The sequence below is a fragment of the Bicyclus anynana genome, chromosome 15, assembly GCF_947172395.1.
Source record: "Bicyclus anynana chromosome 15, ilBicAnyn1.1, whole genome shotgun sequence".
Lineage (NCBI taxonomy): Eukaryota > Metazoa > Arthropoda > Insecta > Lepidoptera > Nymphalidae > Bicyclus > Bicyclus anynana.
The window spans coordinates 12,711,024-12,832,919 of record NC_069097.1 but is presented as its reverse complement, the minus strand read 5'-3'; the positions used below and the strand labels follow the sequence as shown (position 1 = coordinate 12,832,919).

Sequence of the window (121,896 nt, the reverse complement as noted above, 5' to 3'; positions counted from 1 at the left end):
TTTTATACTCCCCCCGTCGCCCGCATATCATAGGAGTGTCATCAACAAACTTGCCAGTCTTTTTTAAGTCTCACTATAATTGGTTTCATTAAAAACGGTTGATATTAGTTGTTTTAGCTGCCAATTAAGATCAATCACTCCCACTAATAACAACTCAGCATTTCAGTAATCAATAAGTATCTCAAGCGACATTCAATTTGCATAAAAACAACACTGAATACAACAATTTAATATTACAACAGAAATCCAGTCTGGTGTAGACAACAAGTTTTCAACGTAACTTATTTTACAAACATACTAAAATTGTCTGTAGAACTTAAAACTAAAAAATGGAAACAAAAAAGGTAAACTTTACATTGTAAAGGGTACATTTTACACTGTCATTGTCAATTTTACACAACTCGAAGATGTAAAATCTCAAATCAAGGATAAAAGTACCATAATATAATCAAATTAAACATAAAGTTATGAAAATATTTAACGAGAAAAATTATCACAAGTAAAAAAAAATTAAAAATTTTCAAATACAGATGGGCGGCGATACAACAATTAAAAATGACTGCTACTTCTATGAAGCAGATAATGTCTATAGCTTTTTTTTTTTATAGAATTTATTGCTTATCTACCATCACACCCATAAGTAACGAGTCTTAAATCACTTTTCGAGATAATTATATTAAACACCACATGTTAAACATTTTAAAGTCTGTTTTATTTGTCAATAACTTATTCTACTGTTGTAGGTTTATTATCCAGAGGCTCTGCTTTTTTGTCTGGAGACACTGGTTCTTTAGTAGATTTTTCGTTACTGCTTTCACTGGCATAGCCTGTGTCTGTATTTAACGATTCTTTTGACTCTTCTTTGTCTATTTTGCACGAGTCAATTGAACTTTGAAGGGTTTCTGTTGAGAGATCATTGTCAGGTGTAGAAGGTGTTTTATTATCAAGCGCTTCTGCTTCGTCTAATGTAGCAGAGACTGGTGATGTTTCAGGAGATTCTTTCTCTGATGTTTTACTTTCATCATTAGTTGTTACGGTTTCTGTTATCTTCGACGCTTTTTTCAGAGTTGTTACGGATTCTGGAGAATCTTTTTTCGATACTTCACTCTCATCAACTGCCTTTTGTGTTTCGTCTGAGGTAATTTCACTTGTTGAAATGTCTTTCTGCTCAAGTGTCTGTTCTACTACTGTATTAGTACTACCTGTACTATCGTTCAAGTCGTTATTGGATGAATTTAAATCATTTGCATCTCCAATATTTTCTGCATCTAGGAAGTCTTCTTCAATTTGTGGTTGTTCTGCGTTAACTTCTTCTTTTTGTTGAAGCGTACTTTCTTTTTGAACATTGTCTTTTTGTTCAACTATAATTTCGTCTTTATTTTTTTCTTTTTGTTCTACTACACCTTCTTCTTTAACATTTTCTTTTTGTTCAACTCTAATTTCTTCGTTGACTTTTTCTTTTTGTTCAACTATAATTTCTTCTTTAGCTTTTTCATTTTGTTCAACTATAATTTCCTCATCAACTTTTTCTTTTTGTTCGACTGTGATTTCTTCTGCCTGTTCTTTTTGTTGAACTACATTTTCACTTTCTGCATTTGGTTCTGGCGATTCTGATTTTAAGATGCAACTTATATCCGTTCCATTTAGTAATAACCTAACTAGCGAAGGCTCCTTTAAGCTATCTAAAAATTCAATTTGGAATGTAACTAGTTCCGCTTCTAAATCTTCTAGTTTGGATTTTGCAGATTCATTCGTTGCGTCTTCTGCAAAACCAGAGAGGCGGCAGCACTTGGCAAGGGGTTCTATCCCTGCTATGTCTTCTGGTAATTGTCTGAATTCATCGCATTTGGCTTTATTTCCGTAATCTATAAACTGAACGTGATAGCCGACATCACAAAATTCTAATATTTTACATCTATACCATCTTTCGTCTTCGTTCCATAAAGCGGCACAAACAGAACCCACTTTCAGGTCGCCTACTGTCTCGAAATCTTCAGCACCATTTAATTTTTCATTAACAATATCAAGGTTCGCCAAAGAGTCGTCAAGTTGCACGTAAAACTCTTCTAAGGAATTGATATAGCAAATTTTACCGCTACTGTGCAAATCTTGACCGACAGGAGTCGGCCTCTCGGACGCCGGGTGTTCCTCGCACAGAGCGGCCAGTTCATCAGAAACAGATTTCCCTTCGAGGAAGAGGTCGACGATAGAAATATCTCCAGCCGCGATGAACTGAACGTTGAATATCGTCGCTCCCTCAGCCGCTAATTCGTTAAACTTCACTTCTGATTTTCGAGACCAAGCCTTGACGTTGGGAGGCTTCTGTAAAGCGCATTTCCTAGAAAGGGCTGGTTTAGATTGGAGTTCTTCAGGAAGGCTACGCAACTCGCTCACGATCGAAGCGTTTCCGTAATCCATGAAGAGAACTTCTGTGCCCTCAGATCCGTCTACGATCACTTGCGCGCGGTACCATGCCCCGTCTTCAGGATACTTGGCGGCACAGAGCACGCCTTCTTCCTTCGAGTGGAGTTCGGGGAAATTCTCGGCGTCGTCCATAGCGGTCTCCATCGATTGCAACTCCGGAGCTGCACTTTCGAGTTGAATCCAAAACTCAGAAGGCGAGTTGACGTGACTTGCGAAACAGGATGGGTAGCTTCCGCATTCGCTCTCCTCAGATCTGGTCGCGTGGCCCTCTGAGACTAATTTGTCTGTTAAATTTTGGCCATTTACAAAAATGTCAACGTAGGTCGTCACGTCTTTGAGGACGATTAGAGCATCCACAGGTGTTGATAAATCACCTACGAGTTGTGTGAAGTAGTCTGAAGCGGGCTCTGACCACTGTCCGGTGCCGGTCGGTATGGCATTCACGCTGGCCTTTATCGCGTACCGTTCGACATCCTTCAAATGGTCCGGAACGGCTTTTATCAATCCCGGTTGGTTGTCTAAAACATCGGTGTTGCCATAATCTAAGAAGCGTATCGTTATGATATCGGTGTCCGAGTCCAGAATCTCTGCACGGTACCACTGGTCATCAACTGAATATTTGGCAACACACAGGGTGCCCATTTCGCATGTTTCAATATCGGGGTAACTTTCCGAGTTTGTTTGCAGTTCGGCTTGAATTTCGTCGACCTTGTCGATCTTATCCAGCATTTGCAGCCAAAACTGTCCAGGACTATCAATATGGCTTATATATACTTGAGAGCAGCCGTCTGGCAATGAAATAGGCTCTTCGACGGGAGCTTCATCCTCAGGTTTGTGTTCCTCCACAACTTCCTCTGAGACGACTTGAGGAGCTGCTAACTTTGCGTTAACAAGTTTATCAGATAGACTGACGCCATCTAAATGGAGGTTGGCCAGCCATCCGTCGGTGCCGAAAGCGAGGGTCACTTGTACCTCCTTCTCTGTGGTCCATTCTAACAGTTTAGCGACAGCATCCTCCTGCAAAGCCAGGAGTCCTAAGCTGGCTACGAGAGCCAAAGAACACGGCTCCAAGAACTTGGGATCGAGCTTTTTGATAGCATCCTTGCCCACGGTTTCAGAATTGCCGTAATCTGAGAAATGCACCTTGACTTCATCTCCTGTGCAGCTTAAAATTGTTGCTCTGTACCAGTTGCCGTCAGAAGACTTGGCTGCACATAACGTATCAGCTTCAAACTCAGCCAACGGTTCTGGAGTACCTATAAAGAAAAGAATAGGTCATTCAGTACTTTTATAAACCTTTGAAATGTACAACGTCCAACAATGATATGATCTGAAAAAGGAAAATGTCAATCTAACGAAAGGTTTTGTTTGTTTGTTTTGTTATTAACATCATTATGGTATATTATGCGGACTTTAATTTGAACTATTTTCGAGTGTTGGCGACGGACGGGCGAATAACCATAGCAACTGACCTACGAACATATCTTACGAAATTTTTAATTGCCGGGGTATATACTCGTACTTATCTACAGATTCACATTGGTTGACTATTTATTTTCTCAATAAAATTTATTATTCTACTAGCGGACGCCCGCGACTTCGTTCGCGTGGAATTTAGTTTTTCACAAATCCCTCGGAAACCATGGATTTTTCCTGGATAAAAAGTAGTCTATGTGTTAATCCATGCTATAATATATCTTAATACCAAATTTCAGCTAATTCGGCTCAGTTGTTGAGGAGTGAAAGAGTAACAAACATTCATATCAAAATCATCAGTTTTCACAAATCTCGGGAAATCATGGATTTTTCGGGATAAAAGTAGCCTATGCGTTAATCCAGAGTAAAATCTATTTCCATTCCAAATTTCAGCTAATTCGCTTTAGTAGTAGCGGCATTATAGAGTTTTTGGCTGGTGAGAGGCTTTGGCCGTGGCTAGTTACCACCCTACCGACAAAGACGTACCGCCAAGCGATTTAGCGTTCCGGTACGATATCGTGTAGAAACCGATAGGGGTGTGGATTGGGGTGTGGATTTTCATCCTCCTCCTAACAAGTTAGCCCCCGCTTCCATCTTAGACTCCATCATCACTTACCATCAGGCGTGATTGTAGTCAAGGGCTAACTTGTAAAGAATAAAAAAAAAAAACACAAACATCCAGCCATCCAAACATACATACAAATTTTCGCGTTTATAATGATTTTCTTGGGTATGGCTTACCTTCTTCATAGAAGCTGTACAATTGCTCCAACAGAAGACCCAATCGGTCGCCGTCCTCGGACTTCTGCAGATAGAACTCGTTGAGGTTCTCGACGTGCGACACGTACGCGTTGCCGAAGTTGTAGTTGAACACGGCGCGCGTACAGAACGGCACCACCTCGTCGTAGGCGCCCTCGTCCGGCTCGAACACTGCCACCTTCTGACCGGTCACCGGGTCGTACAGGGTTGACACCAATCTGATATACAAGATTCAGATGTTCCATCAAAACTTATATAAAAGTTAACTAACTAACTAACTAGTCTGCTAGTGTGATTTTTGTTTAAAAGTTAGCCTTTGACCACAATCTCACCGGATGATAAGTGATGATGCAATCTAAGATAGAAGCAAGGTAACTCGTTAGGAGTAGGATGGAAATCCACACCCCTTTCGGTTTCCACACGATATCGTTTACCGGTAGGGTGGTAACAGTGGCGTGCATAAGATCAGGGTAAGCACTAGGTTGAAAAATTAACCAACTGTGAAATTCCTCATTTAATAAGCATTAAGAAAACAACTCTTAGGGTATGCAGTACTTTAACGCATATATGAAGTCCACGCCACTGGGTGGTAACTAGCCACGGCCGAAGCCTCCCACCGGCAAAGATATAATCTACTTACACAATTTCATCAACATCGTTGACATATACGATGAACTTGTTGCCAGTGAGCGCGCCCTTGAGCTGGTCGAGGGGCATCAGCACTGTGCAGTCGGCGCTGTAGTTGTTCAGTCGGCAGTGCAACGACTGGTAGTAGTACACGCTCAGTTCCGTGGGGAGTATCATCAACTGAAACATATATAGCTTAATTAATAATAATAATAGAAGATATCACTTTAGAGATAAGGCCGCCGTTACACCAATAATAATAAATAAGCCGTTTATTCCATACTAGCGGACGGCCGCGACTTCGTCCGCGTGAAACCCTACTACTACCTCTACCATACCCCCACCCTACCCCTTCCCTATCCTACACGTCCCCTATCCGTTGAGTAGTTTTTGTTTCTATAATGAACATACCACGTCACGGAAGCTTAAAAAATTGAGTAACTTCTCCCGTTTTCCCAACATTTTCCTTCACTGCTCTGCTCCTATTGATCATAGCATGATGAAAAGTACACTATAACCTGTCCAGGAGTATGAAGAATAATTGTACCAAGTTTCGTTAAAATCCGTCGAGTAGTTTTTGTTTCTATAAAGAACATAGAGACAGACAGACAGACAGACAAAAATTTTACTGATTGCATTTTTGGCATCAGTGTCGACCACTAATCACCCCCTGATAGTTATTTTGAAAATATATTTCATGTACAGAATTGACCTCTCTACTGATTTATTATAAGTATAGATTTCTAAATTACATTTCAAAAGTTGTTAGTAGTTTGTTAGCAAGTATTCTTAAATTATGTTAGTAATATTAGTAAGTTCTTATTAAATATGGACCCCTGAAAGGGTAAAGGCCTCCTCCATCTTCTTCCACAACTCCCTGTCTTTGCCAGATTTCATCCATTCGTTTCCGGCTATCTGAATGATATCATCAGCCCACCGTCTGATTGGTCTTCCTATTTTCCCTTTCCATCGTGTTGTTTCAATAGTCCATCTTTTGTCCACATATCTTGAGATGTATTATATAGCTTAATTATACACCCCCAATACATTGCAATATATACCCTCAAACTTCCGAGTCAAGGGACTTGAAGTTACCCTACTAACTCACTTCAGGACTTTGTTGATGCCGAGTAATGTATTTTGAGCTTTATAGAATTTCAATAAGGCCCTTTATAGAATTTAAATAAAGGATAGCTTAAAAAAATATATATTTGTTATTTGACATGAAGTCAGAAAGTGGCAAAACTTACGTTTAGGCAATCAGAAGATAGTGAAACCGCCTCTTACAATATTACTAAGTACTAAAATTAGTACTCCAGTTTAAAAAGTAGCTGCTAAAATTTCATCATAATTCAGTAAATGATTCACGAAAAGAAATCTTCGCAAGAAATACTCAGTAAAGTTAAGTTAAGAACGCTTCTTACTTCTTCAGCTTCTTCTTCTCTCATTATTCATGCTTTAAAGAAATTACGCTTCAAATACGTACATTGTCAATGGAAGTGGTAATGTCGTTGCCATAGTCTGGTAACACCACGCACACGTTGCGCGTGTCGGACACGTCGTTCAGTATGGCGCGATATATTTTGCCCTCGTGTTTCACTGTGCAGTGCACTCCCTCTGCGAGACTGTCTGCGCTCAGAGGCGTTAACTAAAAAAAAAAAACAATAGAAAGATTATTCAAACTTCTTCAGCATCAATCGACATTTTACCAAAATTTTACCTATTTAAAAAAAATCATAATAAATGACAAAATTATGAGGTAACAAACATACCTCATAACTTCGTCATTTATTGGAGTTTACTCTTTAAGAATCGATTGTTCATATATAGCCCCTGGTATGAATAAAATATGGGCAGTAAAATTCGATGAACGAATGACAGCGTTACTTTTTTTGTGCGCAACCTATTCTGCGCACCTTTCAACGTTCAGTCCAGCGCGCACGCCACGGCCTGCTGCTCCACGGTTGCGCACCTTTCACTTTTCAGGCATAAGTATTGAGACATTCATAGTGTATGCTGCGGGGCAACATACACCTATTAGACAGTCGATCTGAAAGAGTAAACTCAATTCGTGCCACGGAGCTGACATAAACTTTTTTTAACCTATTTTGATTGTTCTTTAGCAATAAAACCAAACTATGACTCTAGTCGATCATTCGTAAAATGCCTTTTTGTGTACTAATAGTTAGAACGAGGGCCTGCGATAGTCTTGCATACCTCATTTTATGAAAGACAAAAGTTAGTCAACATACCATAGATAAGTGTGCTAGCCAATTAAGGAGTTTGGACTATATCATTAGGAATCATGTCTCCAGTTGCTAGACCCTTGACTTGGCAACCCTTAGAATTAGATTTTTAGCGGTTTTAAGAAATTAAATACCTGTACGAATACGGTGAAGGAAAACATCGTGAGGAAACCTGCATACCAAAGAATTATCTTAATTCTCTGCGTGTGTGAAGTCTGCCAATCCGCATTGGGCCAGCGTGGTGGACTAATGGCCTTTCCCCTCTCATTCTGAGAGGAGACTCGAGCTCAGCAGTGAGCCTAATATGGGTTGATGACGATTTTCCTTGTAGCATTCATAAAATGAGGTACGGTTATGCAGGCTCTTTGTCCAGAACACTGACATTAAAAAGGCTTATTATATTTATCAGCCTAAATCATGAGGAAATACATACCTTCGTAAAATCAAAGTTGGCGATGGCACTTTCTACCAGATCAGCTTTGTCCAGATCCAACTGTACATAGAACTTCTCGTACGACTCCACGTACGTCACGCGGCACAGTATCTGTTGACCCACTATGATGGTCAGGTCGATCGCTTCATCTGAAACCAATGTTAATGTATAAATTCAAAGTACCATGCTTGAACTTAAATACTAAGCTTAAAGTACAAAATAAACAAGCTTAATTTTCTAAATAGCAATAAACTTCTAAATAAATTCTTAAATTCCCAAGTAACAAGTGATAGCTGCAAATGCCTAGTTGATTCAGAGATTTGCCTTTATGTGGGTAGACCACAAATTACTGTGTTCGAATGCAAGGTCAGGTTATGAAACTTTGAGCGTGTCTTTATCAAAAAAATTCTTAGCTAAGAGCTGGGAAAGGGGTATTACACCCCTGTGCTTTAGAAAACACGTTAAGCCGTTGATCAAGGTCATTATTATTAACAATTGAAAGTGATTGAAACAATAGTCAAAACTATAACACTTTAACTTCCACACTCCTTCTACAAAAGATGCTGTACTGGGCCTTTAAAATAGTCTTACAATGAAAGAACTATCAATATTTACCTTTTAATGTGACTGACGACTGAGGCTCGGACATGGTGGCTAATTCTTTCTCGACTAACAGATCGGCTGTGCTTACACCGTTATTCCACAACGAGACTCTGTATTGGTTTTCAACATAATCTTGGAATATACACTGGTAACGTGGTGCGTTGAAGCAGAGGTCTATTTCAGGGTCAGCCTTCCACTTGCCTTCCTTGGGCGCTACGCCGGTCAGAGAACAGTGGACCGCCATTTTCGGAATCTCCATCAGTTCTCTCTCTATTTGCCATATATCTTTCGCTTCCACCAATTGTCTATTCCCATAGTCTACGTAACGGACAATGAATTTGGAGAACGGTTGCACCGATTCCACGGTAGCTCTGTATAAAACTCCGTCCGCTGGATACCGCGCCAAAACCGAAGATCCCACTGGGATGTCGGCAGAGTAAGGCTTAACTCCTTTGTAGAGTTCAGGGATTTTGTGCATCATTTCAATGAACTTCGGCTGCAGCGACAAAATTTGTGTGTGGAAATTTTCCGGGGACACGATCCAGGTTATCGACACTTCCTGTTGGGATCCTAGCTCGATCGTAGGTTCTGAAAAGGGTGTCTCAAACGGTATCGGGTCTGATAGTTCCTTATGTTGAACCTGAGTGAATTGACTTCGGCTCTTGTACGGGCGATTAAATTTGTCGCCGCTATGGAAACTCCTTTCGGACCTTTTGTCGGAGTCGGAATTCTGGGATCTGTCCAACTTGTCTGCGCGGTCTCTAGGCGTGAAGTTACTTCTGTATCCTCCTCTGTCATTTCTTCCTCCTCTTTCAGCTCTATTGTCTCGGAACTCTCGCTTCTGATTCCAACCTTCTTTCTTATCGCCCCAATTGTCGCGTCTCTCCCCGCGATTGTCCTGTCTGAAAGGCCTCTCTCGGTCTTGTCTGAAATGCCTTCCCCGGTCATTGGTTTGATTGTCCTCATCTTGTTGACCGAATTTATTATCACTGGAAGAAATATTTATATTTAATATAAGCTTCTAATAGTAATAGATTGTGATATTGAAGTAAGTATGTTATGTACAAGTAAGTGAAACCATAGAAAATTTTGTGCTGGACGTTGTGATAGCTTTATACTGAAACTTTTTTGCAGAAGAACATAATTAATGTGCATTAAATAAAATAAAGTCATATTTAAAAGTATTTGACAGCATAACAGAAAATTCTTAATATATAATTTAAGATTTAAAATTAAGGTTAATCTAGCAGAAACAGAAAAAATAATTAGTTTCAGCTAATATTATACGACGAATTCTTAACCATTTAACCAAGCAAGAGCGAACACAAACTATTACGTGAAAAGGCATACAAATGTAGGATCGTGCTAAAACGAAAGGAGCTGAAAACGTCAGTGCTATTGAATGCAACAAAAAACAAAACAGACTGCACACGAAGCGTGGCGAATTGTATCGGAAGTTAAACCGAAAATAGTTTTATGTATTAAATCGTAATAATGAGTCGATACGTAACAACAAATCGATTTCTGCATGTAGAGTTAAACGAGTACTGAACCGTTATATAAAAGTGCTATTACAATTCTGCATATTACAATTCGGCATACTATGTAAAAAAAACCCAGTGAATTCTTTGAGCAGACTCCAGGGGACTTACCACAAGCTTTTAAATCCGTCCAAATATAAGTTTATCGCAAGGTTGTTCAGTATGCTCTTAAATCTGTACAAATAAGCATAAGCTTATTTGCAAATAATCGCAGGATTGTTTCCTATAGAATCTATAGGAAACAATCCTGCAATAAGCTTATTTGTGTGGATTTAAGAGCTTATGGTAAGGTCCCTGCAATTTTTCATTCCTTATCCGGTTACTTAAGAGGTTTCGGCTTCTGACATTGAGGTATTTAGAATTGTTAACTATTCGAGCAAACCGAGCAATATTTTCAACAAATTGCGAGAGTAAAAAAGCAGAAGATTGAGATTGTGCACAAAAGATGTGTTTAAACTCTCACACAGAAGGGAAAAACAGTTAGGATATTATCGGGTATCGAAAATTTAGAATGAGACCTGAAGTTATTTGTATGCTTTGTTCAATATCATGTAACGAATCATTAGATTCGATTGTATCGAAGTGAATTGAGTTACGTCGTTGTTACAATATTACAAATTGCTTTGTGTACATTGGGTAAGTAACAGACTGGTTACTACGAGTAAATATCGTGTAGAAACAAAACGCAAGTCTCTACTGTGCGCGGCGTGACGGAGCGTGTCGGGAAGCAAATGGGGCGAGGAATCGAGAACAATTCAACTGTTAATGCATTTATAAACGTAAAATCGAATGTTTTACACCATTATTGCAGTGTATCATTGTTTTTAGATGCTTGTTTTTATAGCCAGTAAACACAGTCAAATATCTCTACAGACCGAGCGCCTGCGATAGCGAGACTAACTTCATTTCAGGAAAGTTTTTCAGCCTAAGCTCTTATCTTCCAAGGAAATCACAGATCAAAGTTCATAATTGATTACCGTAGACCGTACTTACCTATGGTAGGAATAGGCTGACGAACTTTCAGCCTGCATAAACTCAGCCTTCATGAGGTATATCTGGCTATAGCAGGCTTGCGGTCCACTAGGCCGATCGTAAAGAAAATATATGACAATATCCATTGTCTATATAAGAATTATTGAACGTGCGTGATCGTAACTTCAAATATTAGATATCTACTCGTAACTGTTTATATCGTCATAAATCTTTACTCATTACATGTCAGCGATATCTTTCATTCAATACAAGCGTGTTGTGTCTACAAACTCAGAATTGCAGTTAGTTTATAAACACACTAATCTATCATGTTACAATTTTACAAACACATACTCGTAATATTAATGTTGGTGATATGATTTATTTTCATGTTGACAGACAGAAATTTTAATGAACATTCATTAATACATGCGGTTTGCACACACATTTACAAACATAATGTAAGACATATTTAAGCTTGACATGATATGACAAACAATAAACATTAAGCCCTATGAAGGTCTATTTTTAACAGAGAACTGCGTTTTATACAGGCATAAAAGAACAAGGAGCCCCTAAAGATTATAACTCTCTAGTAACACCGCTCTAAAATATCTGTGCACGCCACCGACTTTTGATATTCGGGTTTTTCACAACAAACATAGAATGTAAGTAAAAATGATATGAATGAACTTTTTATATATCACATTTAAGAAATGAGAAACGCTAAGTTTGGTTAGTCTTACAGCATACAGGCCACAGGGTCCTTTGAGCATTAATTCAAGAACAAAACTTATAGATAAATCTGAGCCTTCTCATATGATGAAAATTTCGAGGCCCTCCGGCCCTACATTCGTTTTGTGACATAAAATTAGGAGGCCCTTATTTTAAAGATAGAACTGCATTAAGTTTCTCATATAAGATTAGGGAACAGTGTGTTTTTACGTTAAAGGTGCACTGCATTAGGTTTGCAATATTAAATTAGCTATGGTAAAGAAAAAACTACATTACGTTTGTGATATAAGATTAGGGGCTCAGAACTGTATTAAATTTGTAATACGAGATTAGGGGGTGTGCCCATATGATAAAGATGGAACTGCATTAAATTCGTTCGTGTTCGTGCTATTAAGCTATGGAATGCACTCCCAGTCGACATTCGGAAATCCAAATCCCTTGATATGTTTAAAAAATCCGTTAAGACATATTATCTTAGTCACTAGTTACATATTTTATTTTATTATTATTATTTATCATACGACATAATGATATATTATATATATTAGTTTATTTTATGATATTTATAATTATTATATAATTTGTGTATTATGGTTTATGTATTAGTGTGTAGTTATTTGTATGTATGTATATGTACATTATTATTACGTAAACACCACCTACAGTTGTCCTAATAAGTTCCTAAGCCTAAGGTTGCCTGGAAGAGATCGCTACTAAGCGACAAGGCCGCCTTTTGTATTCTACTTTTTCTTGTGTTTCTATTTTGCTTGTTTTCTTTTATTTTTGTGGAGTACAAATAAAGAGTATTAAATAAAAATAAAAATAAATAAATTCGTGATATAAAATTAAGGGGCTCTTATTATAAAGACGGAAGTGCATTAAATTTGTTATACAAGATTAGGGGGCCGATGTGCCCTTTTAATAAAGACGAAATTGCATTAGGTTTGTGATATCAGATTAGGGGGCCGGTGTGCCCATATGATAAAGAATAAAGATGGAACTGCATTAAATTTGTGATATAACATTAGGGGGCTCTTATTATTAAGAAGGAAGTGCATTAGATTTGTTATAAAAGATTAGGGAGCTGATGTGCCCTTTTAATAAAGACGGAACAGCATTAGGTTTGTGATATCAGATTAGGGGGCCGGTGAGCCCATGTGATAAAGACGGAACTGCATCAGGCCTGTGACATTAGCGTGTTACAAGTGCGTACATTTACAGGTGCGGCAAAACATATGAAATCATAGGAAGCGTTATCGGGGTAGCGTCACTACTGTGTACCGTTTCAACCGCTCCTGCACAGAGGCCCCCTTGTGCTGAGCACCGGGCTGGGGGTGCGTTTGGACGTCTATCGACGCAGCTTCCACCGCTTGTTTAAGCCGTTTGCCGACCCCGCTGCCATCTTTCTTCCATGCCCCCTTTTTCTCGGTGTGGTCCACTTTAGGTTTTCTTCTGTTGATACATTTGGTTTTTATTCGCTATCGTAACCTAAGACGAAGTCTTTTATAACATTCGTGTATATATCTATGTTTAACAAATAACGTTATATATATAACAATAATAATAATAATTAGATTGTACAACTCCAAATATATCATCATCACTATCAGCCGATATACTCCACAGCTGGACAAAGGTCTTTTGATTTGTATTATTGAATGGAATGGCGATCCCGCACCGAAAACCGCAATGTTGATCGACCCAATACTAGGTGGACTGAAGACAAAGCGGGTTACAGGGAGCCACTGCATACAGGTAAATATATTATTTACTAGTATTAAGTAAATGTTATTACTACTTAATATTAACGAACCACTGCACGGCACATCTGGCATTTTGATCGATATTGGTAGATTAGAACTTTGAAATTTATATCAACCACGCTGCTATGTATACACAAATATAACATTAGACAAAAGTTCATATTATGTTTTATTACATAGGCTTCACTAAAGTAGTACCTATTTAAACGATGGTCTAATTTGACGGTGATTTAGAAACGCTAAAACTTACAGAAGGTACACATCATATTTTTTAAATTTAATCAATGTAACACAACAAGATTTGTTTAAACGCATCCACAGCTGAAAAATGAGTAAGTACCAAAAGAATTCGCTCGATTGACATTATTAAAGTGAAAACTAGAACACATTACACGCATAACTGTTTTTTTTCAACTGCAATTATCCAAACGCATGCATATACAATCGCACTTTAAATCTTGCCTCTATATTATCGGAGATAGAGATACATCTCCGTTACACCGGTCTGGTGGTATTTTTAGCTGAAAATTTCCTAACGAAAGTTATTGCGCATGTGCGTGACACAAAAATGAATTATTTGACGAAGTATACTTGATAATGCCTATCTAAATGTATTAGGTATTATATTCGCGTATATGGCACGCGTCCTATGAAACATGGACTACTAGATAACGCTCGTGACTCCGTGAATTCTTGTGGGAACCATGGATTTTCCGGTTCTATAACTAGGTTTGTTGTTCTTAGGACCTAGTAACTGAACACAGAATAAAGTTTAACAATTTAGATTTGTGCCTGGCAACGTACAAGCCAGCGATGGTCAGTCAAAATCATACTTTATATTCGAACGACTGACGTTCTGAAGTTACTCTAAATGAAGTTACTCGGCGCTTGCGGTGACGTGATTTATCACATCACTGCAAACGCCAATCACGCTGTTATCTCTATGAATGACGTCACTAGCTAATGTGTTGTGTTTCGGCGGCAAAATTTTTACGTAGATATTTTTTCATTTATATTATTTTTTTATTGACGGGACAAAATACTCTCTCCCAGTCCCCCACTCACCTGTCTCTCCCATTGTCTCTGGCAGGCCTGGAGTAGCTAGGCTGGGGCGCGGCGGGCACTGCGGGAGACTCCTCCCACTCGTCGTCAGCTGGCGGAGACACGGGTGTGTTGTTCTCGTATGGTCTGGGCGGACCGCGTCTGAATACAAAAAAAAATATAATAATAGAGATATGTCACTAGCGCGTCAAAACTGAGACGTACAAAAGTCTGGCAAGTTCGTTGATGACACTGCCATGATATGCGGGCGACGAGGGGAAAACTGCGCGGGTGTGAAATCGTGCATGCGGGGAAGTGAGTGAGGGAAGTTAGTGATTTTCATTCATCGCTACACGCCACCACCGGAGTGTTACGAACGAAGTTGCCAAGCTATAGTCGGGCATATTCCAACATTATATCACTTGAATTTAAGCCGTAACTCATAATAAATTAAGAACTTTAGGGATTAAAAAAACAACACTTAAGAGTCGAAAAAACAACGTAAAGTGAAAGTGCCGTAAGTGCTTCGTATATGAACGATTGTTTATAATATATTTGTAACTTTAAATAGATGAAAGCTTGAAAATAACAGTCGTTAATTATATGTATCACTCACCTTTCGCCTCGTTCAACGCGTTCCGGTTTCGAGCCGTACTTCTCACTGTGACGGCCCGGCGCTGACCTTTCGAAGTTTTCCTTTTGCTCTCTATGGACAATTGAAAAAAAATCATAGAAAAAATAGAAAATAAACCTAAAAGCGAAAAATAACATCGTACGTGCTACCTTCTGATCATTAAAGCCGTTTCTGAAAGAATCACGGGTAAGAACCGTCTAAAAATCGTAAAACATCAAACAAAAAAATAATTTTTTAAATTGGTTAATAAATGACGAAGTTATGAAAAAGTAACAAACATTAAAAAAATAAACATACGCGTCGGATTTAGAACCTCCTCCTTTTTTTTGAAGTCGGTAAACAATTATGGATCACATCGAAATCATCAATGCGAAAGGTCACTCATCACGAAATCTCCAAACCATTTGACGCACAAAGATGAAATTTCGCAGGGAGGTAGTTTATATTAAGTAAACCATTTGACGCACAAAGATGAAATTTCGCAGGGAGGTAGTTTATATTAAGTAGGTGTCCACTAAGAACGTATTTTGCGATAGGGTCTAAGTCGCGGACGTCCGTTGAGTTGTTCATAATTAAAGGAATTTTAGTTTAAATGCCTCGTTGCTTGCATAGGAAAGACTAGTAGACGCCTCCGCGGTGTCACCCGCGTGGTTCCCGTTCCCGTAAGAATACGGGGATAAAATAGCCTAAAGCCTTCCTCGATAAATGGGCTATCTAACACGAAAGAATTTTTCAAATCGGACCAGTAGTTCCTGAGATTAGCGCGTTCAATCAAACAAACTCTTCAGCTTTATAATATTAGTATAGATATGACCAGCTGGCCTATTTCCTATTTTGGTCTTTATCAACCTATTAAAATATTTAATAAATCAAGTAACAAAATGTCATCTACATACTATGATACATTATACAAATATCATCCGGTGCTTACTAGTGGATATCATATAGTAAATAGAGAGAGGCATTTTGTCTGATGATTTGTTATTTATTTAGACCAAAAATAGTAAACAGACCAACAGACCCTTGGTTCGTGACATAAGTGTTCTATGAAATATTGGGGTTTTACATTTTCCTGTCTTATAATAAATTCTCAGATATGAATTTAGCATATGGACCGGGTAGGTAACGTTGCCCTGAGACTAGCGCGTCAAAACTGAGGCGAAAAAAATACAGCTAATTGTCTTAATTTCATTGAGTCGAATAGTAAAGATCGAAAGTTATTTAAACAATTAATATTGTCTACAATGTCGAGGAAGTGTATAAACTTTATTTACATAAATATATGTATAAATAATGTAAGTAAACGCAAAATTGCGCATGTGTGCGCTCAGTGGAGTAGCTAATAAATAAATTAGTTAAAAAAAAAAAAAAAAACCGACTGCATAAAGTATAAAAAAACTAGAAAGAACAAAAAACAAGCTCAGTCCAGAAGTGTAGAAAGCAATTAGAAAACATTCGGGACCTTAGACATTGGATAGAAGATAATAGGATTTTAGAATCCTCACAAAAAGGTCTTGAATTTGATACCCGTATTGCAATATTAGAAAAAAAAATTCACCTCGAGTCTTTAGCGTCTCACAGTCTTTTTGTTATTTTTTTTTAGTTTCACCTATCTAAGAACACTTGGGTTATTGAGACAAATCTAATGATATCCGAATTACGTAAATCCGTTCAGTGGTTTGGAAGATATGAGGTAATAAAGAATATTGCATACATACATATACATACAAGATACGCGCGAAAAACATAACCCTCCTTGCAGTCGGGTAAAAAGATCACTTTTTGCAGTGATTTTGTGGACACCTAACATTACTATAGTATCGTTCCATAGTATAGTATAGTTCCATCGTCTGTGTTTCAGCTCCATCATCAGACCAACTCCAGATCTTCATAAAATTGTAGTGGTTTACAATACCTTATGGAAACACTAACAAACGCACTAGCCGTCTCTACGATTTTTGAAAGTTCCCCTCGATTTCTCCAGGATGCCATCATCAGATCCTGACATGAAAAAAATGGAACCACCCTGGAATCAAACCCTACAACACGAAAAAAGAATTTTCAAAATCGGTCCATAAATGTCGGAATTATCGCTGGACATACCTATATAATAAAAAAAAAAAAAAAAAAAAAAAAAAAAAAACATACATACAGCCGAACGTAGGACCTCCTCCTTTTTGGAAGTCGGTTAAAAATAATCATTGGTTTTAAGTGTGTAACTATGTTGTGCCAATCAAAAAGAGATAGATCCCACCCAAACATAGACCGTTGTGTGTACTTATTATTGCATTATCACAGTTTAATCCACACATAACAAGATTAATGTTAATCGTAACTTGAGTTTAATAAAAACATGTATAATAAAATATTGCTATAACAAATACACGAACGCACAGAATTATCATACAAAACGTACCCAAAACACGAAACTGAAAACACACACAAACTGCAAGAACTACAAAAGGCATACGCAAAACACTCATCCACTAATAACACTCATCCACATTTTCATAGAATAATTGCATTTACCTATACCAATATCTGTACATTTCGACTGCTGTCGTGGTAGAACTGAAAAATTTGTCTTCAAAAACGAGTTCAAGAACCGCTCGCGAAGGCCACAATGACCATGACTCAGGGTAATATTATCATTTTTTGTGGCCATCACAGAGAAAAAGTTAAACGAAACGCATTCATGTTTCGCTTCTTGAACGAGATTCATCACTTAAGACTGAATATTCATGAACAAATTATTATTATACAGCGCTGTTCGCTTTTAATAGCTGCAAGTGAAAACCGTTGTTTACTCGGAATAAACGTCAAGTGGGAGATGCCATACATTTTCAATGGTTCCTTTGGCATCATCATTATTAGCCTACTAGTGGACGCCCGCGACTTCGTCCGCGTAAATTGTAGCCTATGTGTTAATGCAGACTATAATCTAACTCTACTTCAATTTCAGGTGATTCGGTTCAGTAGTCGAGGCGTGAGAGTAAAAAACATCCATAAAATCAAAATCAACAAGTTTTTCGCAAGTCTCGGGAAACTATGGATTTTTTCGGGATAAAAAGTAGCCTGTGTTAATCCAGAGTAAAATCTATTTCCATATCAAATTTCAGCCAAATCGCTTCAGTAGTAGCGGCGTTAAAGAGTAACAAACATCCAAACAAACATGTGCATCCATACAAACTTACGCGTTTATAATATTAGTAGGATTAACCGACTCCAAAAAAAGCTTCAGAAACGGCTCAAATTAACACCACACCAGTTTAACCGGTGTGGTGTTAATTTAACCGGCACCGGAATTAAAACATCACTGGCTTGGCACCGCCTTCAAACTGATCAAAAGGTAGCAAATATGTTATTATTTGCTTTTTAGTTTAGGTTAATTTTTGAATTTTTTTCGGTTGAATATTTTTTATTAAAAATTTTATATTTTTGAAGTTGATTGAATTTTTTTAAAGTAATGTATAGATGACAATACATCTTAGAAAATCTGTTCAATTTAAAAAAAAAAATTACTAAGACTCACTACAGAGCCAGGTCTCCCTCCTTAAAGGAGAGGGCAAACCTTAGACCAATCACATTGCCCAAGTACGAGTTGACAGGCAGGTTAGGTTATTTATTTGACATTTTTATCAAATGTTAATGTAATGATAGGGACTCATGGCTTAACTTGCTCTTGGCCCGGAGGTGTCAGGCAGGAGGAGGCTCGAAGAGCCGAAGAACTTGGGGTCCCAAGGTGCTGGAATGGCGACCCCGCACTAGAAAGCGCAGTGTTAGTCGACCCCTCACCAGGTGGACTGACGACATCAAGCGAGCCGCAGGGATTCGCTGGATGCAGGCGGCTCAGGATCGTGATGTTTGGACGTATTATATTATATATCATATAAATTAAACTGTGTGATAATTGATAACGAACTATACATATAACTAACTTACGTCTTTGGATGTATGAACCAGTTTTCTCCGTACATTTTAACGTAACTCATTATGTCGACAACAATATGTACGTCCTATTAATTATAGATTCGGCAAATATTAATGATTAGACACTTGTTGTTATTATAATCACTGGTTTATTTTAATTATTATGGAGGTATATGTAAAATATTTCTAACGCGCTGTACTCGTTTATTGTCTATGTAGCGAATTAAGTGACGTTTCGCTGAAAAGTCAAAGTCACAAATTGTTCATTCAAAAGTATAAGATCCGGCATAAGAAATATATATTTCTAATGCCGAATCTTAGACTGTTAGGAACTGAAGTTAATTTTGAATCGTCAATTTTTATATTGTTTTTTTTTTTACATAAATGTAATTATAAAAAAATCAATAGTGCTTTAAAGTCAAATAAAATACTTTGAAATAAGTGATTACGCAGTATAAGATAGCACTAACTCGGAACTTACAGTGGACCAATTAATAAAAACAATGGTGTACCTCAACACTAATATTGAAAAAAATATTTACTAAATTGACGACTCAAACTGAATAAGTAATTAGATTTTGACTTTGACTTTAGATATTGTAAGGTCACTCAAACTTTAGCACACGGTACCGGTGCAAACGAGTGCTGTAGCTAACTGTCTTGACCGACTAATATCCAATTTGGGAAACTGTAATTTCTTAATTAACTTTGCTATGTCAGAACCACGGAACTGTGTTTAACTAGACACCGTTTGTTTAATCGGTCGTATGAAATACGTTTTATTTTATGCTAGCGTCCGACTTTAACACGAGATTTATTTATATTAATTAATAATGAAACACGGCTAAAACTCACGTTATACAATCGGAGTATCCCCGACTAATTTTATTTAGTGATAATAATCATCATCAGAATATTTTAAGAGGCCACTAAAAAGTTTTGGCCTCAAACCTTGTGTTTTGAAAGATTGATTTATTGTTTAGGTCTACCAGGTAACAGGTTCTACCAGTGTGGGTCGGTTCAGTATGATAATATAAGATTCCTATCACATGACAATGATAAAAATCGGGACCGACAATACCCAAAAGTAAAAAAATCATTATAATCCTCTCGAGTCCATAGGGATGGTTGTTATGATAATAAAGATCAAAAACTATAAAATAGGCCGCAATCTAGAAAATAGCTCACCAAACAGGCGCGCGACACTAATCTTTTGAGTGCCTACGCTTAGATGGACGGCTTGCGGAATGCGGTATCTAGTTAATTTAAAGTCCGTACACGTTCTACCTAATTGGAATTATCAAAATTGGATTTATATTTGAGACATTTTTTTAATGTAGATAAATAATTTTAACTTGGCATAGCAACATATTCACACTTGGTTTTATTTTGTTATTGTGTAAGTGCTGTAGGGTCCAGAAGCATCGCCTGATTTGGCCGAAGGTAGAAGAAAATGGGAGGGCAGATCGACACTTTATAAGCGTTTCCTGTGACATTCGGACGTTCAGTTAAAGGAACGTTCTGGCATGTGTTTGAAATTGTAAATGAATATGCGCAAGGTGTCATTTAAAGTGCTGACGTCACGTTTTACGCCACACAAGGCACTACACAACCACATACACAACACAAACTAGTAGACGAACATACAAACAATTCGAAAAATTAGCCTATCATTATCACCGACCACAGTGATTGAACTGTCAAATACAAAAACAATTACACTACCCACGAAAAGCATATTATTACGCTTCAATTTATTAATATGTATCTACCTAAATGATATAAATGTATACTTCTCATCAAAAAAATCGAAACATTCCGCCTGCACAGTACTTGCGGATTGTTTCGATTGTTTTGATGAGAAGTATAGTTAATGCCTTCTATGCCTTTGAATGATCAAAGGTTGATATGATGAATCACACTGTTCAGAGGAACAATTAATCTGTCACCTTCGTAATGATGTAAAAGTTATATTTATCCTATAATGCTTTATTATACACTTGGATTCACTTTTAGTGGATTTTTAGACAGTCGATTGGTGCGGTGGTTGGGACCTTACCTTCAGCATCCAAGGTTCAATTGGGACAACACAATTAGAATAATGTTTATGTGGTTAAAATGTAATGGTTGTATTCCACTGTCTGGGTGGGTGTGGGTGATAAACAAAAAAATAATAATATGGAGACAGATCAACATATGTTTTGATCTATTACACATGATTATTTATTTACTATTACTATACAGACAATGTCATGCTTTGTTTTAGATGTGCTGACATCATATGTTTTTAATAACAAAAAATGTAGCTCAAGGCCTTGGTAAAATGATTTCTATGCATCAATTGTTAAATGTGCTGGTTCTGCAGATTGTAATGTTACATCAATAAAACACAATTCAAACATACTAAAAGATCTAGAAAATCAAAAACATTTGGATAGCAAATAAAAAAAATATTGTGTTTGTTTCTTTGGTTGAACTAACTAACCTCAGGAACTATTCGTTCAAATTGTTTTTTTTTTTTGAAGTGACAACCACTTACGGGAGGGTAAACTGCTTCGTAACGTAACGCGTTACGGCGCAATCTGTCTGGTCTCCCTCTCACGCATACAACAGCAAGTTTAAGATAACAAATTCTGTCGAGAGTCCCGGGACACACGTTTCTTTTTTTGTGTTGATAGTCCATTTATCGAGGAAGGTTATAAAAATCACGCTATGGCCAATAAATGTGGCAAAAATGGGAAAGATATTTCATTGAGTATTTTTTAGTACTTTGGATGCGCTGAGTAAATAATTAAAGTAACGGAAAAAAATATATCTTATTGGTTTATCTGCGATCAGTAACAGAACTATAAGCTTTGATATGTTTCAGCCCTTAGAGTAGTTTCGTCGTCATGCTTTCGGACCCTATCAGGCGATGCTTCTGCGCTCGCTCAAAACCGTGGTATGCACGGTATGCGCGGTAGATTTACTCGTGGTATGCGCGGTAGATTTACAAGAGGTCATGGGTTCGATCCCAGGCTGGGCTGATTGAGGATTTTCTTAATTAATCCAGATATGGCGAGGCTTTGGTCGTGTCTAGTTACCGACAAAGACGTGTGGAAACCGAAAGGGGTATGGATTTTCATTCTATTTCTAACAAGTTAACTCGCTTCCATCATTGATTACATCATCACTTACCATCAGGTGAGATTGTAGTCAAGGGCTAACTTAAAAAAAAGGAAAGCTTTTAAGTTGTAAGGGGAAGTCACTGTCCTCCACAAGTAATAAAATATAACTCATACATACCTTCCACGGAAGCTGCTTCCTCTTTGTCCTAAATCTTCTCCATCTCTAGGCCTCCTGTCATCTTTGAAACTCTTTTCCCTTCTGAAACTTTTCTTACGACTGTCGTCTGGAACACTGCCTTCTGGAGAACTGAAGTTTTCTGGTGCTTCCTTACGATTGGGTGTTGTGACTTTTGGCTAATGGAGTAAGTAACAAGAGCCTGTTTATTAACTTATTTTATTATGCTATCGCTATCACATTCCATTCTTTTCTATTCCATTATCGCTATCGCTATAGCTATCGCAACTTTCCATAAAAACTTTCTACCCCTATTTGACCCCCTTCTCTTTTTATTTTAGGGATAAAAAGTAGCCTATATTCTGCCCCAAGGTCCCAAATATCATAATACCAAAATTAATTTAGATTGGTTCAGCCGTTTAGCAGTGACAGACAGCCAGAAAAACAGACAGACAGACAAAAAGCAAAATAAAATATATATGGCGCTAGTATTAGTATTAAGTACCTCAACACTCCTAGGCATTGAAAGCTGAGTCATCTTCCGGGCCACATCCAGAGGTGGGATGTCAGTGTCATCAACCAGGGTCACTATCATGGTGTCATTGGACAGCATACCCACTACATGCGCCATGAGAGTCTTCTCTAGTGCTATCATTTCAAGTTGGTTTGACGTCTTTGTCTCCACTGGTTTGTTCTCAAAGCCCTGTTTTGAAGTAAGATGTTCTTAAGTAACAAACTTTAGCTAAAAATTCAAATTTGAATTTGAAGTTCAATTTTTCAGTTCAAGTTATATGTGTATTCAATAACTAATCTATTACTAACTATTCTTCTAATCGCAGAAGACAGTTTGCCTTAAGATGAGATGAATTGAAAAGAATCATAAATTAAGCAAAAATCAATGACCCATTTTGCTACATTTTGTTAAACTGTTTTTAATAAATTCATTGGATTTTTTTCATCAACTGTGGTTTGTGTTGCATCATGGTTAGGCTTAATTTAAATATGTATTTTGTAGAATAATAAATAAATAAAAAAAAAGTATATTATGTTAAATGAGTTATATGTTTTAAAAGTTCTCAGCAATTTCTTCTTTCATACCTGACTTTGGAGGTGGTTCAAAAATAACTATAAAATTTAAAATACTGTTAATGAAACTTAAATATATGGAGTTATTAATAGTATTTATCTGGGCTAGTTAACAAAAGCATAGATTCCTTTAAAAAATTGACCTGTTATTTACTTTGACCTGTTGTTTGTTTTTACAACTTCACTTGTCAAACAAATTTTAATAAATTGGTGCAATATTTATGTAATATTTTTAATACTAAGAATAGAATTTTCAAATTCAATAACTAGTCTCTAGTCACTAGTCATTGTAGATATTGCTTCACCATCAACACTGGTATTATCAAGCCCTATGGAAGAATACAAGTTTTAAGAAAACAATAATATGCTTTAAATGCTATGACTTACCTTTAATGCACATTTCATGGCTTGAGCTGGAAGTTTTATCAAATCTGGAGTAATAGTCCTCAAATCTTCTACGTTCACCTCCTGCTCGTTCCCATAGTCAACATAGACGACCACCACTTTGTTTCCTCTCGTCTCTCTAACAATTGCTCTGTACCAGTTGGCATCGTCAGGGAACTTGGCACAGCATGCTGCACCCACCGCCAGCTCACCAGGCGAGCTACTGTTCTCACAGTGAGCTTTGACAGCATTCATCACAGTGTTCAAGTCATCAATGTTGTCCGACAGTTGTACGTAAAACTTAATACAACTGTCAACATAAGATACCAACACAGATTGCCTAGTACCTAGGGGTAGCTTATCCAACCATTTAAATTGAAGTTTCTCCTTCTTATTTGCCAGTAATATATCTAACACATTTTGGTTGTTCAAGTACAGTTCTCCATATTGAATCAAAGGTGGCCCTTCTGGCGGCACTACACGTAATGTCAACACATCGTGAACAACTAACTGCTTGAAAGCCTTGTTAAGCTGTGGACCCTTCTCCAACTTCTTTACACCAGATAAACAAAACCGCATCGCAAATATATTAGGCTTAACAAATTCCTCTGGTATATCAAATATATCATAGTATGATACCATCTCAGTTTCTCCAAAGTCTACAAAGTATAGCTTGCAATTAGTTCCAGATAGATTCATCACGATAGCTCTGCAAATTACTCCATCGGGAGACATTCGGCCGAGACACACTGTTCCGATCATTGGAGGCTCTTTGAGACTGCTATGTGGCCTTTTATTGATCTCCGCCATCATTTCCTGGAATTTTGCTCCGTCAGCCATTTGAACTGCAAACAGTTCAGGGCCCTCTTGGGCATATGTCACCAAGACTTTGTGCTGTGAGTTAACTTCCAGCAATGTACTCTTATAGGTTGTAGCTTTTTTCGGCGAGCCAGCCTTGTTCATTGTCACTGGAGTTGGAGGAGGCGTTGCAGGCTGTACTACATTGGTTAGAGCTTGTTGGGGCTGACGCACTGGAGCCCTCAAGTTCACTAAATTTTTCGCCTTGTTAACCACTAACCTCTGACTCACACCATGAACAGTTGCACCATTGTAATGCATGGAAACATTATTACTCACACGCATAGCGGATGCCGGGTTGGGAAAATTCTGATTAATAAGAAAAGGCACATGCTCAGTATAAGTGGGGGGATCCAATAACATGGTTGGAGACCAATGCCCCTGGTTTTCTAACATGTTTAATAACATAATCTCTTGTCTAGGAATTGGTAATGCCACTCCGTACTGATTGGCGACTAGATGAGCTGAACAATCACTCCCTTTGAATTGTATGGATATGATTGGTAATGTTCGTGTGTGAGCTTCTATTGCTGCAGAGTATTCAGAGTAGCACAAAAGATTTTGCATTTTGAGCAGCAAGTGCTGATCCCATCTCCCCATAGGATGGATCACCCTTGCCAAATAATAATCCGTTGCTTGTGGGCTCAACTGTAAAAACAATGGATCGTACGAATCCAGGAAACGTATGGTGCTTAGTGAAATAATATCTTTATTGCCGAAATCGATGAAATGCACGTAGATCATGCCGGGAGCGAGATTCGCGCTGTTCATAATTTTTGCTCTGTAATACTTTCCATCTTTGTATTTGGCGGCACAAAGTATACCTTCCTGAATAGCTGACGCGGGTACCACACCGATGCCCTTTTCTAAATTATCACGGGCTGATATGAATAGACTCTCGATCATCAGAGAAGCCTGGTGATCAAGCTGTCCACTTATCTTTAAAAAGCCTGCCTCACTATCCACATGGGTCACATAAAGCCGAAAAGGCCGTTGGGAATCCGGCGTCAGAGCCATGATTACTTTAGTAACACTTCTTAGAAATAATTAAAAACTAAAGGACATATCACTTGTAAAAGAGCGAAGAACATATAGGACGTCCAACTTCTTTACTTTTAATCAGCAAATGCAAAATAGAATTCCAGTTTCCACTTTCTTTTTCCGTTTGGCAATTTTGGCGTTTGTCTTTGTCACAGACGACATTAAATTATCCACAGATTATTATTATCACTCTTTTGTCTATGATTACCACCAACTGCCTCAGAGATCAGACATGTGTTTTATAGATTGGCTTTAAATTTAGAGGGCTCTGAAGTTCTACCTCTAGAAAGCCTTTTCCATATCGTAAACCGTACCGACTCGTAAATCTACATCTTTTAAGTTATTAACGCACTATTTTTAACCGACTTCCAAAAAGGAGGAGGTTCTACGTTCGGCTGTATGTATGTATGTTTTTTTTTTTTTTTTATGTATGTCCAGCGATAATTCCGTCAATTATAGACCGATTTTGAAAATTCTTTTTTTGTTTTGAAGGGTTTACTTCCAGGGTGGTCCCATTTTTTTCATGTCAGGATCTGATGATGACATCCTGGAGAAATTGAGGGGAACTTTTGAAAGTTGTAGAGACGGCTAGTGCGTTCGTTAGTGTTTCCATAAGATATTTTAAACCACTACAACTTTATGAAGGTTTGGAGTTGGTCTGATAATGGAGCCGAAACACAGACGATGAAACTCGTCAAGGATTTACAGCAGTCACCTTTTGTTTGGACTTGATTAATTTGTATTCATGAGTATTTTCCACCTATATGGGTTGTGACTGTATTAAGGGTCTGGTGATGAAGACGAGGGACAGTGAAGAAAACTCCTCGACGGTTCACAGTAGCTACCTTGTGTTTGGACTTGATAAATTTGTATTGATGAGAACTTTCCACCTAGATGAATTGAGACTGTATTAAGGGTCTGGTGATGAAGACGAGGGACAGTGAAGAGAACTCCTCGACGGTTCACAGTAGCTACCTTGTGTTTGGACTTGATAAATTTGTATTGATAAGAACTTTCCACTTAGATAGATTGTGACTGTACACACGCAGTAGGTATGCTAACACTAAAAATAAAAAAATAAAAATTTTAATAAAAAAAATTCAACCGACTTCCAACTCAAAAAATAACTTTAACTAAAAAGCAAAAAATAACATCCTACCTATGTGCTACCTTCTGATCAGTTTGAAGGCTTTGCCAAGCCAGTGTCGTGTTTTAATTAAAGCTGTTTCTGAAAGAACCACAGAAATTTTGTAATTTAAACGTGTTTAATTAAAAAATCACTGGCTTGGCACCGCCTTCAAACTGATCAGAAGGTAGCACATAGGTAGGATGTTATTTTTTGCTTTTTAGTTAAAGTTATTTTTTGAGTTGGAAGTCGGTTGAATTTTTTTTATTAAAATTTTTTATTACCTATAAATATTTTATCCGGAGAATCACCGGTTTTTCTTCGGTACGTTATGAACCAGTTACCAGTCAGTGACTAAAGAAGTGGTATCCTAATAATCTGTGCAAACACAAATTTTTATTGACTTTGACAATTGAAATTGACATTATTACATTGAACTTTTGACTGAGTTTTGTTTTGTCAAATTCAAAAATTTCAAATTTCAATTCATTCAAGTTTTCATCTGTGGACTGTGTTCTCAAATTCTCAATCTCAATCTTCATTTGTGGTCTGTGATCTCAATTCTCATTTCTCACTTTTGTTGATACTTGATATTTACAATACACTTTTTTTGCAATGTTGATTTTTAAACGATTCATTATAAAAGATTTATTATTTTAGTCATTTCTATTTCATAAAACATAGAATCTATTTAGCTTTGTATCGTACCTAGCGAATATTAAAATAAGTGGTGTGTACTGTGTACTGTGTATGCTGAAATCCATGTACAAAATTACCTAATTTTCGAAAATGATTGAAACCTGCTCAAAACGATGTATGTTATTAGGCACTATATTAATGGGAGTGTAAGTATTAAAATTAAATATGTGCAATTTGATAATATTAAAAGCAGTGGCGTAGCGTCAACTTACCTTGGCAGTCACATAATGGCCCTATAATGCATTATTTATTCCAAAGGGAACCTACCATATTTTTTGTATACAAATGCGTAGGTACTATTAGCAGAATCAAAAGGTGATTACAAAAATAAGAAAACTAATGTCGAACAAAGGTTATGATTCACAACATTTGTCAGGACAACTTAATTAACAAATCAAACTGTAACCAAAATAAGACCCTAGAATGGCAGAAAACGACCTTGAGTGAAGTCACGCACTTGTGAACGTTGTGTGTAGAGTTAAAAGATCCTTTGAATATTAACAAACACTGCCCTTTTCCTCTCAAGTCACTCTCCCCGCCTATCCCAAGTAACCCATAAAGAATTACACAACAAGAATTGTGGACGGCTCGAATGCCACAAGCACACTGAAGCCGTACGTACCGCAAGTCGTTGCAACGCAGCAATAACAGTACTAAAATTTAAATATAAATAATACTAGTAGCGGCAGTTTTTCTTTTGTTTTAAATCATACTATTACAATTTCAAGACTTACGAACCCCTAAAGTGCAAGGATGTGGCTGAGGAACTGTGTGAAAAATATGCAATGTGTTTGTGGTCTGGGATAGAACCAGACCTAAAATACTTTACCAGTGAATGGCAAAGCTTTGTAGCCATTTAAAGTAGCAAATAAATAATTATGATTCATTTACTCAGGCATTTTAAACCAATTAATACAGCTAAGTTCTCACTGGAGGATACACTTGACAAGCAAACTGTCATGGCATTAATTATACTTTATGGAGCATAGATAAACGCAAGAGAAAAGAATTATTCTGATTAAACCATTAAAACTATATTTTAGAGAGATATTGATAACACTTTATTGATAGTATGTACTTTCATCATTTTGTATTTTCAGATTGACAATTGTGGTTTTAATATTAGAATCACATCTTGCTGATACTCTATCTGGTAGCCAAAGAAGGAATAAAACATTTCCCACTGAGAATAACTCGACTTGTTGGATACACCAACCTTATACAGTAATAAGTGAATGTCATCCTTGCTCAGGTATTTTTATAAATTAATAATTATTAACTAGCAGACTCCTGGCCATGTTCTTTTGTATGCTGTAGAAGTAGGAGCGAGAGTATACCAACAAATTCTCTGTATAACTTGCTTAAAGATCTTGGCCTCACTGGGGTATCCAGAGCTACTCTAGTAGGATATTCTCTACTAGTATCTTACCAGGCTTTATAAGCAGGGAGAACTACACAAGTAGAGAAGGCGATTAGATAACTGTCAAGGATATCCTTAACCGTATACCCATTGGTCACAAGTCCAGGGCTCTGCTCAGAGCTTTTCTCTCTGCCACACTATGGACCTGGTGCCTGCACTGTGAATCCATGGAATGCTAAGATATCTGTCTCTCTACTCAATAACCTGTTCTATATTCCAATGAAAGTGCCATCAAAATTGGTTCAGCTGTTTCAACAATTAGACTGGACAAACAAACAGACATTCAAAATTCAACTACAAACACTTGAGAAAATAGATTGATACAGATTTGAATTTTATACATAGAGTATTATCTATATTGCTAAAAGATTGTGGCCAAAGATTTTATTACTCTGAATATGTCTGAAAAACAATAAAAAAACTCATTTGATACAATTACTTATGTACTTAAAAATATGTGTAATATTTGATGGGTAAAATAAAAATCTTTTTATTGTAACAAAATGTTTCAGATTTTGAAATTCGAAGTAAGAGTATTGGAGTATGCATTCATACAAGTTTTAAAGAAATATTGAAATGTCAAAATGGTGAAACAGTAACAAGAAGGTATGTTAATAATAATAGTTAGCTATGGTCTGTCATCTTAAAAGGGTAGACCAAAGAGTATATTATAATTACAACATTTGGGCCGACTTTCAATATGCCAGGTGGTTCAACCTTAAGTGAGATAACAATACACTCGTTTCGTTTTTCGTCATCAACCCATATTTGGCTCACTGCTGAGCTCGAGTCTCCTCTCAGAATGAGAGGGGTTAGGCCAATAGTCCACCACGCTGGCCCAATGCGGATTGGCAGACTTCACACACGCAGAGAATTCAGGTAATTCTCTGGTATGCAGGTTTCCTCACGATGTTTTCCTTCACCAATTGAGACACGTGATATTTAATTTCTTAAAATGCACACAACTGAAAAGTTGGAGGTGCATGCCCCGGACCGGATTCGAACCCACACCCTCCGGAATCGGAGGCAGAGGTCATATCCACTGGGCTATCACGGCTCTTCTATAAGACCTTACTTCATAGGATCATTTCTTTAGTAAGCTCTTCACGAGACTCACACAACAATACACTCAGCCTACATGAAATGAACAGCCTATAGCTTGGCGGCTTCGTTCGTAACACTCCCGATGTTGCGCGCGGGGCGGGGGGCATGTAGCGATGAATGAAAACCCACGTCTGATACACGTCACTTCCCTACGCGCCGTCACTTTCCGCCCGTCGCCCGCATATCATGGGAGTGTTATCAACAAACTGGCCAGACTATAGGGAGTCTATTCAGTTGAGAATTCAACCACCCACAATATTATAATCTAATACAATTTGTAAAAACTACCTGCAACCATATTATACTGAAATTTTTAATGATCTAATTTGAGCACACAATTTCATTGACATAAAATCCTGTTTTTTGAGGAATCTGTGTACTAACAAGGATTTTTCTGAGATAATAAAGTGACCTATGTTATGTACCAAATAAATTATCTCTGATACCAAAATTCATCAAAGTTGGTTCATAATACACAGTAATAAAAGGTATAAGACAGACAGACTCCCCTTCATTATACATTTGGATGTATTTCTATGTTTGCATAAATCTGGATAATATTAATTTAATAGAAGAATGAATTAAAATAATACATTCTTTTGTTGCAGCTGTGATAGAGTGGCATATTTAGAAGAGAGGGCTTATTGGAAATTTACAATTTGGTCTTTTATAATAGGCCTAGTTTCATCTCTCGCTGTGATGCTTAGAACAAGAGTTCTCAATTTTAGAGCTAAAAAGAGAGCCCAAAAGGCTCTTAGTAATGGCACTATGTAGTTTAAGGTTCTTGTATCTCAATGTATTATGTAATATAATTATTTATTCTTACCAACCTCTTTTAATGATAATAACACAGTTCTTTGCTTAATAAATTTGTGCTAAATTGTAAAATAGACATTGAAATAATATGAAATGAACTTTGAATGCTTGTATATGCTGTCTGTAAGGGCACCATATCACTTAAATGGCTAAAACAATTTGGATGTAGTTTTTTCCCATTAGAATGCTGGTTTTCCAGTGATTATGAGCTTTTTAAAGCTTTATGTGGTTGATAATATCACATATTAAAAGTGGTCCCCTGTAATATAGTAATTTTACTGATGTTTCATAATTTTTTTAATTTTAAGACAGGAAATAAACTTAATACAAATCATTTAATTATTATTCAAATAATATTTTCAAAAGTTCACTTATAACTTTAATATTAACACTGTTACCCAGTAGCCTGTAACACTGTTTTATTGTTACATTTTCTGGGAAAGTGTAGTTTTGTGGAAAACACATTAGCCTAACAACTTCACTGGGTGTAAAGAATCTTAAATTTAGTTCTTTTAATGATTGTACAAACTTTTCACTGCCTACGTCAAATGTATTTGCTATTTTGTAGCATTTTTCAACTTTATCCTCATTTGAATTGGTGTAAACTGATCCTGTTCCTTCTAAGTAATGTGTGTAGGCTTTGGTGAAGCAACAAGACCTTCTGGAATGCTTGTAGCAAATGTCCAATATATTAGCTCTTTTTAACATCTTCTCATTCAGTAAATACATATCATGCTGTATATCCTTCTGTAATATATCCTCCAAGGTATAAGGAAGACTATATTTGTGAGGGAGACTTTTGATCTGAAATTTTAAGAAGTGAAGTAATTTGTTACTTTATTTTATAATGAAAAAATATGATTTAGAATGATAATGTTCAATTTGACAACCACTTTTGTTAACAACCAAAATTGACAGCTTAACATGCTCTTTCGAGTGTGGGTTTACTTAATAAGTATTTGTGCTCAAGAAATTTATACTTTAAGCAATAACATGTCTTTCAATATTACTAAAGAAAACTAAACAGGATGCAAAGGTGAGTATAGTAAATATTTCACAAAGACAACATTAATAACAAACTTACAATCTCTTCCTTTGTTTTAAATTGCCATTGTGATACATGTCTTCTTGCAATACAATAATATCTTAATCTAGAATTTGGGACGCCAACTTGGGAGGGACAGAGAAGAAACTCCTGATATATAAAACCACATGTCTTTAATGACTCTATAAATAAATTCCTTACAGTTGAACTCTCGAAACCCTTGACATTTTCCATTAATATGTACTCAATTTTATGCAATTTGATAAGTAAGTTTATTAAGTATATAAACGAGTTGGTTCTTGGATCATTTTCATCCAAGCATTTACCATTCCTTGTAAATGGTTGACAAGGTGGAGACATTAACACTGTGTTCACATCAAGGTTCTCTATTTCCTTAGAAGTCAGTGACTGAATATTTCGATTTGAAATAGTTGTTTCTGGGAAGTTGTAAGCATAAACTTCATTTGCTATGGTGTTAATGTCAATGGCTAGTACTATTTCTCCGTCTAACTGTGATTCTGAAAAATAAGAAATGTCTAATTAACAAATATTTTTATAATATACATAGGTATTTAATAAGTTTTATTATTATTATTATATTAAATAAGCTAACACTTGACCACAATATCACCTGATGGTATGTGTAGATGTGGCCTAAAGTTAAATGTGCTTGCCTAGAAGATGCCTATTCACTCTCTTCTTAAAGATGCCCAGGTTCTAAGAATTAGGAAACACTGACTTTGGGACAGAGTTCCATACCCTAGCCATGCGAATAAGAAACAAAGAAGCAATTCTCTCCGTAAGAGTACTGGGGATGTTGATAACATGGTGATGGAAACAAAACTGGTTTCTTGCAGTGCAATGGTAAAAAGTGACGGTGGTACGGGCTCAAATAACTCCTGTGCACTCTCTCCGAAATATATTCTGTAAAATAGTATGAGACCAGCAACCTTCCAATGGTGGCCAAGGCTTTGAAGTTTTGTCAGAAGGGGTGAGTCTTCGCCTATGAGTCTCCTGGCTCGACGATCCAAAGCGTCCAAAGCAACCTGGTACTTGGCAGAGCCATCAAAAAGCTCAAAAGGAATTGAGCTTGGTACAATGTTAGCAATTGGTGTGGCGTGAAGTACTGCTTCACCTTAATAAGGATACCAAACTTTTTGGCAGCAGTTTTGGCTATGGCTTCTATGGATCGACCAAAATTGAATTTTAGTAGATTCTAACATATGTTACCTTTCCATGCACAGTGCATGCCACCTATACCGCTATAAAGTTCTAATATTCTGTGCATTTTAATATATATTATAACTTTTGCATTGATATATGTTCAGATTTTAGAAGAAACTTAATAAAATTAATTTAATGAACCTATTTTAACTTATTTGAAAATTGAATTTCGATTTCAATGAATTAATGTTGTGGTTGGTTTAGTGTCACTGTCAACTAAACTGTCAGTGTCAAATTGACATTTGAATTTTGACGGAATTTGAGTTTTGGCGCAAGATTGACTGACCAATTAAATTAGCGTATCGGTTACGATACGTTCCACTTTGCGATCGTAATGATCACGGCAGTTCACAACCACAGTTTTATGTTACGAGAAGTAGAAATTAATAAAAATAGAACTAAAATATTTGCTGTGTGGCAACACCACATTTACTGTCATTATCAGAAAGGTCTGTCTGTGATTATAGCAACCAATCATTATTGATAGTTTTAACAGATTATTAAAATCATAATGGAAATTCGGATAATTATTATTTCGGATTAGTAGGAAAATTTATTGCATTTTACTAAAATAATGTTCAAAATACATAGAAATACCAATACAAAAAATATTAAATACGTGAATTTTAACTGCAGTTGACAACAATCTGTAGAGATATGATTGACACCATAGATTTACGATTCGGTACAAGTACATTGACACAATCGATACTGAAAGTAATCGATAGAGTACTTTTAACGAGAAAAGTAAAAGTATGACTAGCTTTCTGGTTTGTAATGTACAAAAATATTATTAGACTAGATGAAAACCCGGCTTCGCTCGGGTGAATTATCCGTATAGGTAGGTATATTTCAGTAGTTATCAGTTCTCAAGGAATATTTAAGTAATACTTATATTGTTAAAGACAAAGGAAGGCACAAATTTTCAAGCAAGTTTGTTGTGTTTAATAAATATAGTGAATCAAAACTGTTACTGTACAAAAGTTTTAACATAAATAATTTTAATATTAAATTAACTTTAAAAATAAACTAACTTTGAGTTCATTGCGAATAGAGTGAGATTTGAAGACATGGCACATCCTGCACGGTGTAATACCTTTGCCTTTTTCTCATGTGAAAGAAAAATAAAATGAAAAAGCGAAAATTTAAAAAACAATAATACACACTTGATATTTTTTAAGAAATTCATTGTAAATTTGTGACCGTATCTTACTTATTTTTCAACATTGTTATTGTTATCTTCATCTAGTGAGAATGGTGATCCTAATTTGGAGATGGATGAAATTTTCAATCTGTTACCATCAAAGTCGAGACGCATTTACTTAAATACCTACCTAGGTAAAGTGGAGAAAATAACAACGAATGAATTCACTTACGAAAGGAATTTTTTTGAACTATTATCTCCCACGTTTACCTCACATACTCATTATTCATCTTCACAGTAGTCGGAAATTATGTTACCGGGTTAAAGCATCTCCCTTAATATCCCTAAATTGTAGACTTTGTACATTTAATTTTCAATTAAATGAAATCATTGAATATTGTACTAAACTATTTTATTTTCTCGCAATCGTAGTGAATAGCAGAGTGTAACACGTGGGGTTAAACCCATTATAAACTCGGTTTCTATTTAGCGGCCCTGGCCTTACGTCTCGGGCCCTAAAAATACCTCGTATAAAATGGGTCTTTTAGCCCTTTGTATAACAATCAACTATTAACAACTCCTTGTACATTATTATAATAAAAGTAAAAAAAATGATTGAGTAATGTTTTTTTATTTTTGGTTTGATATAAGTTTTATACACTCTTTCATTTATTTACTTAACATTATTTTAAATATCAATGAAAGAGGAGTACAATTTATGTCAAATTATTATCCTTTAATTTCTTTAAATCGGAAATAAAAGTAAAAATTATGGGTCGGTACTATATATACTATAGCTATATACTCAGATAGGTATAGTTATATATGGCTAAAAGTAGTTACGCCACAGATCGCCAGGGGACGCTACTTTTTTTGTTCGTTTGATTGTCCAGAGTGATGACTGTATACCCTTTATAGTATATACATTCTACTCTATGGCAGTGACCATGCCACGGGAACTTAGAAGAACGTGAAATCTTTACGAAGCAGCGCCATCTACATCCTAGATTTAAGATTCCAGGATAGTAAATTCAATTACTTAAGGTGTGTATGTATTATAACGTTTTTAGAGATTTAAACCGTGTAAGTATAGAAAAAAAATCAAAAAAAAAGAATTATTTATCCTTTTAATTTTGACGCGTAATAGGAAGAATGTGTTTGTATTTCTAAAGCAAAGGGATTATTAAAGAAAGACAGTAACCGTACATTAATTTCAACGATGTTCCATATAGCGATTTGGCCTAGTGGTGCGTAACATAGGCACGATCTAGTAATCCTGAGTTCGAGCCCGGTCAATGGAAAACTTTTTATCTTTTTTTTTTGTTTTTCTCAATTGGTTTCTTCAACTATTACAAAATCAAAGATCTCTCATTTACAAAAAATATGCATTATTATTTTTATAACATAATGGATACTGTACTAAAAATACCGTAGCTAGTCACTAGATGGCGCTATCACAAGCGTTCCGAAAAAAGTTAGAGTAGCCTATCTATTTCCAATAATACATTGTAGTCTTTGGTAGTGACTATTATCTAATCTGTGGCAATGACTGAAATTGACGTTCAAAAAGACAGATCTTTCATTCATTTTATTTTTCAATTTTTGATTTTTTTTTCAGTTATGGCGGAACCACAGATTGGGAAGGACGTATCCCATAGCAAAACTGATGATAATTCCGATTCAAAAGAACATGTTTACCTCGAGGAAACGTTTTATATTCTCACCAAGAAGAAATCCGTGTTTCGGGTACGGCTCACATCCAAAGGGTTGTCTTTAATAAAGGAAACGGACGATTATTCGAAAGAGCAAACCATTCTTTTGCGGGACATTATCGGCAGCAAATGCATGAGAAGTAAAAGACGGCGTGTCGGCGCCAGCTCCTGTGTTTGCAGCTCCCTGGCGGGTCACCACCTTAAAGTAGTGGACGAAAACAGCGGCGACCTTGATGAGAGCGATATCAGCGCTTATCTTTACATTTACGCGTATGTGCTGAAGCGCAGTCGCCGCACTCGGAAGCGGGAGAGGACAACAATAACATTGCGCTTCAGGTCGTACGACCGCTACGAAGACAACAACAGGGAGGCGCAGAAGTGGCGGACCACCATCAAGTGTCTGCTGGCAGACACGCCCGTGTCGTACGCGTTGCCGCATAACGAGAAGAAACTGCTGATCCTTTTGAACCCGAAATCCGGACCAGGGAAGGCGAGGGAGCTGTTTCAGACAAAAGTGGCGCCTATCCTGCAAGAAGCGGAAGCTTCCTACGATCTCCATGTAACGAAGTATGCTAAATATGCCCGCGAGTTTGTGCGCACAAGGAATGTTTACGCGTGGCGGGCTATTGTGGCGGTGGGCGGCGATGGGGTGCTGTTCGAGATACTGAACGGAATGTTCGAGCGTTTGGACTGGCAGCAGGCCCTCGAGGAGGTGCCGCTGGCGATCATGCCTTGCGGCTCTGGGAACGGCTTGGCGAGAACAATTTGTCATCACTACAAGTGAGTTAATTCCTTTTTTTGCTGTGGCGTAGCGTGCTTTGGAATGGGCCTATATCATTATAGTTAATATATTTAGTTAGGGACCCAAGGACCCAATAGACGAGCGGCAAATCCCAGAAATCATATTATTTAATTTCCAGATTAATTGAGATTGTGGATTAAATTTTACTATTTTTTTGCTTTCACACTTAATTATCTATACTAATGATAACTACTAACTATAGGTTACAACCAAATACAGAGCCCAGCATTATTGCTACAGCTGATAAGGCAGTAGCTACATCCGTGCTTATTTGCCAACTTTTCTTTTACATTTTTAAAATGTTAATAAAAAATAATATATTGAAAAAAAAATTGTGAGGCTTTAGAGCCCAAGCAATCAGTGTTTATGGCTCCAGTTGAGAATCCTCATAATATTCACTGTCTCAAGGGAAAGCTCCTTCTGCATTCAGAATTTTAAGTTTTAATGTTACATATGTGTGTAAGCAAAAGATAAACAATTAACAGAACAATAACACTTGAATAAACATTGTCAGCAATATAATTTTTATAGATAACATAGTTTTGAAAGTTGCTCTTCATTTTTGAATTTATGACTTTTTAATTATGATTTCTGAGCTTTTGTATCATGTAAAAAGCTAGATTTCTGAATGCTCATTTGTTAAAAAAACTTGCAACAAAATCTGTGGAATTTGACTTTTATAATTCTTCTCATATAAGAAGGCTTGAAGATGTCCAAATAAACCTTGAAAATTCTTGGCAATGCTTGAATCTAAACTCCAAATATGTAAATTGGTTTTCAACATTTTTTCTTAGTTTTGTTCAATAAGTAACTAAGACAAAGTCATAGTTATAATATAATACAGTTGTCAAGGTTGCGTTCTTACCTTGCAAAGTAAGCGTGCAACATGTTTCTTTTACAGAGCAATAAAAATACATTTTAAATTTTTATAGTAGATGATTTTACCACATTGTTAGCCCAGTGACCAGTGGTCTAGCCTATGGGGCCTTCTGAGCATGAGGTCCTGGCTCAGACTATGTAATATTTTGCTTTTCATTCTTCCATAAAATTTTGAGTAAAATTCTCAGCGTGGAGTTAGGAAGTTAGTGATGTTTCAACTCCCCAGAGTTGAGCATGTTATGCCATCACGACCTGGTGAGTATCATTAACATCTGATAGTGATAAATGGAGGCTGTAATATTTATCAGCCCTCTAAACTGCATTGGAGTATGTCTATACATTTCCATTTTCCCTGACATTCTTTAAGTGTTCAGTAGATTAAGTTAGCACTTTAATCCCTTAGGTAATGCACAAAAATACTGATAACAATACCCCACACCCCCCAAACTTTATTTTATTCTAATTTTCTTTTTATCACTTTGTATATAGAAGTTATGAAAATCATACTCATACTAAATTTTAACTTTCTATGTATCTCACTATACATGTAGGGTATGGATTCTAAAAAAATATTTTTTTAAGGTTTTATTTTACAACTTTGTTTACATTTTTAATTTACATGCTTACACTAATTTACAGCTTTCTGATAGGAATAGTCTGTAAACTGCAGACGGATGGACAGACAGATGGATGTGGCAAAACTATAAGGGTTCCTTGTGGACTACAGAACCCTAATGAAGGTTTAAATCGCTAGTCATTTCTAATTTTGTCATTTTTAATTGTTTGTTGGTAAACAGTACATACACATTGAGTAAAGCTGTGGAATAATTATTTTTTTTCTTATTGATTTTGAAATCAGCTGTCTAATCTATATTTATATCTTATACTAGATTTTAAAGAACTTTTTATCTAACATGAAATAATCAACACATCAAAATTAGTCAGATTAATCCTCATTTATCTTTGTAACTACCATTGGCCTGATAAACTATGTAATTATCTAATTAGATTCATTATAGTTCCATTATTTATTGTTCTTTTATGTTTCGTAATGACTTGCTTGGAATTTAATTTCATGATTAAATTACTTAAATCAACCAACAATGCTCCCGGCATTTTGATTATTTTCATGTTACATTTTTAAAACAGGATGTATTTCGTAAAACAGGAGGTAAAAATTTAACCGAAAATATGACTGACACACACAGCTAACAAATCTGTTTGGAACTCTCGGAACTTTAATTTTAAGTTTTCGACTTTACTTATCACCATACATACGGCATACATTTTAAGAGCTTTCGTGGCGCAGTGATGTGCGCAGTGGATTTACAAAACAGAGGTCCTGGGTTTGATCTCCTGCTGGGCCGATTGTGACCTTAATTGGTCCAGGTCAGGCTGGTGGGAGGCTTCGGCCGTGGTTAGTTATCACCCTACTGGAAAAGACGGACCGCCAAGCGATTTTGCATTCCGGTACGATATCGTGTAGACACCGAAAGGTGTGGATTTTCATCCTCCTCCTAACAAGTTAGCCCGCTTAAATTGCATCTTAGATTGCATCATCACTTAAAATCAGGTGAGATTGTCACTGGTAAAGAAAAAAAAATAACATAAGCTTATATAACTTGACGTTTCAAAAGTGCTTGTAAAGTTAGCCTATATGAAAAAAAATATTTTGACTTTGACCCAAATTCAAACGCAAACATTAAAATTTTCCTTAATTTACGTTCTGATTCTGACGAATAAAATTAAATTCGAAGTAGGTACCTATCCACTAATTATATCACTCAGCCAGCTAATGAAGGTTAGTTGTACATGAAATTTCATGCTAATTAATTGAACTGGTTTATCACAACTCTGCAATTTGGGTCGCTACTCGTTGCAATGTTTTTTCTGCGTAAATGTCTACGTACGTAACCTTTACCTTACTACCAGTTAATTAATAAACAAGTATAGTGTGCAATAATGTGTAGAGGTGCCTGCAGTTAAACACACAATAGTGTAGGAAGTTCTTCTCACTGCTGAGTTCAAGTCTCCTCTCAGAAAGAGAGGGGTTAGCTGGCTCAATGCGGATTGGCAGACTTAACACACGCAGAGAATTGAAAAATTCTCTGGTATGCAGGTTTCCTCATGATGTTTTTCCATCACCGTTTGAGACACGTGATATTTAATATCTTAAAATGCACACCAAAAAGTTGGAGGTGCATGCCCCGGATCGGATTCGAACCTACACCCTCCGGAATCGGAGGCAGAGGTCATATCTACTGTGCTATCACGACTCTCTACGTTGACAATGTACCTATTTGTAAAACTTTTCATGTATTAATTATGTATGAGTAGTTATCCGAAAAAAAGGGTAAGACTAGGGTGGTATAGGATAGGGGTAGGGTAGGGGTAGGGAAGAAGTAAGTGCACAAAAGTCATAGCGAAGCTTGACCGCGTCCGCTAATATGTAGGTAAGTATATTATGTTAATATTAACATATTGATATACCAATATTCAAGATTCAAACAATATAGAATGTGGTGTCGAGTGGCGACAACATCTGTGTTTGGTGTCAATGACTCAGTCAGGACTTTGTCCTTCGCAAGTTATAACATTGCTAAATAAAGGTGTAAACTACATTAAAAATACAAAAACAACAACGTTTTGCGTATTTTAATGCGTATGTAGTTGTCCTTCTCTTTTTTTATTTCAGCATACATTAATGTTATAATTTCTACTTGTAATTGTAGTCAGTTGATAGTAGTACCTATATTGATAGTGCATTTATGCTTTCTGTACCATTTTATACTAGTAGACGCTCCGCGTTTTCATAAGTTCCCGTTCCTGTAGGAATACGAGGATAAAATATAGCCTATTACATTTACGAAAAACGTGGTTATCTAGTGGTAAAGGAATTTTCAAAATCGGTACAGTAGATCCAGAGATCCCCCTTCAAAACTTTACCTCTGTGATATTAGTGATATTATGATTTTTTTTTTTTTACGTGGGGAACAGATAGACTATCCTGCCATAACTTTATTACATTAGGCTTTTTAAACGGCCTGCTACCCAGGGACGTAGCTACCGCCGTACCAATGATACAGGGCCCATGGACTACGGACTACGGACAACAACTGTGAAAACAAAAATTTGTAAAAAGTAATCTACAATATTATTTCATCTGGTGGTGCTTCCCGAAAAAAAAACATACAAAAAATTGCAAAAATTACAAAAGTAAAAAAAACGATACTTTGTGGTAAGAGGTAGGGTAGAGTAAAACAAAAACTAAAAGAGATTTTCGCGATTTGTCGCTCGTTTATTGGACCCCTCAACTAATTTTGATATAGAGCCCCCTGAGGCACTGCTGCTACCTTTACAGGGTCAGGCCTCCTTCGTTATAGGAGAGGAGATATGGAGCTTAGACTCACCATGCTTCTACAATGCGGATTGGTGGACGCTGTTAGTTAATTTTGCTTAGCTACAAACGGGCTGAGTCTTGCTTGTGATTAGTCACAGTATATGTGATAACTTAATAGTAGGTATTATGAAGACAAATTTAAGGCGGAATTACTTACATCCGTTTTCAATAACCAATCTTATCTGTCGGTATTAACAGGTAAATTATTTCAACACACAACGCTTGTGTTTTTTATAATAATAATAATTGTCGGATTAAGCAGATATCCCACTTGATAGTAAGTGGAAATCCATTTATACTATAGACTAATATTATAAAGAGATAAAGTTGGTGATGTTGTAGGGGGTAACCTCTGGAATTACTTAGTGATGTTGAAAATTTTTTTTACCGGTAGACAGCCACGTTATTTGTGAATGTCATAGGCTATATTTTGTCCCCGTATTCTGACGGGGACAGGAAGTATGCAAGTGAAACCGCGGGGTAGGTTATGTACACCCTAACCTATATCTTTATAATTTTTATTATTAGTTTCTTAATAAGGTTGCATGGAAGAGATCGCTTGTTAGCGATAATAGTGTTTTTATTTTTATATTAACATTGTTACACCAAAAAAAAAATCAAAATTTTACAACACCAATTAGGTGAGAAACCAAGCAAAGGTATAATGGTAAGGTATGTAACGGCGGCCTTATCTCTAAAGTGATACTATTTAAAGATAAAGTTATAAGTGTCATGAGATAAACTGTCGAAATTCGAATCCTTACATAATCAGTTACTTCCTGAGACAGGCCCACGGAAAATCAAACGTGACACGAATTACGTATCAATAAGTGGGCCTGTGCCGCATACACTAATACTGCGTCACAGTGAGATAGCATAGTCTGTGACGATTTATGGTAGGCGTCCACATATATCGTAAATATCGGACGCATCGCATGAGCCGTGATAGTCCAATGGATTTTCTGCCTCCGATTCCGGGGAGTGGTTTCGAATTCGTTCCGGGGCATGCACCTCCAACTTTTCAGTTTTAAGAAATCGAAATATCACGTGTCTCAAACGTTGAAGGAAAACATCGTGATTAAACCTGCGTACCAGAGAATTTTCTTAATTCTCTGTGTGTGTTAAGTCTGCCAATCCGCATTGGGCCAGCGTGGTGGCCTGTTAGCCTAATCCCTCTCACTCTGAGAGGAGAGTCGAGCTCTGCAGAGAGCCGAATATGAGTTGATACCGATCGGACGCATCGCAACAAACGGATCTATTCGGATAGGACGGAGTATTCTTTGTATAGAAAGTCATACAAGTGCGCCCACTGATCTGCATGGTACGGATCGAACGAAAAAGGTGCAGTAAAATTTAAAAAAAAAATTATTTAATGCGATGGGTCCGATACATACGATGCGGATATGTGAACACGTAATATCTGGATCTACAGAACCGATTTTGAAAATTATTTTACTAATATAATAATGAAATACGTTATTTGTCAGTTATATAGGCTGTATTTTATTACCATATTCCCACGGGAACGGGAACAACGCAGGTGAAACCGCGGGGCGTCTGCTAGTCAGATATAAGTGAACAATAAACGAAAGTAAACAAGGATAAAGTTCGTGAAATTGAAGGAAGTTCCAATTTAGCTGATGTGGTTTTCCGTGTACCCAATAGTAATTGCGGTGCCAAATCTATACATAATAAATTTGAAATGTGTCTGTCTGTGATTTCAAAACACCTGTGTTTTATTTTCAAGTGCTTATTAGTTATTTTCACGATACGAAAACCAGTGGCGTAGCTAGGTAACCAAGGGCCCTAGTGCAAATAAAAAATGGGGCCCCACTACTATCAAAACCGGTTTTTATCAAGTAGAAATATTAAATATACAAATATTTTAAAAATTCTAAGCTACTTTATAATCAGCTCTTTTTCGCTGTGGCAGGTTGTAAAAATATTAAACAGTAACGTCATAGGTAAATGACAATAATTAATACTTGATGTAGGTATTGGACAATAAACGAAATAGAAAAGATAATCAAACGGTCAATTATTCTCACGTTTCTTATAGCCACGACTATAATTGATAGTGTGTTGGTCACTGCGTACATGATTTGTATAGTATGCCGCGTGGGTACTGCCGTTTGCTTTTGAGAAACGTGAGATTAATTGACCGTTTGTGGCTAGCGTAAAGGATATAATTTTGTGTTTATGATTAAAGTCGGGTTGCGAAAGTTTAGTTTGATTAAGATTTTCTATTAAGGATTCGAGGGCCCCCTGAGCTTGATGGCCCCTGGGTAGCTAAGTCACTGAGGAAAAAATTGTTAAACTTTTTAAAATGTATGTATGTCTGTCTGTAAGTATGTGTCTGTTTGTCCAGGTTAATCTTTGGAACGGTTTGACGGTTTTAATGTGACTTTCACCGGAAAATAGAGGATTGTAGTGCAATACATAGGATACTATTTATCCGGAAAAATCCATAGATTTGTGAATAGCTGAAATCCGCGCGAACAAAGTCCGGTCAGAATTCAGTTTCGCCCGGCGTCCCCTAGTGTAAAATAAAGACAATTATGTTATTGTGAGGCGGACGGCACGTGTTAGATGACTTTGCTGTTTCAATATTTTTTCGTTTGGTTTTCATGGTTGACCAATCAGATTAATTTTTATACTAAAACTAAAAAAAATATATGCGTCTAAGCTGAAAATTGGTCAAACATCCCCGGTCTCCCCTAACTGTGGTGCCAAATCTATACGTATAATAAAATTTAAGTGTCTGTCTCTGATTTCAAAACACCTGTGTTTTTTTCAAGTGATTATTAGTTATTTTTACTAAAACACAATTAAACTTTTGAAATTTTTCGTCTGTCTGTCTGTTAGTCCAGACTAATCTTTGACCCGGTTGGACGGTTTTAATGCGACTTTCACAGGAAAATAGAGGATTTCCTATATATTGTGCAATTATTTTATCCCGGAAAAATCCATGGTTCCCGCGGGATTTGTGAAAAACTTAAATCCACGCGAACGAAGTCCGGGCAGAATCCAGTTTCGCCCGGCGTCCCCTAGTGTAAAATATAAACAATTATATTATTGTGAGGCGGACGGCACATGTTAGATGACTTTGCAGTTTCAATATTTTTTCGTTTCGTTTTCCATGTTGTTGTCTGGCACTCTTCCGGATATGTTACTCATTAGCGCGAATAATAACATTTCTGATGAAGGAAGGAAAAAATAATAATTAGAACAACAATTATAACGAGTCCGCTTGAGAGACATGCCTAACTCGTTTATAAAAAAACATGTTAACTTAGTTGTGTTGTTATTATTGTTCAGTTGTTGCGTATTTGGCACGTGGAGTCGTACCAAATACACGTGGAAACAACTGACTTTATCTCGTTCCTTTTAAGTTCTGCAATCCATAAAAGCTCCCGCACACGGGCAACCGGCCACAACCACAAAACGCCGCTATCGGCATATTTCCTGTAGTTTTCATACATTTTATATGGACTCACCGCACACGATTGACGCCGGTGGCCGCCACACGCTACAATCGTCGCTGCTCGCTTCTTGTAGCCCGCACCGGCCACTAAACGCCGCAATACGCCACTCGCGCGATTATGATACAGCATGTATGAGTTAAAAAAGAAGCAGCCACCGACCACAAGTGGCTGTTGCGCTTCGCGCTACAACTACTTTCGTGGCCCTTTCTTGTTTCTTGTAGCGGCGTTTGTGCATGTCGCGTGTGGCCCGTGTGCGGCGACTCTAAATAAAGTTGATTAACATAAACGGAACTAGAGGTCGCGACTAGATACAGCTGTGAGCTGACCTGGTCAAGGTAAGGCCATTTCTATCGTGTAAAAATGCTACTCTTTGCTCGGCATAATAAAACATAACTACGACATAACAAATGAGGGTAAATATAATATTATAATACCTATTTAATGCTAGTCATGCCTGCAGCGCTAACGGCATGGACATCCGATAAAACTGATGTGCATGACATCATGCAGATCGCGACCAACACACGATCAGTTTTTGTATTAGTAGTAGGTTTAGTTCAATTGAGAAATCACGATTCGCTACGCAAGTAATACATCTATTGTTACTCGTATAATAAAGTCCGAAACTCGAAAAATATTAATTATTATAATTATACTAGCGGATGCCCGCGACTTCGTCCGCGTGAAACTCGATGTAAACTTTCAACTACCGCTACCCTACCCCTACCCTACCCCTACCCTACCCCTACCCTACCCCTACCCTACCCCTACCCTACCCCTACCCTACCCCTACCCTACCCCTACCCTACCCCTACCCTACCCCAAAATTTAGGAGTGGACTACCCTTAACATTTAGGGGGATGAAAAATAGATGTTGGCCGATTCTCATACCTACTGAATATGCACAAAAAATTTCATCAAAATCGGTCGAGCCGTTTCGGAGGAGTTCAATGTCGAACACCGCGACACGAGAATTTTATATATTAGATGAAAAAGATAGTGTGATTACGTGGAAGGCTCAAGTATAATAATTAGACTAGGTTTTGTGTGAAGTGGTTTCATTGAAAACACTGCCTAATCTCATTGAGAGGTAATAAAACAGGTTATTCTTTTTTAACCGACTTCAAAAAAAGGAGGAGGTTTCTCAATTCGACCGTATATATTTATTGAAGGATTGCACGCGGGCGAAGTCGGAGACGTCTGCTATAACTTGGCAACTTCGTTCGTAACACTTACGATAGTCCACGCGGGCCGAGGGGCGTGTAGCGATGAATGAAAAACCCACAACTGATGCACCTCATTTCCCCGCACGCACGATTTCACACCCGCGCAGTCTCTTCCCCCGTCGCCCGCAAGTCAAGGGATGGGAGTGTCATCAACTAACTTACCAGACTATAGTATTAGATTGAACTATATTCAGTGTATGAATTAAGTATTTTGACATACCTAATACAACCTAATTAGTTTTGTACCTACATGGTACGAAACAAATTAGGTCAGTGTAGCCTTCATAAATTAGGTACAATATATATTAATGGACAATGACTCTTGAGGGATTGGAGCTACTCGCATTTCATTGAACCACAAGTGTTTGGTGGCGAAATATTTTGACTGCCTCATTGGTCTCTTGGTTAGCTAGTTCATCTACGGATAATGAGGTCCAGGGTTCGAGTACCGGCTCAGGGAGACAAAATAATAATAATATTAATTACATTCCTTCTGACGCAGCCGGGTAGAAATAATATTGGGATTTCTTTTAAGAAAATCTGGAGTTGGTTGCTTACAAATATTGGGATTTCTTTCAAGAAAAGCTGAAGTTTGAAAGTAGTTGCTGTTTGTTGCTGTTGCTTCGGGGCACGTAGCCTGCCTAAATGTCTTTCCGCTAGTGTCGCTTTTTTTATACTTTTTAGGGTTCCGTAGTCAGCAAGGAACGTTTATAATTTTGCCATATCCGTCTGCCCGACTGCGGTTTAGCTCGGAGACTATTACTAGAAAAAACCGGTAGTTTAGCATGACTATGTTTATTAAAAATGTCGACAAAGTTGTAAAATAAAATCTTAAAAAATATATTTAGGGTACCTTCCCCTGCATGTAAGATACAAGCAGATAGTTAACCATGATAAAAGTATTGTCCATAGGTGAGCATCACTTCGTTAGGAACACTTTGTCAAGTCAAGTCAAAGTTATAATTCTCTACATGTGACATAAGGTTTGGTCAAGTCAAGTCAACAATGTCCTTTAGGCCGAAATACGAGAACAGTGATCATTAGTGATACTGCCTAGAACAGTCTTAATAAACATGATCGTTTTACTTTCCTAGACGAACTATGTTACAAATACCTCTATTAGAGACTTGTGTCCTTGAGTCCCTGACCTTGCGTACACCTACCTACATTATAAGAATAGCTTATAATGTAGGTAGGTGTACGCAAACTTTGGTAACCAAGTGTTACCAAAGGATGATGTCCTTAGGTGCCTTCTTCCAACTGAAGTTTGGCGGTCATATGTAGAAAACTATTCCGGTCTTTTGCAATATTTTTAAGCTGTGTGTATGTTAACTTGTTCCACTCTTTGACGTCATCTATTTACTTAATTCGCTGTCTTCCTGGAGCACGTTTTCCGGTTATCTTACCGTCTAGGATCAACCTAGGTGACTCATAGAGGGATCCCTTACAAAACATCGCGTATACTCGTAGGTACAGTTAAATCTCCTTATTCGCGGGGGATACGTTCTGCAAATGTGCCAAGATTTGGAATGGTATTTTATATAGAACTTTAGAGGATGCGTTCTTGGGTATCAATAAAAAACAAACTTGGAAAAAAATCAATAATTTAAGTTTTTGACCAAAAATTTTTTCTTGCTTGACAGTTTATAATAGCTTCTTTACACGTACAGTGCATGTAGCAGTGGCATTCTTAAACCTTTATTTTACTACGTAACATTTACTATTCCATTCTATTCGCAATTTCGGCAAAATTTGCAAGTCGAAGTTTATATTTCCAGATTTAGGTACCTACGTCATTTTCGGCAGTCAGATTCGCGAATAACGAAATCTTTACCCGCGAATATAGGAATTGGTTCACAATTTTTTTAATCCGTGTATAGTGAAAACGCGAATAAATAGCTTATACTGTCGTTATCAACCCATATTCGGCTCACTGCTGAGCTCGAGTCTCCTCTCAAAATGAGAGGGTTTAGGCCAATAGTCCACCACGCTGGCCTAATGCGGATTGGCAGAATATAGAAAATTCTCTGGTATGTAGGTTTCCTCACGATGTTTTCCTTAACCGTTTGAGACACGTGATATTTAATTTCTTAAAATGCACACAACTGAATAGCTTATACTGTCGTCATCAACCCATATTCGGCTCACTGCTGAGCTCGAGTCTCCTCTCAGAATGAGAGGGATTAGGCCAATAGTCCACCACGCTGGCCCAATGCGGATTGGCAGACTTCACACACGCAGAGAATGAAGATAATTCTCTGGTATGCAGGTTTCCTCACGATGTTTTCCTTCACCGATTGAGACACGTGATATTTAATTTCTTAAAATGCACACAACTGAAAAGTTGGAGGTGCATGCCCCGGACCGGATTCGAACCCACACCCTCCGGAATCGGAGGCAGAGGTCATATCCACTGGGCTATCACGGCTATTGAGGCTTCCAATTGAGGTATCATAGACTGTCATTCTAAAGACAACGATTTAAATAACTCTAACATAATACTGCAACAAGTAAATACGTAATTAAAAGAATAAAAGTAATAAGAAAGGATCCAATTTCACAAGCATAATGAAACAGTTGGTTAACTTTATAAAATAGGTAATTCAGTTAACTTGTGCGGCCAAAGTTTGCCGCAGTTTCCTAGACGCTAAGTTTCTGGCTTATACTGTACTACTTATATATTATGCTTACTAAATAAGGTTGGTTGTATTTACACAGCTATTGTCGTATGTCATTAAAGTGTATACAGCCCGGCTTGCATGATGTGGCGTTTTTGTTTGATTGCCAGTACAAAGAGTGGATTATGAAGGTAATTTAATTTTTAAACTGTTTAAATTGTGGTTGAACGTTTGTTCTCTACCTACTCGTACTTGGACTTTGACTTGACTTCAAATTCAAACCGAATAATAAAGATGAATGTGTGTTTACTTTAGCATTTTTTTCATAACACGAGATGTGTTTTCCACTCGACGTCATCCGTTTAGTATCATTATTATCAGCCAACGGTTTGAGGTGCATGCCCGGACTTGATTCGAACCTACTCCCTCCGAATCGAAGGCAGAGATCATATCCACTGGGCTATCACGTCCTCTGAATGGAATCATCATAAGATAATGAATTACAACTTCAATTATGGAAACATAAGTTAACGAAATAGTTCAGTTATGGAATCAGCATAAGTTAGCGAAATAGTTCAGTTATGGAATCAGCATAAGTTAGCGAAATAGTTCAGTTATGGAATCAGCATAAGTTAGCGAAATAGTTCAGTTATGAAATCAGCATAAGTTAGCGAAATACTTACAACTGCAATTTTGGGAGCAACTTGAGTTAGTGAAATATCTCTCTCAGGTATGCAGGTTTCCTCACGATGTTTTTCATTCACCGTTTGAGACACGTGATATTTAATATGTTAAAATGCGCATAACAATGTTGAGGAGCATGCCCCGGACCGGATTCGAACTTACACCCTCCGAATCGAAGGCGGAGATAATATCCACTGGGCTATAACGTTCTCTGCACATAGAATCAGCATAAGTTAGCTTAATACAACTTTCAATTATGGATTTTTTTAATTTGAATTTGGAAAATTTGACGACCTCCGTGGCGCAGTGGTATGCGCGGTGGATTTAAAAGACTGAGGTCCTGGGTTCGATCCCCGACTGGGCCAGGGCTGGGTCCAGGTCTGGCTGGTGGGAGGCTTCGGCCGTGGCTAGTTACCACCCTACCGGCAAAGACGTATCGCCAAGCGATTTAGCGTTCCGGTACGATGTCGTGTAGAAACGAACGAAACGGGGTGTGGATTTTCATCCACCTCCTAACAAGTTAGCCTGCTTTCATCTTAGACTGCATCATCACTTACCATCAGGTGAGATTGTAGTCAAGGACTAACTTGTAAAGAATAAAAAAATTAAAAAAATCAACATAAGTTAGCGAAATGGTTCAGTTATATCAACGTCTGGTACTGCCACTGGGTTATGTCACAATTTCATAACTGTATTTACGCCATTTCTGTGTTTACGCCTTCCTTACCGCACCGGCACTGCCCAGTTTGGATTCAGTTTGATCATCAACACTTTCTCTTTTGCATCATTTGCTTTTGTCACGATATCTGTGTATAAAGCGTCCGCGTTTTCTATATTTTGTGATCTATATAATGACGAGCAGAAACCGACTGATTGTAGTTTTAATAAAATGGCCAAAAATTTATATCCTACTTCCTATCCTACTAATATTACAAACGCGAAAGTTTGTATGGATGTTTGGATGTTTGTTACTCTTAACGCCGCTACTACTACTACTGAAGCGATTTGGCTGATGATTTTAATGATATGAATGTCTGTTACTCTTTAACGCCTCGACTACTTAACCTGATTAGCTGAAATTTTGTATTGAGATATATTATAGCATGGATTAACACATAGGCTACTTTTTATCCCGGAAAAATACATGGTTCCCAAAGGATTTGTGAAAAACTAAATTCCACGCGGACGAAGTCGCGGGCGTCTGCTAGTCTGTCTATAAAGCGTCCGCGTTTTCTATATTCTGTGATCTATATAATGACGAGCAGAAACCGTCTGATAGTCGTCGTCGTCGTCATCAACCCATATTCGGCTCACTGCTGAGTTCGAGTCTCCTCTCAGAATGAGAGGGGTTAGGCCAATAGTCCACCACGCTGGCCCAATGCGGATTGGCAGACTTCACACACGCAGAGAATGAAGATAATTCTCTGGTATGCAGGTTTCCTCACGATGTTTTCCTTTACCGATTGAGACACGTGATATTTAATTTCTTAAAATGCACACAACTGAAAAGTTGAAGGTGCATGCCCGGGACCGGATTCAAACCCACACCCTCCGGAATCGGAGGCAGAGGTCATATCCACTAGGCTATCACTTCTCTTGATAGTAGTTTTAATAAAATGGGCAAAAATTTATATGGGGTGATAAAATGAAGTTTGATAAAACACAAAAATTAGAATGGATATAGAGCTTATACCACCACGCTTCTCCAATGCGGGTGGGCGTGCTTAGAGTGATAATGATTAAATGAATAGAGATTCATTAACGACCTCTGTCAGATGTTAATGATAATTATCAGAACCGACGGTTTAATGACTGGTGTAACACCATCGACTTTCCAATTCTTTTACTGACAGTTTATTAGAAGAAAGGAAAACTCAGTATCTCCTAGCTGAACTAGGATTCAAATCCAGGATCTCGTCATCTGAAACCACATAGGGTAACTACTGGACCAACAAGACAGTTTTTAACCGACTTAAAAAAAAGGAGGAGGTTTCTCAATTCGACCGTATATACATATATTTTTTTTTGTGTGTTCGCCCTTATCTCGTCGTTAATGGACCGATTCTGATGGTTCTTTTTTTTTTCATTGTTAGGCAAGCATCTAAACGTCAATCGTTAAGATTTTTGTAAATTGTAAATATTAATTTTCTTCTTTTTTTGTTCCAGTGAGCCGTACATTCCCCAGAACTTGACGGGATTGTCTATGGCACTGGCGAGAGGAAAAAAAGCGCACATGGACGTCGTTAGAGTCGAAACTAAGTCTAAAGTAAGTTTTAGTTATTATATATAAGTGGCTAGTTAGTGGATCACCGACATAGCTCAACGAGTCGCAAAGCTTAAGTGGCATTAGGCGGGGCACATGGTTCGAAGAGCCGAAGGATGTTGGGCTCCCAAGGTGCTGGAATGGCGACCCCGCACTAGAAAACGCAGTGTCGGTCGACCCTCACCAGGTGGACTGACGACATCAAGCGAGTCGCAGGGATTCGCTGGATGCAGGCGGCTCAGGATCGTGATGTTTGGAAGTCCCTACTAAAGGCATATGTTCTGCAGTGGACGTCCATCGGCTGATATGATGATGATTGTGGATCATGACATCCTGCTTCGCTATGGCAGAGTTTTTCTTTATTCTAAGAAATTCGCGTTAATGATGATGTACAGCCACGTGCTTCGCAGAGCATGTTAGGTCTCCGGTCTCGTCATTATCATTAACATTAGTTATGTAACGATTGTTGCGTGATAGAATTGAACATATCCTGGACCATTATAATAGGCTGTTGATGATTAATTATATTATTATGTGATGATGATAATATAATTAAGAATCAATATCTGCCTATCAGTCATTACCAATCACCATTAACAACCGATGGACGTCCCAGTCCACTGCTGGAAATAGGCCTCTTGCATGGACTTTCAAAAAAACAGTCTCGAGCCGCCAGCATCTAGCGGCTTCCTGCTACCTACTTGATGTCCTCGGTCCACCTAGTGGGGGGTTGATCAACACTGCGCTTTCGTGGGTGGGGTCGCCATTCCATCACCCCAAGTCCATCTTCTCTTCGAACCATGTGGGCTGCCAATTGCGACTTCAGCTTCGCGACTCGCTGAGCTATGTCAGTGATTCCTCATTTCTGATTCGATCACGCAGAGAAACTTCAAGCATAACTCGCTCTATCGCTCGCTGTGGCTTTGAGCCTTCTAATAAAGCCCGTAGTTATAGCTTGGAAAATTCGTTCGTAACACTCCCGATTGTCCGCGTGGGCCGGGGGGCGTGTAGTGATGAATGAAAAACCCACCAAGTCTCACATCACCAATCCAACAATGGAATATGATTTTGTCCAAATAATAGTAAAGTCTAGAAATGGATACGACAATAGTCCAACGACAGAAGTCTTCTCATGTTTAAATCCCTTAACATAATTTTTTTAGATATTTAATTATATAAGTAATTAAAATGAATTATTGTACATATTGTAGGTAAAATGTTGAAGATTAAAAACCGGTTTGTTTTTTTCTCCCTGTTAAAAACTAATTTAGTATCGCTGCAATTAAACAGTTTTGCAAACTGATTAAAACCCATCATGAAATAAAAAGACTAGTTTATATAAAGACAGGTAGGTTCGGCTGCGGACGATGAGGTCCAGGGTTCGAATCCCGTTGGGATTTTTTTGACAAGAAAAATTTTAATAGAAGCCTGGAGTTGGGAAATCAGTGGTGTTGAAACACGCCCGTGCCTCGGAGAGCACGTAAAGCCGTCGGTCCTGCGCCTGATCTTTCACCGGTCATGTCATATTATTATAACTAGTAGACGCCGCGCGGTTTCACCTGCGTGGTTCCCGTTCCCGTAGGAATACGGGGATAAAATATAGCCTATAGTCTTCCTCAATAAATGGGCTATCTATCACTGAAAGAATTTTTCAAATCGGACCAGTAGTTTCTGAGATTAGCGCGTTCAATCAAACAAACACAAACTCTTCAACTTTATAATATTAGTATAGCTTAATATATGATACCTAGAATTTATATTTTCCTTAACGTGGGTAAAATGATCTGATAATTACGACACTACTTCGTTCAATGAAATTCGTAAATTAATCTTGAACGAAGGCCACTGTTGTAATTGTTGCGTTATAGATATTTCTTATCGGGTGTATTGTTTTCGTGATGATATGGGTATTTACCCGCATGTTGGCATCAAAAGGATACTCAGGCTTTAGACGGTTGGTTTAAACGTGATAACAGTTTGGAAAATGAGGTTAAATATTTGAACCAGGTATTTTTTTATTGCGATTATCAAAGTATTCGAATTTTAATGCATTATCTTTTGACCGCGGGTCGGATGTTAGGTGAGGGAGTGTAGTGATAAAAGCTAAGATCTCCGTGAAAGGGAAATGCCCATCCCGGCCCAGGCCTACTTTAGCCACCCGGCAACTTGTATTTAAAAAAAAAAATATTTATCTTTATCAAAAAAGTTTGCTACAACGTTTTACGACATTTTTAATTCATCTTTAATGTGTCTACAACAAGCTAAGATCAATGACCATACAGCCTGAGTTTTACGATATTTTTTGAAGACTTATGATTGGCTTGTTTGTTCGTTTTTTTTATTTTTAAGTTGGTAACAGAAAAAAATTATACAAAATAAACAATACAGCTTCTAATGTTGCTTCACCCGCACCGCTTTGGTACACCGGCGAAGTGATGAAAAAATGTATTTTTCTTCAAGAAACATACTTTTATTAAGCCAATTAATTAACCAGATCCTTATTTGTACATCATACTATAATCTCCATATACTTTTATACAGGGGTATACCTGGGTTCCCTGGGCCGACCTTGTGTGGGTCGGTGGGCATTCCCCTTTGATAACTTTTTTACAGTACAAGCACTATGTCCTGGCCTTTTTGCATGAAAATGTCTTTGGTGGGACGAATGTTTTTGAAAACTCACTGAGATGTTTTCTTTTTATAATAATTGCATGTTAGCAAATCTGTGGGAGAATAGAGCTAATAGACACCAGACAACGACTTAAGCGCGCTCTACACTCTACGTTCGAATGCGGCATGGTGTTCACAGGAGAACGAGTCCCTTCACACACGCAAAATTTTACAGTTAGGTTTGCACTCTCCAACAAGAGACGATATTTGCTTACGATACTATACGATAACGCGTCTCCACTCGTAGTTCAAGGCATTCGCGTGTGTTACAAGTTTAGTTTATTATTATTATCTGTTGTTGTTACTCGGTCGATTTGTAAGGAATAACGTACAAATAAAAAATACCTGATCTAACCTAACCATTGGTTTTTTGAGCTACTTAAGTCCCTGGTCTTAGGTGTGCGGTTCACAATCTTTCGACAGTACACAATCTCAGGAGATAGATGATAATCTGACGGTATTTACAATTTTAAGGTGTCATATATGATGATTTATACTATTAGAAATGTTTTCCCTTCAGTATGTGTATACGGCATTGTATAGCTGCCGATTTTTTTTCGTTTTCGAAGCGTTAGCGTTTGTTGCAACTTGGCTACAGCTCTTGATGCCCTTTCACCTTCGGATATAATGTTACACGATACAATTGACTGCGTCCGTCATAACAAACAAGGCGTGCGGCGCAGTGGCGTAGGATGCGATAATTTATGTGCCCATCTAATCTACTCCAACCGATTACGTCCGCATCTGCCGATCGCATCTAGCGGTTAGCGGATTGCATACAAAACAGTAAGCTCGCGTGTGCCATGCAATATGTAATGTGTTATGCATTAATTGCATGAGTTATCATGAGAATTACCTATTTGAAATCTCATAATAATAATTTGATGATCTATTAGGAAAAATTAAAAAAATACAAGCCATAGTATATGTAGTAGGAAATGACAATGTGAATATGTAACTGTAGTAACCTGTTGCTATCGTTTTTTTTATCTTAAAATATACTTGGAAAAGAATTTTCCTACCTACTTTATTTAATTTTCTTTCGACTATTTGAAATTTTGTACCCAATAGTTACGGAGATAACTTGGTGAGAAAGGAGATTCACGCTACATAAATTTTTGAACTCTTTTTGAAAGTGCCGGCCAAAAAATAATGGCACGAATCGTTAGAACTAGCCATTTGGAGCAATAGCTAATATGGCACAAAAGTTGTCGGATGGCTCTGAGCCATGTTATACAGGTTCGACGATTCGTTTTTTCCATACATATTATTAAAGTGTTCTCTAACAAAAAATGGTACGTATCGTCATAATTAGCCATTTCCAGCAATAGTTACTATTACGAAAATTGACAAAATACTTATATGGATAAGACTAATCATAGAACCTTTAAAACTTGGTTCAGAGCCATCCTACAACTTTTATGCCATATTAGCTGTTGCCCCAAAAAGCTACTTTTAACAATTCGTGACATTTTTTCATTGTTGGACGACGCTTTCAGAAAGGGGGCCCATAATGAATATCCTTTAAACTCGATTGCTTAAGTAGTTTCGGAGCAAATTGGCTGTGACAGACAAAAAACACACAGACAAGTCATAAAGCCTTTTAGAAATGCGTTTAAAACATAATGCTAGCCACTTACCATTCATAAGTGCCTGCAGCGCTAACGGCAGGACATCCGATAAAACTGATCGTGTGTTGGTCGCGTTGTGCATGACATCATGCAGGCACGTGAACTTATTGAATGGTGAGTGGCTAGCATAATTAAAAGTCCTTTGGAATTGAAATTTGGTTGCATAGCAATAATGTTAAGTAGGTATAGTTTAAAATTATATGGCATCTCGTAAACTTAGATAGGTACGTACTTTACATGTAAGTGTTAAATAAATATTAACCTGCCATTTACGATGGTGTCAACGTCCAATAAACCTTGTCACAAAGTCGGGTAAAATTGTGTCACGTAAACATTGCGTAGCAATTGTACAAATTAAGCCTCATAGCTCCGCGGTTAAGGACCCGGACTCATGGACGACTTGGCCAGGGTTCGAATCCCATTTGTGTGGACTACTGCTGTCTCAATTCCAGGACGGATTTTTCGCCTGGTTGGATATGTTTTTAAAGACAGGCAGGCAGATTTGCGCCGTAACGCGAACCGTTACGAAGCAGTTTATCCTGCCATATGAAGTTATCACTTCAAAATCACAGAATATTTTCAGATGATAATTTATGAGGATCCTCTTATCAATATTAAATTCATGTTTATTTCGAGTAGGCTTAGTTAAGCACTTTTGAAACGCCAAAGGAGATGGTTTATTTCAGGTCCACTCTTGTACCCCCTATCATTAAAATTAAAAAAATACAAAGATCGTATTAAAATTTATTAAAGTGAATAAATCTAACTAAATAAAAAGAAATAAATAAAGTAAAAACCCAAGTTTTTGAGTTTTAACAAGATGGCGCCCATAGAGCAACTATGACATGACAATTGACAGCAAACGTCAAATCGTTTACTGCATTGAAAACGTCATCAATCCGCCATTGTTATCCTAAGTAGTGTTGCATTTCTTGGGAGATAATGAATATTATTTCGAAAGAATTAAAGTGAATTCGTAGATTTGTATAATCAAAAATAGTTTAAATTTTTTTTTTTTTATTTCCGCTAGGGTACAATGACTGGACCTGGGCTCCATACAATTTTGGACCATCTTCTTTGACTATTTGTTAGGACTACCACCGGTTTGGAGGGCAGGTTCTGCTAAGAGCCTGCCAAGAAACTCAAATCTGTTTAGTGGTGTCTATGCGGTGCTATACGTCAACAATAATAATATTTATTTATTAATAATCATTTACCTAAGTGTTATAAAATAATAAAAAAAATCTTATGTAAGTAATGAACGGAAATATCACAATACCTAATTAAAGAAACCTTTTATCTTGTTACAGATAATGTTTTCCTTCTTATCGGTCGGCTGGGGCTTACTATCCGACATTGATATAGAAAGCGAAAGATTAAGAGCTATCGGTGGACAAAGGTTCACACTTTGGGCGCTGGCGCGGCTCGTCGGCTTGAGGAAGTATAAAGGTGTGTTGAGCTATGCCAAGATTAAAGATATCAGCAACTTGCCAAAGCCGAAACATCCTCTGACAATCGGCCACAGCGTCAGTCAAGATGACGCGCTAGATTCACCCGATGTGGAGGCATTCTTCGATTGCGATGAGAACTCTGACGTATTCTCTAGTGCGGTCAACGGTAAGAGGCATTCGCGTGTCGATTCCTGGTACTCTGTGAACTCTAGGCGGAGTGCGTTCTATAGTACGCGAGGCTCGGACTATCATAGTGTCACGAGCAGTGGTTCAGAGATGCGTTCCCCAGTGCACGCATGCATGCACGGGCCGGCGTCTCACTTGCCATCGCTGGTATCGCAGTTACCGTCGCATTGGGTGCATGAAGAAGGAGAATTTGTCATGGTACACGTTTCATACCAGTCTTACATTGGAGAAGATTTGTTATTCGCACCGAGCTCTCTGTTGTCTGACGGTGTTATGTGGATGCTGATCATCAAAGCGGGGATATCTAGGACTCAAGTATTATCATTCCTCATAGGCATGAGTCAAGGTAACCATACCGATGGGAATAATGAATTTATCAAAATGGTTCCGGTCAGTGCGTTTAGAATAGTACCCGAGGGTCCAAATGGCTACCTCACCGTGGATGGAGAGATGGTTGAATATGGACCTATTCAAGCTGAAATCTTTCCTAATATAGTTAATATCTTGGTCCCGGACACAAAATAACGTTTAACGATTTTAACTAGCGTTAAGTAATGAATTCGCCGAGCCGATTGTGCAATAGAACAATGTTAAATATTATATCAGTAACAAAGGGTTAATATTAATTAATATATCTGAAAAGGTTGTGCTGTGGACACACGTACGTAATATTATAAATTAGATTGTCCTATAATTACCTACTATTGTAATATTAAAATAATTGGAATTATAGAAAAAAATTTATAAGTGTCTGTCCGGCTAGATATTTATTATTATTATTTAATTGGTTTTATTAAAAAAAGGATAATTTGTGACAATTTTATTGTTAACAGTTAAAATGTGATAATATTTTTAAGTGGATTATATTATGTATTGATAAAAAAGACACATAGTTGTAACCTAGTCATTGCTATCGAAATCAACAAAGACAGTGCCAAATATTCTGCACTCTAAAATTTCTTTGCATACTAAGAATAGCTTCAATATTATATGTGTAAAGCATAGTAAATATCTTACGTGTCAATACCAATGATGTTAAATACTATTAGATGTGTTACTAGGCCATGAAAAATGAGGCGCTCAAAAGAGGAAATTTCCATATCTCAATGTTAGTTGTGTTCAATAAAGAACGTTATTTAAATCAATAATACCTAAATATCGTCACTAATGTCGAGTTTTGTGTTCAGGAAGTGTAAAACTATATATACATAAACAAATAATGGAATTAAAGACAAAATTGTGGATGTGTGCGCTCAGTTTTGTACGATAGCTACAAAACTGAGCGCACACATCCTCAATTTTGTTTCGGATCACTTTTTGCGTTGATTTTGTAGGGACGTAACCGATCTATGGTATAAAATTATCATTGGCCAATACACATTATTAATGTATTCCTAATAAGTTGTTGCTCAAATTTAGGGCACTTAAATACCAATTTGAGCACATTACCTTGTATCACTTGAAACAGTTCGTTTTAATTTAGCCAATTGTTTTGAACTTGTCATATTTCTTGTTGGTTCACTAAGTGGTTTCCAATTTATATTGTAAATTCGTTATACTGATGTTTATGATCATTCAAGTACAACATTACGTTATCTACATTAGTAATTTAAAGAGTAATGATTGTTTTTGTATTGTTTGTTACGAATAGTCTCGGAAATTAGTTAATGTTAAAAAAAAACAAAAAGAAAACTACATTTTCAGCGAGAATATACTATATTTCATCTGTATTCCCACAGTTATGAGAACTTGCTGGGTAAAAGCCCGGGACGTCCACAAAATACAAATACTCAATGTACCCCAACAATTTTTCTTAAGGAACAACCTTGTACATACATAGTGTAAACATAAATTAAAATTTCAAATTAAGTTAATAGAAAATTATTTTCTAAATGACTTATCTAAAAACAGTACCTACTCGTACATAGTTCGAATTCGAAATATGTATGTACAGTGTAGATACATATCTATGGTTTAGAAACACGAACCTTGTATAGATTCAATTTAAGGACATCCTTGTCTTGCGTTTCCCTGCTATAAAACCAATGATATATTTTATTAACCGACTTCCAAAAAGTAGGAGGTTCTGCGTTCGGCTGTATGTATGTTTTTTTTTTATTATTCTAAGTTATAAATGCAGCTGTTTCAAGTATATTTATTTATTTTTATGTAGTCCTACTTGTGTGACATAGGCACTACTTTTAACTGATGTAATCAAATAATAATGTGTATATTTTATAATGTTTCTGTGATATCGGTTTCTGCCATAATGTTAGTTTCATTGAGGTTTCATCACAAAATGTCAACCCCATATTTCTGTGCCTAATAACTTTATTTAAACTAAGAACTTTTCTAATGATATTTGAATTTTAATACAATGTTTTATATTAAATTATTATAATATTACTACCTACTCTGATAATAATTTATATCGCACAATAATTATATAATAATAATCATTGTTTTTTTTTTAATTTAACAGATAACCTTTATTATTTTATTCTATGATGTGCTTGTACTGCTAACAATATAGAGATGGGTTGCATAATATGTCCTACTAATAAAAAAATGTAAATTTCATAACTTTTATAATATAATGAATACAATTTACATTAACAACCAGTGTAAGTACCTATATATATAAAAATGACACAAAAGTCTAACTTGCAATATGTATATTATGTAATTATTTTTAATTTGGATTGTATATCCATATACCAAAAGGTACCATAATTCCTATTTTTTATATTTCCTACTTTTCATCTACTTATTTATATTAATGTATGAGGCTATTGCATGTATGTTTTTTGTAAATTGTCCTAATAGTGTAATTATTGAGTTTTACTCCAATTTAGCTAATTTTTAAAAACCCATAATGGAAAAAATGAGCCAAATATGTTTGTGCATTCTGATCCACATACTGATGCTGTTACACACTGTCAAATAAAAATTATCTGTTTCATTGTCAGAAGCCAGGGATATTAATCTTCATCCATATGAATCAAGTTACAAGTTACTAATATCTACCTACATATACAGTAAAACACTGTTCAATCCATTAGGATGTGTAATGGTTCTATTTATAGTCTGTATTAAAAAAATCACCCTGGGTAAAATCAAATTAAATACCTACCTAATAAAAAAATGTGAAAACTTAGTCTGGAAAGGGCTTTCTCAACATTCCTGCTACATATATTATGAGTTTCATTATTATTAAGGACTAAAGAGAAGCCTATTCAGGTTATTTGAGAAAATAAAATTGTAATAATCATGTTGGTGATCACACTGAACAATTGAGTTAATAATAAGAATAATAATAATTTATTTATTTGCTTGTTATACAGAACATTGCCTATTCCAGGCAAATCCAGCAGGTGTTATTAGTTAGTTGTTGTTTGGGTTGGATTTTTGCACAAGTATTAAGTGAACTAGATAAATCAGAGGGCTGAAATGGTCAGATATAATTATTGTTTGTCCATATATTGTAATTTGTGTTGAACTCAAACTAAAGACATGAGAACACCAAGTGTTGTGTGTTCTTATGATTTATGAGTACATACATTCCAGACTTCTTTAAGCTCTTTGAGCTCTTTCTCTTCTAGAGTAATCTTAGAAATGGTTATGTAAATTTTATGAAGTAATAAATATGCATAAAAGTTATTTTATCATTCCATCTTTCTATTTATTAAGTTTTGAACTAATTGAATGGTAATGAATTGTTGTCAATAAATGATTGTAATTTGATTTTGTGTGTTTTTTGCTGATATCCCAATAATTCTTCATTATTTAAGTATCAAAAAAAACATCAATAATGAAAATAATAGTATTTATTATAGTCAAATAAATCAATTGAACTCTAAATTATTATTAAGTTATTCCAATAATAAGCAAAAAAATTTTGAAATTTGTTTTATATAACTCATAAATCTTAACTAAAAAATAACAATATAATAAGTATGTAATGACACAAATTTGTTTACAATCGAATTACTTAACAACTATTGTGAGCTCTTATCTTTAGGCAGTTAATTAAACTAACAGTCTTCAATTCCCATCACATGATGTTTGTTTACCTCAATTTTAAAGAGTCGAGGCTGTCGAGGAGGTTTTGCACTTCAGAATCAACTTGTTCTCTTGTGCTGACATTCTCTAGTCTCACTCTTACCGACTCCAACTCTCCTGCATCTGCCTTTTGAATCTTCATATATTTTAACATCATTTCCACTATTAAGCAAATTTCACCAATAAGCTGTTTAGTCTCATCAAAGTTGCCGGCACCACTAGGGCGCATCTGAATCAGCTTCAATTTGCTCTGTGCAAGCTGGATAGGATTGCGTCCGTTCTTATCATGAGAACTGACATCAGTGCCTGCATCCAGTAGCTCAATAACAACTGGGATATTATTGGTACAAGCTGCAAGATGAAGTGGTGTGTTTTCTAGCGTATCCTTGATATTCGGGTTGGCGCCATGTCTTATTAACATTTTAACAACGTCAACGTATCCTCGACAGGCTGCTAGATGCAAGGGGCTTCTTTTATGTTCGTCTGAGCAGTTGGGATCTGCGCCCGAGAGCAGAAGCTTTTCGACCAGCTCCGTATTGTTGGTAGAGGCAGCAAAACGGAGCTTTTTATTTCTGGACGAACAAATCGTACCTCCGTATCGATACTTCAATCTGCAGTGTCTCGCTTTAGTCGAGCATTTTATCTTACCGATATACTCGTGGGGCTCGCCTAGAAAGTCTATTGGCATTGGTTGACCTGCTAGGTTGATCGGTATAGCTGGAGGATTGAATTCCAGCACACAGTACGAATGATCGAAAACAGGATTGTCGCTGCTCTCGTTGCCAGTGTCTACGCCTGAATCAGCCATTATACTGTACTTAATGAAATTTAAAATACAGGACACATACCAATTGATAATCAGGCGGAAAATAACTGAATAAATTGTAGTTAATTAAGAACAACAAGTAATTCAAAGTAAACTTACAACAATCAAAATAATATCAAACTTTCTATTTAAGTTGTCATGTCCATGTGTCAAAAAATTATGTCATGTTACGCAGTTTCGGAGGAATTCAATTCCAAAAACTTTTAATCTGTGCTCTAAATACAGATTGCATGACATTTGAAATCACAGATCACTATAATTTGAAATCATAACTCTTAGTACCTATCTATTATAGGATACGTGACAAGTAATTATTTTTGAGGATTACGGTAGCAATGTTTGATCGTAAAGGACTTGTCCCAGTTTTGTATGGAGGCTGGTGCTGTCCATGCTGTCCAGCAGATAAAATAGCTGTTGAATGAAGATGAAAGTGATAATGAGAAAATAGTGCTACAACAAATATCAGGTTTTTAACAATTATTAACCAAAACTATTGAGATTTTGTATGTTAACGAAAATATTGAAAATTGTACTCCTCTTGAAAGGAAAAAATACATTTCAAGTTCATTTTTTCATTTTTATTTTAGAACGTAAACTAGACTAAAAAAATGTTGCTAAAAGTTCCCAAATTCTATGTAAAACGTTGGAATTGTTACTATTACATCATGTTTCATGTTTGTTTTAAATTTTATTAAAACTGTCTTTTAATTATTTTATGGAAAAAAAGAGGAAAAAATGTTGATTTCAAGTAAAATAGATAAAAAGTACATGGGGGTTCTACCTCATCCAAGAGTGTGGTTGTATGGCTAGAAATATCAAGCGATGTTATGGGTTAGATGTGATCTCTTTGCGGTCGCTTGAGTGATCGGTATGATAGCTAAGTGGAACGTAGCCGTAAATGTCAACTGTCAAGATTTATTTTTTTTGTATACCTACGAGTTTGACAGCGACAGCGAATTCACCAATCGGTTTCAGAATTTACAATTTAGACAGAAATTAATTTCAGTTCAGACTTCAGTTATATTTATAATAAGTGTGCTGCGTAGATATTCTAAAGGATGCAGCAGCTAACAGTGTTTATGGTGAGCGAAAATTTGTTTTCCCTTTGTTTTACGTCGAAATCCTTAATTTAAATAGACCTTCTAACCTAAAAAGTTTTGCCGAAAGGATATTGAGAGTTCGCGGACCTACATCGACGAGCTGTACTCCTCGGACCCTGATAAGGTCATGGAAGCGCTGGTTACGCTGAAGAATTCAGTGATCGGCAGCAATCGACAAAAGAGCTCCGTCATACAACAAGGAATAGTTCCACGATTGCTGCAATTGATGACGGATGACTGTCTCGATCCGACCATAAGACTTGAAGCTACCATTACGATCGGTGAGTTTGTTGGTCCATTTAAAGTAATAAAAACCTTTTTTAAACAACATATAAGTGTTTGGTAAACAACATTGTTGTTGTAAGGTTTTGCCCTTTGCTATCAATGTTGTGCTATTCATATCTACTGAATATTATGCTTGGCATAAACACATTCACATTACATATGTAGTAAATAACCTTAATGTGTGTAGTAAATTAGCTTCTTTGTATCTAATTTGTTTATGGGCATACTAAGATAGATTCTATGTTTGATAAATAATTATGTTGTTTATTACTCATAATATTATAATTTATCTGTTTATTGTTTAAAAGACTAGTTAGTTGTTAACTAATAATTCTGCTACCAATATAATATATCTGGTTGTAATGTTTAAAATTCTTTAAAAATCAATCTATTCTAGTATGTGCCAAACTTCAACTCTGTTCTAAATACAAGTTTATATAATAAATAGCTGTTTTGTGTACCAATAATATCACAGCTGATTTGCGCCCAGCCCATCTGCATAATAATAATAAAAATAAGTCTTTATTTCGGGCTATAAACCCATTTAAATTATACAGATAAATAATAGTAGGTAATTAATTAGTTATATAGTAAATCTACAGTAAAGTACCTAGTTCTGAGTGATGCAATATTAGAGTGAACAAAAGGTCTTGCGTAAACTATACTACTTATAACTATGGAATGGTAAAACTGCAACATTCACTGTTCAAATACTTGTTGAAATGTTATTCAAGGTATCATTTGTTTCATGGTATCGAGTTCATTAAGCTTTCAATTAGACCACCTTTTTTTTATTTTTCTATTGGTATTGGACTTAAGTTGATGTTATAATAGTATAGCATTGCAAATTGAATGATTTTTACTGATCAATCAGAGTTATTGAAAAAGAAATAGTGCTGTATGCTCCGGTTTTTGCTTGGTTCACACAGCAAAATGCTGAGCTGGTACCTTTTTCAAGGTTCTGCCAAACATGACAGTGTGGTGTTTGATGCTTCTGCTACTTGTGTTTTGGTCTTGCTTTGCTCAGGAGGTTGAGGCAACAGATGCTACTATAGTGCTTAGGCATTTAGGTTAGGCACAATTTTGAAATAAATGTGTTTTCTTTCTTTCTTTTAAATAATATATAAACAAAATTATGCCCACATGGAATAATGGCTAGCATACTGGCTGCATTTCCGTGTTAGTACAGCCAGACTGATTCTTTATAATGAGTCAGCCCTTCTGTCAGCAGTTAAGAAATTCAGCATTTTTATTGCACAAAGTTGTAGTTTTAATTGCAAACTTATATTCCCTGTACAGGATCACTAGCAAAAGGTACAGCAGAAAATGTAGCCTCATTAGTGGAACACGGAACAACAATAATACTTGTGGAGTTACTCAAAGTTGTGCCCACTGGGTTACGACTGACTGAAGCATGTCTGTGCGCTCTCAGAAGTATATTTCAACATCCTCCAGCACCGATTTCTGCATTGCCAGCTGATATGCGGTTCTTGACAAGGTTGACACGTAAGTTAACAATATTTTTTTAACCGACTTCTATAAAAGAAGGAGGTTCTCAATTTCACGCATATATATTTTTTATTTTTTAATGTTTGTTACTGCATAACTTCATAATTTCTTAACCAATTTTAAAAATTCTTTGCTTTGTTGGAAAATAACATAATTGCCCGTACTGTGGCGCTTTCGTTCACTATGAAAACGCCACAGTACAGGCCATTTCGGTATTTTAATTTTAACACAAAATTACTAAAAAATTTAACCAATTTCAAATCACAAAAATAAACTAAAAAGCGAAAAATAACATCATATATGCCACCTTCTGATCACTTTGAAGGCGGTGCCAACACAGTGATGCATTAACTAAAGCCGATTTAATCATAAAATTGTATGATTCAAGGATAGTTCTTTCCCGTGGTTCTTTCAGAAATGGCTTTAATTAATACCTCACTGACTTGATGCCGCCTTCAAAATGATTGTACTGCTATTGGTTGACATTTGTCTATTTCTCTGCAAAATAAGTCATTTGGTTGCATGTTAGGCTAATTGATGTTAAGTGACAATAAGATGAACGCAAAATTACCTCTGATGATTTTTTTATTTATAGACGCTCTTTGCATTGCCATGTCAAAACACTGTATCTAAAAAATCCAATTTTGAGTAATCTCATTCCTAGGTTTTGACAATACAGGATCAGTAGCAATACAGTGTACAATTAAATTCCAGTTTATTGAGGACTAGCTGGCACCGCGCGGTTTTACCCGCGTGGTTCTCATTCCCGTAGGAATACGGGGATAATATATAGCCTATAGCCTTCCTCGATAAATGGGCTATCTAACACTGAAAGAATTTTTCAAATCGGACCAGTAGTTCCTGAGATTAGCGCGTTCAATCAAACAAACAAACAAACAAACTCTTCAGTTTTATAATATTAGTATAGATTTAAGAGTTGTTACAAAACATGTCATGGTACATCATAATTTACACTCATAGCTGTGTATATTTACTACTTTAATTATCACTTTTACTTATAACAATAATTTTAATTCAAAGTCTTTTTGCTTTTTAATTGAATTAAACTACTTTTAGTTTTAGTTTACAATAAACTCAATTTGTTACAACAGAAATAGCCAGGGAAGGCTCATCGACATCGCGAGCTTGCGTTGTACGTATCCTATCAATATGGTGCGGAGGTCCCATAGAGCAGGAGGCTCTATGTGTGGCTGGTGCTTGTGAGGCGATCGCAGCTCTGTTAGCGATGAGAGGGTTCACGTCGCCCCCGTTAGCGAGGGCCCTGCCTGCCTTGGACTTGCTGGCTGCTATGTGTTTTGAAAATGCCAATGTATCTCAAGCTGTTATAAACACTAGGTATGCATGTTCTGTATTTAATTTTATTAGCCCTACTCGTACTTAGCATAGGTATAGGTCCTATAGCATAGGTATTAGTCCTATAGGATAGGTATAAGTCCTATAGCATAGGTATAAGTCCTACTTAGCACAGGTAGCAGACAGCAGGTATTCCTGTAGTGTAATTTTTTTTTTTAAATGCAAGTTTATGCTGTGTCTACCAGTAAAGTTGGCGTAATTTTTCGTATTTAAATCAATTTCTTCGTTAACAGTAATATTCATCAATCATTCTCAGGATTCAATAGTTAACCATGTCTATTGATGAACACCTTATAAAAAATTACTAAATTGTTAAAAGAAGCTAGAAAAATGATCTATTTTACTATTCTCATCAAAAACTGGTTAATGCAAGCAACATATCTAGATCTGACGAAAAACAATTAATTATTATTTGTAATTGTAATCAATATCCGCAAATTAATGTTTGAATTTGATTGATATCTGTTGGTCGTAATTTTTGAGCTTTTAAAAAGATAGATGCTTACTTAAAGGGGACTTTATGTTGTGTACAGAGTAATAGGGAGAGTGTATTATACTTTGGTTACATTTCCTACTAAATTAAGTGAGTGAGTTATACTTATACCTATCAAGGTTCCAACAACAGCATACTACACAAATAAGATTGAAATTGCAGCAGTACAGAAACACTTAATTTTTAATTAAAATATTACTGAATGTCTAGTTTTCTACCTACCTAGCGTTTTTCATAGTTCGATTCGCGTAGATTAATTAAACACAATGTTTCATAGCTTGAGCCAGGACCCAATGCAGAACCATGGAAGCAGTTCTATACCTATAGTTTAGTATAGTCCTAGCAAGACCTAACGAGGAAAATAACGGGAACTGAGCTCATAAACTCTGTTTTGAAACCAGTTTCTTAACTGCGGTACTAAGGAGTTGCTATTAAATTTGTAGACACGGTGAGAAGACAATACCAGAGCTACTGACCGCGCTGGTGTCACGAGACAAGCCGCTGTCAGTAGCGAGGGGCGCCGCGCGCTGCCTCACCTTCATACACAGGGCTGGGGCTTTGGCATCTGATGACAATAGGTATGTATTCCCAGTGGTGTGAAGATTTTCAACTACGGTAGGTACGGTACAAATTGTAAAAGGGAAAATTTCTTCTTCAATACAGGTTCAATATCAATATTTAATTCTTTTTTTTAGAAGGTCTCTAAGGTGCTTTTATGTCACAAAAAAAAATAGCTGTCCAAATTTTTAACTTGTTAGTATTGATAGTTTTGTCTGGGTGTAGATTTGTCAGTTAGTCACTCTACATAATATGTTAAGCTACGCTTTGAAATAGTAATATAGATAAATTTTCGTTTTGTGATTTTCGACAGACTACAACTCTAGAAATATTTTTGTGAAAAATGTTTTATAATATGACCAATATGCCCATTTTTAATATAATCAGTATGCCCATTTTGAATAATATGTTCCCCATTCTGCCCTAATTAATTGGAAAGACAGTGTTAGAAGTGGGTCAATGAATGTGCATATGGCTTATTCTTATAGATTTTTTTTGTTGTAGAGTTGTTTTTGGTGCTCTGCCTTGTCTGGCAAGACTTTGCACTAAAGAGATGCCGGAAGACATCAGAGCAACCGCCGCAGAAACACTAGCATATCTGGCAGAGGTTAGTAGCAATATTTCATAAATATTGAATACGGGGATTCAATGCCTGTGTTACTTGGTGAACATGTAGCATTCTAAGACTGAAATTATTATAAAATTTGTCAAGTAATGTTTGTGTTAAACCGTTACAAACAAACTAACAAACGAAAAATCTTACCTCTTTGTAATATTAGTATGGTTGCTAATTTTCAGGTAGACACAGCCCTCCAAAGGCTGGCCGCCATATCCAACCACTTGATGAGTTCTCTTACAGAGATAGTGGTCTGTCCGTCCCCGGCCGCCAAGCAAGGCGCCTTCAAATGCTTCGCATCCCTCGGCGCCAACGACGAAGACATACGGAAACGGATAATAGAGACGCACGGGGTTATGGTCCATGTTGTCAATGGGATGAACAACCCTGAACCAGCGGTGAGTGATTATCATTAATCAAGCATTACTTAGCATCATATTCTTCTCTATGGAAGTTATTTAATAGGTCTAAAAATCAAATTTAATAAAAGTCATCGAATAAGGGTCCGAAATATATCGATATCAATTAATAAAAGTTATGTTATTAATTATAATAACCTACGACGCACGCTTCGAATGTGAATGCGCAATAGGCTACTCGCCTGCTGTACAAAACTAAGAAGGTTATTTGCATAGAGCCAGTTTAGATGGCTAGAAACTGTAATCACATTTTTATTTGTGAAAATAATCTCGTAATTGTAATATTTTTATAAAACAAAATTGTATTTTTATCACGTCACCGCAAACGCCAATCACGCTGTTATCTCTATGAATGACGTCACTTGCTAATGTGCTGTGTTTCGGCGGCAAAAATTTACGTAGATATTTTTTCACATATATTATTTTTTTTATTGACGGGACAAAATAAAATATACCTTATAATACTTCCATAATTCAGTTTAAACACTGTTTACAAAAGAGGCAAGTAGCCTATTCTCTTGTCACTGTACGCGGCGCGCGTACGACCGTATGAAAACGAAAGGACTATACATAAAACAAAAGAAAAGTCCATATATAACATAATTATGACATTATTGCGATAATACTGTTTTAGTGAAACACTGTGTTGTAGTTATTATCGCCCATCTTTGGACAATGTATTGATTTCAGCTAATCATACTATTATTGGATACATATATGTTTTATATTTTATAGTTACTTTACAAAATTTTGAAATACAATACATTATTATACTTATTAATTTATTATGAAAAACGGCTAAAACTCACGTGATAAAATGTCAGAGTATGCCCGACTAGTTTCGAACCCATACGGGGCCCTTAGTCATGAGCCGCGTTGCAATAACCAGGTCATGACTATAAAATAACACTCACGATAGTTCAAATTCAATACAGTTTTATGCTTGTTTGTAGGTGAGGTTAGCTGCAGTAAGATGTCTGCACTCACTGTCCAGGTCAGTTCAGCAGCTGCGGACGACATTTCAGGTATTTATAACTACTAATGTCTGGCCGCTCAGAGATTGCGTTTCTGACAGGTTGTGATGGAATCAGCTTCGTTTTTTGTCTCATCACTACAAAGACAAACAGTTGGCATAACAGCGCATTTCAACAACCTTGTACGCCAGTTTGACGTTACATCGCCCAATTGATCACGATCTGTCAGAAACACAATTTCTGAGCGGCCGAATATTAAAATATGTTATGGAGGTACATTATAGATTTTTTCTATAAATAAGTAATTAACCGAATCTCGAAGAATTTAATAACCGTTTCTGGTTTTTCTTTAGTAAGACTTACCTCTCCTAAAATATTTACACTATATAAATAAGTCCATATACGATTAATGCATGTCAATGCAAGATTCGTAACTGTTATCACTTCATAATGTTACTACGAGAGTTAAGACTTAAAGGATAATAACAATGTTTGGATTAGCTAGGTGATAGTATTATTAACCGACTTCAAAAAAAGGAAGAGGTTCTGATTTTTTTTTGTTTGAAAGATCGGAGTATCTATGTGTGATCCTCAGACTAATTACGTAAGGATCTGCCTCATCTGATCTGATCTGATCTGATCAACGATCTAATGCGATTATAAAAACTGTTCGTTGGTTAAAAAGCTCCGTAAAAATACCTTTTTGTATAGTTGAATAGTTAAAAAACGGTCAACAACTTTTAGTTTGGTATAAAATATATATATAATCTAAGCTCATTTTCCACAAAATGACAAACAATAATGTTCGTGAATTTGGGTGCGATACTAGGCCTTAAGTAATTTGTCTGAGGCGTGATCAAATCAGAAATGAGGAGATCCGCAGAAAAGCCAAAGTCATCGACATAGCTCAACGAGTCGCGAAGCTGAAGTGGCTATGGGCAGGGCACAAAGTGTTGGAATGACGACCCCTCGCTAATCAGTGCAGTGTTGGTCGACTACTCACCAGGTGGACTGATGACATCAAGCGAGTCGCAGGGATTCGCTGGATGCAGGCGGCTCAGTATCGTGATGTTTGGAAGTCCCTACAAAAGGCCTTTGTCCTGCAGTGGACGTCCATCGGTTGATATGATGATGATGTAGAGCAACCATACTCAAAGTGTGTTTCGCGGTACCCTGGGGTTCCTCGAAGCCCTTGTAAGGGATCCGCAAGAGTTTTAGAAAAAAAAAATATCAAAACACCTCTCGAACGTTTTTACGCGTCAAATCATGAGGCGCAGCCGAACTTAGTCGTAATAAGTAGTAACTGTTACATTGTACTTTTATTATTAACAAGCCAACGCCCGCGACTTCGTCCGCGTGAAACTCGATGTAAACTTTCAACTATCCTATATCCTACCCCTAGCCTACCCTACTCCTACCTACCCCTACCCTACTTTTGTGGTTGATTTTTTACACCTTGTGTCTGAAAAACCCAAATATCTTACGGAACGCTATTTTTTTCCAAAATAAAATTTAGCCTACGTTACTTGTGGATAATGTAGCTTTCGAATAGTGAAAGAATTTTTACCAGTAGTAATTTTGTCCAGTAGCTTTTGAGCCTATTCATTACAATCAAACAAACAAACAAACATACAAACAAACAAAGTTTTCCTCTTTATAATATTAGTATAGATTAAGAATACATTTATAAAAAAAAATGTTTTATTATAGGGTTCCGTCAAGTATTTCGCCTTCCAAAAGGGTTCCGTCGTCAAAAAATGTTGAGAACCGCTGAAAAAAAAAATAAAGCCTCAATAGCTCAACGGTTAGAGGGGTTGGATTCATCACCGAGGGGTGGTGGTTCAATCCTCACCCCGTTGGTCTATTGTCGTACCTACTCCTGGCACAGTCTTTCCCGACTAGTTGGAGGGGAATGGGAATATTGGTCATATTATAAAAAATATGGCAAATATTCTTTTTAAAAAACAAAAATTAAAAAAAAAAAAAGTAGAGTAATCAAATCAAATCAAATCAATAATCATTTATTTCAAGTAGGCTCAGTTTACAAGCACTTTTGACACGTCAGTTGACTATTTGTAAAGATTCTACCACCGGTTCGGAAGGCAGGTTCTGCTGAGAAGATACCGGCAAGAAACTCAACAGTTGCTCTTATGATAAAGTCATACAGTATTATAATTTACAATTGATAACAATTACTGTTTACATTTCTTATAGTTTTACTTCCTGTGTGAAGGTGGAATCTAACGGCCTCCAAGCATCTTTATCATTAAGGAACTCATCAATGTTGTAGTACCCTCGACTAAGTAAATGTTTTTTAACACATTGCTTAAAGCTATGCATTGGCAGGTCCATCACAGTCTTGGGGATCTTATTATAGAATAGAATCTCCTCAGGACCACGCAGTGTGGAGGCCGCTTATGCAGCTTCTGAACGACTCGCCGGGCACCGAACTGCTGACCGTCGGCTCCTCCACGCTGTGCAACTTGCTGCTCGAGTTCTCGCCCGCCAAAGAACCCATGTTAGACCAAGGTTTGATTTGTATTGTTAGCAACCCGCCGTGGTTACGTTTTGTGATGCTGGATACTGCGGACAATGGATGAGGTGAGTTTGTGACGCCATGGAGGTTAAAGAGTAAGGTTAAGGCACACTTGATCTTTTTTTTTTATTTACATCTATTTTTTACTGTTTATCATCATTAATTTGTTAGCTTAATTATGTGAAATTTCATTCATGTAGATCATAATTTATTTTTTAATTAATTAACACTGAACTTCAAATTAAATATCTTTAAAATCTTCTAAGCAAGCTTGTCCTGTTCCTTATCTTAGATCTATATATATATCTACATTTTTTTGACGGCCTCCGTGGCGCAGTGGTGTGCGCAGTGGATTTCCAAGACAAAGGTCCTGGGTTCGATCCCCGGCTGGGCCGACTGAGATTTTCTTAATTGGTCCAAGTCTGGCTGGTGGGAGGCTTCGGCCGTGGCTAGTTACCACCCTACCGACAAAGACGTACCGCCAAGCGATTTAGCTTTCCGGTACGATGTTGTGTAGAAACCGAAAGGGGTGTGGATTTTCATCGTCCTCCTAACAAGTTAGTCCGTTTCCATCGTAGACTGCATCATCACTTGCCATCAGGTGAGATTGCAGTCAAGAGCTAACTTGTAATGAATAAAAAAAAAAACATTTACCTTCATGTGAGATCGTGGTCAAACGCAAGCCATCTAAAATAAAGTTCTATGATTTTAGCTCGATTGCTAATTCAAAGCAATATCTGTATTTTATTTAATTTTTGATTTGTATTTCATCTAACTTTACCTACTACTCAAATGTAAAAGTTTTTTTTTCTGTTTTGGAATGGTAGTTTTCTTACAACATTGTTGGTATTAACATTTGTATGCTCATTAAGGAATTTGAATACATCATAATTTTGGCTATGGTTTTAAATTATATAATAACTCTTTGATTTTAAATTATGCAATGGATTTTAATGCGGTTTTCATTGTTAGATTAATACAAGAAGTTTAACATTGTATACCGCGTAGACGAAGTCGCGGGCGTCCGCTAATAATCCTATAATTTAAAAAAAATCACATTTTCACTTTATTTTTAACGTGTCCACTAATTTTAATAGCTTTTGTGAAAAATTGTAATTTAAAATTGTTCTTCTACATTGACAGGTGCAGTAGAAATGTTATGTAATCTAACAAAAAGGCCAGAGGCTGCGTTGCGGTTAAATGGAATTTGGGCGCTCATGAATATGGCTTTTCAGGTAAGTTATATGCGCATACAGGTCGCTAGCTTAATATCTTTAATAGAAAAAAAACATTGTCAAATATCCAATATCTTTTAATAACCTCGTTATTGATATAAGTTGGGAGGAGGGTAGTTTAACAAAAGTTGTTACTAGTCAGATGTATTTTTTTTTACTTAATAGTTATATAACTTAACAGCCTCAATGTCCTACAAATTGCGTGGTACATTTACCATCTACATCTTCCTCAGACCAATTATAGAAGGACCTGTATCGCACTCATAGTTACGAACAAAATTGTCTGTCATTTTCTGAGGAAAACGAGCTTAGATTTGGTATATATCTTATACTAAACTAGAAGTTTTTGCCCGTTTTTTATACCATTCAATTACACAGAAAGGTATTTTTACGGAGCTCTTTAACCGACGAACACGATTACAACTATTTAACATCGATACTATAGAGACAGTTTTTATAATCGCATTTGATCGTTGATCGTTGATCATATACTTTGACAGAAAAGAAACGTCAAGCGAGGCAGGTCCTATAAAATAATTGGTCTGAGACATCTACCGACCACCTGCATACATATATAATGCATTTATCTGCAAATAAATAAATTGATTGATTGGTTGATTACTTTACCTCTTTCCGATGCTCAGAAATGTTTATTATCTGTTAAACCTACCAGAATCAAAAAATTTCGTAAATATAAAGTTGAAGCTACTCACGGAAAATGAACTTGATAGTAATCAATTGTAAAAATGCTTCACAGGTCCTGAGCTAAAATTTATTTATTTATTTATTTGGACCACCAACAAAATTATATGAACACATACAAAATATTTTACAAATAAGGGTAGCATAACACATAATTTTACTTATAGGTAGCCACAGCATGCAAAAAGTATAGGTCGTACGAATAATAGGAATTAAAATTGACAAATAGAAAGAAAAAATCAAAATATAAATTTGAATTTACACATTTTGACAAAAACCAAAAGAAAAAATTTAAATTATAATTATACATTTTACAAATTATGAATAAAAATTACAATAATAAAATTAATATCGTTTATATTAAAGATATGAGTCAACTACCCTATTGTATGTCTGTGGGAGCTATAAGAAATCATTCAAAATGGTAATTTCAGGCCGAGCAGAAGGTGAAGCAGCGCATCCTGTGCACGCTGGGCACGGAGCAGATGTTCCGCCTGCTGGGCGACGGGGACACGCGCGTCATCATGAAGACGCTGGGCCTGCTGCGGAACCTGCTCTCCACCAGGAACCACATCGACGCCATCATGGCGGAGTACTCCTCGCAAGTGATGCAGGTATATCTCATATATTCCCTATATTCGTTTCACTGTTGAACCGATTATGCTCTTTGAATTTATAGTCATCATCATCATCATCATCATATCAGCCGATGGACGTCCACTGCAGGACGTAGGCCTTTTGTAGGGACTTCCAAACATCACGATACTGAGCCGCCTGCATCCAGCGAATCCCTGCGACTCGATTGATGTCGTCAGTCCATCTGGTGGGGGGTCGGCCAACACTGCGCTTACTAGTGCGGGGTCGCCATTCCAGCACTTTGGGACCCCAACGTCCATCGGCTCTTCGAACTATGTGCCCCGCCCATTGCCACTTCAGCTTCGCAACTTGTTGAGCTATGTCGGTGACTTTGGTTCTTCTGCGGATCTCCTCATTTCTGATTCGATCACGCAGAGATACTCCTAACATAGCTCGTTCCATCGCCCGCTGTGTGACTCTTAAGCCTTCTTATGAGAAATTCTTATTCTCATAAGAATTTATAGTAATTACGGTAATATAATTATAGGGATTACAAGTTCCTCAATTACGGGTGGTATTAATACTCATTATTTCTGTTATTGTGGAGGGGAGGTATCAGTGTTGGCATAAATAAGAGGGTATTTGATGACTTGAGCTCAGTTGATTGTTAGACAGCGTGGACACCGTCACGCTGCCAGCCGCGTTAGTGATTTTGTGCAATAATATTTGTGTTGTAATTATTTATAATGTTTTGTGTTATAATTATCTAGGATTATTTCGTAGGGTGGGCCTGGCCCTCGACATCAGCCTATTATCAGTATCATAATAGAATTCCACAAAGGTAGCCCAGAATCATACGGTGGGCACGGACCACCCGCCCCCCCTCTATATACGCCTATGATTATTGATCATAAATTAATAAGGATAATTTATCTGAATTTTCATCTAACTACGATAAAAGATTTTTAATAGATTTTGAAATTTTACATTCTTATTTATTTTGCAAATATCCAGTCAATCTTTGCTTTTTATGTATAAATTAGTTAACATTGACCTTAGTTACCTGAATGTACCATAAAAATCAATATATTCAAACCTAGTCATCATCCCCATTGTTTAGTGTGAGCATGGAGAACATGTCGGGCAGGGAACGTGAGTGTTTATGCGTTCTAAAATGATCCTTTGAAACTACTCCCAAAGTCACAAGTCCTGGGCCCTTGCGTAGGTGTTTCCTCTACCAACAAAATAATGGTACAATGGTCACCTCAGATTTCAGACATGTAGAGAGATAAGAAAATGACCTACTACTTACATACTACTAAATACAGTGTACACTTACAGTTCTTAAATATTAAAAGATGCAATTTTACTGACAGAAAACATATTAATTGCAAACTAGAGTATCAAATAAATGATTTCAGTTAGATCAGTTAGGCCGGCAAAAGTCTAATGCTTCGGCTGGGTCAGAGGCTGATTGCTGGATATAAGTGTAGATTGGTTTCCAGGCTGTTATAGTGGTGCTGGAGGGGTCGTACCCCGCGGAGGTGAAGGAGCAGGCGCTGTGCATCCTGGGCAACATCGGAGACGGCGAGAAAGCGAAGGACCTCATCATGGCCAACGAAGATGTGCTGAGGAAGCTCGTCGATTATTTGGTGAGTGATTCAATCGATGAGCGAGTAATTTTCAGAGTATCAGAAATGGGATTCGCAGAAGAATTATACTTATTGACATAATTCAATTATGAGGCAATGGACGTTGGGATCACAATGTGTTGAAATGACAACCCCATTGGTGAAACAACACAGTGGAAGTTTTTTAGCCTAGCATTGGACATCCTATGAATAATGATTTCGTTCTTGTTCAGTTTACACGAGTTTGCAATTATGAATCAACCGCTCGGAATCATTTACCATCTTTCATTTAATGACTGACTGTGTAGAGGACCCATAATATATTGAGGTTACAAATACATAGGTTCAAGGTTGTTTAAACACCAGGAAGAGCATGACCATCTAGTATGGACCATAAAAATACGCTAACGATACCCCACACCATAGAATAGACGATACAAAATTCATCCTCACTTTGTATGTAGGGGAGGTACCAAAAAAAATATTTTTCAATATTTTATTTTACGACTTTGTTCACATGTTTGATGTACATACTAATGCTACTCGTAATTAACAGCTTTCTAGTAATAATAGTGTCTGCGCTGAACCTCAGATGGACGGACAGACAGACGGACATGGCGAAACTATTATATAGTATAGGAGCCCGGGATGCTAAATTTGCAGTTTCTACAGCATCATTGAAATCGATTAGATTTAGTAAATTAGATAATAGAAAGAATAAATTGGTATATACTTTTTTCGCTTTCAGCGGAAGGGAAAAAAACTATACACTTAAAAGACAATTTTTATTACTTTGGCTTATTTAAATCATCAGAAAACACGAGCGATTATTCAGAAGAGAATTTTATTTAAAATAAGTAAAAAAATAACCACACTCGTGGCTGGATAACAGAAATATAAGGGTTTTTTTTGTAACTTTAGAACCTTCCTATTCCATTACGTTATGCTCAACCTTCCCATTTCATTACGTTACTCTTAAATCTTCAGAATTTCGAAATGCACACATTTTAGCTAGGCTGGTTGAGTATTTCTAAAGTTAGTTTGGTTTTGGTTACCCTAAACGTACCCACCAATATTAAGGGCTCATACTTGGTTGAGGTACTAAACAACGTACAAGGTATATTCCCTTATGTTCATCTGACGCGCTCGAGTAACTGCAAAAATCCCCTCTTCGACTCCCCTACTATAAGTGTACCTCGTAGACTACGGAACCCCAGTGTAGTGTGTGGGTGCGTGTGCAGGCGCACCCGGAGAGCAAGCTGCAGGAGGCGGCGCTGTTCGTGGCCGGCAACCTGGTGTGGCGCGGCGAGGCGGGCTCGGCGGCGCGCCAGGCGCGACTCGCCGACCTCGGCGTGCTGCGCGCGCTCAAGCTGCTGCGCGCGCGCCACGACGCGCACCATCTGCACGACAAGTGAGTGTACTCACCACAGAATACAGATGATCCAGAATGAGTCAAGCAGCTTGGTGAAGCCGGTGATATCCACAAAAATACAAACGTCACTCGTCTCCTTGACATCTGCATATACAAACTTTTTTCGTAATTTGTATTTCAAAATTTGACACTAACAACAATTACGTAAATTAATATAATAACAGTTTTTAAAATATTTCAAATTCTTGATTAATATTGAAAATTATTCATGTGAAGCTTCGTGTTGTACTGACTCGAGAATGTATTCGTTTTTGAATTTTGTATTTAGAGCGGCTACGACACCGTCGTGTACCGTGCGCCTATTTCTTTTAATCTGTGGTGCACACCTATACATTTGAAAGACATTACTTTAAAATAACTTAGTAGATACTTATAGAATCAAATGTTATTATTCGAAACCAGCGTTCTCTTCTGAGCCATGTGGCACGATTCTCTTTCGACAATCGCAAACACTTCTAAAATTAAAAAAATGTATAGGAATGACATATATTGTTAACGACAGGTCACGTGATCAAGTTATCGATAAGACCAGATTCTCATCTTCTCGGTTGTATAAAAAGAATTGACGTGCCATATGGTGTAGGCCTAATAATATCTTCGGTTTTAATCATCTAACATTAAAAATAATTAAATGTATAAACAAAATGCGTTCTAGTTACTTGAAATAAATGATTTATCAGTCTTAAGGTGCTGATAGACTTGAGCATTCACTTGTAATGAGCATTCGTGCGAATGTTACATCAAAACGTAAAAAAATACTATTCTAGCGAGCAGATTTGCTTGGAATGGAAACATCGAATAGAGAGTTCGCTAGAATTCTCAATATGTTCGTAGCAATATGTGGCTCTATGCTTGGCTCGGCTCGTTGTTCAGTTCGACGAATATAAAAACGGCGAATGCTCGATGTTCTGTTACAAGTGAATGCTGAAGTCTATCAGCACCTTTAAAGTTATGCTGTCTCTTCAAGGTACTTTAATTTTGTTTTCAGAGTAAAAACAGCTCTGGCGCAATTCAGCGACTTTACATAAGGTCTATTTTTGTATAAATACAAAAATGGGAGTGAAATGTCTGCTTTCATACATCGCTTATAATTTAGTCGGGGACTGTGAGTTATCGAGTCATAACAGTTATGTAATGAATAATTCTACGTAATGATGCTAAGTATTCAAATGTATATAGCTAAGGTTGCTGTTATCTCATGTGAGGGAGTGTTATTAAAGTTATTTATTTTAGTTTTATCATGTTAATAGTCGTTCGCCAATCATTTATTATTGCCATCGATCTCCTATTAAAAAGTGGATGCACAATCAGCGACCAAAAAAACGTGCCCACTCCATGAGTGCCAAACACAACTTCTTGGCACTCAATTCAAGTAGTCGCATTTGCAAATTCAACCTTAAACTCAATCCTTAAGGTTGAATTTGCTCTGGAATGGGTTTTTATTGTATATTGGACTATATTCAAAGGCCTTTAGGTATAATTTTCTTTAACAATAATTCTAAAACTGTCAAAGCAAAATTGGCCAGTTTTTAAGTGAAATTTTCTACATGATTGTGCGTCCTTTTATTATAAGAGGTCAATGACTATTGCTCATTATTATTCTTCTTTTGTCGATAAAATATTTTTAATGAAATTCCTTTTAATTCAGATCAATGTCAATATTTGCACATAGGAGGTGGGGCCTTTTTAGGCCAGGTCAATGATGGGTATTTATAAATGAAATTTGCGAATACATCGATCCAAATAACATGTAAGATATAATAATGCAATATGCAAGTTTTTCAAGCGCATTTCCATCGGTCATATTTTGTTGAATGTCATTGTTGACTAATGCCTAAGTCATGAATAACAGACAGGTTTTTATACTATAATTATAATATCATACTAGATACCAGATATTTCGGTTAATACAATATCTTATTTCATATTATTAATAATACCAATTTGATTAATTAATTAGAATTCATTTTATAATTTTGACAACTTTTTAAAATATCAATAACGTTGTGACAACTGACAGCAAACGTCAAAATGACATCAATCCGCCATTATTACAGTAGTTATACATTTCTTGGAGTGAATATATATAATTTCCATTGAATTTAATAAAAAAAATAGATTTTAATAATCAAAAATAGTTCATGATATTTTTGTTTTAATTTATGACAGCTTCATACAATATTGGACCATCTCTGTATGTCTATATACCCACAGAATAGAGAATGATACAGAATGAGTTTTTACAAGCAGCGCAGTGAAACCGCGTACTTCTCTTTGAAATCCGCATAATGTTGCTATACAAACTTTTTTTATAACTTGTATTTCAAGATTTAACTAACACTAACAACAATTATGTAAATTAATATTATAATAGACTAATAATGATCAATAATACTCGAACCTATAAAAAATACTCCGTCTTACATATGACATAAGTCATAGTGAAAAGTTTTTAAAATATTTAAAAACATAAGACGTAGTCCGAGATCTGTAGAACATTTTGTACAATTGATTACTATTAATTTAATTTTTCGTGAGTAGCTTCTTCTCGATGAGACGATCAACTTCTTTATTTACGAAAACCAGGAAATTAAAATTTCTGAGCGTCGGAACGAGATAATGTACCACAAAATTTGTAGGACATTGTGGTTGTTGTATAACTATTGTACTGTATTTTATTTACTGTTGCTTAATTAATTTAAGCAACAGTAAATAAAATAGCTGCTCATATAATAACCTCGTTATTGATTCAAGTTGGGAGGAAGGTAGTTTATCAAAAGTTGTTACTAACCAGATATTTTTACAGTTGTAAAAAATGTTCTACGGATCCCTGACTAACGCCATTTTTCTTGAATAATATTGAAAATTAGAATTACTGATACGACGCTTCTTGTCGTATTGACTCGTTAGACTATTCGTTTTTTAATTTATTTTTGGAATGGCTGCATCACAGCCGTGTTCCGTGCGCTCTATCTGCCTGTTATTCTTTAATCTGTGTATGTACCTATGATTGATTGTGTTCAATTTCTTATATTTCTTTTATGATATAAATTGTTTATTATCTATGATACCCAAATGAACTGTGTCACTAATCAAGAGAATATGCAATTAAACACCTGTATTAAGTGATGTAAAATATTCCCTAGCTGTACATAAGCACCATTTACATTATAAAGAGTTTTAAATGTTTTTGTCAATACTTTATATATAATTTTTTTTCCTAAAAAAATTTCAAACTGTTGATAGCTACTATTTTTGAACGATCAAGTCTTGTATTGAAATTTGAAAGTAAAAATATTTACTTTTCGAAGTGACCTCGAGAATATCTCGGCACTAGGAGAATGTAGTTTAACTACATATATATAGCATAATTTTTTTAGAGCATTTTTTGGCTTAAATCTTTATAGTAGGGGAGCCGAAGAGGGAATTTTTGCAGTTAGCGCGGCAGATGAACATAAGGGAGTATACCCTGCACGTTGTTTAGTACATCCGCCAAGTATGAGCCCTTCATATTGGTGGGTACGTTTAAGGCACCAAAAAAAAACTAACTTTAGAAATACTCAACCAGCACGTCAGATTAAGATAAGGTAGGTGAGTTGAAAACTAAAAGGCGTGCATTTCGAAAATCTAACAAATTTGAGCGTAACGTAAAGGAGGGTTCCAAATTTACAAAATAAAACCCTTATCGGTTAATTTTTTTACTTATTTTGATTGAAATAATCTGCTGAATAATCGCTCATGTTTTCTGATGATTTCAGTAAGCCAAAGTAATAAAAAAATATCTTTAAAGTCTGTAGTTTTTTTCCCCACCGCTGAAATCGAAAACCTTTTATTCTTTCCATTATCTTATCTACCTAACCTACCAATGACGCTTTAGTAACTGCAAATTTAGCATTCCGGGCTCCGCTACTATTAAACTTAATGAAAATTAATTGGAAGTGAGGTACAGGAATGTAAAGTGATACGAAGTGATGTAGATTTTGATAATAGGTGTATGAAATTATAAAAAGTAATATCTGGAATGATGTATAATGAATTGTGAGGAATTAGGAATATAAATTAATGAAGATGGACGAGACTTTCAATTTTGGCTAAAACAGAAAATATTGAATTGTTGTGTCTGAAAATAATCGCGATTGTATTTCTTACTAGCCAACAATTTTTGCATTTTTTTCATAATTTGTATTTCCAATGCATTGGATTGTGGATTGTTATCTGATTTTAGATTTTTTTTTATCTTTATTTTCAACGATGTCAGTGTCGTCTGTGACTGAGTGAACTTCTCGTCCAACTTCAATATGGTATGTAAACTTTTTTTTCTAAATTTCTGTAATTGGAACAGTAGTTTTTTTTTATTCTGTTTAATAATTTAATTGCAATATTTTATAATCATATAAAGTGATTATATTTTCTATGATAGAAATGTACATTAAACATCTTTTTTTCCATACGAATCTCAATTTAAATTGTGAATTAATGTGCAGCTTACAATTAGCTTTGTATTTTCTGCCCACCCTTAAACATATATTAATTGCTATTGGTAACCATGATAAATCATGATTGGTGTACAAATTCGGCCCATAACAAAGATTTTATACTATATAGATATGTGACTAGCGCGACGAAACTGAGACGGACAAAAGTAGCTAATTGTCTTAATTTAATTTAGTCGCATAGTAAACAACGAAAGTTATTTAAACAAATAATACTCAAATATTGTCTACAATGTCGATTTGTGTGTTCAGGAAGTGTAAAAACTACTTATAAATATACATATAATGTAAGTCAACACAAAATTGTGCATCTTTGCGCTCAGTGGAGTAGATAAAATCGGATCACTGTTTGAGTTGATATTAATATTACAAAGCTGAAGAGTTTGTTTGTTTGTTTGAACGCGCTAATCTCAGGAACTATTGGTCCGATTTGAAAAATTCTTTCAGTGTTAGATAGCCCATTTATCGAGGAAGGTTATAGGTTAGCTATATTATCCCCGTATTTCTACGGGAACGGGAACCACGCGGGTGAAACCGCGCGGCGTTAGCTAGTCTAGTATAAGCCCATTGTGCGTTGGCCTACAGTGTTTGTAAAACTCTTGGTTCTCAATGTTCAACGCCAAATTAAGCAATAAATGTTTTTACTGTAATGTTACATTATATTCCAGTAACAATGCCAGCTTTCATATTTTATGAAATGGTAATTTGGAATACAATCTTAAATATACATTTGTTGGAAATTGCTATTACTTTTGCAGGTAGTTTGAGAAAAAACTGTATCAAACCAGATGTCGTCACCTTGTCGGTTTTGACAATGAAAACCAATGATATTTTATACTGAGATAGAAACTTAGGCCGACAAATGTGTATAATTATCTTAATTTAATTTAGTCGCATATTAAACAACGAACATTAATTACAAATTCTACAATGTCGAGTTGTGTCTTCAGGAAGTGTAAAACTATATATACATAAATATATAAAGTAAATAAAGACAAAATTGCACATGTGTGCGCTCAGTGGTGTAGCTAAATTCGGACCACTTTTTGCGGTGATTTTGTAGGCAAGTAACCTATCTATAGTATAAAATTATCATTGATGAAAACCATAAAAATGTGTACTATTTTATTGGATTTCACAAATGAATCCTGTAAAGTATATTTTCATACTTTGTATCATTTATTTATACTAATCATAATCATGTCAATAAAAAAAAAACAAAATATAAATGTATACTATGTACTCTGTAGTACGGTGCGGGTGACAGTTGTCTATGACATACTTATATACTAACATACATTAATAGATGAGTGATTGAAGAGGAAGGTTTATATGTATAATAACATCCATGGTTCCCGCGGGATTTGTGAAAAGCTGAAATCCTATATAGCTGCAAACTTTCAAGAGTGAAAAGAACTGTCACCCGCACCACGCTATAGCGCACGGACTGTAGAGGTTCAATGTTTTCTGATATAAAATGTTAAAATGGAAATACTCATTGGTGTTCAATGGTCATGCAGGTTGAATGAAATATGTGCTTTGCGATTATAGTTCCTCGGTGTGGTATTTATGCTAAATATACTGGTATCTCAGACCAATTACCTTCTAAAGGACCTGCCTCGTTATTTACCCCTGTCAAAAATGTAACCTATTATAAGATACAAGTTTAACTAAAATGAGAGTACAATTAGAGGCCGCCTTTATGGTGGTCGTAACGTTCAGCAAGAATCCGATTATTTGATGTCATTGGAACCGCTGTACTCTTGGGTCTATAATTCTTTCAGTAGTTTATTAGTTTAGAAATTCAGCTTTAAATAATTGTTTAATGAACGAGAATAAATGACAGGATTTTGTGATATATGCAATATATGTTAATTTTTATGCAGTTTGTTTTGGCAGCTGTTTGCCAAACGTGTGAACATACTGAAAGGCGTATCTATGGCCGTTTTTGAAAATATTTGTAATCTATATCTCGGGTGCATTCTCGTTTTGTCTCATATAATCTATTTGCAACTAATAATGAATTTTGTTAAATTTGGTGTACACGACATTAATAAAGAAAAATAACGGTGTAGTCAATTTAATACTTTATTTACTGTATAGTAACTAGCGGACCCGATCAAGCTTCGCTTTGACTTTTGTGCACTTCTTCCCTACCCCTACTCCCACCCTACACCTACCTACCTCAACCCTACCATTACCGTAACCCTATCCCTATCCCTACACCTACCCCTACCCTAACCCGTACCCTACCCTCCTTACCCTATTCCTACTCTACCTAGGGGTAGAGTGCCAATCAAGAGTCCATAGCTTTGCGCGTCCTCGAGTCAATGTAAACAAGCACTCTTTGAAAGGCGTTTAAGGAGTTTAAATAAAAAAATAAAACAATACAAGTTTATAAGTCAACGTTCTACTTTTTACCAATAATTGGCATTGGAGTCTTAGAATTAAAAGTCCTTCATACAATTAATTATTTAATTCAATAAAACCTGAACTAAAATTTAAATTTTGAATAAATTTACTTAATTATCAAAGAAAATATGATTAAAATTTAAGCCTCAAATTGAAACTATGACGTATTTATCCAGTCTGAGAAGCCCATAACAAACTTAGCCAGGTTATTTTATATGGATTAATTTAGTTAGTAATTGTTTTTAGGGTTCCGTAGTCCACAAGAAACCCTTATTTTATATTACAAAATGAAAGTTATTTGTTAAAACTAGCGGCCGAACGAAGATTAATTTTATATTTGTCAACTATATTTTATACTAGAGATATGGCACTAGCGTATCAAAACTGAGGCGGACAAATGTGCATAATTGTCTTAATTTTATTTAGTCGCTTATTAAACAAACAAATAATACCTAAATATTGTGTAAAATGTCGAGTTGTGTGTTCAGAAAGTGTAAAAACTATATGTACATATATATACAAAGGAATAAACACACAATTGTGCATGATTTTGTAGGCACTTAACATGTCTATAGTATAAAATATCATTGATATTTGTAATAACAGCAATAAGTACATAATAACGGAGTCGAATGAAGCGTTTTTTTTTACAATTGTCACAATCATTTCCATTGCCTTGTCAATAATATTGCTCGATCTGCTAAGATAAATGTGGATTCCCAATCTGAATGAATGCTTTAATAAATAATATATTGAAATCTTGAATGCAATTGAATGTAAAGAAAATTTGGTACAATCATGTTGTCTTTAATAATTATATTTTTGATGTGTATGTAGTAATTATTTCTCGCGCCTAATTCTTCATTTTAACTGTCAAATGTTTTTATTTATACCAGTTAAGTTTTCTGTTAAATACAGATAAAAATGAAATTATTGTTGTTTTATTTTTGACTGCTAAACCTTAAAAGCATTTTCATTGTTTCACTATTTTCATTCCTTAGAAATTAGCTCTTGACTACAATCTCACCGGATGGTAAGTGATTATGCAATCGAAGATCGAAGCGGGCTAACTTGTTAGGAGGTGGATGAAAATCCACACCACTTTCGGTTTCTATACGACATCGTACCGGAACGCTAAATGGCTTGGCGGTACGTCTTTGTCGGTAGGATGCCTGTTTGATTTTTCATATCATTTCATTTACTCAATGGGTGAAGGTCGTTTCTAAAGGGTTCTATTCTAGGGTTTCTAGGGTTCTATATTAAAAGGGTGAATATATAAAAAATTAAGGGTAAAGATTTCTTCACAAAAGAAACAAAAATGCTCGTTTAAAATAAATATGACAATGACTTAACCTACGTAGGACATTTTCATCTTTTGAGCGCCTAATTCGGAAAGAAGCGATTGTTTTTTTTACTTTTCTAAAGTGAAAACTCTAGGCAGGACCAGATTAAGAGACATTGTGGATTACATTTTACTAATTTTTGCTTTCACACGTAAGGGGCCCCTGTAGACCGGGTGCCCCGTATCATCGTTGCGGCTGCTACGGCACTAGCTACGCCCCTGATGTCAATCGTCATCAACCCATATTCGGCTCACTGCTGAGCTCGAGTCTCCTCAGAATGAGAGGGGTTAGGCCAATAGTCCACCACGCTGGCCCAATGCGGATTGGCAGACTTCACACACGCTGAGAATGAAGATAATTCTCTGGTATGCAAGTTTCCTCACGATGTTTATCTTCACCGATTGAGACACGTGATATTTAATTTCTTAAAATGCACACAACTGAAAAGTTGGAGGTGCATGCCCCGGACCGGATTCGAACCCACACCCTCCGGAATCGGAGGCAGAGGTCATATCCACTGGGCTATCACTGCTCTATCACTGCCCTGATGTCAATTGTTACTGTTTATGTAGTTAGATATATTAAAAAAAATATTGTTACATTGGATTTTTTTATAATATATACTAGCGGACGCCCGCGACTTCGTCCGCGTGAAATTCGATGTAATGTTTCAACTACCTCTACCCTACCACTACCCTACCCTTAGGGGTATAAAAAATAGATGTTGGCCTATTTTCATAGATACCGGATAAGCACAAAAAATTTCATCAAAATCGTTAAAACCGTTTTCGGAGGAGTATGTCAACGAAAACTGTGACACGAGAATTTTATATATTAGATGTAGGTACATAAATCTTTGTTACTTCGTTATCAATCTTCTAATTTTTTTTGGGAAATTCTTTAAAAGTTTTCCACTAAGTTACCTCTCCGCATAGACCTTGTTCTTTATTGATTGGATATCACTTAACCTTTACCAGATTTATTCCAGTCGACCACTTTGACTTAATTTATTCCTCAAGCTTAGGTAGGTAGGTTTAGAGGGTTAAGTTAACTTAAAACAAAACGGGCTGAAATACATTTCTTTAAATTATCTATACTAAGTATACTATGCATATATTGTAGGTACAGCTATACCTATTTTTAGGCGATGTTTGTGTATTCGTAAGTGCATCTACTAAAGCCATATTGAGGCATACTGTTTACCAACAAACAAATTAAAGGGTATAAATCACTAGTCATTTCACACTTAATAATAATTATGATTAAGTAGTTTTTAAATTAACGAAAATAAATTTGATTAATAAGCTTAAAACAATTACATACAGTTAATATATTTTGAATAATATTTTATAAAAAAAACTACACATAATTTTAAATGAAAAAGTTATGAAATGACATCCGTTTTCTATACTCATTTCTAATTTGTTTGTTAGTAAACAATACTCCTCGAGTATGGCTTTAGTATAAGTAGGTAGGTACTACATCAAAGATTTTTATATGTAGGTATAAAACGCACCTACTCTGAATACAGTCCACTTTCTCATAAAAATGGTCTATTGACATCATGTCTTACTACGGAGGTCCCGAACCGAATATTACGCAGTATTTTCCGCGTCCTCAAAATGCCCCGGAGGGTTGTAAACATTCCATCAAGACGATGGGTCGCCCTAACTGGATCAGAATATTAAATAATGTTACGCGCGGGTCCCTTTTTGCTAGTAACGTATTGACTGCAGCGCGAAAAAGGGACAACCATATTTATCAGAAGGTTTCTAAAAGTGGGTCATGTCATTGCAGTCCGTTTTTAATTTGTAGGAGATATCTGAGTTTTAATCATTTTAACTATTCATAGCAATAGGTAGATAGCGACCTCTTACTTGACCTATGTACAGTAGGTAACACTGGATCAGTAGGTTTAACTGGATTCTTAAAACCTGCTACCTCCTAAAGCCACCACGGATCAAACTCTACAATTGGCTACCGTACATATTTATGGTAGGCATGGTAGGAGCATGAGCTGATAAACTTCGAACTTTTATAAAATGTAAAATGTCGAATTCACGGGCTCTTAGTTTAAAAGTATAAAATTATTATGATTTAAAAGACCAGACGAACGTGAATTTTTAGCCGTAAAGTACCTAGGTACGTAGCCTACCTACCAGAGTAGGTACGTACCTAGGAACCTAATTGTAAATTGTTGATTTTATTGCAACATAAACGAGTTTACAGGGTTTTTCGACAGACTGCTTTTCGGTTTCGCTAGTAAAACAACTGGTAAATGTTTAGGTAATAGGTACCTACTATACAGTAAACAATTAACAAAAGCGAACAAAGCAAATCAAATTACAAACAGATATCCTGGACTTTGTGAATGCTTGTAAAGAGTGAGCCTAGGTAGATAGGTACTAGAAAAAACTAATATTTCGTAGGAACACCGTGTGCTACATGCTATTATGCTAGCCACCCACGGTTCGATATAACCACAAGCTTGCAGCTCTGTTGACATTACGTCCGGTAAAATTCACCGTGTGTTGGTAGCGATGCATGCTGATGCATTGCAATAAAAGTCGACTTGATGTTGAACCACAAATCGCGACTAAAGCCGGACTTACATTTGTCTGACGTGTCCTGATGTGACACATCAGAACAGAATCGGTATCATACATTTTGTATGCGGCACATCAGACGCCATCACGATATGTCACAACACATAAGTATAAAATGTGATGTGATAAAGGGGAAACGAAGGCCTGGTCGTAGACGTACATCTTGGCTCAAGAACTTACGCCAATGGTTTAATATGAGTACCAGATCACTCTTTCGGGTAGCAGTGAACAAAGTTAAATTAGCCTTGATAATTGCTGACCTCCGTAGGAGATGGTACTATAAGAAGAGAAGATATAAAATGTATGATACCGATTCCGTTTTGATGCGTCACGACACGACACGTCAGCAGATAAATGATGTTCGTGGCGTTACTCAATCTGTGGTTCCAACTGAAAATCAGCCCTACGTGTAAATTCAAATGGTCACGTAGCATTATGCTGAGCTGGGGCCATTTTCTGGGTTATGCCACACATCGCAGGGTATTGTCCTGGATGTCATGGTGTACTGGAGATATAGTGATGTGTGGAATAATTTTGAAACAAACGCATTTTTCTTTCTTTTTTTTTCTTTATAAATCCAGCTTAACACACGATGAGTTTTATCGGACGTCATGCCGGCAACGCTGCAGGCATGTGTGTATTTCGGACCGTGGGTGGCTAGCATTACTTATGAAGGTACATTTTGCAAGCTAAGAGAATAAGAGCATGCTTTCAGGCACCATGAACGTGCTCGCGCATGAGTTTTATTGCATGTCGCATTTGCATCAGCATGCATTTAAAATTCTCCACAAATTATGCGTTAACGCGTAGATATAACATAAATGTTACGTATCTACCTCCCCAGTTGGAAAACTGCTGTTATTTTTCATTTATTATTTTCGATACCCACCTATTTTTTACTAGCCCTTGACCAGAATCTCATCTGATGGTAAGTGATGATGCAATCTAAGATGGAAGCGGGCTAACTTGTTGGCGTAGTTTGAAAATCCACACCTATTTCGGTTTCTACGACATCGTACCGGAACCCTAAATCACTTGGCGGTATGTCTTTGCCGGTAACCACGGCCGAAACCAGTCAGTCCTGGACCAATTAAGAAAACCTCAATCAGCCCAGCCGGGGATCGAACCCAAAACTTTCGTCATGTAATTGCACCACGCATACCACTGTGCCACGGAGGCCGTCAAAAAACTTCAGTTTAGACAAGCCAATGTTGCGTCCAGTTGTTTTTTTTCGTACTTGTACTTGAAAAGCGGCTAAAAGGAAACTAACGCCATCAAGCTATTCCCACATAAATCATGAGGCGCTGCAATATCTGCAACACTGCAGCACGTGCGGGTTCCGTATGTACATACTTTGAGCTTACGAGCATTTCACAGTTTTGAATTTATATTATTAAAACTTAGTTTTAGTTCTGACTTTTGGTCCACGATAGCCGCTGCTGCGATGTTTTAGTGTTACACAGGTGCAATAAAAACCCGCGCGTGCCATGGAATTTTCGTGGAGTTAAGTATATGCTGCAGGTTCCAATCTATTTCTATATCAAAATAGATCAAAATCGGTTTAGCTGTTTTGATATGAAACCTAACAGACTTACTTTAACATTATCTATATTCTTGTTTGTTTGTTTGCATTGAATAGGCTCTGAAACTACTAAACCGATTTAAAAATTCTTTCACTGATGGGAAGCTACACTATTCCCCGATGCTATAGGCTATATTTTATCACCGCATTCCTATAGAAACGAGCATTGCTAGTACATAATATTAGTGTGAATTAGAATTATTTGTAGTGTTACCCTACATTTTATTTCAAAAGTTATCTGATCCACTTTCAACGACAAACTCGCTGACGTCAGCCAGTTACAAATATTTACCTGCACAAGATAGGCTTAAAATTTTCATGATTGCAACGAGCGCCGGTCTCGAGGAGGAAATAAATTTTTTAATTAAATTTATTCGGCAACTTACTCTGACGGCTTATTAAATTTAGATCCGGCGCAATTTGCCCAGATGGACTCCGGTACTGAAATGAAAACCTAATTGCCACTTGAGATTATTTTTGGACGATAAATAAACTTTATTTTTTTAGACTTTAGTAGAGCTTTTATAGAATTTGTTTGCGGTTGTCTGACTAAAAGGTCCATTCCTTCAGCCCCCCTTCCAGGTGTCCCGTCACGAACTTCAAGGAAACCTAAAAAACGCTCATGGGATACCAAGAAAGGTGGTGGTCGCTCATGACAGCAGGACGTTGGCCATGGAAGTCGGAATCCGCGAAAGAGTGTGTGATGACTCACCTGCCAAACCAGCCCTGAAAATGACTGGTGTTGATGCGTTTTGCCTATACAATACTTTTAGCAGACTCAGAAGTGGATAACAAACATAAGAAAACCAATGTCGAACAAAGGTTATTGTGATTCATAATATTTGTCAGGACAACTTAATTAAATCAAAATGTAACCAAAACAAAAGATAATTCACTACTCGAGACAAAGAGAGATTCTCCGTGCCTAACTCAGAATAATTATTGCACGAGAAACGTTAGAGGATCTACCATTAACCAGAACACTCTACCGACTGTACGGCGAGCGGCTTACATCACCAGTCGTTCCCGCCTGATGGCTACCCATCTCTAGCATTGCAAGCATTCATCATAGCATTGCAAGTTCTAGCGGAAAATCTAAATATTCTTTCTTTTTTTTCGTTATTCGTACCAAACGAAAAAGTAAGAAAATGAGTAATTTTAGCACCTTGTATAACTTTTTTTGTTTTTAATGTCGTCATATTGTTTAAAACTTATTAGGTATACCTATATTTGTATTTACAGATGGGTGGATTAATTTATAACCATAAATTAGTGAATGTGATTATAAATAAAATTGTAAAGGCTGAAGCCGTGTTAAAATAATAAAGTGTTAAAATTAATTTCAATATTAGCGTAAGGCCGTAGGCAAACTAGATAAAACATAAATTTGTCACTGAATTATTAAATTTCCATTTCACTCGTCGCCAAACTTAATATTTATGGGCTGGTCGTGTTACAGTTATGATGAAATTAATTTTCATCATGTAGTTATCTATTTAACAAAGTTATTATAACATTAAGTATCATTAAATTAGGTATTATTACATGAGTATAGTCCACCACGAAAAGAACCCACAATAAACTCAATCTAGGCTTCTTTTTTGTTATCACCATTTTACAATATTGTTTAGATCAAAATATCGTGTATCATAGTGCTTGTGTAGATTTTTTTTTCTGATTGTATAAATGCCGTAGGCTCCTTAATGGGACCTCAGCGGCAAGAAGAAGAAGCAGAGTAGATGGTCGGAACGACTCTCTAAGGGCGTTTCCTCTGAGTCTCGGACCTCTGCTTAAGGGGCCGTTCTGTAAGGGTGTTTTGGTCTACGCTTCCGAGGCTTGTGCTGTGCTGTGATTGAACACATGGTGTAATTTTTACTGCCTCGTCGCTGCATCCTCTTGTTTTATGGCTTGGTTATCTGTGGCGTTCAAATAACGAGATCCTGGGTTCGAGTCATGGATAAAATTCTGTAAATTTTTGTTTTTATTTCTCAAGAATTTTTCCGTAATTCCAGTAATAAAAACTCAGTCCAGTGTTACAATCCCGTGCGGTGGAGAGTGGACGTTAAAGAGTTAACATTGCCCCCTAAGCCCGCCAACCCACATTGAAGTAGCGTGGTGGGTCTAAGCTCCATATCCCCTCTCCTATAAGGCCCCGAGAGTCGTTAAATTAGGCAGATAATATGATAGGTCGTTAAAATAGTTATATACGGTTTTTACACGTTAACGATTAGGTTTTGTTTCCTTAAGATTTGTTCAAGGGAAAAAATAAATTCTAAACAACCCTTTACCACTTTACCACACAGACGAAGTCGGGAGAGTCTGTAACTATGTAGAGCTTGTCTTTAAGATACTTAAATTAATTATTTTCTAGTATAAAGTGAAATTAATACCTACTTACTTTAAGAACGCTCCACAAACTTCCTGGAGAGTTTGAAACTTTCACAATTTAAGATGTTTCCTCACAAGTATTTACGTATAAATTGAAAACTTGGGCAAATATTGACAACGTAAATAATTATTTTTAAACCCCAACGCGATGGTCTTAGATTTTTTTTTATTTTATAGCTGACTAGCAATCGCTTCACCTGCGTAGTGTTTGTTCTTACGGGCTTTTGGCTTTTTATTGGTAAAATGATTTTTTAAAATCGGTTCAGTAGATTACCCCTACAACTTTACCTCTTCATAATATTAGTATTAGTACTTATTGGTTTTTAGATAGCTCTTACATAATTTGATTGTTTTTAATGATTTTGAGATACTGGATTCGAGTTTATCTCTTGCTATAAAAGAATTAACTTTTCTTTCTGTCAGTAACAACCTGGAGTTGAGAAGTTGTCAGTTAGAGGTATTCACTATTATTACACTCGTGCCTTTAAATAAAGAATTTGATTGTTAAATTACGAAGAGCCAATATCGCAACGGTAAAGCGGTCGGACTCATCACTGAGGGGTGGTGGTTCGATCCTCGCCCCGCTGGATTATTGTCGTACCCACTCGTACTTGCAGTGCAGTCTTTGCCGACTCATCATCATCATCGTCATCATCATCATTAGCATCATCATCATCATCATCATCATCATCATCATCATCATCATCGTCATCATCATCATCATCGTCATCATCGTCATCATCATCATCATCATCATCATCATCATCATCGTCATCATCATCATCATCGTCATCATCGTCATCATCATCATCATCATAATATTAGCCGATGGACGTATTTAAAAAAAGACGCGGCAAATATTCTTTAAAATTAACAATAATAAAAGAGAAAAAGTTTGTATGGAACCTTTGATTCGTGAATCCGACTCGCACTTGACGGAATATTTGATATCTATGGTTAGGGGGTAATCTCTGGATCTACTAAACGAATTTTGAAAACAATTCGTACACCACTAGAAGGCAAACCTTGTTGTAATTGTCCTATGTTATCCCGTATTCCTACGGGAAACTACGGAGACAGAATCACGCGGGTGGGTGTGCTTTTATATAAAATAAAAGGTTTATTATTTACCTTAATTAATTCTTTTGCCATTTGTTTTACTAATTAGTTGACTCTTAATTTGTAAATATCTTTTCTTATTTTAGGTAGGTACAGGGCCGGCCCATCCATACGGCGAACGGAGCAGTCGCTCCAGGCGCCAAATCCTAGAAAGCGCCTAAATAATAATCCTAGCCAACCGTAAACGGTACTGCGCCTGATTTTCAATTGGTCACCCCAGATACCCCATATGGTCAAGATGATCAAGATCTTTGCTTTCCATTCTTACTTTACACTCATAATTTGGTATAGGTATCTACATATTATTAGGAACAAACAGGAGAGGCGCCATAATTGGATCTCGCTCCATTTTAAAATTTACTTCGGGCCGGCGCTGGGTAGGTATATAAACAATGAACATCAATCTCTCATTTTGTTTCACAAGGGGAATTAATTGGAAAATGTACTGACTTTTGACGGATGGTAACTTTACCTTCGAGTGTACCGGCGAATTTATCTTTTGTCGGTATTTCCTTTCAATTCTTGATACAAAACAATCTGAAAGGGGTAAACGTAAAAGGGGTGAACTGATTTATATTGTAACATATTTGGAGGCGTCGGATTAAAGCTGGATTCCATTTATATTAATAATTAGGGCGAGGTGTGAGGAACAATGGGCTACGCAAGTGTTGATTTTAAACCATTAGACATGTCACTAGCGCGTAGAAACTAAGGCGAAAAAAGGTGAGTAATTGTCTTTATAACACATTCGCTCGTAAAGTGTCTCTTATTTCACCAATTTAAATATAGTAATGTATCTCATTACGCACATGAGCCGTAATGTAATGTAAAATGCACATGTGCCATAATGTAGTATAAAACCTTTATCATCCGTCGAAAACCGAACGGTACTCTGGATTTACATAGCCTACTTTTTATCCTCAAAAAACCATGGATTCCCGAGATTTGCAAAAACCTGATGATTTTGGTGGTATGAATGTTTGTTACTTTTACACACCTCGGCTACTGAACCGAATTACCAGAAATTTGAAGTGGAGATAGATTATAGTCTGGATTTTTTCGGGAAAAAGTAGCCTATTTTACTTTTTATCCCGAAAAAATCCATGGTTCCCGAGGCATTTGTAAAATACTGAATTTCACGCGGACGAAATCGCGGGCGTCCGCTAGTACATAATAATCTTTTATCTATCGTGTTAGTTCAGTTCAAGCGCTCCCTCTCTCTTATCATTACAAAACTCTTATCATAAACGATAATGAATTCTACACTACCGGTATTTTTACAAATATTGTAATTCTTTTGAACGGATGTTCTGCTGCGGTGCTAAATTTAGAGGGTAACGCACCCCTCAAGTTCACAGTCAGTCGGGGTTGCGACGACTACATAGACATTTTCTCACACACACAAGCAATTCCTGCTAGAATGGGTAACGATTGATTTTTACAGAAACGTAACACAAATTGTGCAAATATCTGTTATCGTTATAAAACAAACGGAGATTACAATAAAGTACGATTAATAAAGTTAATGTAAATTATAAATATCTACCAAATTACGTGGAATAGATAAAGGTAATGCAACATCACAAGATAAACAATAAGAGAAAAACGCAAACAAATCGGGGCGTGTGAATAATATTATTTGTAAATACTCACTTTTGTTTAACAATTTCAAACAAGAAGCCTAGCCTCGTAATCAATCAAGGAAATCCATTCTCACACACTGGTATCTGAGGTAAGTGATGATGTAATCTAAGATGGAAGCGGGCTAACTTGTTAGGAGGAGGATGACAATCCACACTCCTTTCGGTTTCTACACGACATCGTACCGGAACGCTAAATCGCTAGGCGGTACGGCTTTGTCGGGTGGTAACTAGCCACGGCCGAAGCCTGCCACCAGCTAGACCTGGACCAATTAAGAAAACCTCAATCGGTCCAGCCGGGGATCGAACCCAGGACCTCCGTCATTATATCCACCGCGCATACCACTGCGCCACGGAGGCCGTCATATTAAAACGGAAACATCGAAATCTTCAATACGATTGAAACATAAACAGATTTGTCTCAACTGAATGAACTGAACACTTCAGCGTTTTTACCCCTCGACATTGTGAATACAAATTGTTATATTTATGAAATACAAACAATTTATACATACGTTGCTGTTTTTTAACCGACTTCTAAAAAAGGATTTTATTTGAAAGAGTACATTTCCAGATTAGTCACATTTAATTTTCATGAAAATCGGAGCAGTTTTGTGTTAAAATCTAAATAAAGATATTATATCATAATTTGGCTGAAATTTCTCTCTGAAAATAGATCTTACTCAGGATTAACATAATTATGGGCTACTTTATCCCGGAAAAATCACGGTTCCCGACGGATTTGTGATAGACAGACTTGTGAAATTTAAAATAAAATTTGTTGTACCTCCAAAAAAAGTCAAGTTTGGTACCATAAGTTTGTTTTTGGGACATTAGTGCTACAAGTATAAGCGTAGACTCGTCGTAGACGCGTAGCTCTTCGTAGTACATTATATTTCACTGTGTTATTATTAAAAACATAGGAAACCGGGGTATTCATTACCTTTTAGTTTCCTCATAATTCTCAACTATGCACGATGTAACTATTATAAGAGAATGCAAGGACATTTACCTAAGGGACGGCTCCATAAATTAGAGTTTGAATTATTAAATTTTCATTTTACTGGTAGCAAAGCTCGTTATTTATGGGCTAAGAAGTCGTGAACGATAACGTTACCGTGTTAAATTAATTTCCGCTGTGCAGCGTTTATATACTTTGTATTTATAAGCCTCAGCTGAATAAAAGTAATAGTACATTATGATATAAGAGCGGTAAGTTGAAAAATACAACCGAGGCGATATTGCAGCTCGAGCTAAAAGTAGAGGCTGTAATTATCAAAGCGCATGTATGTCATACGACGTTTTATAACATATTTGCGAGGAAACACACTTTGAACACACTTTCTGAAAACGAATTTGCATCTTTGCGTGTTTTCGTTATAATGACATTTTAATACGCTTGTCATTTTTGCACAGATAACGAACTGCGCACACCAACACACCACCAAAAACAGCCAGTATTACTAATAAAGTAAATTAATATATTTGTGTTTGTGACACTGATAAATGGTTGATATATATCGTCAAAATTATTAAAATTAAAGCATTAAATGGCTTTTTATTTTTTCTCACAAAGTTAATTTTATTCATAGAATGTTGAGCACTTTTTTGACATAAAAACTCTTTGCCAAGATTTAAAAAGTACCGTTCGTTTTTAGACTGATGACAAAGGTTTTATATTATATTACGGCACAAGTGCATTTTACTTTACATTACGGCACATGTGCGTAATGAGATACATTAGGATATTGAAATTGGTGAAATAAGCGATACTTTACGAGCAAATTAAATTATTTGTTATAAAATAGACTACGTGTATTTCTTTTCAAGAAAAACAATTTGTTTATAATATGGACATCCCTAGTGGACATTGCTAAAGGACTAAAAAGTGCGGTTATGGGTGTTTTGTTATTTTGTTTATTTTTTGCTTCTTTACAGCAAACTTATATGTCACGAATTAGGCTTAGTTCATACCATACTCCTTCAGATGTAAGTGAAAAATAATATTGAATCTGAAATTCATGATAAATTTCTCCCATGCTCCACCTATTTCCTCTTTATTTGATAATTTAAATATTAGTATTTCGGAAACCAAAAAATTGGCAGTTGGTATCACTAAAGATTTTCCTCTTCACTTCAGTGATTTCAAAGGTATCAGCTGGGTCTATAATACATGCTAATTATCACCGTCATCATTTACAACCCGGCTCTCTTGAGCACGAGTCTCCTCTCAATATGAGATTATAGTCTCTAATAGTCCACCACACTGGCCCAATGCAGATTGGCTGACTTCACACACGTGGAGAACTAAGAAAATTCTCAGGTATGCAGGTTCATTCACGATGTTTTTGGTTCAACGTTTTTTGAAACTTTCGTTTGAAACACGTGATATTTAATTTCTTAAAATGCACATAACTGTAATTTGGATGTGCAAGCTCCGGACCGGATTCGAATCTGAGTTCAATATCGAAAGCAGAGGTCATATCCACTAGGCTATCACAGCTCTCACAGAGAGGTGCATTTCTAGTGATGTTTCATTAATTCCGAGCAATAGCGCGACTGACATGGAAAATGCAATTGGCTGGAGCTGGAGCAAATCAATTTTGTCGATTTTTCCATCTCTTCAATCAGTTTTTAGCCCATTCCGCGTCCTGTCAACTATTCGCTCTCGCTGCCTGCAATATTCACCTTATTATTCTTATTCTGCGGGACGTCCCGAATGCCGAGTTAATCGCATAGAATAAAGAATGATCTAGAATGAGTCTTTACAAACAGCGTGGTGAAGCCGGTTAAACCCAAAAAATCACGCGTCTCCTTGACATCCGCATATAGAAACTTTTTTCATAGTTTGCATTTCAAAATTGAACACTTAACAACAATTACATAAAATAATTAATAATTGCCAATAAAAAATACTCCATATTATATTTCTTAGTTTTTGTGAGCAGTTTTTAAAGTATTTAAAAATATAACACGCAATTTTTCTTGAATAATATTGAACATTACTGATGCGACGCTTCGTGTCGTACTGACTCGAGAATGTATTAGCTGTTAGTGTCAGATTGTATACTGTGGTCGTGTTCCGTAGGCTCTATCTGCCTGTTATTCTTTAAGCTGTGGTTAATCGTATCAAAATGTTTTTTTTAGATACAACTCCTGCATTCTGTAAAGTTACAGTAATGTGAAGCAAGTTCATAATCTAATAAAACTTGTTATAGGCAAATATTACATCGAAGAGTATAAAATAGTGGAATCACACCCCTGTATTGCCTGTTACTGTTACTCTGCCTATTGATTGCACGATGGCTATTCACTACTTTTTTTAAGTAATAATAGGCCAGCTGGACGTTAATAATATTTACGTCCAGCTGGCCTATTCACTATCATTGGTCTATTTACTTAATAACATTAACATGAAATTTTCGTATTCCGTAAATTATCGGAATATCATTGTCGGCGAAAATCACAATATCAAACAAACAGGTTAGCAATTTTGATCAGTTAACAATAAAGTAATAGTGAATACAAAATCGCGTTACTTAAGAACCATTTAAAATAGCTTTTATTAAAAAAGAATATACATGCCATATATTTTTCCACACTTTGTATATCTATTTACATAATATTTTTTCAATACTTTTCGCAACGTGATTGAATTTCATAAAAATAATAGACAGTAATGAAAATTACGTTCAACATTTTCCCGGTTTTTAACAAACAAGTATGTAAATCAATTTCCTTTTATATTTTACGAGCGTTCATCAGAATTTCTCCCTCGACGGCCGATCAAAATGTGTTTTGTCACATTAATAAGTTCGAAATGAGTTACTTCAGAGGTAATAAATGTTAAATGGCTGTCCCTGATCAAAAAAGCGGGAATTATTTTTCGTGTCAATCGGATTTTACGTATTTTACGGTTTTGCTGATGACTGGATAATACAAATCGTTTTCATTATACTGAGTTATTTTTTGAATACATTGTAGCTGGTGGGAGGCTTCGGCAGTGGCTAACATACCGGCAAAGACATACCGGCAAGCGATTTAGCGTTCCGGTACGATGCCGTGAAGAAACCAAAAGTGGTGTGGATTTTCATCCTACTCTTAACAAGTTAGCTGCTTTCATTTTAGATTGCATCATTACTCACCATCAGGTGAGATTGTTACAGGTTAACTGGTAAAAAAAAACATGAACATATTTTTAGTCTAAGCTCATACCTAAAATTTCCCCATGAACCACTTTAATGGTCACTTTAATCACTTAAAAAATCACATCCAAATTCCATCCAGTAGTTTTTCAGTTTATAGCGAACAGATTGATTGATAACAATTTCATAACGTGTCTAGATACGGTCTAATCAACCTACCCTTGCTTCCAATACTTTATGGGTCTGTGATTTATCATTAAAAACATAGTACGAGCCGATAGCATAGTACCTAAAGCCCATTTTAAAAGACTTCCAAGGAAAGCAGAAGGCTTTTTTGGAAGTAGGTTAAAACAATCACTTATAATGATTGGCTCACGTTTTGTTAGTATAGGTCTCAGGTATAGGTAAATGACTTTAATCGTGCCGAGATATCGCGCGCATCAATAATCTATCTATACACCAGACCAGAGGCGATGGTTTTTAACAACTCAATTTCTATCGGGTTATCTTTTAAACGAGTATTACGGACGTAAATAATTTGTCGTACTCAGCCAAAAACACATTCAGACTAAAAAATCACATGAACGGGATCACCTACGAGAACCACCTATTTCAGTCTTCGCTACTGCTATAGACGTATACCTAAATAATATACGCGATACACAAAGAAACGCACTTTTATTTGTATCGCTGTCACCATAATAAAAATCCGATATTGAGTCCGTGCTTCAGAACTATTGCACGAAGCTTAGGCACTCGACTATCACAATGCAGACGGCAAATTGTCGAGTTATTTACTATTTACTTCTTTCTGTTTGTATTAAATTTCCTATTAAAATGATATTATTTATTGTTTTCTATCATGATTATAACTTGGACTTGGTGAGTCGTCGTTATCAACCCATATTCGGCTCACTGCTGAGCTTGAGTCTCCTCTCAGAATGAAAGGGGTTAGGCCAATAGTCCACCACGCTGGCCTAATGCGGTTTGGCAGACTTCACACACGCAGAGAATTAAAAAAACTCTGGTATGCAGGTTTCCTCACGATGTTTTCCTTCACTTGGTGAGTACTCTACTTAAAAAATAATAAGTACCTTGAACCTTGTACCTCTCGACTGTACTTAATCAAATAATAAATAAATAAAAAAATCTTTATTACCATTCTTATTACTAGCAGTACAATAATTCAATTTAAATTTAATCAAAATACAATTCAATTTTACAAAAAAAAACAAAAAATCTTCCATACAGTAATAAAATTAAAAAAAGAAATAAAAAACTAATTACTATTTGCCTAGCAACATGGCAACTGGCCGCAACCTCAGCCTTGTGCTGTGCACAGTGCGCAGCGCTGATTTTCAGTTTGCGCTGCAACAACTGACTAGACACAATAAAATAACTGCATATGTAATCAAACTAAATACTTTATGGTGCTGCAGGCGGGGTACAAACAATATTTTGTAACCTACTTGTATTTGCGTTGACAAACGGATGTCACCGCATGCGGTACTGTGAAGTATTTGGTTTGACTAATTTAATTATACATACGTAGTTAATTCATTGTTACATGTTACATGATATTGTAACCATTGTTCCATTTTTTTACTTCATTATTTTTAAGCAGTCGAGTTCTTTGTTCATACTTATAATAATTCAATACAAACTGAGTATCCCAATAAATAAATAAATAAATAAAATCCACCAACAATAGTGTGAAATACATGGAATTACTCTGGCATTCGGGAGGTGAAGTGTCCAATATTTACACTCCAGCGTCGAAACCTATTACGGCCACGGTACTAGAAATTCAGGTTTTCAAATAGCTAACTCGCATTTGGATGCAGTTTATTTCGTAGAGTTTCGTAGCATTTCGTAGCATTTCGTAGCTTTCTAGCTTTCTAGCTTTCGTAGTAGTAACATGTTTCACTTCTGGTCAAGTGTACTTCTGCGTACTTAGTTGTAAGTTGTAACAAACGTATACGTATACGTACGTACATCACATCACATCAGACTAATGTTAAAAAAGCGAAAGTTTGTGTGTGTGTAAGTGTGTAAGTATGTTTGTTTTTCTTTTACGCTGTAGCTCCTGAAGCAATTTTGCTGAAATTTGGAATGGAAGTATATTTTATTTTGGAGTAACACTTCATCCCGGAAAAAATCATAGTTCCCGCGGGATTTGTGAAAAACTGAATTCCACGCGGACGAAGTCGCGTCTGCTAGTTTACTCATGAAGGTGAATGCACGAATGGTGAAAGATAATGCTGAACTACTGTATTATGACACCATGATTGAGAAAAGAAAGTACTCTTTTCTGTATTGCCTAAAACTATATCCTATTCTAAGGTTAAACGCGAAAGTTTGTATGGATGTTTGTTACTCTTTAACGCCGCAACTACTGAACCGATTTGGATGAAATTAAAATTATAGTATCCTGGATTAACACATAGGCTACTCTTTGTCTCAAAAAAATCTATGATTTCCCGTGATTTGCGAAAAACAGATGGTTGTTACTGAATTGAATTAGCTGGAATTTGGATAGATACTTTTATCCAGAAAAAAATAAATTACGTTTAGGATACTTATTTTTCGCGGATAATACCGCGGGGTGCAGCTATGAATAATAGAAATGTTTTAAGTAATCTAAAACACGGTAATAGGTACGTAAAGCAGTTGTGACCGCAAACATAACATTACAATACTAGTGTCGTAACACCAACTTTTCCTTAACCCTATCATGACATTTGTAATTCCATTTCATTTGAGGAAACATTGAGTGTAACAAACTATTAATGAGGTATGCACTTCTATAAAGCACGAAGCTTTAGGCACAAACTTTACTGTCACTCGATACTCGAAAACAGTTTTCGTTTTCGAGGTGGAATCTCGTACTAAGGCTCCAGAGGCTGTGGATTGCCACTGGGCCATACACTCGTGAAATATTCAAGGCGGTCCCTCCTGTTTTATTCATGCACCGGTTGGTTCGCTTTGTTACCTTGTAGCACGTATAAGTATAAATTTCAGAGGTCTGTCGGATACGCCGAAAATGGTAATAACGAACATGCGTAATGCCCTTTCGGAGCGATACTTACTGAGCACTGCGGACGTAGAATTCCTATGTGTAAACAAAATTCCAATTTCCTTAACAGTATCGTTATACTAACGGTTGGTAGGAACAGAGATATATGATGTTATTGTTTTTTAATGATATAAGCTAGTGTGGGCAAACTTCCGGCTCCCCCACAAGTAGGTGCAAGGGCCCATCAGATGCCCCAACGGGGAAGACGGGTGCTCGAAATACGGCGCTACACCGCGAATCGGGAGCCTTCAAGTATCGGTCAGATTGTTGATTAGAATGAACTACTTACGATCAAAAGGTCGAGAGTTGACCTAGGTTGGTTGACCCTAGCTGGCGGGCAATATGCAGAGTAGGTTGTGTTTTGTGTAGGTCATGTGTTCAATGTATTACTCGCCATGTAGGGCCCCAGCAAACCGCGACCCGCCACGACGCATTTTAATAACGCGACAAAATTTAGTTCAAAAGCGACCTTTTACGGATCACCAAAAGTATCGTTCACTATCGCGTTATCAAAATCGGTCACGGGCTATCCAAATTCACACGCGCTTAACATAACTGACTTAACGTCATGTAGGCTGCAACACTGTCTCAACGCAACAAAAGGTCACACGGAAAACCAAAAAAACACTCCAAAGGGCACGTCTCCTGAACCCAGGACATCCGTCTTGTAAGTCCACCGCGCATCCACTGCACCACGGAGGCCGTCAAAAAAGTAACAAAAACAATATGGATTTCGCGAAACAGTCAAGACAAAACTTAGTTCGTCGGCTGCAAAAGAAAGGACACTAAAACTAAACTTGTATTGCAATTGCACTTTGTTCGCCATTAAGTTTTCCAAAGCGATACACTTGCCAAGAAAATACTTGCTTTCAAGAAAATTACACTTCTCCCCATTTTTCCTGCGTTTAAACACTATAGTTTTTTACTTTAATTGCAACAAGTCTTTTTTTCTTGGAAAATTTGATATTTAGTTAAATTTCCTGCATTTCCACATATTTCCATTAAATATTTGGAAATTCTGTAATCAACAAAGAAAATTCAAATTCCATAAAACCGCGCGGTTTCACTCGCGTGGTGCCTGTTTAAATACGGGGATAATATATAACCTATAGCCTTCCTTGATAAATAGGCTATCTAACACTGAAAGAATTTTTCAAATCAGACCAGTAGTTCCTGAGATTAGCGCGTTCAATCAAACAAACAACAAACTCTTCAGCTTTGTAATATTAGTTTAGATTCGTTCGTAACACTCCGTGGGGGCCGGGAGGGGGACGCAGGACTGCGCGCACGACTTCATACCCGAACAGTCATTCCCCCCCCTGTCGCCCGCATAATAAGGGAGTGTCATCAACGAAATTGCCAAGCTATAGTTACTACCTAGTCCACGGAGAAGTTGGAAAATGTTTTGCAAGGTAATGATTTCGTAAATCCATTTCCATGTAGATTTCAAGTACTTTAGCTGTTAAAATAGCTGCCATTTGAATTCCTAACTAAACCGTTAGGGTAAACTTAGATGTTACTAGGAAACTCACTTAATGCTTTGCAAAAACTAACTTTAAATCCAGTTAATACTGGAGTCAACAAAACTCGTCAGCGACCTGCCTACCCCTTCGACGATTGGCGCGAATTAGTCAAAAGTGTGGCTACGAGTTATTGGCGAGGAGCGAATCGCGATGCGTCGGGCGAATATAATACCTACTGTAATGTCCTCTGCAAAGCAAGCTTAATCTCAAATTTAGCGATCTACACAGGAATTATTATTCGCGTCCGAATACACGTAGTACCAAACACAGCTCTACATCATATAACTGTCATGTTCAAGGCTAAAAGCAAGACAACTAAGACTCCACTCAAATCTGTAAATTTAAAGTTTAAAAGCATTAAAGCATTAGCTTATTATTTTTTGGTCATAGTCGTGGTCCATAGACAAAAAAGCTTACCAGTGTATAAACGAGGCAGTTACCGTCTTTGACCTATTTTTATACGGCAAGTTTAGGTCACTCTTCATAAACAAGATTGATATATACTATATATCAATCTTGTTTTTATTATATAGTATACATTGGTGAGATTAGGCTACTATTATTTGACTTTTAAACTTACCATATGTTAGTTATTAATAATTTTATTGATACACGTGGTAGCCGTACCGCCCAACGTCACGCCTTTTAGCGGGCACTTCCCGTGGCCACGCGGTATTTCTAATCTGTTCGAAAAGTCCAATTGAGCTGGTTCACTTCACTCATTGGAATTAAAGTCCGGAACTGCTTTACGGAATCTGACCATATGAAATAGATTCTAACTTAAACGCTTAACAGAAAACGTTGTTTACTTCTAGTCAACAATATTGGTTATTATTGGAAAGCATCCTTTTCAAAGGAAAAATGTAATAGCAAATTATAAAGTAGGTATACTTATCTACTTAAATAGGTAAAACGAGTGTTCAAATTTTACAATAGGCTCTTATACTATAATAGGAAACGAGAATAATAAACCAACAAAGGTCCAAACAAAAGCTCTACATTTCTCTAAGTCGTGGAGCACGATGTTTAAATAGCAAATGTTTTAGCGTCCCGTGAATAAAGAGATAAGTGGCTAATTTATCCCGAGGGGTAGAGCAACCCGTGGGCTGTGACCCAGTTTGAGGTTCGCCACCGAAACGTTTCTGTTCGTGATCTCCCGCTTTTGACGATCCATCGTCAACCGCCGTTTTATTCGCCTATTTAATTTCATGTGTATATAAAGACCGTTGGTACAGAGTCACCTAAATTATATACTGACACGTAAAATGTTATTTTAATAGTAAAGTGACAGACTTCTTACCGCCATGTTTATTTACATACTAAATTGTAATAATATCTGTACATCACCACTAATTCGATAAATGAATTTTAAATTTTCAATTATGTATCCAAGCAGGCGCTGTTCAGTTTCGGTTTGATGGGCAAGGTTGCCGGTTTAGCCGACATTCGCACAACAGTTTCTTTAACAGACGTTAAAAAAGCGTTCAAATACAACAAATGCTGTAGTGTGAACATATATTTGGGAATGCATTTGTTAAATTTGAACGCTTTTTTAACTTGCGTTAAAAAAAATCTCGTTCGAATGAAGGATTAGGATTATATTCAGAATTTCTTTATTTATCTTTATTTCACATCCCGATCCAGAATTCAAACCCCGGACTAAACAAACCGAAGTCGCATACAACCCGTAGATGAATGAAACAATTGCAATAGCAGAGAGTAATGAATGAGGTTACATTACGTTACGTTACTACATTACGTGTTTCAATAATTGCAGTTACGTACATTACACCTCGTGATACCGAGGTTTGATGTTCAAAAAACCCAAAATTACATAGAAATACCCCAATGTGAACGACTTATTAGCTGTAGGAATCTTGAAAAAATTCTCTCTACCTACATTTCAATCTCAGGCGGCCAGAGTCTGAATTTTGCTTTTCAAGTGCGATTTTAGGATATACGTATTCACATACGAAATGCCGCTGCCAGCCGGATTTTATATTTCCTCACTACGTCGATGCACTTTCAAGTTTCGGCTGAGGCTTGGAGATGAAGTCTCATTTTGCATCATTATTTTCAAGTGGATGACGTTTCGCAGAGACTTTGAATTTATTCTCGGCTATAGTTTTCGATCGGCTCAAGGAATTCGCTTTGTTATCGGAAAATAATCGAGACAGTTTTGAATGTGAAATATTTAAGTTTTGTATTCTATTTTTAACGGCCCGTTGTTATTTTTTTTTATTTTATTGATAAGAATTAACAATTATTGAACATATCTATACTCTCGCCAAACTGTACAGGCAGTTTGTTGGCGAGTTGACGCTCATAATTCTAATTATTATGTAAAAGTAATTGCTAAATCTAATTTTAATAAGATACTTGAAACTAAGGTAACATAATAATTTAATATTATAAACAAAAAAAAAATACAAAAGGTGCAATTAAGCCGAAAGAAACTTAATAAAGAAAGACAATTTCTATATAACGAAAGTAAATCCGTCAGTCAGTGATGGGGTCCCCAAGGAAAACTTTATGGTTTACCCGAGTCTCAGTTCGAATCCTGGACTGTGAAATAAATATATGTTCTTTTTTTAAGAGTTTTTCGAAACACCGAAAACGCACCAACTTGAATTAAAGCGGTATGCTGGGTCTAACCTCAAATTTTCACCACTCCTATAATCTCCTTTTAGTAAGCTTTTAAAATAGGTTGGATAATGGTGTTATTTTACTAATAAGTTATAATTTATATTCTTGTTGGGGTTATTAAGGGTTAGATTTATAAAGCAACTTATTGCAATAAAATTTTACGTTCCACGTATCCACTAAAGGTTATCGTACTACGTAACTTTATTATTACTTACTATTATTTTCGCATTTATAACATAAAATACGGAATCATGGACTATTTCTGGACAAAATTGGCCTATTTATGTTAATCTAAATTCCAAATTTCAGGAAAATCGGCTTAGCATTTACGGCGTGAAGAAGTAACAAACATAAGTGCACATTACACACAAAAATTTGCGTTAATAATGTTATGGTGGTTTAAATGATTGAATTAATAACAGTAAGCTTAACATTTAAAAGGTTAATAAAAAAATATTTCACAGATCAGCATTTAAAAATTCGGCTTGCGACCACAGTAATATCACGCGTTATGAGATTCGGGACGTCGGAAAAACTGGAAAAACTGTTGTAAATCGTTTTTATTGCGTATTACGAATCGCGTGCACCCTCCGGAATCAATGGCGTGAGAGAATTTGCATATGAAAACTGCCGCCAAATATTTAATAAAAACACCGTCACAGTCGAACGGGTGGTTATGAAATGTGATCTGTATAAATGGGTGTAGTTGGTTGGTGTATGGTTAAGTTAGTTAAGGAAATCTCCAGGGACAGAACCAACTTAACCATAATACAACTGAAATAGAGTAGGTTTTGTATAATCTTAGTTTTTATTCTTTTAAGACCAACTTTATGTTAAAACTAGAACAAAATTTATGTTTAAATAGGTTAAATACCACACACACAGTTAAGGATTATTATCTCTGTAAACATACAGCCCCTGTAGCTAAGTGGCTACAGGGGTAGAAATCGTCACAACAAATAGAGGTAACCAGATATATTTAGTACCTAAATATCTCAAACTTGTGATCGTCTTTTTTACAAGTATGTTGAAAGTTTTCTTAAAAGTATACAGAACCAACGTATTTCAGTTATTTTGATTTTAACACAACATTAATAAAAAAATAAATGGGACCAATCTGGCAGTATACTTTTTCAAACAAAAAACAATTTTTAAAATTGGTTTGTAAATAACGAAGTTATGAGGTAAAAAACATACGCGTCAAATTGAGAACCTCCTCTTTTTTTGAAGTCGGTTAAAAGCTAAGAAAAGCGTTTACAGCGAAGGAGTGTCTCGACGATAACCGTCAATGGGATTGAACTGTAAACGGATTTGTCTGATTTGCATCCCGCTGCTTAGTACTGGGGTACTGGTCCCCTTACGTACGTAAGATTTATTGATATTTTACTCGTATTTGAGTGTGTGCTACTAGTATGTTTCGAAATTGTATATTTGATTACCTCTTTTAATCTGAAGGTACAAAAACAAAACGCTTTTTATTATTTATATGTTATGTGTCTATACAATGTCAAGCAAACTCTTGACTATAATCTCAGCTGTGTACCTAGTGTGTTTTCAATATTTTCATACTGTTACTATCGCGTTGACGTAAACGCGAATTTATATGGAATTGAAACAGTAGTGCCACTAGATGGCGCTGTTTCAATTCCTTACAGATCGAGATGAGATGTTACTATCGCGTTTACGTTAACGCGATAGTAACAGTATCAAACTGCCACTAGGCCATCTGATGTTAAGACAATGTTGCATTCTAAGATGGTGGTGGGATTACTCGAAAGAAGTACACATTTATTCTTTTTTTGCTCATTTATAATTTAGCTCTTGACTGCGATTTCACCTGAAGTGCGAACATGCGGCCAAGTGAAGAGAAGTAGACAAAATGTCGTCCAAAATCATGCGGTCTGAGATGGAAACGGTACAAGTTCATTTTACCCATACCTCTGACAGTTTCTACGCGGCATCAGCTAAATAGCTTGGCGGTTTCTTTGCCAGCAGGGTAGTAAGCAGTAACTAGCCACGGCCGATGCCTACCATCGGGCCAGAACTGATTCAATTTAGAAAATATTAAATCCTAAACAAACCCGAACTGAGAATCGAATCCAGGAACGAAGCCAACGAAGTCATCAAAACTTCTTCATCAAAAGTCTTTGCGGTAGGGTTGTAACTCGGCACGGCCGATTTATATAAAAAAAAACAAAATCTTAGAACTGAACGAATGGTGCTTCTATTTAACATTAAATCTCGATGGCATAAACAAATTATGCATGGATGTGCCTAAGAGCCTGACGTAGTCCTATTTGAATAAAGAATATTTTGACTTTGATTTATGTATCAATCAAAAACTTATAAATTAAAATATGTAGGATATATCGTAATACTTTAAAAGATACATTACAAAGTAATTGAAACATTAAAATGTTGGTGTAGGTACACTTTGCCGGTAAACATTTTATGAGGAGCGCAGACTTCTTAGGTAAGTAGGCTCTTAAGCCCTGCATGAGACATTTACGAGGTAAAGCCTCACTTCAATGTGTGGAAATTTTCATTAAACGTGTTTTCTTTACAAAATATATTTCTTCTTTACCCTTAGCTAAGCTTTATTGCTTCATTTTTACCCCCGGTGCAAAAAGTATATAGATTTTATAAGTTTGACGTGTCTGTCTGTGTGTCTGTGGCACTATAGTTGCCCAACGGATGAAGCGATTTCAATTTAGTTTTTTTTTGTATTAAAGATTACTTATGTACGAGTATTCTTAGACATGTTTGATGAAAATCGGTTGAGCCGTTTAAAAGTTGTGGGGGCTTAAAGTGGTTAAGAATAACCGAATGTCTGCAAATATACTCGAGTGGGATTTCAAATAAACTGAAAAAGAATAAAAATAAAGTAATTGACAGTGTCCTTAGCTTCATTTGATGAGAAAATTGGTGGTAGGAAAATTGGGACTTGGAAATCCGATTAATAAAATCCAAAAAATAAACATTTTCTTTGATTCGGCTCACATACGAGTATGATGATATAAATAATTTCTGGTATAAAATTCTTTATTCTAGACAATTTCATGACATTCGGGGGTTTTTCAAAATTTTTAATTTTATGTTATTAACTTATGTTTATATTTATACTACACTGGACTTGTGTATAGTTAAATTATTTTAAATTGTTGTTTTAAAGTTTAAGAAGGTACTAGAATAAGAATTTTATTTATTTCATTTCGGTACATTTTAAATTTATTTACCCACAATACCTACCACAGATTTCAAATCGAATATAATTAGATTATATGTTTACATCTGAAAACAAAACAGACTTTCATTATGTATGTACGTGACCGTATTATGAATTTTCAAATTAGGTCGCTTGCTCGGCTTCGTTATTATTTCGAATCCTGTTCTAACGAAAGTTTAAATTGAACTAAAGTTTCAAAGCTTTCAGATATGAGTAAAAGTTTAGTGTAGTGTCGTTCGTTTTGTTATGGGAGAAAGTTATACATAATTATTTATGTACTCGTAGTAGTCTACACCGAGCCGTGATAGCCCAGTGGATATGACTACTGCCTCCGATTCCGGAGGGTGTGGGTTCAAATCCGGTCCGGGGCATGCACCTCCAACTTTTCAGTTGCGTGCATTTCAAGAAATTAAATATTTCGTGTCTCAAACGGTGAAGGAAAAACTGCGTGATACAAACTCCGATTTATCATAAAGATCATAAAAATCAGATTTTTGAAAAGTAACCTTAGCCTGATGTGTTTAATGAGTATTTCTGATAAATATTTTTTTTTGGCAACCGTGGGCCCAACTCACCAATATTGAGAACTCAACCCTACTGTTAACAGGAAACATGCAATGCATTCTGCCTTATGTTCTCGAGTAAATCCCAAAATCATCTGTTGGACACCGTTCGCTTTTAGCGATTTTTCTGTGATTGGGCAGCTATTAACAATTTTGTGAGATAGAAACTAGCATTAGAAACTAACTATCCTTGGCTAGGGTTATCAATGAATAGTTTAAGCATAACTTGCTTAAATATTGATGGCGTGGTTCAGTGCTCGGGCATTTAAGGTCAGGAAGGGCGGCTGTGGGAGTCGCTCACCGGACGCGAATAATATTTTATGAGCTATCGGGAAAATGCTTGGGAATTTTTCCGTGGACTTCGTTATGCATATTTACGTACACTGTTGGGAATATACTTTATAATCCTGCATATTGCTAAAAACCCTTTTTAGGTATTATACATTAGAGGCAAAGAAAATTACTAAAATCAACTAAAGATTCATCAGCATCATTACCAGCAGATGAACGTCCAGGACACTGGCATAGGCATTGGACGATCTTTAGCTGCAAACATTCAACGTTTCCTTGATACCCTAATGTTGTCATCGGTCCACCTAAGCGTCGACTAACCTTAATTTTTTCGGTGCGGGTTCGCCATACCAGTACCTTGGAACTTGGGTATTAAGGTCCAAGTTTCCATCGGCTCTTCGAAGTATTTGACCCACCCATTGTTACTTTACTTTTACTTGCTGACAATGTAGCTTTCTATTGGTGAAAGAATTCTTAAAATCGATTTTAAGGCGTGAAAGCGTATAACAAACAAATTTACTTTAGCATTTACAATTATAGCATCGGAAAGCGCAGTGTTGGTCTACTAGGTGGACCGAGGACATCAAGCGGGTTGCAGGGAGCCACTGGATGCTGGCGGCTCGAGACAGTTGTGCTTTGGGTCCATGCAAGAGGCCTATGTCCAACAGTGGACGTCCATCGGCTGATAATGATAATGATGGTGATTTATAATTTACGCGTAAGCATCGGATTTATACATAGAGTGTAATATAGCGAGTTATATAGAGTTGAGAATAGCAAATGTTAATGTTTCATGATTTTGCTGGAAAAATGTACATAAAATATTATGTGTTACAGTTTCATAATAGCACTTTATGCACTACCATAATTTAACAATTTTCCAGTACACAAGCTTACTTGCATCGTAAAAATACTTTATTGGCTACAAAACAATTTTGTATGTACCAGTAAAATAAAATACCACAGTGTAAAATTTTGCAATAGAAAATGTTCGTTTACTGGTAAATACTAGTTTGTTGTCTATAAAAGTTCGATAGGTTGTGGTATTTAATACAATGCTTTCTTAAGACTTAAGTAAGGCTTCTTTTTACGAGCTTATTCGTAGCGTCCGTTGACGTGTTGGTTATACCGAATTATCTCGTGGACTACTGTAAATTTAAAAAAAAAATTAAATTCGAAGATTTTACTCTTTCCCTAATAAGAATTGAACGCAAAACTATTTAATATAATTCTAATAAAATAATTCTTGTAACTTCAGTTCAGATCACCTAAGGTAGAACAATAAACGTTTTTAATTTAAAATTTTTAAAATTCATAATAAAGGGTCATTTTCAAGTATTTCATAGACATAAAAGAACCGTAGTGGCAGTTCCCATAGAAATATGCAAAATTCGATTGTTTAAAGTTTTTTCTTTTTCCTCTGGGCTTTATTTTTTTATTGCATCAAAAAAATCAAAACGCCATAGATCAAGCTGTTTAAATTTTAAGTAAATCTAGAGAATAACTTTTTTTATTATAGAGATGGACTTCACATAAAATTGAAGTTAGAAGATTTCTAGATATTTTTTATATTGACAAAACTAGAAAATACACCCGATATAGTTCAGAGTTTTCTCCAACCAAGTTATTTCAACATATTTCTAGTGAATTATTTTGCTTACATTATTTTAGCTATATGCAAAACAGCCTTGTTATACATAATTACATGATATGAGAAAAAGCCTAATAACTCAATTTCCTTCGGCATGTTTTGTATAGCCATACTGATGGAAATGGATTTTCAGGTCGAAACATGTTTTCCGTTAAGCAAGCTTTATATTCGATCGTGTTATGAATAAGAATCGCGGCCGAAAGACCGCCTGTAAAATGATTATTTTCGATTCAACGGACCGGAATATTGACTGTGCGTTGGTACTCAATCAAATGCAAATAAATCAAATGTTTACGAAACTGACAACGGTTTATTTTAGTAGATTATCAACACAATACAATACAATCTTACCTGATGGTAAGTGATGATGCAATCTAAGATGAAAGCGGGCTAACTTGTTAGGAGTAGGATGAAATTCACACGCACTCACCACACTGTTTCTACACGACATCGTACCGGAGCGCTAAATCGCTTGGCGGTACGTCTTTGTCGGGTAGGTTGGTAATTAGCCACGGCCGAAGCTTGCCAAAATAAGCCAAAATTTATTATAATATTACTACATAACACTAGTATATTGCTATTGCTCTATAACACTATCAGCCTATTTTCAACCGAATTCAATAAAAGGAAAAGGTTCTCAATTCGACGCGTATGTTTATTTTTTATGTTTGTTACCTCATAACTTCGTCATTTATTAACCAATTTTGAAAATTCTTTATTTTGTATGAAAGAGTATATTTCCATTTCAGTTTCATAATTTTATGTTAAAATCAAAATAACTGAAATACATCTTTGAAATCGGTTACATTTTTATGTTATTTTTTTTAAGAATATCATATCTTTTAATTTTAAAAAATTTGTCGTGAAAGACTGTATTAGGAGTGGGAATAGTCCAATGGGGCGAGGATCGAACCACCACCAATCGGTGATGAGTCCGACCATTTTACCATTGAGCTATTGGAGTTTAGTTTAGATAAATATATTTTAGAAATATTTTTTCGCAGCCCCAAATATACACCTATTTTTCGTACATTTTTCAATTCGTGGTTTTTAATCGGATTGTAGCCACTTTTTCCTAAAACGGGACGTCGCATCTAAAATTCTTCTGTGAAGGTATTTTTACTATTTCCATCAAAGTACGTACAGCAATTCGGTACATCGCTCGGACTGCAATCTGCGGATCACCGGAACCAATCAATTCAACCAATTTTCCCATCCTTTCAATCAATTTCTAAAATCTACTCTTAAAACCGTCGTGTTATTTCCCAATATAGCGCTTTGAACACGTTTTTGACGGCCGGTGACAGCATTTCAAAGGTTAAAATTTTTCCCTTTTTCACCCTCGACGCAAATAGAGGGGTGTTATATGTTTGACGTGTCTGTCTGTCAGTCTGTCTGTGGCACCATAGCTCCCGAACGGATGAAACAATTTCAATTTAGGTTTTTTGTATCATAGGTGGCTTATAGGCATATGTTCTTAGACATGTTTGATGAAAATCGGTTGAGCCGTTTAAAAGTTGTGGGGGGTGAAAGTGGGAAAGAATAACTGAATGTCAGCAAACATACTCGAGTGGGGTCTCAAATGAACACGCATTTAAATATAATATGTTTGACTTGATCGAGAGTGTAATTAAAATTTTCATGACTTGTGGAGTTTTTCAAAATTTTCAATTTTATGTTTTAAAGGGACTTACTAGTAAATAGCAAAAACATTCTTGCAGTCGGGTAAAAAATAGGCAATGAAAGTAACTTGCGTTTTTTTACTTACACTTGTTTTAGTTGTAGAATATTTTGAGTGGTTTTTACAAAATTGCCATAACTTGTAAATAAATATACTACGAGTGGGTAAGACAAATAGGCGAGTGGGAACAGAACCACTATTTGATATTAACGTGCTAGTATGAAGGTATACACCACTAACATAATCAACATCGTCATCATCATTAACAACTCATATTCGGCTCACTGATGCGCACGAGTCTCTTCTCAGAATGAGAGGGGTTAGGTTAGTCCACCACGCTAGCAGACTTCACATACGAAGAGAATTTAGAAAATTTCCCAGGTATGCAGGTTTCCTCACAATGTTTTTCCTTCACCGTTTGAGACACGTGATATTTAATATCATTATACACATAACTGAAAAGTTGGAGGTACATGCTCTGGCCGGATTCGAACTTACGCCCTCCGAATCATATCTACTGTGTTATCACTAACATAGTGGTGGTCCTACAAACTACAGTTGTACTTGACTTTGACCTCATAATCCACATCCAAACCAAGTTTCCCTCATAACCTCGTAAACCTCAGACCAATTATTGTATGGACCTCGCTAGACGTTACTTTTTTGTCAAAGTATATGATCAACGATCTTATGCGATTTTAAAAACTGTCTATAAAGTAATCGATGTTTCATAGTTGTAATCGTGTTCGTCGGTTAAAGAGCTCGGTAAAAATAACTTTTTGTGTAGTTGAATGGCGTAAAAAACAGTCAAAAACTTCTAGTTTAGTAAAAGATATATACCAAATCTAAGCTCGTTTTCCTCAGAAAATGACAGATAATTTAGTTCGTAAATTTGGGTGCGATCCTGGTCTTTTTCTAATTGGTCTGAGTCGTAAACCAGTAGGCATTCCCTGTTCGGAATTAAATAATAACATTTATATTTATAAGACCGTGAAATTTAACATCAGTGTCGCGTATGAATAAATTATACCGCAGATTTCAGGAAAACAATAAACTAAATGAAATATAGAAATATACGAGTATAAATTACGCAATATCAATTAAAACGTTCTCTCAAATGATCCAGGTCAAAACGGGCTTATCTCGGTCCCGGGAAAATGTCGGCTTATCGTTATTATTGGAAACTCATTTTCAATATTGAGGATAAACTGATGACTTAACATAAAAAATTGACAATACATTTTATTGTGAACGCAATTCACAGAGAACAATAAAGGGTTTTAATTTTAAATTTAAAAATTCGTAATAAAGATTATCGTCATTTTCAAGTATTTCATTGTTAGAAAAGGTTTAGTATTGCCATTTTCAGATACGTGTAATGGCATCACGATTAAGCGGCTGGACTCTTTTTGACGGTCTTTTGTCGCAGTGGTTTGCGCAGTGTATTTACAAAGACGGAGGTCCTGGGTTCGATCCCCGTTTTTTATGCAATTTATGCTTGCGCTTGACTACAATTAAGCCTGATGGAAAGCATTAATGCGGTCTAAGTTGGAGCGCGCTTACCTAGAAGATGCCTATTCACTCTTGCTTTGAAGGTGATCAAATAATAAGTATCAGGAAATACTGTCGCCGGAAATGCATTCCAAATCTTTGTTTCCCTCTGTTTGTAAATTATTTATATTATAGAGACGTGATAGTCTAGTGCATATGACCTCTGCCTTCGATTCGGAGGACGTAGATACGAATTTGGTCTGGGGTTTGCACCTCCAACTTTTCACTTGTGTGCATTTTAAGAAATTAAATATCACGTCTCAAACAGTGAAGGAAAAACATCGTGAAGAAACCTGCATACCTGAGAATTTTCTTAATTCTCGACATGTGTGAAATCTGCCAATCCGCATTGGGGCAGTATGGTGGACTGAGGCCAAACCCCTCTCATCCTCAGAGGAGATTCGTGCTCAACGGTGAACCGAATTTGGGTTGTTAATGATGATGAATAATTATTTATTGTAACCTATAATGAACGATAAAAATATAATATAATAATATTTAGTTAATATTTGAAAAATAACTTCAACTGTAGTAGTTTACCTAATGGTGATTCTGTTAAATGACCTTTGACCCTCCCACCGCTCAGGTACCTAATGAGCTCTCACTTAATTTTCCCTAACCACGAACCCTTCACAGAATAGGGTATATTACCCAAACGCAATCCGCCCGGGGCTCGGTACTGGGAAAATATTAGTTTGTCAAACCTTCGTCACTTGACCGCAGTCGATTGACGCGTCGACTGCTCATAGTTTGTTACGTATGTCTGTGACATTTCATAAATTAAATTAATTTCACCCATTGATTTGAATATAAAGCGGAATCAATAGAGCATATTGCCACGAACTCCTCAACACGAGCTCCGATTTTGATGTTTTTTTTTTGTTAAGTTTGTTTTTTGATATTATATGAAATCAGAAACTTACCGGTCTTGACACCGCCGCAGCGCTGGATATCGAGTAATTGCAGTCCGCGCGGGCAAAGTATACGGGGCAGATGGATTGAAATCCATTTATACCCTTCCCGGGTCCCCGGGTTTCCCGAGTCCCAAAAGATGCTGGAGAAACATGACCGGGGGAACTAGATCCCTGCGCCTTACCCGGGCAAGTAGGCATAGTCTCTAAGCTCCCACCCGGATTTTTATCTGGGAGGAGACATAATTAATATAATACCTGCCTCTCACATATGCACCTATATGTAGGAGCATTTCACTTTTATAAAATAAGGAAGTCGGAAGGTCTAAGTATTACAGGCTTTCGTTCTACAACACTAGGCATAATTCCTTAGAGTGGCGCAGAAATTATGAGCCATACCTACATGCTCTTAGAGCACTTTAAACGTGTGAAAGTTTTAATGAGACCTTTGTAGTAATTGTTGGAAATTTAACTTAAACGGTTGTCCGTTTTGTCATGAGCAATCTTATCGTTATAGTTAGATGTTATTTTACCAATAATATATAATATAAATTTAAAAGTTGTAAGTAGGTACTACGTAGACAATAAATGTAACTGAATATCTCTAGTATAAATTTTGATATTTTCAGCGCCACTTAGTCAAGTAAACTAAAAATGTTCTAAGAAAAATACAATAAGAAACTTAAGCTAACTTATCCTTATATCATTACAAATGATGCCCACTAAAGTAATGCCCGCATTTCCGCGATGGACAACAAGGCTCCTTTGTGCAGGAAATGAGCCAGCCCTTCTGTCACCAGTCGAGGTGGTACCGGTTAAATAATTCGGAAAAAAAATATTGAAAGAAATGAATTAGACTTTTGAAACAATATATTTGGATAAAAATAAAAGAACTTCGAGAGAAAAAGTAAAAAAAAAGTATTTTGTTAGTTAGTTTACTGGTTTCTTTTTATTAAAAAGTAATTGGTAATTTGAAATGACAAAATATATTATTTTAATTTAAACTTCAAGCCTGGAATGTTAATAAAACATTTCCACAATACCTTTTATATTGCAAAGAGACGGTCCGTTTCTTTGATGAAATTCCTTTAACAGGCGGTTTTTTTTCGAAGATCCTCTTTTTTTGTAAGTGTCTATGTACTTCTGTGTCGTGTCCAAATTCTAAATTCGCATGGTTCGTTGCAGAGTTAGAGCAATGCTCCATTAGTACGTTGCGTCACGTTGCGTCTTCGCCGCATCGACGCTGCTTCGATTCCTAATATATTTCAATACCACGAACGACGGATAGTGCGTGCATCGTCCTCTTGCGACGACGTGCTTCATCGTAACGCAGGTGTGGCATACAATACGTTGTGACGACAAAAAGCAACACACTAATAAGACATTGCCCTAAGCGTTGCCCCTCAAGTTTACGCAAATGAATTCGCATTAAGCTTGTCAGAACTTTGATATGCTAATGCTCTTTGCGAGCAAATCTTACCTTTTTCTTTTGTTCTTAGGAATGTCTTTGTGTTTGCGAGACTGCCGCGGCTCTTACATGAGCAAGAAGAAAGTTACTTGACTTACGGAGTGTTTGTGTTTCCTGTTTTCCTTTGAAATGTCCTTTTTACAATTCTCCTTAACGTACAACTTAAGAATTTTAACATCACAATGATCTTGTATTAAGAACTGTTTGTTTGTTTTATTTAGGCTGATTGTAGGTACATGAAACATAAAACTAGGATGCAGCATCAAATCGAGAGCATAAATCACAACACAGAAACATATGTAATTGCACGATGTATCATGAGAACTTCAATTTATTCGCATGCTCATTTCTGCAGTACCTGTAACTCACGTGTCGTTTTTCCTTGAAAATCGTGACCAGCGCCGCGTGAGACTTCTTCGAATGTGATTACAATCATAAACAGTGGTGTCAGGTGTGCATAGCAGTAGCGAAGACTGAAAATTTCTCGTAGGTAACCCGTTCATGTGTTTAATCTGAATGTGTTTTTGGCTAAGTACGTTAAAATTATTTACATTCGGACGACTCATGGATTTTTAAAAGGTATAGATACCCGATAGGAATTGGGTTGTTAGGAACTGGTGCATAGGGGTTGTAAACTAGGGGTAGGCACTTCCTGCTCCAAAACGGGTTCGAAATAGGTCCTTAGGGTAGGCAGTACATTTTTGCATTAATGAATTGCACGAATTCTGTCCAAAAAGAAGTAAAACATCGATTTTATTTTTTTGATGGTAATTTTTTCTTTTCTTTGTATTGCTAATATTGTTAATGACTGTTATGTGCTTTTATTAAAAGAGATTAGAGAATTGGTTTTATTTTATAAAAATCGGGTGCTTTTGAAACTTTAGGACGGAGAAGCACTGTAAAGATTAATCCCATTATAACTTTTTCTTTTAAAAGGAAGTCTTATAATTAATGACTTTAACAATTTTGAAATGAATATTTAAGCTCTTTGACATCCCATTCAGGCGGTTAACTCGGTTCGAATTTAATATACCTAATATACAACAGTACATTTTTTTAATTTTCCTTTATTTTGAATTTAGGTATATCATAGAGAGAGTATCAAGTTTCAATTATTTAGGTAGTAGTAGAATTTAAACAAAAATACAGGCTGCTAAGGAGGCTGAGGCTGAAAGGAATTCATTCTACACGCATGAGCAGCTTGGCACCCGTGGGAGTAAAGGCAATGCTTCCATACGTGTTACGTGTAGTTTTATTTTTATTTAGACGGCATTACGTGCGACGTGGGAGCGAGTGGACTAAATTTTTGAAAAAGAAAAATATTTCTTATGTATTTATCAACTTTAACGGCCCAGACTACAGGGCCAGGGCCTGTAGCCAAGTGGCACGTCGATTCTCTTTCTACGATCGCAAACGCTTCGAAAACTAGAAAAATGTATGGCAATGACAGATCTTGATCACGTGACCTGTCGATAGCAAATGTCATTGCCATACATTTTTCTAGTTTTCGAAGCGTTTGCGATCGTAGAAAGTAAATCGACGAGCCACTTGGCTAAGGCCCAGATCGCCTCTTCCTCTTTATGAGAGAGGGGATATGGAGCGTGGAACCATCACGCTGCTCCAATGTGGCTTGGCGGGCTCATGACTAGGGTGATTATGACGTGCCACAACATTCTGACGTACATGTAGTACGAAATGCATATACACACTTCATACTCATTTTGGAGACGGAATTTTGCCTTTTCTGGCACTGCATGTATGTGTGCATTGTTGAACTATTCTCTCATCATCATCATCATATCAGCCGATGGACGTCCACTGCAGGACATAGGTTTTTCATAGGGACTTCCAAACATCACGATACTGAGCCGCCTGCATCCAGCGAATACCTGCGACTCGCTTGATGTTGTCAGTCCACCAGGTGGGGGGTCGACCTGCGACTATCGATGCGACTGGTGATATTTTAACTGAACTATTCGCTAAATAGTTCAAAAGTAATTTTAATTTTTAACCCATAATCGGCTCACTGCTGACCTCGAGTCTCCTTTCAGAATTAGAGGGGTTAGGCCAATAGTCCACCACGCTGGCCCAATGCAGTTTGGCCAGCGTGGTGAACTATATCCATATATATAGATAAAAAATCAAAAGTGCATGCCAATTAATGTATTATTTTTATCTTCCTGTGATGTTACACATAGAGTAGAAAAAATACATAATCAAAAATATAATTTAAAGGAAAATAGATAAAGGAACACCTCTGCCAATATTTCTATTCACCCAACAAAATGGTGTTAAATGCTTGAGGCGTCGAATCGTAATTGAGTTTTCGTAAGGAACAGAAAGCCTTTACCAAACTATGTAGTCTAAATATTCGCTTTACATTTAGATTGAATAGCTTAGTTCGATGTACTACATCGGTGAACTCACCCTAACACGTGTTTGTATTCCACTAATACAATTTTCATATAATTCGCGTGGTAAAACAATTCGAAAAAGTGTTTCGTAAAGTTATTATAGCAGTTTAATGTTTTGCACATCCCCATTGATATGTTAATGATTAATCAATTAATGTAATTAATTTAGTATCAATTAATTAATTAAATTATGAACTATGATTAAGTTATGAAAATTTTACGAAGAAATGGACGCTGGATACTGAAAGTTGGTTAAATTAGAGAATAGATTGTAAAGTATTCTTCACCCCTACCAATATTGAGATTAACAAAGAGGGCCTTTGTCGATCTCAATGTAAGTAAATAAACATAAATATAAATGAAAGAAATTATTTGGCCACATTTGCTGGGTCACTGGGCTACACAAGTCTGCAGTTTAAGTGTTTAAACTAAACCGATGATCCGTTTACCATCTAGAGAAGTCTGACAAAGTCAACTATCTATACTTCTATACTTATATTATAAAGCTGAAGAGTTTGTTTGTTTGTTTGATTGAACGCGGTAATCTCGGGAACTACTGCTTCGATTTGAAAAATTCTTTCAGTGTTAGATAGCCCATTTATCGAGAAAGGCTATATATTATCTCCGTATTCCTACGGGACCGGGAACCACGCGGAAGAAACCGCGCGGCGTCAGCTAGTGTTAAATATGAGCCTATAGAAAGGGAAATATGTTTTTCTAAATAAAATGTTGCCTGGCTGTAGTGCTCACCGTTCCGGTATCGAATTTTGTTTTCGAAAACAGTAAAATCTCATACTGGGGGCTAAAACCTGCATTGCAAAGGATCAACGCACACTTTGCGCCACGGGCAGGCTGCCAGCGAGATTGATTATTCTCGACTCTTTGTGCTCATTAAATAATCAACTTTTGAGCAAATTGCTTTTCATCTTAGGCTACTCTAAAAGATTAATGGGAATAAAATTACACGAAACACGTTAACGTTACATAGCTCGATTCTCTTGATTTTTAAGGCGATTATGTTAAGACGATTTTTATTTTTAATATTCACGAAATGAAATTAATTGAGAGCTTAATTCTGCTTATAAGCGTCACTATAATTAGGCTAAAAGGTTGTAATAATCGGTGAAAGTACAGGCACATGACTACGAGAGTATGATTTATTCAGACGGGCGCATCGAGCTGTAATTTGTAGTGTGTGCACACAGATTAAAGAATAATATGCAGATAGAGCATACGAAACACGCCAGGGATGTAGCCATTCCAAATACAAATTCAAAAACTTATTCATTCTCAAGTCAGTACGGCACAAAGCGTCGCATCAGTAATTTCCAATATTATTCAAGAAAAATGGCGTCTTTGTTTTTATTTTAAAAAGTATTCATAAAAACTAAAAATATAAGTTGGAGAATTTTTTGTAGG

General features: G+C 36.4%; 6 protein-coding genes and 1 pseudogene across 8 annotated transcripts; 4 read left to right on the top strand and 3 right to left on the bottom strand.

Moving 5' to 3' along the window:
* Nucleotides 1-213: 213 nt before the first annotated feature.
* LOC112055056 (maternal protein tudor) lies at nucleotides 214-25,990 on the bottom strand. Of its 2 annotated transcripts, XM_052885741.1 has the most exons (12): nucleotides 23,940-25,990; nucleotides 22,972-23,169; nucleotides 22,470-22,645; nucleotides 15,237-15,326; nucleotides 14,645-14,782; nucleotides 13,098-13,268; nucleotides 8,581-9,557; nucleotides 7,966-8,114; nucleotides 6,773-6,934; nucleotides 5,300-5,466; nucleotides 4,642-4,877; nucleotides 214-3,680 (listed from the first exon to the last, which is right to left on the bottom strand). In XM_052885741.1, the coding sequence occupies exons 1-12, from the start codon at nucleotides 25,809-25,811 to the stop codon at nucleotides 727-729; spliced, it is 7,290 nt and encodes a 2,429-aa protein (XP_052741701.1). In that variant the 5' UTR covers nucleotides 25,812-25,990; the 3' UTR covers nucleotides 214-726. The 2 variants fall into 2 exon arrangements, with proteins under 2 accessions (XP_052741701.1, XP_052741702.1); XM_052885742.1 differs by lacking the exon at nucleotides 13,098-13,268.
* A 1,524-nt stretch (nucleotides 25,991-27,514) lies between these two features.
* LOC112051751 (protein JTB) lies at nucleotides 27,515-31,009 on the top strand. The gene is made up of 4 exons (XM_024090529.2): nucleotides 27,515-27,806; nucleotides 28,761-28,912; nucleotides 29,593-29,686; nucleotides 30,793-31,009. The coding sequence occupies exons 1-4, from the start codon at nucleotides 27,751-27,753 to the stop codon at nucleotides 30,956-30,958; spliced, it is 468 nt and encodes a 155-aa protein (XP_023946297.2). The 5' UTR covers nucleotides 27,515-27,750; the 3' UTR covers nucleotides 30,959-31,009.
* Nucleotides 30,146-30,244, top strand: LOC128198827 (small nucleolar RNA U3; annotated as a pseudogene).
* Nucleotides 30,997-33,666, bottom strand: LOC112051749 (tRNA (cytosine(38)-C(5))-methyltransferase). Its single transcript, XM_024090527.2, has 3 exons — nucleotides 33,276-33,666; nucleotides 32,085-32,563; nucleotides 30,997-31,804 (listed from the first exon to the last, which is right to left on the bottom strand). Exons 1-3 carry the CDS (start codon nucleotides 33,331-33,333, stop codon nucleotides 31,343-31,345), a joined length of 999 nt encoding a protein of 332 aa, XP_023946295.2. The 5' UTR covers nucleotides 33,334-33,666; the 3' UTR covers nucleotides 30,997-31,342.
* Nucleotides 33,667-36,029: 2,363 nt separating this feature from the next.
* LOC112048390 (sphingosine kinase 1) lies at nucleotides 36,030-61,164 on the top strand. The gene is made up of 3 exons (XM_052885744.1): nucleotides 36,030-36,905; nucleotides 51,386-51,485; nucleotides 57,094-61,164. Exons 1-3 carry the CDS (start codon nucleotides 36,034-36,036, stop codon nucleotides 57,943-57,945), a joined length of 1,824 nt encoding a protein of 607 aa, XP_052741704.1. The 5' UTR covers nucleotides 36,030-36,033; the 3' UTR covers nucleotides 57,946-61,164.
* Nucleotides 61,165-61,229: 65 nt separating this feature from the next.
* Nucleotides 61,230-62,485, bottom strand: LOC112048384 (ankyrin repeat domain-containing protein 54-like). The gene has a single exon (XM_024085895.2). The coding sequence runs from the start codon at nucleotides 62,288-62,290 to the stop codon at nucleotides 61,490-61,492; it is 801 nt and encodes a 266-aa protein (XP_023941663.2). The 5' UTR covers nucleotides 62,291-62,485; the 3' UTR covers nucleotides 61,230-61,489.
* A 746-nt stretch (nucleotides 62,486-63,231) lies between these two features.
* LOC112048391 (armadillo repeat-containing protein 8) lies at nucleotides 63,232-85,583 on the top strand. 2 transcript variants are annotated; one of them, XM_024085906.2, is made up of 14 exons: nucleotides 63,232-63,390; nucleotides 63,476-63,689; nucleotides 64,993-65,199; nucleotides 66,315-66,558; nucleotides 67,513-67,647; nucleotides 68,132-68,234; nucleotides 68,426-68,641; nucleotides 69,616-69,687; nucleotides 72,030-72,165; nucleotides 73,316-73,407; nucleotides 74,544-74,723; nucleotides 76,191-76,337; nucleotides 77,558-77,727; nucleotides 78,737-85,583. In XM_024085906.2, exons 1-14 carry the CDS (start codon nucleotides 63,367-63,369, stop codon nucleotides 78,774-78,776), a joined length of 1,980 nt encoding a protein of 659 aa, XP_023941674.2. In that variant the 5' UTR covers nucleotides 63,232-63,366; the 3' UTR covers nucleotides 78,777-85,583. The 2 variants fall into 2 exon arrangements, with proteins under 2 accessions (XP_023941674.2, XP_023941673.2); XM_024085905.2 differs by having other exon boundaries at nucleotides 76,179-76,337.
* The last annotated feature ends 36,313 nt before the right edge of the window (nucleotides 85,584-121,896 follow it).

Excerpts from the sequence above, each read along its gene's own strand:
- LOC112051749 (XM_024090527.2), bottom strand. The coding sequence starts at position 33,333 with ATGCACAGAATATTAGAACTTTATAGCGGTATAGGTGGCATGCACTGT. Across the intron at positions 32,564-33,275 it reads CATGCACTGTGCATGGAAAG|AATCACAGTTAGACGGAGAA; the intron begins GTAACATATGTT and ends CTTATTTTTCAG. Across the intron at positions 31,805-32,084 it reads TTAAAACAAAGGAAGAGATT|ATCAAAAGTCTCCCTCACAA; the intron begins GTAAGTTTGTTA and ends TTAAAATTTCAG.
- LOC112048390 (XM_052885744.1), top strand. The coding sequence starts at position 36,034 with ATGGCGGAACCACAGATTGGGAAGGACGTATCCCATAGCAAAACTGAT. Across the intron at positions 36,906-51,385 it reads ACAATTTGTCATCACTACAA|TGAGCCGTACATTCCCCAGA; the intron begins GTGAGTTAATTC and ends TTTTTGTTCCAG. Across the intron at positions 51,486-57,093 it reads GAGTCGAAACTAAGTCTAAA|ATAATGTTTTCCTTCTTATC; the intron begins GTAAGTTTTAGT and ends ATCTTGTTACAG.
- LOC112048391 (XM_024085905.2), top strand. The coding sequence starts at position 63,367 with ATGCAGCAGCTAACAGTGTTTATG. Across the intron at positions 66,559-67,512 it reads CAAGCTGTTATAAACACTAG|ACACGGTGAGAAGACAATAC; the intron begins GTATGCATGTTC and ends TTAAATTTGTAG. Across the intron at positions 68,642-69,615 it reads TGAACAACCCTGAACCAGCG|GTGAGGTTAGCTGCAGTAAG; the intron begins GTGAGTGATTAT and ends GCTTGTTTGTAG.
- LOC112055056 (XM_052885741.1), bottom strand. The coding sequence starts at position 25,811 with ATGGCTCTGACGCCGGATTCCCAACGGCCTTTTCGGCTTTATGTGACC. Across the intron at positions 15,327-22,469 it reads GGAAGCAGCTTCCGTGGAAG|AGAGCAAAAGGAAAACTTCG; the intron begins GTATGTATGAGT and ends AATTGTCCATAG. Across the intron at positions 13,269-14,644 it reads AGAGACAATGGGAGAGACAG|AAGAAAACCTAAAGTGGACC; the intron begins GTGAGTGGGGGA and ends ATGTATCAACAG.
- LOC112048384 (XM_024085895.2), bottom strand. The coding sequence starts at position 62,290 with ATGGCTGATTCAGGCGTAGACACTGGCAACGAGAGCAGCGACAATCCT.
- LOC112051751 (XM_024090529.2), top strand. The coding sequence starts at position 27,751 with ATGATTGAAACCTGCTCAAAACGATGTATGTTATTAGGCACTATATTA. Across the intron at positions 28,913-29,592 it reads TGAATGTCATCCTTGCTCAG|ATTTTGAAATTCGAAGTAAG; the intron begins GTATTTTTATAA and ends AAAATGTTTCAG. Across the intron at positions 29,687-30,792 it reads GGTGAAACAGTAACAAGAAG|CTGTGATAGAGTGGCATATT; the intron begins GTATGTTAATAA and ends CTTTTGTTGCAG.